The 135,637-nt window shown below is 45.9% G+C and overlaps 13 protein-coding genes and 2 long non-coding RNA genes across 38 annotated transcripts; 7 read left to right on the top strand and 8 right to left on the bottom strand.

Annotated features, from left to right (window-relative positions):
* Positions 1–29,293: 29,293 nt before the first annotated feature.
* Positions 29,294–34,215, bottom strand: LOC101077202 (homeobox protein unc-4 homolog). The gene is made up of 3 exons (XM_003972374.2): positions 33,326–34,215; positions 32,356–32,531; positions 29,294–30,704 (listed from the first exon to the last, which is right to left on the bottom strand). The coding sequence occupies exons 1-3, from the start codon at positions 33,588–33,590 to the stop codon at positions 29,607–29,609; spliced, it is 1,539 nt and encodes a 512-aa protein (XP_003972423.1). The 5' UTR covers positions 33,591–34,215; the 3' UTR covers positions 29,294–29,606.
* A 7,030-nt stretch (positions 34,216–41,245) lies between these two features.
* On the top strand, positions 41,246–45,461 carry ubn1 (ubinuclein 1). Of its 4 annotated transcripts, none has more exons than XM_029851292.1 (13): positions 41,246–41,642; positions 41,841–41,942; positions 42,017–42,112; positions 42,179–42,310; positions 42,387–42,475; positions 42,770–43,229; positions 43,304–43,374; positions 43,462–43,782; positions 43,869–43,991; positions 44,075–44,212; positions 44,274–44,324; positions 44,406–44,904; positions 45,185–45,461. In XM_029851292.1, exons 1-12 carry the CDS (start codon positions 41,442–41,444, stop codon positions 44,893–44,895), a joined length of 2,274 nt encoding a protein of 757 aa, XP_029707152.1. In that variant the 5' UTR covers positions 41,246–41,441; the 3' UTR covers positions 44,896–44,904; positions 45,185–45,461. The 4 variants fall into 4 exon arrangements, with proteins under 4 accessions (XP_029707152.1, XP_003972424.2, XP_029707151.1 ...); XM_003972375.3 differs by having other exon boundaries at positions 45,181–45,461; XM_029851291.1 differs by having other exon boundaries at positions 44,406–44,920.
* On the bottom strand, positions 45,348–48,167 carry LOC101077656 (uncharacterized). 2 transcript variants are annotated; one of them, XM_011612850.2, is made up of 6 exons: positions 47,935–48,165; positions 47,037–47,160; positions 46,687–46,958; positions 46,286–46,615; positions 45,946–46,173; positions 45,348–45,867 (listed from the first exon to the last, which is right to left on the bottom strand). In XM_011612850.2, the coding sequence occupies exons 1-6, from the start codon at positions 47,987–47,989 to the stop codon at positions 45,797–45,799; spliced, it is 1,080 nt and encodes a 359-aa protein (XP_011611152.2). In that variant the 5' UTR covers positions 47,990–48,165; the 3' UTR covers positions 45,348–45,796. The 2 variants fall into 2 exon arrangements, with proteins under 2 accessions (XP_011611152.2, XP_029707153.1); XM_029851293.1 differs by having other exon boundaries at positions 45,696–45,867; positions 45,946–46,138; positions 47,935–48,167.
* Positions 48,168–49,396: 1,229 nt separating this feature from the next.
* LOC115253293 (uncharacterized) lies at positions 49,397–50,897 on the top strand. Its single transcript, XM_029850928.1, has 3 exons — positions 49,397–49,589; positions 50,036–50,314; positions 50,397–50,897. Exons 2-3 carry the CDS (start codon positions 50,047–50,049, stop codon positions 50,525–50,527), a joined length of 399 nt encoding a protein of 132 aa, XP_029706788.1. The 5' UTR covers positions 49,397–49,589; positions 50,036–50,046; the 3' UTR covers positions 50,528–50,897.
* Positions 50,898–51,358: 461 nt separating this feature from the next.
* Positions 51,359–58,134, top strand: gpr108 (G protein-coupled receptor 108). The gene is made up of 18 exons (XM_003972377.3): positions 51,359–51,729; positions 52,027–52,146; positions 52,886–52,936; positions 54,082–54,173; positions 54,259–54,329; positions 54,405–54,583; positions 54,665–54,727; positions 54,833–54,934; positions 55,005–55,138; positions 55,430–55,505; positions 55,596–55,669; positions 55,750–55,867; positions 55,937–56,067; positions 56,167–56,210; positions 56,288–56,337; positions 56,427–56,510; positions 56,591–56,712; positions 56,809–58,134. The coding sequence occupies exons 1-18, from the start codon at positions 51,634–51,636 to the stop codon at positions 56,894–56,896; spliced, it is 1,695 nt and encodes a 564-aa protein (XP_003972426.1). The 5' UTR covers positions 51,359–51,633; the 3' UTR covers positions 56,897–58,134.
* A 174-nt stretch (positions 58,135–58,308) lies between these two features.
* On the top strand, positions 58,309–61,657 carry soul5l (heme-binding protein soul5, like). The gene is made up of 7 exons (XM_029850927.1): positions 58,309–58,464; positions 58,877–58,936; positions 59,175–59,256; positions 59,326–59,446; positions 59,603–59,742; positions 59,856–60,019; positions 60,551–61,657. Coding segments are annotated over exons 1-7 (990 nt in total). The 5' UTR covers positions 58,309–58,462; the 3' UTR covers positions 60,972–61,657.
* A 1,318-nt stretch (positions 61,658–62,975) lies between these two features.
* On the bottom strand, positions 62,976–74,352 carry LOC101078331 (calmodulin-regulated spectrin-associated protein 3-like). Of its 7 annotated transcripts, none has more exons than XM_029850857.1 (19): positions 73,690–74,352; positions 70,938–71,215; positions 70,710–70,850; positions 70,478–70,567; positions 70,332–70,370; positions 69,688–69,735; positions 68,809–68,962; positions 68,558–68,697; positions 68,394–68,487; positions 68,260–68,311; positions 68,116–68,177; positions 68,010–68,040; positions 65,456–67,844; positions 65,190–65,311; positions 64,793–65,040; positions 64,610–64,709; positions 64,236–64,345; positions 64,033–64,151; positions 62,976–63,947 (listed from the first exon to the last, which is right to left on the bottom strand). In XM_029850857.1, the coding sequence occupies exons 1-19, from the start codon at positions 73,823–73,825 to the stop codon at positions 63,609–63,611; spliced, it is 4,692 nt and encodes a 1,563-aa protein (XP_029706717.1). In that variant the 5' UTR covers positions 73,826–74,352; the 3' UTR covers positions 62,976–63,608. The 7 variants fall into 7 exon arrangements, with proteins under 7 accessions (XP_029706717.1, XP_029706723.1, XP_029706719.1 ...); XM_029850863.1 differs by having other exon boundaries at positions 65,456–67,742; XM_029850859.1 differs by having other exon boundaries at positions 68,824–68,962.
* A 112-nt stretch (positions 74,353–74,464) lies between these two features.
* Positions 74,465–75,805, top strand: LOC105419078 (uncharacterized). The gene is made up of 2 exons (XR_965991.2): positions 74,465–74,628; positions 75,055–75,805. It is a non-coding gene; the product is annotated as an uncharacterized lncRNA (long non-coding RNA).
* LOC101078555 (lysophosphatidic acid receptor 2-like) lies at positions 75,515–83,422 on the bottom strand. 4 transcript variants are annotated; one of them, XM_029850865.1, is made up of 6 exons: positions 83,260–83,422; positions 83,044–83,139; positions 79,336–79,616; positions 78,758–79,252; positions 77,117–77,373; positions 75,515–76,562 (listed from the first exon to the last, which is right to left on the bottom strand). In XM_029850865.1, exons 3-6 carry the CDS (start codon positions 79,589–79,591, stop codon positions 76,482–76,484), a joined length of 1,089 nt encoding a protein of 362 aa, XP_029706725.1. In that variant the 5' UTR covers positions 79,592–79,616; positions 83,044–83,139; positions 83,260–83,422; the 3' UTR covers positions 75,515–76,481. The 4 variants fall into 4 exon arrangements, with proteins under 4 accessions (XP_029706725.1, XP_011611155.1, XP_003972428.1 ...); XM_011612853.2 differs by having other exon boundaries at positions 79,336–79,730; positions 83,260–83,420; XM_003972379.3 differs by having other exon boundaries at positions 75,515–76,553; positions 79,336–79,730; positions 83,260–83,417.
* Positions 83,423–87,076: 3,654 nt separating this feature from the next.
* LOC101078784 (bromodomain-containing protein 4-like) lies at positions 87,077–97,566 on the bottom strand. Of its 2 annotated transcripts, XM_011612854.2 has the most exons (21): positions 97,469–97,566; positions 96,139–96,210; positions 94,429–94,673; positions 94,266–94,358; positions 93,916–94,053; positions 93,710–93,842; positions 93,122–93,408; positions 92,679–93,050; positions 92,400–92,528; positions 92,023–92,238; positions 91,698–91,912; positions 91,502–91,596; positions 91,157–91,414; positions 90,966–91,061; positions 90,470–90,883; positions 89,758–90,375; positions 89,580–89,677; positions 89,236–89,475; positions 88,959–89,149; positions 88,638–88,881; positions 87,077–88,558 (listed from the first exon to the last, which is right to left on the bottom strand). In XM_011612854.2, the coding sequence occupies exons 3-21, from the start codon at positions 94,555–94,557 to the stop codon at positions 88,493–88,495; spliced, it is 4,032 nt and encodes a 1,343-aa protein (XP_011611156.2). In that variant the 5' UTR covers positions 94,558–94,673; positions 96,139–96,210; positions 97,469–97,566; the 3' UTR covers positions 87,077–88,492. The 2 variants fall into 2 exon arrangements, with proteins under 2 accessions (XP_011611156.2, XP_029706038.1); XM_029850178.1 differs by lacking the exons at positions 93,916–94,053; positions 94,266–94,358; positions 94,429–94,673; positions 96,139–96,210; positions 97,469–97,566 and adding an exon at positions 93,580–93,640.
* A 354-nt stretch (positions 97,567–97,920) lies between these two features.
* akap8l (A kinase (PRKA) anchor protein 8-like) lies at positions 97,921–103,975 on the bottom strand. 3 transcript variants are annotated; one of them, XM_011612856.2, is made up of 13 exons: positions 103,858–103,975; positions 103,174–103,239; positions 102,580–102,742; positions 101,117–101,687; positions 100,554–100,668; positions 100,282–100,331; positions 100,108–100,138; positions 99,922–100,027; positions 99,659–99,800; positions 99,459–99,564; positions 99,253–99,383; positions 98,989–99,084; positions 97,921–98,860 (listed from the first exon to the last, which is right to left on the bottom strand). In XM_011612856.2, the coding sequence occupies exons 1-13, from the start codon at positions 103,880–103,882 to the stop codon at positions 98,447–98,449; spliced, it is 2,016 nt and encodes a 671-aa protein (XP_011611158.2). In that variant the 5' UTR covers positions 103,883–103,975; the 3' UTR covers positions 97,921–98,446. The 3 variants fall into 3 exon arrangements, with proteins under 3 accessions (XP_011611158.2, XP_011611159.2, XP_029706037.1); XM_011612857.2 differs by having other exon boundaries at positions 100,554–100,665; XM_029850177.1 differs by lacking the exons at positions 103,174–103,239; positions 103,858–103,975 and having other exon boundaries at positions 101,117–102,716.
* A 339-nt stretch (positions 103,976–104,314) lies between these two features.
* Positions 104,315–113,524, bottom strand: LOC105417691 (zinc finger protein GLIS2-like). The gene is made up of 8 exons (XM_029850705.1): positions 113,503–113,524; positions 112,355–112,410; positions 109,276–109,466; positions 107,790–107,986; positions 107,438–107,608; positions 107,224–107,357; positions 107,002–107,120; positions 104,315–106,921 (listed from the first exon to the last, which is right to left on the bottom strand). The coding sequence occupies exons 3-8, from the start codon at positions 109,439–109,441 to the stop codon at positions 106,260–106,262; spliced, it is 1,449 nt and encodes a 482-aa protein (XP_029706565.1). The 5' UTR covers positions 109,442–109,466; positions 112,355–112,410; positions 113,503–113,524; the 3' UTR covers positions 104,315–106,259.
* Positions 113,525–120,296: 6,772 nt separating this feature from the next.
* Positions 120,297–121,131, top strand: LOC115253264 (uncharacterized). Its single transcript, XR_003891550.1, has 3 exons — positions 120,297–120,587; positions 120,772–120,829; positions 120,929–121,131. It is a non-coding gene; the product is annotated as an uncharacterized lncRNA (long non-coding RNA).
* Positions 121,132–121,225: 94 nt separating this feature from the next.
* On the top strand, positions 121,226–134,705 carry LOC101063032 (beta-1,3-galactosyltransferase 1-like). Of its 7 annotated transcripts, none has more exons than XR_003891548.1 (4): positions 121,226–121,312; positions 121,555–121,719; positions 131,728–133,549; positions 133,694–134,705. XR_003891548.1 is itself a non-coding variant. In XM_029850701.1 (4 exons), the coding sequence occupies exons 3-4, from the start codon at positions 131,548–131,550 to the stop codon at positions 132,841–132,843; spliced, it is 1,119 nt and encodes a 372-aa protein (XP_029706561.1). In that variant the 5' UTR covers positions 121,362–121,719; positions 129,948–131,076; positions 131,483–131,547; the 3' UTR covers positions 132,844–134,705. The 7 variants fall into 7 exon arrangements, 6 of the variants coding, with proteins under 6 accessions (XP_029706558.1, XP_029706561.1, XP_029706559.1 ...); XM_029850701.1 differs by lacking the exon at positions 121,226–121,312 and adding exons at positions 129,948–131,076; positions 131,483–131,550 and having other exon boundaries at positions 121,362–121,719; positions 131,728–134,705; XM_029850698.1 differs by having other exon boundaries at positions 131,728–134,705.
* LOC115253263 (uncharacterized) lies at positions 124,349–127,705 on the bottom strand. Of its 2 annotated transcripts, XR_003891549.1 has the most exons (4): positions 127,058–127,705; positions 125,130–126,204; positions 124,869–125,037; positions 124,349–124,741 (listed from the first exon to the last, which is right to left on the bottom strand). XR_003891549.1 is itself a non-coding variant. In XM_029850704.1 (3 exons), the coding sequence occupies exon 1, from the start codon at positions 126,368–126,370 to the stop codon at positions 125,228–125,230; it is 1,143 nt and encodes a 380-aa protein (XP_029706564.1). In that variant the 5' UTR covers positions 126,371–127,030; the 3' UTR covers positions 124,349–124,741; positions 124,869–125,037; positions 125,130–125,227. The 2 variants fall into 2 exon arrangements, 1 of the variants encoding a protein (XP_029706564.1); XM_029850704.1 differs by lacking the exon at positions 127,058–127,705 and having other exon boundaries at positions 125,130–127,030.
* Positions 134,706–135,637: the final 932 nt, after the last annotated feature.

The following is a 135,637-nucleotide window of genomic DNA, read 5'->3' as shown; positions in this document are numbered from 1 at the left end:
TGTGTGTGTGTGTGCGTGTGTGTGTGTGTGTGTGTGTGTGTAGGGGGGGGAGGGGGGGTGAGGGAGTTAACTGCTTTGTTTTGGACACCGAAAGATATTCTCTTGCCTTTCCTCCACTCCATTAAGTTGTAAGTGGAGGCGGAAGTATGTCAGGTAGGGGTGTGTGTATGCGTGTGCAAGTGTGTGTGTGTGTGTCGTGTCACATTGGCTGTATTGGGGTCAGGTTGGGAAATATAGAAGCTTCCGGGCACTCAACACATAATTGAAAATCTATTTGGCTCAAAGTGAGGAGAGGGAACGAAAGAGTGGAGAACAAATGAAAGAAAGAAGACAGACAGAGTGAGCGGAGGGAGGAGGAGGAGGGGGACAGGTGAGCAAAAGATAATAGTGGGGAGCGGAGGAAAGTCAGGACCGAATGAAGAAGATAATATTTTCAAAGGTGGAGAGTGAAACAATAGAGGAGCGGGCAGAGGTGAGGGAAGGACAAAAGCTGCAGGAAGGTTAGAGACTTCAGCGCCTCCCTAAGTGGATAAAAAGTAGAGGAGACAAGTGAGAACGATCCATTTTTCCTTTGTCCTGGTAGAGATGTCCTCCACCTATTCTGCCGTCCTGACTGATCCGTCACAGTCAGTTTATTCTGAGATCTCTGCTGGCGACCGGGGATCAGTCCCGTTTGAGATAAACGCAAACGTCACATACAGTTAGAAACAAAATCATCACATCCTGTACCAGCCTGACAGCTTTAAAAGGATCATTCTCACCAGGGATAAATGCTTACAAACTAAAAATGAGTTTAGAACCTACTGAAATCATGACGCAAAGACCATATTTCTGGAACCCATGTGACCTTTTTATATATTTTCTGAGGCGACCTCTGTGTAAACTCCACTTTACTCGTCCTTTAAGCGGCACAACTGGTGTTTCGCACTCTCGCTCAAGGTGTTGTTTTACAGCCGTGTGTCGATGGCCGTAATGAACCACGATGTTGACCCGCTCGAAGGCTTTATGCTAAAGTCAATGCTTTCTGCTGGTAAAGGCATAAAGTTTGTGATTTTATTTTAAGACTATTGGACTGGCTGTGAGTGGATCCCACCCTGCTCTCTATAGAAACACAGGTTTAATTCATGTCCCTTCTGATGCCCTTCTTTCACTATAGGGTATTTATTGTGCTCACCTCAGGGCTGAATGCGCCATTTCTGGGAGCGAGCAGTTGTATTTTCAGTGACAATAGTATGTCACTGTGTGTGGGGGGGTATGTGTGTGAGGTAAGATCCTGCTGTTATTGTGTATAAATCAACCTTTACAGCAAATTCATATAAACTCTGTGATGTACGAAACACCGACTGTGTGTGTCTACAATTATGTCTTGGAGATATTGTGTGTGTGTGTGTGTGTGTGTATTTGCGAGTGTGTGCGCGCCTGAGGCCACCGCATCTCATCAGTAAAAATCTATTCTGCACAGGCTCATCCAATAAGGTGTGTAATGATACTCTACTCTAATATTGAGACTGTCCAAATTGAACACATTTAAACTTTAATGCAAGTCAAGTCCTGCAGAGAATGTAATCTGCCCCACTCACACAGGGTGTGTGTGTGTGTGTGTGCACGCGCGCTTAGGAAACGCCCATCAGCTGTCACATTTTTTTTCTCCTGTTGTCGCATTAATGAATTTCTGTGTTGAATTGCTTTAAAATGAGGTGAGAGGTGACTCTGGAACATGTGTGAAGGTTGTTGAGGCGGTTAAACCAACAGTGTTTGTGTGTTTAGAAGCTCCAGCAGAGACCAGCACTGATGAGAAAAACAGGTCGTACACCTCTCCAGCACCGAGGCCGCGCTTTTTTCACGTTCTCCCACCAACGGTTGGGTGAAAGTTGTTTGTTTTTGCAGCTAAATAGGCTTTAATCTGCCCTTTAAAGTTATATTCCAGGTTAAACGCAGATGGTTCAGTGTCTGAGTCATCTTGGAAACATTGTTCAAAACTTTCACACACAGAAATTAACTTAAACTAAAACTATTTTTGTTCAGACATCGTACAAATGAAAAACACAATTGGAATTCTGAAACCATGTCTGTGTGTTTAGACGCAGGTGTGTGCGTGCGTGTATGCGTGTGTGTGTGTGTGTAAAAGTCATAACTCTTGTGTGTTTAAAGTGCTGTGATTGATTGTTTAGACATGTTGAGAGGCTCACCAGGTCTGTGTGAACAGCTCTAAAGTCTGTGTGTGTGTGTGTGTGTGTGTGTGTGGTGTGGTGTCTTACCACTAATCCATGAAGAATCCTCTTCCTCCTCTATTTCCTCTTCCTCCCAGGATGTCGGGGTCACATCAAAGTGAAGGCAGTCACCTTTGACCCCTGTGACCCGTTTATTGCAGGTTTAGGAGGAACGGCGTGAGAATCCATTAGCTACAGCAACACTGTCATCTGCAACAACATTGAGACAGTCAGAAAATGTAAACATGACTGTAAAAGCCAGAATTGTAAAATGTACATTAGAAATATAACTTAGGTGATTTTTCAGAGATTAAAACAATCTAAGAGTCTTCTTGCAAAAAAAAAAAAAAAAAAAAGCAAAAGTGTGTTTGTGACATATAAAATGTTGTAGTTGCCTGATTTGATTGGTCTTGTTTTCATAGCTAATGAAAATGATGGGGCAGAGTGAAAAGTGATTAAAATGCTGAGTGCCCTGCTGTGTGTACACGCGGGTGAGCGCATTTGTGCTCACCTGCATTTAAAACAGCCCTGGGCGCTTCTCGCTGTTTTTGTCCCTTTTTTCACAATGAGTAACTTATCTAAACCATCTCCTCTTCAACACTCAACTTCAGCTGCCTATTTACCCATTTGGGTTTGCGCGCAGCCTGTCGTTAGTATTCCAGTACACACCCCAACAAAGCCATTATCACGAAAAAACACACATTCACATGCAGATGGATGGCTCTTAGCCTCTTAGCTCCGCAGCTAATGGCGCAAGCCACTTAATTAAGGTCACTTATGGACAAACTCGGTTAGCTTTGGCGCTAATAAGCACTGGCCAGACAATGGGACTCTGTGTGTATGTGTGTGTGTGTGTGTGTTTGTGTGTGTGTGTGTGTGTGTGTGTGAAAGCACGTATGGTAATGATATTGCTGTAAAGTCTGACCCGCAGTCTCCATTACCTCCAGCTTATTGAGTGGTTTGTTTTGCAGAGTGGCTCTTAGAGGTGGGTATCATTGAAATTTCACCAGATGGACAACTGGACACTTTCAGAAATGCATCACAATACAGTTTGGACTGAATGTGTGTATGTGTGTGTGTGTGTGTGTGGCCTGGTTGAAGGGCGCCCAGAGACGGAGAAAAGAGCAGAAGTGTCTGCAGGTTTCTCACCCAAAACCCAGGAGGAAAATGAATATCCGGCACATCGCTAATTTATGGCCTCGTCCTTTCTTCCTCTTCTCCCTCAATCCTTTCCGGGGCCTCTCAAGTTTCCTCATCTAAAAACAATTAGTTCCCCCTGAAGCGGTCAAGTCAGCTTACAGAGTGTGTATGCTCGGTGTTGTCCCATCGGGGAACGTCACCCTGCAACTCCAACATTGCCACACAGGATGCTTCCGAAGACCCAGTGACCTTTCACCTTTAAGATGAGGGAGAAGGGGAAACATAGGAGAGTAGGGGAAGCTTTGGGACATGCCTGGTATCTGTAAGCCCAGTTAACACAGGAAGGAGCAGAGCAGTAGCTGAAGCTGATTTATACTGCACCATTTTACACCATCAATGGTTTGTTTTGGGTCTAAATGCTCCCAGTTACACGTCCTTTCCAGATTGCCTTACATATGTCTTAAATCTTTATTCCATCACTTGTTCAGCAGCCATTTATTGACCTATGTCTCCCCAGGTGAACACAATTGATTATCTCCTCACAGGGACGCTAAACAGCAGCTGTTTCTTTCAGGTCCACCAGCTAATTCACCTCCCGTCCTCTCCTTCTCCTCCTTTCCCGACATTCTCAGCCACGCTAATACTCCTCTTTTATGCTCTTGTTCCTGTTTATGCGCGCCCATCGGCTCATTCCGAATTGTTTCAGGGTTCGTGAATGTGAATCCCAGAGGTCAGAGGTCAGATAAATAGTTTGGAGGGGCTTGTCTCAGGAGACAGACGTATAGACAGTAGGAAACATGACATTAAACTGATGCTGTCGTTAGCATCGTTTCCATGGTGATTCAATGGAGAAAGATACACTACCTGAGATCTTCTTGATGTTCTAACAGAAAATATGTGTTTGAATGGTTGTGGGGTAATACACTATGTCTATAAAAGTCCTCACAAAGAGAGAAATGCAAGTGTGTGTGCATGTGTGTGTGTGTGTGAGAGGCCAATGTTTTCTGATTTGTTATATTTAAGAATCCAATTGGTGCAGTCACTGAACTAACTTGCTTGTAAACTCAAGCGTGCTTTTGTGCACCAAAGGTGATGTACAGTATATTAATGGGGGTAACCATAGTAACAGAGATTTTAATTAATGCAAAACAGAGCAGGAAACACTCCTTTGTGAGGTAAAACCTTCCAATTTAATGCTGTTTTAGTCAGCACCTCTTGTTTCTGTTGTTGGTCAGTTTTTCACAGCTTACAGAGTTTGGAGCTGTCAGCTGGTGGCCATGGCGACACAATGACATCATCCAACCTGACTGACACTATCCTGCTCCTGTCAATCATCTGACAGGGCCCTGTTTATCTGTGGCTGTGTGTCCTGTCCCGTCCACCTCATCACACACAACTTTGTTAGCAAAGACCAAACATCCAGAAGCAGTTGTGTCACTTTTAAATAGCACTATTCTTTTTTATTGTAATCATAAAATTAGCAGCTGTATTCTGTCAAAATATCCAGGGCGATGATGATTTATTTAGTTTCTTGTTGTTTATTAACTAAGTGGAAATTTCTGATGTAAACGTGAACTCTCACTGTATAGATCTGATATTTGTATGAGGATCTGTGGGTAAATAGTTCCTAACTCCTGAGGAACAAATTCCTTTTATCAGATATTTGGTATAATTTGAAATTATTTCCTGATTTCCTGTAAATAACCATGTTTGTGACAGCTTCCTGTCTTTTACCATATGTGTTGATTTTTGTAATCCTTATTTCTTAAAGCTCTCTGTAAGTATAATGACTACACACACACACACACACACACACACACACACACCCCGTCTATCTTCTGTCTCTCTGAATGAGAAAACGAGGGTATTATTTATTGTTACTTGCGTCATTGCTCTAATGTGACAGCTCTGGCTTGGTTGCTGGATTAATTCCTGTTTGCTGATTGGCTGACTGGGCAGAATTCTTGTGAATATGCAGGAATTTTGGGGATAATAAAGGCAGCAGATTATTTGTGGACATGTAAAACAACACGGAAGCCTGAGGGAAAAAAAAGTACGGAGCATATTTACAGTTCAACCTCGTTTCCCTTTATTTCATGATTTTATCCAATATCAGAGCTTTTTAATGTGAAGAGAACCTTAATTTTGAGTTGTTGTGGCGTCTTCCACTCGACCCCCCACGTTAAAAAGCCACTGATGGCTGAATGGCGCCTTTTAAATGATAAATGGAATTTTCCTGCCCATGAAGCTGCAGTGTTTGTACAGTTCTGTATGTTTTTACAGAAAACGTGTGTGAGTGTCGCGCCTGGCTTGTGTGAGTTCTGGTTGGACGACCGTCACGGGCTCACGAACTGGACCTGATCCATGCTGGTGCGTACAGTGTGTTTACACACCGTGCCGAGTGTGTGTGTTGTGTGCTCCTGTAAATTTGCCATGACCCGTAATGTGTTTTTTTTTTCCTTCTCTAGTAAAAAGAGGGGAGGTTAAAACCAGTTGTATCCCAGTCTGGAGCTGGAACAGTGGGTTCCTCAGCCGTCTTTCTGTGGCTCCAGGATGACTGGTGAACCTGGTGAACCTTTCAGATCTGTGTAGACGCTCCATCTGTGGAGGAGAGGTGTGTGTTTGTCTCACATCTGTGCAAGACAGCCATAGTACGCTGGACAATCGGACAGGAGTTCAGCTGAGCTGCTTTGGTCTGCAGTTTTCATTATTTTTGAAACAGTACACGATCTGTTATAGATGTTCATCATCAACCAAAAGGCCATCGTTTATCAGAATATGACTCGTTTTGAGTTTTAAAAAAAAGAAACAACTGGTTGGATTTGTGAAATGATCCACAATGCCCCAAAATATGCAGGGTCATCACAGTGGCCTGTTTAAACCGCTGTTTCAGCTGATTCTGGGCCCAATGTGATCCTACAGCACAGATGAAATACTGAAGTAGATATTCTCGTCTTTTGTTTCTGTTTCTTGTGGTTTGAAGACTCCTGGAGTCTCCATTTGATTGCACCTCTCTATTGAAGTCCTCTTGGGTGTAATAATCCACCCTTCTGTGTGTGTTTACATGTTTGTCTGCATGTATGAGAGACGGCGTGGGTGTGTACAAGCGTGTGTGTTGTAGGCGCTGGGTCCCTCGGTTGCTGCTCCGCCGCTGTTGACGCCTGTTCTAGCGATAGCATTGTCTCCGTGTCCAAAGACCTGCCTGCTGCCCTGTTCCACCACCTCTTTATCATGCTAATACAGAGAACGAATGAAACGAAGGAGGGGGGGAGGACGGCTCCACTAACACAGAGCCAGGGTAATCTTTCCCCTCCTCTCTCCATCTTTTCATTCTCTCTACTCCCCTTTCTTCTCATCCCTGCGCCCTCTTCATCTGCCGCGTTCTTATCTTCCGCCTTACTTCTTTGATAATCCCTCTGAACATTGTCTTCATAATTACACACAACAATGATTCCCATCCTAGCAGGAGAAATGTGCACTGCGCACGGAGAATGTTTCATAGATGAAGACCGGTGTGGGAATTAATAACTTTGCTCTGCGGTAGAAGCCTGTTTCTATGTGCCTGTGTGTGTTTAAGGGGGGGGGCTCACGGAGCCGAGTGTTGTTTTAACACGACTGCTACATTATGCATGCTGGCAGCCCTGCCTGTCCCCATTAAAGGCCCATCTTGTTTCCCCATTATATCTGGTTTCTCCGTTAATAGAGCTCTTTGTGTGGCACTTCCCTTTATTCCGGGGCTGTTACAACAGGAAGGTCAGAGCTGGTACAACCTGCCCCGCCGATGCAACTCACACTAGACCCTGAGCGACGACAACCGCTGTTTGATCTCATTACAGCTCTGGATTTTGGAAGTAGAGGTGCGGTACGCGTTTGCACGCCTCTTCCTTTGTCTGAGTCCTTTATCAGAGCGGACTAATTAAAAACACACTCACTTTCCTGTGTGGAGACATGTGTCCACGTCAGGGCAGAAGGGGTTCCCCACGTTAGGCCACTGTGATTTGGTTTGACTGGTCAGGATTGTGGGAATTAAAAATAACCAATAAAGGTTGGGTTTTTTTATACTACTGAAACTGCCTTATACAGCAAGATGGTCACAGTCTTTTTATTACCTTTAGAACTGTGCAAAACCATAGCACTGCGAAAAACTGGAAGTGGAAACACCTGAATTTAAAAAAAGCCTCTCAAATATCGCTAAAAGGTTTTCACACTTTCGTGAGGAGGAATTTCAGACATTGCTATATAGAAATGTATAGATAGACAGATGAGGCAATCGCATATTTTACTGCAATAATAAAAATTGATATTGACGAGAGTGAATATTGTCAAGGTAGTGTGACTACAGCCGTACCGAAACGCAACAGTTTTGAATGTCCATCTTTCTTCCGTGGAAGTCTCGCGAGAATTACAGAGCCCCTGCCCAATAAAACCCGATTGTATTTTCTGATTTGGGAAATAAAGGTTTTATTTTGTGACTAACTGTCGTGAAAACCCAGCTTGTGCGGGAGAGACGGAGAAGCATTTGCGATCTTTTTTGTATTATGACCCTTTTTTGCCCATCCAAAATTAGCTCACCTTCTATTCAGATCAAATCCATAACGCGGTTTAAACGTAGCTACTACTTACAGCTCCTCCGTCACACACGCCCGTGGAATAACTCCATTACAGCCACGGCGTGAAATTACAGAGCGCTCCCCCGCCATCTTTGTCGTCCCCTCTCATTTACCCTGTTTGTGTTCTTTAAAGTCCTGACCTCCCGTTGGCTCTCGTCCTCTCCCTCGGCTCCCCTCATGCGAGTCCAGTGTGTGCAGGACTCTCCCAGTGATCCGTGGATGGTAATGGCCATTCCTGCTGCTCCCACAGCACACACCATTACTGCTGGAACACCCGCATGGTGAGCGACAGAGGCAGGAAAGAGGGGAAGAAAAAGACCGGAATATCTGGCCGTTGTTGTCACTAGAAAGTAGAGGGAGCCCGATGTGCATGTGTGGGTGTGTGTGGAGCACATAAACGTGTGTGTATCATATCATGCTGAGGATTATAGAGGGACAGGTACGATATCTTATTTCCTGTGACCTGCTCTTCGGGAGGTTTCCCACACTCATCACTTCGCTCTATCACATCCCTCTTGCTGTGATATAAAACACATCCACATTGTTCCGTCTGACCCCAACACACAAACACACCGTGCACGGCTGTACCTTTAAATGGTGCTGAACTGTAAATCCAAATGCTCTCCAAATACCTCATTTCTGCCGGTGTGTGTAACGCTATACACCCCCAAACCTGAGAGATGTGCGTGGTTCCTGTAACTCACTGCTGGTTATGATAACAACCATTTCTCCTGTCACCAGCCCATAATGTCAGATTTACAGGGTTGCCCCCGGTAACCAGACCAGGCTGGCGTGGCTGAGTGATTCTGCAGCATCTGTCAGAGGGAGAGAGGCCGTAAATCACGTCCCGTTTCTCTTCCTCACAAAATGGACCTCAAATGTAAACCGCGACTTCAGATACATTATGCAAACTCAAAAGTGGGCGCACAAACTGAGCTAATCCTGAATCCATGCAACGCTAAGTATCGGCAAGGGGCGGTTCCGCCGGTAGGGGGCGCTATAGAGCGAATGTCCTGCCGCATTGACCCGTGTGGTCACGTTGGTGTTAAACGCAGCAGCTTTTCCCACAAGGAGAGCACAAAGACAATCTTTTTCCACCACACTCATCTAAAAACATCTTTTCAGCAGAGAATGGCCCATAAATTTAGGCTTTATTTTAAATCAATATCATAAAGGTTATGTTCTCTGCAGTACTTATTTTAGTCCCAACTTGCCAAAGTATGACAGCAGCCGAATTTATGCTTTTCTCTCCCATTAATGTGATCAAAGTAGCATTCTGACTGTTTTAAACGGCCCTCGCTGGCGGGTTTTTTCACTGATGAGAAACCTGGGGAACATATCAGAGCATGTGATCGCACACTGCATTCCCGTTCTCCCTGTTTAGTTCTTATCTCGCCGCACTATTCCGAATCTGATCTTGATAGACTATTTTAATTCTTATCATAATAGACTATTTCATGCACTGACGCTTTTTTACTCCCGCTCAGATACGACGGGGTGTAATTGCTTTGTTATGCACATATTCTCACGCCGACTTGCCGTGCGGCGTGCAGATCTTATTTTGTTTTCTTCCCTTTTGTGCCACCTTGGCCTACTTTGGCCTCCGCCGGTTCTTACCACACAGGTGTGGTCAGAAAGGTCAGAAGGTACCACCCTAGTAAATCAAATCCAATCGACTCCAGCTTAATAGTTGCCCGAGATGGTGCTGCTTCTCCTACGCTCCCTGAACATAGCGTGTCGGAACAGTTCGGTCCCGTAACGGTATATATTTGCTGCAGTCAGCGCCCGGGTGTGTGGGACATGTCATGATGTGTTATGTTAGTCACTGCCCCTCTGACAGCTCATGTCAATAGGTGGGTGATACAGCTGTCATCATACTGTGGTGTGAATGAGCTTGGCTCGGCCGTGCAAGTCTGTATACACTCCCTCTGTGTGTGAGTGAGTGTGTGTGTGCGTGAGGGTGTGTAATCCCAGACGGAAGCCCAGAGGACAGATGGTGGGTTCAGACGCAGACTGACACACCGTAACCAAGTGATTACACACTCGGTGAGAGAGGGGGGGACAGAAGAGGAGAGGAGGGATGTTAAAGGAAGGAGAGTGGACGAGGTGAGGGGGAATAAAGGTAAAGACGGGGGATTGTGAATGAGATAACTGCAGAGGGGTCAGGTTTTCACCGACAAACTGTAGCTTTGGCATGCAGAAAAGGGAAGCATGAGGGTACAGAATAAAAACGGAGCTGAAAGAAGAAGAAAGGGGAGGTTGTGGAGGAGGAGGAGGAGGAGGAGGAGGAGTGAGCTAGCATCAGCAAAGCAGAAGAAAATAAAGGTTGAATGGAGGGTCTTCAGGGGCAGGCTATTACATGACAGCCAATTAGAGCAAAGGATGCTGGAAGCCTCCCTGATTAAACTGATATCTGATTGGTTCAGTGTTTATTATGTTCACCGAGCCAGCGGATGTGCTAGCTGTGGATGTCAGAGATGAGATTCTGACATCTTAAACTCAGCCCTGGACCTGACCTGATTTATTCCAGCGACCTGTCAGAGGATTCCAACCTCTGTCCATCAAAGCGCTGTTTACTGCAGCGAGACGGACAAAAACACCCCCTCCAACACACACACACACGCACACACTTGTGCTGCACCACCAGTGTAGCCTGGCACAGGTCAGGTCAAGTGGGATCATGGGAAATGGTTCTTGTGGCCCTTCTCACCTTCTCAAAAACACCCTGGATATCTTTCTCTCTGCTCTCCTCTCCCGCCTCAGTTCTTCCTGTTTTCTTTTTTGCCATTCAGATCTTCAATTTTAGAATTTTACCATTAAAAATTGTAAGTTTAATCTTTCATAATCAGTCTTAAGTTTTATAAAGAAAACCAAAAATGCCTTTTTCTTGAAAAACATAAAACCATAAATGAGTTAGATGGTTAAAGCACAAGGGTCATTGAATGCATCACGTTTTACCTGTGGGAACTCACCTCCACCTGTACACCTCCTCCATCCTGTTTAAGACGCTTTGGTGGGAACCTTTTGCACCTTCTCCTAGCTTTAGCATTAGCATGTGGAACATCTGTTCACCGATTTACATGGAGGCGGACCCTTAAACATGCCTGCTGCACGTTAGAAAGTAGCCGCATTTGGGTGACCAGGCGCTGCAGTCGTGACCTTCCAGCCCAACGTGTTTTACAACAAACACGTCAGATGTTCCTGCAGGGGGACAGCGGCGCGGTAACACGTGAAGGACCCGGCCGGGCATTCTTCTTGCTACTTAATGAGTCCGGGTGGATGTGGGGCATTAATCTTCTTTCATGTCAGCGCAGAATCATTGTGAAAGTTTAAATCCAGCCCTGTGTGGACTCTGGAAACCGCCGGAGCAGATATTTACAGATTGGGGGATTAGAAAGTGGGCTCTTATTAAAACTGAGTCCACATCATTTGACTGTCATTCCATTTAATCATTACTAAATGGACTCATTAAATTCCCCCTCCAAAGTGTTTCCCTGCAAACTCGCTGGCTTTGATGTGTTACTCACACACATACAGGCAAAAGTACACACGCACGTCGACGGCACACTCTATTGAACAGACTTTTATCAAATGTAATTTATCAACTTTCTAATGCGACCAGGACTTGTGATGCAGTTAATTCTGCAGGAAGGATTAGCTCTGTGTGTGTGTGTGTGTGTGTGTGTGTGTGTGTGTGTGTGTGTGTGTGTGTGTGTGTGTGTGTCTACTTGTTACATACTGAATACCAAAGTCTTTATTCTACTAGGAAAGTGAGGACATTTGGGCTGATCCTCAAAACTTCAAAGGACTTTTTTAGGGGTAAGACATGTTTTAAGGTTGGGGGTTAGATTTGGGTTTAGGATGGGTGGAGGGGGAGGGTTAGGGGGCCTGTTGGGATGCTTAGCTTTAGTAAGGGGCTGTGGAATGCATTATGCCTATGAGGTCCTCACAAACATAGAAGTACACGGATGTGTGTGTGTATGTGTGGGGGTGGGTTTGTTGCCTTCGCATCACAGTGAAAAGTCAGATTTGCAGGCTTTTTAAACTCTTAATATATATTAATATCTGTCCGTATTTACAATGTGAAGCCAGTGAGATGATTTTTATTAGGAAATCGAAGTGTTTTCATGTCATCTGTTGCATAATCGATTAGCCTCACTGGAGGGAAAGTCATAGTGATTCTGGAAGCGTTGCACAAGGACGTTGTCGTACAATCTCTAACGGACATAAACTGACAGGATGACAGGATCCAGCAGCGTAAAAACTGTCAGTCACCCCCCCCCCCGGAGCCCGATGATACAGACGCCAAAGCCATCTGAACGATTCCTGTCAGTGTTTATGCAGATCAAATGAATCGAAGCTCTTCCTCATCGTGGTATGAAGCATCTTCTGCTTAACACCCCCCCCACTCCCCCCCACACACACACCCTCTTTTCACTCTACTTAACTGAGATGGGGCCTTGATGGCTAAAAGATTTAGCCGCCGCGCTGGTGAAGAGCCGTTCATTTATCCTCCGTTTAACCGCTCCGGCCTAACCTCCGTAAACTTACCCACAGAAACTCATTTCTGTGTTTCCTCGCCAATCTGAAAAGCTATCATCTCACTAATCTGGGGCTTTCAGTCCGCCGGGGGACCCGGTGGGGGGGGGGGGGGTGGGGGTGGAGGGGAGGCGGCGGACCAATCGCGGATCTCGGAGATGATCTGTTAGCCTGGCGTAAATGTTTATAACGCCACGCAATCTCCAGGGTTTATACGCTGATGCACACGTGCGCACTGAGTCACCCACAGACACTCACAACCCCCCCCCCCCCCCCCTTTTTTTTTTTTCCTCTCGCCCTCTCCGGGGCATTTATGGGGATGTGAAAGCTGTTATTGGGCAGGTCAGTGGAGTGGAACTGTCAGATAATAGGCTAGTTACCGAGGCAGTCCGTGAATGAGGGATGGAGCGGAGGAGGGAGACGGAGAATAGAAATGCTCAACCCGCTCCTTAATCAGAAGGTAAACTGGAAAATCTTGGGAGTTCGGACTCCCCGCTGAAACAGAGAGTGAGGAGGCGGGAGGAGCGGGCCGGGGCGGGTAAACAAGTGTGACAGAGGGAGGAGGACAGAGGAGATGTGAACGGGCAGGGAGCAGAGATTAAGATAAAGGAAAGGAGGGCTTATTACCCTTCCCTGGGAGCCAGGTGGTTATTTCTCTATTTGTAAATTCTGGCTTCATTACCCAGAGTTCAACAGGAGCGAGATGAGCCGCCACCGCGCCAAGGTCAAACTAATCAGTCAGCCAATGGGAAGAAAGGCAGAAAAGGGGGTGCAAATTATGTCATTTGCTCTTCTTTACTGCTCTTGCCATCCGTCTCTCGTTCCCCGCCTCCCTCCATCCCTCCCTCACCTCCGCCTCCCATGGGGAGCCGAACTCTTCAGACTCTTCCTCTGATGGAGACTGACACCGGCAGGAATGTGGAATGACGCTTGTTTTCCTCCTTAACGCCAGACGCTTTTCCCCGATGGCTGAATGTTTGCTAATGGAGCACAAACACCACTTTTACCTGTCGTGTCTTCATGTTTCAACATGGTTAAATTATGCTTCAATTTCAAAACACTTGTAAAGAAAGTTAAAGGAAGGTGGAAGAAGAACTTCTCTCATTAACCTCAAGAATCGTATGACAAAGTGACGCACAAGCGTCTCCAGAAAAGAGTAATCTGACTTTTGCAGCAGCTGACAAACGATTAATTAATAAAGGAGTTTGCAGGGAGACGGAATCATAGCTGAAGAAAAGAAAAGCAAACGTGTGAAATTGACAATACAGTAAAAGCGCTTGGTTCAGACAGTTTCTGGGGGTCTGATTGTGTCTGATTGTGTTGTGGGTGTTGTGGGTGTTGTGGCTGACTTTTATTGTGATGCTTTTTTCATCAACTTGTTCTCCGGGTACCTGCGTTCAGGTGTCTAACACTCTTACCTGCTTTCTTTCCAAAGTTTACTCAAAGGCAGATTGTGTTTGCAGGTGCAGGACTGACCTAAAAATGAAGCACCACTTCGCGGTCACAGACACTCCAAAGTTCTTGGGGTAACTAATTACCATGCAGGTTGTTGTCACTGTGTAAACCTTTGAAATGACCGATTATTTGCTTCCAAATGGCATGAAAATTGTATAAAGAAATGAATTCTTCACCAATCAGTTGCCCATATTCAGATATATTTATAACGGGACATGAGAGACGGTTAGAAGGATATCGGTGGATCCTGGAGTGGATCATGTTCCTAAGGATGCTAAACTGTTCTTAAAGATGCTAAACTAGACGCACAAACACTCCAGAGGAGAAAGCAGCCAAACAAACTGGCTGTGATAGAACTGACAAGTATGCATTATGGTCCAGCATATGAAGGTGTGTGTGTGTGTGTGTGTGTGTGTGTGTATACGGGGTGTGTGTGAAGATAAGAAGGTCCGACTCCGCCCGGTTTTGTAATCAGCACTGATTCTTTTGATGTGCAGAGTTGAAAAAGGCTCTCAACAGGCCCGTTCTCCAAACTGCTAATCTCTCAAAGGTGGTGAAGAGGAGGAGAGGCAGGAGGAAGAAAGGGACCAGTAATGAGGAAGGAAATGGGGAGAAAAAAAAGAGAAGGGGAGGGTGGGGAGTGGTGGTCGGAGGGAGGGGGATCAGTGAGAAGGAATCCAGACTCACGGAGAGATGGAGGGAGAGAAGGGCACAAATTGGAAAATGAATGAGAGGGGAAGCGATAAGAACTCTTGCTTTTGAACTTGAAGAGCTTAATTTGAAATGTCAGGGCTGTACCCCCCTCCCACCGCCACCGTCCTCTCCCTGCCCACCCCAACCCCAACCCCAACCCCCCCCCCCCCCAGGAGTCCCTGTTGTGCAGTAGTGTGGATTAAAATAATTAAACAGGCTCTGTTTTAATTAAGACAATAAAGCCGCGAGTCTCTAGGTAAGACCTGGGAGAGATTGAGGGAAGGAGAGCGAGCGAAGGAGGCAGAGAGATGATAAAGTGGTCTAACGAGAGAGGCGTGATGATAGGAGGTGTAGAGGGAGATGCATTATCTTCCTCACTTATCTATCTTGTCTGTTTCCTAGGATGAGATTGCATTATCAGTCTTAATGTACGTATGTTTGCAGCACTCCTACATGTACCGTGTGTGTGTGTGTGTGTGTGTGTGTGTGTGTGTGTGTGTGTGTGTGTGTGTGTGTGTGTCTGTCAGCAGCTGCTTGTTTAACGGCTCAGGCCGGCATGAACATGAATGTAAATTCGTCTATATTGCTTTTTTTTTCTTTTTTTTTTTTTGCAGCACATGCAGCCGTGCGTTCTCGTGTGTGCACATGCATCTTTATTTCGTCTCCCCCCTCGGCCCGCTAATGAAATATTTATTTATTTCTGTGAGCCAGGGCGCCGGGTGGCGAGGAACTCAAATGAAATGTCATATCTCATTGTGTCCTCCAGTGAGGAGGGGGTGCAACAGAGGGAATACAGGGACAGAATTGCTACTGAATTATATAGGGAGGATTCAGAGGGGAGTGATTACAAGACGGAGAGGGGGGGGGGGGGATCTGAGGAGAAAGAGGGGGAGAGCGATGGGGAAGAGAAGGGGTGAGAGGCAGTTATTCATCTCCCATCTCTTATTGGCGTGTTGCTTTGCTGTCACACTGTCAGCCTGCGGTTCTGAGCCGCAGATGCTGAGCTCTGACTGTCGGGACTGCTGTTTGCTGTAGTGCTGCGTACGCACGCACACCTGCACGCACGCACGAGCACGCACGTACGCACACATACACTGAAATGAGTTAAAGCCACCCATCAAGACACTCCAGAGGGAGGACTGGCTATTGCTTATCTGGTTTTAGCTGTTATCATTACTTAGAGAGCACACACACACACACACACACACACACACACAGGGCCTTGCCACCAACCTGGAAGAGATTAGAACTTGCTCGTCTTAACTCATCCCTACTTCTGTTGCACAAACATGCTCAGACACTCGAGAACTCACTGACGAGAAGCTGGTTGATCATCACTTGTAAGACCAAATCAAGTTTCTCACTCCCGTTTTTGCCGTTATTGTAACTCTGAACGTTAACGCGGTTTCCAAAACAAGCAGTAATTGTCTTGTGACGTCTCCCACACGCTGGCAGTCAGCTGTAGGGACGGCCTCGTTGAGTCGTAAGCTTTGAGTCATTTCCTGTTAACTGCAGTCAATTAGAGGACGGAGCCTGTTCAGGCAGTCATGTGTGGTGTATTTATGCTTATTACGAGGATATTTACTCAGGAAATGCCCTAATTTGGAGTACTTCTACTTAATGCCTTCATGCTGCTTGATTTTTACTTGTTTCTGCATAAAAAATGGAGGTTATACAGAAATGATTCAGCAGATTTTGTGAGATAAACATGTCACATTCACTCATCTGCCTCAGGCTTGTTAGCACATTGCTATTAGCTTCTTGCCACCTCAGAGCCATGGCATTCACAAACATTCGATTTTGTTGGTAGAAGGTAAAGCAACTGTACAGCGACCGGGCTAGCTGTATAGCTAACTAGCTTGCCTTCATAGGAGTTGTTCTCATGAGCCCACATGTCCACAACCAACAAACAAACTGTGAGAACACAAACAACCTGACTGCCGGACAGCTGCGCCGCTCTCACCAGGATTCTCCCTGTTCGTGAAAGCTTTCTTTACGGCCTTCCCTGAAGGCAGCTCAGAATGACGGCTAACACCTGGGTAATCAATACAGACCCAATCAGAGTCAACTCTCCATCTGTTTTAGCGAAGGTCGGATAGCTCCGCGTTCAAAAAGCTGCAGGTGAGGTGTTGAAGGTGGGAAAGTCGGCGCTGGACCAGCGACGCCCTCCATCCTTCCACCAGCGTCTTTAAAGTCTTAATATTACTGTCAGGGATCACCAACAAAAATAGATTTGCGCTTGAAACGTCGGTCTGAAATGAATTTTTCGGGCCAGAATATGACTTTAGGCCAGGAGCAAGAAATGAGACTGTCAGACGTGGCGTATTCAGTAATGAAATCCCCCCTCATCTGCCACTGCAGGCCAGCCCCCAAACTCCACCGGCACCCCCGAAGGTAGCGAGATGATCCGCAGGTCAGGTCACATCCTTCCCTACCCTGCCTTTGAGTTTCAAGCAAGAGATGAGATATTGTGAGGACGCGTTCTTGTTAATTTTCTGCAAGATTAATCACTTTAACTACGCTTTAATCGCTCCTGCTCGCCTCTAAGTTCCCCTTAATCACACTTTTGACCTTGCTGACACGTGTGTGTAAGGTTCAATGAACGGGAATCCAGACAGACGTCCCGAAACCGTAATATTTGACTTTGCTCCAGAGAGGTGATGACATGCGTCGTCTTCGCTGATTGGGTTTAGAAACTTCAGGTCTGTTTTGTGGTTGAGGCATCTGTGTTTATCTGGCGTCGGAAGAGCGAGGTTAAAGTCTGGCGAGCGTGGAAAGGGCGGCAGAGCCGGTAATAGTAGCAGGCGTGTGGGAGTGTTTAATGGAGAGTGGAGTCATTTGCGCTTTTTAATGATGATTAGAGGAGGAAATTGGCTCAGATTTACATCACCGAGACAGAGGAGGGAGAAAATAGAATAAAGGCCTCTAAATTGTCTCATGCTCGAGTGTGTGTGCGTGCGTGTGTGTGTGCAGGTGTGAGACAGAAAGAGAGAGACCCGTAGCGTGCGGCTGACCCCCCTCATCCTCCCACACACCTCCACTCGCAGAGGAAATGTATCACTTAAACCAACTGCAGCTCAGCTCACAGAACCTAATGAATCTGGACTCAATTTTACGCCTAGCTGCCTTCAAACCGACACACACACACACCCTCTCCCTCTCACACACACTTAAATAGGCCCGCCGAGACGGCCTGGGCGCTCCCGCAGCAGGGCGGTGGTCTTTGTTGCAGCAAAAATTGGAAAAGTGTGATTACGCCGCTGATTGGCAGAAGAGTCTTTTCTCGGACTTTTCCGTCTTCTCATCAACACTTTATTCTTCCTTTTGACCCTCCGGAAAACTGCAAACCTCCCGCTGTCGCAGCCCCGTCTCCTCATGGATGCTCGTCTCTTCCTTTTACTCCTCTGAGATCCAGCCGTAATCCCGGTGTTTTCACGACTTGGAACGGAGGACTAAGAAGACGCCGCTTGTGATGGTTTTAGCTATGTTGGTTAACAGCTAATGCTAACTGTTGCAACCTCATCAACCTCGATGTCAAAGATCTCTAAGCGGAGCTTAATTGATCTGTCAGGGTTAAATGTTATCTTTAAACTATTCTATCATCAGGAAAAAAGAAAAAAAAAGCTTTCCCTGCAAACATCATCACAGATGGATCCAAAAAGGCTTTGGATGATACTCCCACTCTCACCTTTGAAATGTTCATTTTAGAGCCACACTCTTTAGTTTGGTCAAAACAAACTCAGTAAAATGTCCCACCTCTTGACTTTTGAATGAAAAGCTCTTAAAAAAAAAAGCGAAAAAGAACTGACATTTTGTGTAAGAACCATTGAAATGATTTTGATTACAGATGGTCTGAGAGGAGAGCCGCCTTTAAAACACTTCCCTTAAAACGGTGTGTGTGAGACACACCAGCCAGTCACACACGCCGCTCCGAACAGGCATTTCTCTATTAAGATATGTAAATTTATAATCTCTCAAAAGCCCATTTTTCCATCAGTTTTTCATTCTCTGGTTCTGTCAGGCTCTCTCCCGCCGTCTCTACAGCCACGGGGACGCGTCTTTGTCCCCAAAGGCCAGTCATCGGGCGCAATTACCGTCGGAGAATTAGAGACAGGTGCTGCAGTTAGCACCGGCGCCACGTAGGCACAAGTTTTCGGGTTCTGCTCCGGTTTGGGCCTCTCTGCATGTCCAACCCCGGAGCCTGGATCCTTTGGCGTGCACGCTCACGCACACAGAGCATGCCAACTGTTACAGTCGCCCAGCCAGGATGACCATGTGTTGATGTATTCTAACGTCTCCGTCGCGGCGGCTGGACTTTGGACGTCGCGACACCGGATCGGTTGGGTTTCTGGCCCCCGAAACCCAAATCTACACTCGCTGAGATCATTAGAATAACCCAAATAAGTGTTCACACATGCCCACTCACACACCTCCTAGAATCAACACAATAATTGAAATATTTTCAACCTGATTACGTCTGGCCTGCTGGCTAGGTCTGTTGCTAGGGCTGTGCACCCTGGTTGCTAGGGGGAGTAAATCATCTGGCATTATTTGATTTCTGCTCCAGATATGAAGCCGTTACGCGGCGATTAAATGTCTCACAGCTTCGACACCTTGAGGGAGGAAAAGAGCGAAAAAGAGAGAGAGAGAGGTCGTATGTGTGTGTCTGGGGGGGGGGGGTGGCAAAAAGGCCCCCCATGAGAAGGAAATATGAGAAAAGGTGAGAATGATGATGCCTAAATACACTGTGTGTGTGTGTGTGTGTGTGTGTGTGTGTGTGTGTGTGTGTGTGGGGGAGAGGCAAAGAATAACAGAGTAATAAGGATGAAATGTTTTCCTGCACTTCCTCGTCTCGGTTGGCTGTTCTTTCCTCCAGACGACTGGCAGGTCAGTGTGTGTGTGAATAGCGTGTTGATGCTAGCATACGTGTGCGGCTTCCGATGGGGCCGAGCCGCAGCCATCCTGCGGGTGCGGGTGCACTCCGGAGCGCTTTGCAGCGTGTTGATATGGAGACGTCTGCAGTGTCGCCACGAGGGCGACACGCGGGATCTGCGGGCATTCTCACATGTTTATGAAACACAAATGGAACCGAGAGCCCCCGCCGGAATGCACGTTCTAACGCGGAGGTTGGCGGAAGATTAGGGGAGTGGGAAGGTTCTGGTCCAGTTGAGGTTTATGTTGGGCACCACGGAGCTGCAGCTCATCGTTGCTGCTTTTATTTCCAGAGGCCGACTTCTCTGCAGAACATTCTGGACCCTCAAACACTTCACTAGATTAACCTCCTCCTGTTAGTGCTTCTGAGCAGTGCCGCTAATGTTTTCTTCACTGTCAAACAGTCGTTCTCCTGCTAATGTGCAGCAGTCGTGAAATGTGTCATGAGTTGATTGAGTGCTGTCCAACATGAGTGGAGGAGACAACAGGGGCAGCAGCAGCAGGAAAAGGTGGAGGACAGACTCCAACAGGGGTTTGAGGCAGCGAGCCCTTCTGACAGGAACGGGAATACAATACAGCTGCTTGGTGAAAACAGTCGGCAGAGGGAAGGAGGCCCGTTAGTCTCCAACCAAGGGGGTAAAGATACAGCTACACTGAGGAGGAAGAGCAGGGGTGCAGCTAAAACATGAAAAGCAAAGTAAAATGTAAAGGAAACTGTTAAACATAGAGGTATTTAACTTTAAGATTCTACTACAGTTTATTTCAGGCCTCATAAATATATACAACACTGTGGTGTGTGTGTGTGCGTGTGTGGGTGTGTGTGAGTGTGTGTGTGTTCTTAGCTAATTCCAGGCTGTGTGAACAAGCTGTCGATGGTGAGATGACAAAAGAGACAAGTGACTGTTGCCCCACTTCACCTGAAGAGCCTCCAGACCGTTTTATCTGGAGTGCCTCAGATGGTTCTCCGTTTGATCACAGAACCTTTTCGACACGTTTCTACCCACGTCCGGGGGGGTCAAAGACCCGTTTGGTTGTGGGCAGTTTTAGCACTTTAAAGTGAGCAGGGAGGCGGTCCTAGCGCGCGAGCGACTTGGCGACTGACACCCGGCTGCAACACAGCCAGACCGACTTCGCTCTAACAAGCTTGTTGACCTCCCGACCTTGTGCTAAGCCTGGCCCTGATGTGCGAGCAGGCGCTGGCGTCCCCTCGAGATCGGACATTTTGACTGGAAACGTGCGACAAATGTACATGTTTGAGTCAAACATGAGGTGAAACCCTTGCTGGGAGCTGCTGCTTGTGCTCATTTCATACGTCTCATTAGCCGACCGCTAGCGTTGGCGCCGCCATGATGCCACCAGCTTGTTTATGCTCTCTTCCACTCCTGTAATATTAGTCACACTTTGGCCTGTTGGCGGAGGATCCTCGTGGGTTTCCAGCGGAAAGTACACCGCTGTAATTGCCTTAAACCTGTTTCTCCCTTCAACTAGTCAATATGCTCGCTGTGTGTGAGGGTGTGTGTGTTCCACTGGTCAATAAAGCGAGCGCTGAGAGGCAATTGGTTGTTTTTCCTCGCCTTGACACGTTAAACGCAGTCACACTTCAGGAAAACGCAGTCAGGCAGGCTCACGCCTGGGCGCGCTCATTACGAGGCTGTTGGCTAAAACGATATCGATTCTGTCCCGTTTTCAACTTATTTTCCCTCATAACCCCTCAGAGCTCAACCTCGCTCGCCGAGAGTCTCTTAAATCACGCCCACATGCAAAGGGAAGCGTTTATTCATAAGTGCGCGCTAATAGAGACGGAGCGTTGTCGTAATTAGCATTTGTTGACCCGAATGACATTTAAAAAAAGATAATGGACAATTTCCTCTGAGTTGTTTACGCTCGTAGAGCTGATTTATTGTCTCTGTGATCAGTCGATCATAGTTGGTGTTCTAATTAAATCCAAACGTCAACGTTTAGCTGCTGCTAAATAGTCCTGCTAATGTTTTGTGTTTTCTCCAAACAGGCCAGTTCAGTTTAATTCCAACGGTGCTTTTACAAGGGTCAACCCCCCCCAGGCCCACGATCCAGCTGGGTTGTCTGTTCAACCAGGTAGAGATACCATCTTTTACCAGGGATCCGTTTCCTTTGGGAAAACTGGGTTTGACAGAAAACCCGGATGGATTGGGACCTTTTAGGACTGGGATGATGACCTTTGAATTGGAGAAAACCAGAACTTGATCCATTAACATGTGTTTTTTAGATGTTTAGCTACTGAAAGACACCGAGCATGTTATTTTACAATATATTCAGTTAAAAAAACTGAATATGGTAAAATTCATGGCAACTTTTCTGTAATTTCCTGCCTTCTCTGCGGCTTCCTCCACAGTGACGATTACTGATGTTCCTAATTGAATCTAAGCCGATCTGCCAGGAAGTCGGAGGGGAGCGCTGTTTGTTGGAGGCAGGACTGTGAGCTGCAACACCCTCACAGCGTCCAAGAATAAATCATTAGTGTGTTTGGCTCCAGAGGAGACGGAGACAGCGATGTCATCATTCACGCCAGAGTCAGATAATCTATTCAAATTAGCCGGTGCGTCATCAGACTCCTGTTTATGTTTAGTTTTCCACCTATTTAATTCCTTAATTAACCAAAATTTAGAAAAAAAACTCCATTTCTTAAGCTATCAACCACCCCCCCCCCCCACCCCCCAACTTCCCCACTCCTACCTCTGTCTTGCTGCACGCGGACATCGAGGCGCTCGCACGCACATCTGGAAACAGCGTTTAGCGCTGGTGGAGTCTCCGGAAGCTTTCACACTTCATGACTCATTAACCTGCAGGCCTCCTGTGGAACAGTCCAGGGCAGGGGTGGGGGGCCGAGGGGGGAGGAGAAGGATGGACAGAGAGGGAGGACAAGTTGGACACGGGCAGGAAAACAAGACGGTTCGAAGGGGGACAGCCAAGCTCGATTTACACTCTGATAAATAAGGGCTCTATTCAGGTTCTCACTGTGAGAGTGTGTGTCTCAGTGTGTGTGTTTGTGTGTGTGGGGGGGGGGTGGTTTGTCATACACTCATGTGTGTTCAGCTGTTCGTCCTCTGATTTGTCACCTGATGCCCTAAAAGAGAGGTGATACATGACTGACAGCTGCAGGAACCCGAAGTCCGAATCCTGGAGGAGAAGCCACCCAAGAGGAGGAGCTGCGTTTATACTTTGGACAAAAAATGGAAGATCTGTCAGCACATCTGGACCAGCAGGGACACATGTGGGTGAAGGATGCGGGTAATTAGCCTGTGGCAGATTTAATAGAAGGTTTTTACAAAGAAAGATCTGACTCGTTGTTAAAAAAATCAATATGGAAGACAAACAGGAAGAGCTGTGAAGAAGTCCAACAAATGTGTGTGTGTGTGTGTGTGCGTGCGTGTGTGTCCAGGGTTCCCGTGTCCAGCCCTCTGTGACTAATGTGTCTGTAAGAGGAGTTCTCCTAATGAAACACTTTTCCCGGAGTGATAATTACACCGGTAGAACGAAGGACGCCTCCGGTTGACGTGTGAAACTCGGCCAACTGAAACACAAACTTCCTCCTCGGAGTCTGGACGGACTCCCGGAACACCGACAGTACGAGCTGGTGTGAGATACAGAGCAGCCGGCACTTACCTGAGCCGAAGCGGCTGCTTAAATCCTCCATTTACATTTTATATCTATAAAAATTAGATTGTGTGCCACCGCCACCCCCTCTGGGTTGGCTCCTCCCTCTGATCTCTGTCATGTCTGACTGGCAGCCTGTTCTTCTGTCTTCAGGTGTCACCGTGGTTGAAATCTCTCTGAGGGGCTGGATGCAGATAAGCTGGAGATGTGGATAAGCCGTGACAGAGCCCGGGTGAGTTAACATCCCCCCCGTACGTTGCAGCGATACCCAAACATGCCAAAGGTTCCCGCCCTGAAGAATGTGGTTGAATACATCAGACCCAGACCTGCAGAACAATTCAATTATCCCGCCTTCCTTTGATCAGTGTTTGATATGCGTTACATGGGCGCATCCTCGCTCAGATTTTACGACTTAACAGTCGGGGCTTTTCCCATTAATTCTCGACACACAAAGTTACAATTTGCGCTCTGGGATTTATTGAATAAATCTGAAAAATATTGGAGAATTGCCCTGGGAGCGGGATGGAGGGAGAGATTAGCGCGGCTGAAGTTTCTAATGTAAACTGTTGGGCTCGTACGAGCTGGGATCAGACACGTGAAATGTTTAATTCTGCGCTTTAATAGATTATTCTGCCTTTTTGGAAATGTGGGAATGCCCTCGCGAGGTTCCCAAATCCCTCTGTTTTTCCCTGCCCTCGCTTCGCCGACGACGCCCCGACGAGTCTGCTGTGATTTCCGTAAACATCGTCGGGGTTTTCCAGCTGGCAGGTTTACAGGCGACGTCTGGACCGACGGGCGGCTTTGGCCGCCTGTTCAGAAATCCTTTAAAATTCAGGGATTACCGCCCTCTGGGATTCTGGGACATGGCGGCCCTGTCGGCTTCGCGCATCAACATCATCGTTTCCGTGCAGCAAACACGAGAGAAACAAACAGCTGCGTTACGTCGCTTGTTCAGAACGGCCGGTCGAGGAAATAATGGAGGGTTTTAACGAACGGGAAGACGCAGGAGGCAGGTGGAGTTAAATCCGCTTGTCATCGTTCCAAATAGCTCCGCGCTGGACGACCTCTGGAGATACTTCACACGGACAGATGACGATCAGGGAAAATGTTCCGTTGTGCGTTGTGGGTCATAAAGTTGTCCTACCAGTACGGAGCTGGTTCCCTTTCATAAAGCAGCGGTAGTAAAAGGCTTCCAGACCCGTGTAAACAGCAGAGACGTGAACTCACACTCTTTTATCACACAGCTCCACAAAGGCCAGATTTAAATATGTTTCCTGCGTCATTGTGCTTTTTTAAATCAATGCAACGGTGATTCTGCTGAGTCAGCACAAAGGTTTCGGTTTGTTACACGGCGAGGCCTTTCTGCGTGCATGTTCTGGCCCCCCTCTAAATTGCTCCAAACATCTGATGGTGCTTCCTGCTTCTCCTGCCCTGTTAGAATTCCCCCCCCCCCCAATGACCCCAGTTAAATGGTCATTAGCAGATGATTGGAGGGATACGTACAATAGCGATAGCTGCCTTGTTTGCTGTCCGTTACGCAAGCGCTAACGTGACTACGGCGCCGGCGTCTGGCCAATCAAAGCGTATTGATGATCGATAGGCGCTGTGGTAGTTTGGCGTGTTTGAATCTCTGGTCAGGACGTGTGTCTGTCACCTCCGTGCTTCACTTAACCCCAATCAGCCTGTACCAGACCATTTATTGACCAGTTTACTGTAGATAAATAACACACACCTTCTGTCGGTCTGTATGTGTCTGATGCTGAGTCGATGCGACACCTCGGGGATGGCCCCGGTGAAGATGGGGGGGGTGCGAGCAGGGGCGAGGGAGGGAGGGTGGCGTGCCAGGCACGCTTCTCGCCGTTTTTTTCTCTTAAAGGAGAGGTGTGTGAAATAATACCCGCTCATTAGGAGCAGGCCGGCTCTTGGTTAATTCATCCTGGACTGTCACGGGCTTGTGTACGACCCCCGGGTAACACATAAATCACTGGCAGAACCAAGCGGCCGAGCGGCGAGCGCCGTGCCCCGAACGCCGCTGATTTATCAACCAAATTACTGCGAGTCCTGCACGGCCTCCCAACACTTTGCCGAGGAAATCACCGACTAACCCCTGAGCGAACCGATTTATTGAAAATCTGTCCCCCTCCACCTCCACCACCCCCCGCCCCCGCCCAGCCCCACTTTCTGTGTCACTCCACTCATCTCTCACTGACTTAATTAAAATCTATCCCGTTGGCTCGTTGGCATTTATTACAACCAGTGGGCTAATGAAACAAAGAACACGACAAAACCAAAGCTGCATTGTGCCCATAAACGTTCATTAAACCACAACACACTCTCTCCCTCTCTCTCTCTCTCTCACACACACACACACACACCATGCAGCTGCTGCCTGTACAGGCCTACTTATTGTCATTTTAACAAGGTAGGATAACTCGGGGACGTGTGCATGTCACTTGTTTATGATTTTGCCTCTTCTGTGTCCTCCTGAAGGCCTACGTGGTGACTGTGGGCCTGCATTAATGAGCTAAATTAATGAATCTCACATGTTTTATGCAGAACGTGAACTCTGTGTTTTCTTTTGTTTCCCAGGTCAGTCGCCTTCAGGTACACTAATGAATCAATATTTTAGGGAGGTTCAAAGGCTAATATTGCTTTTGAAATGTGTTTTTATTGCCAAATGACATTCGGTGAAGAACTTAAGTCTCTCTCCTCATTTAGAGTCATTGAGGATAAATTAAACCACTTCTGTTCTAATCCAAACCTCTAATTCTGTCTTTTCTTCAGCTGGCCAACAGAATGTTTTATATAATTATTGTAAAAAGTAAAATTAGCAGCTGTTCTTGGGAAAAAAAAAATCCTAGAGAAAAATTCTAAAAAGAAATCTGAAAAGAACACAGAATATTGAGAAAAGGGTGTGGGAAAACATCTATAAAATCTTTGAATCCTGCACTGTTCTAAAAAGTCATAAATATGTTTAGATTTCTAATTTTCCATAAATTGGCCTTTCATTTTCCCTAATGACACTATTGTAAAACATCAATTATTTTACAAGTTTCAATGCTATAATTGCATTGCACAAATAGAATTGACATTTTAGGGATATATCAGAAGTTTGTTGGATAATCAAGGGATTGAGATGAATATCTGGAACATTTTCCTCGTTAAGGGCAGAACATTGTGAGGTTTGGTGGATCCTAGAGCTGAGTTCTGTGCAGAGGAGATGATACCAGAGAGGGGTGGAGGGCCAAGGAGGGGTGGAGGGCCAAGGAGGAGTGGAGGGCCAAGGAGGAGTGGAGGGCCAAGGAGGGGTGGAGGGCCAAGGAGGGGTGGAGGGCCAAGGAGGGGTGGAGGGGCTTCCTGAAATTACACTGAAATTAATTTGTTTCTATTAAATGAGAATAACACATATTGTAGAACTCAATTAACGTCAATTAATCATGTTTCTAAATTGCTCGGGAACAGAACCAGTAAAGCACCTTTTCTTCTTCTGTGGTTTCTAACCTCAGGGTGTTTTTTTCTCTGCTGTTGGAGGTTATATGCAGCCACTGGACTCTCTCCTCCTCTCCTGCGCCCCCCCCCCCCCCCCCCCCCCTCTTGAGAATTGGAAATGGGGGGATGGAGACGGAGGATGTGGAAGGTGCTAAATTAGCTGGCTGATCCGCGCTCATTGCCGCATACACATCCCCCTATTACCGCGCCGCGCCGCCGCTTAATATTCCGGGCATGGCGGGCGCGTCTAGATAGCAGATTTATCAAATGGGAAAATGAATGTATGATGATCAGTTAAATTGAAAATCAGCGCCCGGGTGACAGGCCGCGCTGACACCTCGGTAATTAGAAAGAAAAATGATGGCGTCCGAATGCATAATAGAGCAAAAACAATTTACGCTTTCCCCCCACGCCGTAATGATCGCGCGCTCAAATTGAAAATTTCTCCCGGTTGAAATTGAATTCATAAAGTGTGATGCATGAGCGGCACGGACCCAGCGGGGGGGCCGCCCGGTCCAGGCTCCCCGTGATCGATTGGTCGTTTGTGCCGGTTGCCAAAACACCTATCTCCCTCCCTCTCTCTCCCTCTTTTCTTTCCTTCCATCTCTTCCAGAACTCTTTTCTTTACTCACAAAGTGTGTCTTGCACGTTTTGACACCGAGGACCAATAACAATTCGTCTTGGAGCCATTTGAATGATTTATCACCCGGGTCACGTGATCTGCCTGAGCAGGCCTGCAGAGGCCTACCTGTGCGCGGGGACTCGGTTCTTAATTCAGTGATAAATTTGCGTGAGGAGACAATGTAAATGTAGGATTTGTTGTCATTTTATATAAGGGCGCAGACGAACTGTTTGGCCATCATCTGCATCATTAAATGGCCAATTTATGGAAATAAAGTTCCTCAATTTAAAGGTCTGTTTTCCCTCATTGTCTCAGCACACAGAAAGGACTTTGCCAGAGGGGATCAAACCTATTTCTAATTAATCTCTCTCTCTCCAAACTGAGCGCTTATAATGGAGCGGTTACCTCCTTCTTCCAAAAAGGCAGAATAAAAGTGGGACTTTCTCACGCCGCGCACGGAATGAACGATTTAATGTGATTGTTTCGGTCGAAGGGGACGTTTCCTGAGGCCTAGTGGGAAAATAATGTCCTTATGAATTAAATAATAGGGTTATTACTTTCATTGATTTTAGCTGTCTGGGAATTTAGTGTTCAGCCTCGGTCTTAACCCATCCTCCTCCTCCTCCTCTTCCTCCTCCTGCTGCTGGTTTTCCACTCCCTGCGCGTCCTCTCCTCTAATTATTTTCCTATAAGCCTCCCGATTCCTACAGCGCAAATAGCAGAGTCACCGAGTGAAAATTATGTAAATATTATTAAAGGGACTCAGGCACGGAAATTCATTTTAGGTCGGCGCAGCAAAGTAAAGCCCTGTCCCTCGGATCCCCCTCAATTTATTTGCAAATAAAGGCGCGGTGACCGGGAGGGATCAGGGATATTTAGCCGGGCTGTCAACACTGCTCCTCCGTGCGCGCTGGCTCGCCAGAATTAATGCTTTTAATAATTGGGAATTCAGTTTCCGGGGAATTGGTGGCGTTTACACTTCATAAGCTAAACACTCCACCCCCACCCGCCACTGCACGAACTCGCGCGTGCCTTTTTTTGTCGTCACGCGCATATTCAACTTTCTTTTCACGCTTTAAAGAAATAGTCCCGCCAACAATCGGTCCAAAAAAAAGTATTAATCTAAGCCTGGCGCGTCACCCCTCTCCCCCAGTCCTCCCCCTATCTTTATCAGTCTCCCTCCGCCCTGAGGGACCGGCGGTCCTATTAGAACAAATGACGAGGGGCCCCGGCGCTTTTGTAGAAAAGGCGCGTGGCAGGCGGGGCGCGCGCCTGTCCTATTATGTGCGACACATGATCAATAGGACGATAACGCAGCAACATCAATATAAGCGACAGAACAATGAGGGATATCATCGAACATCTATCTTAATATAGCCGACTACAAGGGCCGCCTGACAGCCGCTGCAGCTCATGAAAATTCCGCCCCACGAATCTGCCTCCATCTCCGCCTCCCATAGACTATGCGCACTCACGCACGGCTGCAAACACGCACACATCCACGACGCAGCTGGCGCGGCTATTATTTTCCCATTTCAATTTGACACCCCTGCCTTTCATGCTAATTCTATTATTGTAGGAAGTTTATGTGATTCCATATCACTGGAAATCGGTAATGTCTAATAACCCTTTGGGCTGGGGGGGGGGGGGGGGGGGGGGGGGTGGGGGGGTGTCTCCAGACCCGCGGCAGCCAGTGGGAAAATAATTACTTTCATATCAAAACTCAGCAGGAGGTGCAGGGTCCTATAGCCCCCGGCCACTAACCTCATTCCAACTCGGCCTTTCAAATGAATAAATTTGTTAAAGCAATAAACACAAACAGGCAGACGGACTTGAGCCTCGGCTTCGACTCCGCACGGACGTGCAGGGGGAAAAAGGGGGATTTATCCTCTGGAAAACTCCAGCTGCCCTGATCCATGATCCTGCCACCCCCTTAAACATGGCCCCAGACAGACAGTAAATCCATTTAAACAATACTTTTTTTTTATTTATCAAAACGTTTACATATAAATAGCATTTTCTCATTTTTACAGTATCTGAGGATTTTTGTTGTAGGTTTTTTTAAGCCTAGCTTTTGTTACAAGAATGGACAGATAACCTGTTCCAAAAGGTGTTGAGGAGGCTTCCCGGGGGGGGCGGGGCTTCTGGATTGATCACACACTATGATTAAAAAATAGAGGCGGATTAAGTCTCCTGATTCCTGATATGTGTCTCAGCAGAGCTTTGGGAATGTTTGGACAGTCTGCACGGTGTTCCTTTGTTTATGTTTGCTCCTCGCAAGTGTTAGTCCATATCAACATCCTCTCCATCTGTTGCCGGCGCTTCTTGACAATCTGTCTCAAGACATTCTGGAGACGCTCGCTCCTCTTTTGCGCGTAACTCTTGGTAGCCGTTGTTGGCGGCTCTGGAACTCTTCTCGTCTTCACTGTCTGCGGCCGGGATGGAGATCAGTCTGGCCTGACCCGCTTCTGTGTTTGACAGGGGAGAAACAGGAAGTCGTTCCCCTCCGCCGCCGTCCTCACAGTCCTCTGCGTCTGCTCCATCCGGCCTATTGCTAATGTGTTCCCGGTGACGCCGCGCGGAGCCGCTGTCCACGTTATCCGAGTTCAGCAACTTAGGGATGAACCCAGAGAGGTCAGAGGAGGTCGGGCTGCCTTCGGCGCTCTCGCACCTCTGTCCCAGTCTAGAAATGCTGCTGTCCTGACAGGGCGAGGCCTTTAGGGCCGTTTGGGGCACTAGAAAGCCCAAGGGCTGATGGGTAATGGGGTAAAGCAAGAAGTGGCCTTTGCCCACCAGCGTCCTGGATGAGGAGAAGTCCAGTTGGGATTTCCTACGTGGCGTAGCGTCAGAGAGGAGGCTCTCAACGCTGAAGGGGTTGCGTTTCTGCAGCGTGGAGGACCTGGGCCCTCCGGGGCTGGAACTATGTGTGCTCTCTGGAGAGATCTGCTCTGGTTCTCCTGGAGTTCTTTGGTTTTGATGGTTTTGTAATTGGCTGAAATTGTGCCGCGTTTGGTCACAGCTGGATTCTGTTTGATGTCCCGCCGCACGTTTTGCGGTGGGAAGTTCAATGTGAGTAGTCCCGTTATGGCTGGAGGTCTGCTGCTCGCTGTCGGTGAACTGGGAAACGCCGCTGTCGCTCTCCGAACCCCCGGGCGTGTGGAAGCTGTCGCCCGGGAGCAGTTTGCCCTGTGACTTCAGTAGCTTCCTCTCCTGCTTCCGCTTCTTCTTCTCGGCACGCTCCTGTTCCCGCCGCGCGATCTCCTCGGGATCCATGGGCTCACCGCTGCAGGTGGTCGGGTGGGAGTTGTGGGCAGGCCGCCCCGGACCCTTCTTTGTATTCTCCTTTTTCCTCCATTTTGCCCGTCGGTTCTGAAACCAAACCTGCGCACAAACACAGAAACAGCAGGAATTTAAAGAGATGTTTCCCCGTCACAAAGTTTGATTTACAGTCCGACTATAGTAATCACAGTTTAATTGGTGGATTAATTCATAGATTATTTTTTTTCATGCTTGAGAGGATCATTAACATTTTTATTGGTATAGGTGTGCAAACTTTTCATTTGCATTACTGTTAAATAAATGCCACTTTATCTTTAATTGGCTGAATTTACCTTTAATTAGTTTAATAATCAGAGGTAATTGTAATGTCACTCATCAGCGTATTAATAATGGATACAATAATCTGAGTCTGATGATCAAAGGGGACCTTTTGTGGAGTGTACCTCTGTGATGTGGACATAACCTGCTTCAGAGCTGAATTAAAAATCATGGTTCAGGTTGTTCAGGTTTTTTTGTTGTTTTGGGACATTTTGTTGTCTTTCTTGAGGTAAAACTAAAACTGAATGAAGTACACTCGACCAAATGCCACCTTGGACAAACATGCACCTGCCACGATGCTAAATCAGCGTCAATGTCTTTATCAGATGCGAAAGGCAAAACCAGCCCGCAAGTCCAAACGAATGAAGCCCCCTTTGTCATCTGCGGCTTCTTTGTTTATCCTGCAGCTCTGAACATCTGAAGAGTCCATCAGGTTAATGGGTCACAGAGGTGGACCAGCAGATGCACACATGTGCGTGTTAATTACCAAAGAATCCGCGTAATGGCCAGCTCCACCAATTACTGCCTTTAATTAGACCGCGGCTAAAGCTGCCACATCCCGTGTCTGTGTTCTCCCACCCTCGCTCCTGCGCTCAAACACATCCCGGACACTCTTCCCTCCGCAGGGGCCCGCAGAGGCAGGTTCCCCCGCCTCTGAGCTCTCGCTCCCCGGCCCCTGGGCTCGCTGAAGGCCGCGTGTTCGGCGCTGATAACACCATGGAGTTCACGCGCACGCAGCAGCCGCCAGCATTGCATAATAAGGACGGTGCACCGACATCATGCGCGACAATGGTGCGTCTTATGAATTGTTAATGTCGGTTATATCTTTCGCTCCCACCAAAAAATGACGATAAAGGCGCTTTAAGCTGCTTGAGGGAACAATAATCTGAGGTTTAGGAGCGAAATCCCCAAACAACATCCAGCAACGAGCTGTGCTTCCGTCCTGCTTTCACAGATACTCTGAATATCACAAATGGGTTTAAATAATAAACCCACTCTGGCTATTATTGTCGTTATATTTAATCAAAGAAATTAATAATATTGTTATCGATAATGTGATTGGAAGTGATTTGTTTTGTAAAATGTTAATAGTTTTTACACATTTAACGAATCCTATATGTGTACATAAGAAAATCTTGACTTTTGAACGAAATATCAGAATAATTCGATTATAAAAGCGTAATAACGAATGGTTACTCCTTGGTTTGTTCAGCGAATGGCCTTCTTTTTATTAACCAATAAATCAATGCCTCCATGCATAATTCAGGAGACCTTTTATTGATGCTTCGGTAATTGACAAACAGCCCCCTCAGCGGGCTGCAGGCCGCAAACGCTGGCACCGTCTGATCAGCTGAGGCTTTATTTGTCGTTTTTAAAGTCTGATGTTTACTTCATTTGAAAAACCTTGACTTCGGCGATGATGCGGGGTGGTTACCTGTACTCTGGACTCCACCAGGTCGAGCCTGAGCGCAAGCGCCTCCCGCATGAACACATCTGGATAGTGGCTCTCGTTGAACGCCTTCTCCAGCTCCTCCAGCTGCCAGCCGGTGAAGTTGGTCCTGGTCCGTCTCCGTTTACACCCGGGGCTGTCCTTATCCAGGTCTCCAGAATCTGTGTGTGCGTGTGCGTGGGAGAGGGAGAGCGCCCGGTTAGCGTCACTAGACATTTAATATCGAAAAACACGACCTGTGACTCACTTTAGCTTTAAAGACGCCAACAGCAGAAATGATTAGCGGGATAAAATGATTAAAAAGATAAATGTATAAAGCTCTAAAATATCCTAAAGTGATATTCAAACTAATTGATAATATCGTATTAATGTCGTAATAAAAACAAATGTCACCGCCGTTATTAAAATTAATTTTAGGTTAAATAACCTCGACAAAATATTAGCTCAGATGTATTAAACAGGCATTTAAAACACGCACAATGCTCCGTAAGTGCAGAAGCCTAATATCAACACGCAGGGTCATGATTCAAAACATTTAAACATTTTTCACGTTTAAAACGTCCAAAATCACATTAATAAGATTCCCTCTGGTCACGTGTCTCCCCAGGAACAAACAGCTAATATTAATAAATGATTAGATTACTAAAACATGCAGGTTTACAGCAAATACTATTTTTTCCCTCAAAGAAACAAAATAAATGACAGATTAATAAACATCTCAATAACGGTCAATTCAGTTTTGGCCTCATAGCCAAAAAAAACCAAAATCAATAAAATTTTAACCTTAGTGTAAAAGATATTTTTAATATTCTAGATATTTATCAGCCTGTTTTGTTTGCTGATATCCTCAGACGTAAAATGCGTTTAATTCATCCCGTAAATCTCTAATAAACAAATCTTTTTTTCTTTTTTTAAATTGATTTAAAAACATTGTCGGGACATCGTCAGACCTCACCGGAGAGTTTGAACTGCTGACTGTCGGGTGACAGCAGCGGGTTGGAGTTGACCACCGAGGCCGAGCAGGAGCCGTTAAGTAATCCGTCTATAGAGAAGGGGACGGCGGTGGCGGACTGCAACTGGTTCCCGCTGGCGAGCTCGTAGACGTGCTGGTGATGGTGATGGTGGTGGTGATGAGGAGCGAGCGGGTACGGGAAGCCCACCAACCCGCCCAAAGAGCCTCCAAACTGGGCGTGAGGATGCTCGAGTACCCGACTGTCCATGCTCGGCTGTTCGGCTGTGGCGGGGCCGAAGTGAAGCTGCAGTGGGGGAGGCAGTGTGGCTGAACATGCAGTCAAGAACCAAAGGGAAGGCAGGCAGAGGAGAGAGGAGCAGCGAGGAAGAGGAGGAGGAGGAGGTGACGGCGCAGGGAGAGGTCGGAGGAGCCAGGCTGACGGCCGTCTCCCGCGGCCACGGTGCGGTCTCTGAGGCGCTGGAGCTGCGGTCCAGCCGAGGTGTCAACCCTGCTCCTTCAGTCCGCGAGCCAGCTCATTAGGGCTCCTCCATCTGCGCGCGGGACCAATAAGAAACGCTAATCGGCCCGTGACGTCAGAGGCGCGGTTAATGGAGTAACGGAAGGCAGAGCGCGAGGAAGAAAAAGAGGGAAAGGTTTCTCTCTGCCCCCCACCCCCCCCTCCTCGCTTCGATCGCTAATTACACCTGACGCGCTCCTTTAATTCAGCCCAGTCAAAACAAAGGAGGCGGGGCTTAGCGGGCGGGCGCAAACAACCAATCAGTGATCGATACCTCGCGCGCGCCTCACTTTACGTCTGCTTTGTTTTTGTCATATAAAATCCTACTTCAGTAGAAATCACTGTTTTCCTCGTGGGCGCCCGTGTCCTTTTGCGTGCGCGCTCCCCCCGCGCGCGTGTTTTACAGGGGCATTCAGGGGCAGATTGATCCAATAACAGCGCCTTTATCACCTCCCCTTTTCCCGAGCTGTCACATTGAATTTTAAACTACAAGCCTCTCCACATCTCGCTCTCTCTCTCTCTCTCAAACAGGAAACCAGGAAACGCATGCGCAAGTGCGTGTGTGTACCTCAAAGTACAAAGAACAGTTACTTTTGTGCAGTTATTTTAGACATTAAATGATTACGCAGTAAAAAGCTATTTTCAAAAACAGAACACATGAAAAAAAGAGGGTCTCACCCCCCCCACCACACACACAACCACACACAGACACAATTTTAAATATATATTACTAAAAGGGTTTCTGATCAAATGTTACACCAGCAGTCTGAGTTCAACTTACAGGAAACGTCATTAGCATAAATGAATCCAGTCTTTTATTTGCTCACACAATAAAATAAGAGCAGTCTGGACAATCTTAAAGACTTTACAAGCCTAAAATCTGCATATTAATGCATCAACATTTTTTTTTTAATTTAATATTTAAAGCAAAAAAACATGACATTTCATACAGATTGTCAGCGTTGTGCTTTACATTTTGTCAACTAATTTTGCTTTAACAACATATTGTGTTGGATCTTTCATCATGAGACCTGTCAGTCATCTGTTATTGCTTCATCAACTTTGTTTGCCTCAGTTTAACATCAAAAATTTCAACCTATCATAAAAAATAAGGTTTTATCATATATGTTGGAAAAACATTGAGATAAATTCAATTCGACTTTATTGATACAGTTTTGATTGTGTCACCCTGAGTTTGATCTCTGAGCAAACAACAGTGGCAGGAAAGCCTGTCCTTTACCAGGAGGAAACCCCAAGCAGAACCAGGCTCATAAATTAAGGATGTTGAGAGTCAAGACTCATCCACATTTACTTTAAGATGTGATTATAGTTAAACATCTTCTGAAGTAGTTCCTGGGGACCATGATAGACAGAAGCAAACCAAATTTTTCTTAAATCAGGCAACAATTTCCTTTTTTTATCTGGAATGTATCATCTGCGAAGACAGCCGCAATTAAAATTTCAAGTTATCCGATCAAGTTAAGGGCTCCGACTAATGCAGGGGAAATGGTTCTCGACCTGAAGTGTGCATTGGAAAATGAAAGGCCTGGGACCGGGCGTCTGTGGATGGAGTGATGGAGAGAGGTAGAGATAGAGAGAGAGAGATTATACATATAAATTGTAAACGGTGTCGCAGGGGCCAAATCTTCCCTGAGGCGATGACTGCTTCATTTTGTGTTGAATTTCTTGACATAAAGCCACCCGCGTGCTGGTGAATACTGAATGGTAATCAGAGCTGGTTGAATAAGTGCACCCCCCACCCCCACCCCCCATTACTGTGAATTAATTCGACTTTATTTATCCAATTTCTGCAGCTGACAGAATGTTAATTTGAGTCGAGATTTCTCTCTGCTGTTCTGCCCGCGACCCACAGCCCAGGGATTGGCGAGTTGTAATAACCTGAATCTTTCACCACAAGCTCCGATAATTGTTACCTTATTAGCATGTAAATTGTTTAATTAATATTATTATGAAGAAGCGTATAATCCCTCAGTTACTTGACCCCCAGTCCGCACGCGAGCAGGCTCTCTGCATTTTAATGTCTGGCTTTTAAACAGACTCTTTACTTTAATGTCAACCGATTGTCGGACTGCCCCCCCCCCCCCACATCTTGGTGCAGCTCAGAGCAGCTTGAGAGGCACCCTTGATGTCCCTCCCTCTCCATCCATCCTTTCTTATTCTTGTATTTCTGATGTACATTATTTCCCTGTGTTTTCAACATCAAACCTTGCTGCCTTCTTGTCTTTTGCTGTTTTTTCTTTTCTACCAAGACACCCCCCCCCCCCCACACACACACACACACACTTACCCAGTGGCCATGCAGCCCAACACATGCAGTGCTGGATGAAAAGCAGCCCTTGACATGGGGTCCTCAGAGACCGCAGCATTTAAATTCTCTCCTTCCTTCCTCTTCCAGTTTTTCCTTTCGTCCCCCTCCGTGCACGAGTGACATTGTCAGATGCTTTAATTAATTTGATAATAACACGGGCGACTCGTGTGCACGGGCCTGGATTTGGCTCAAGCTGTCCTCATCTGTCCAAGCAGCCACAAATGCAGACAGGAAGAAGAGTTGTTGCAGTTGTCAGAAATGTTCATCAATATCCCCAGTACACCCAGTGCAGCACATTTTATCCCTCTTGCCACTCACCGGCCCCTGGAGCTTCACCTCCTCTGTTTGTCTAAACACTCTAAAATAGCCGATATGAAACCAATATTGGGACTGAAGTCATGGTTTTGCTTGACCACCGATGTTAAAGTCATCAGTCATTGTGTCAATTGATGATGATGATGATGATGATGGTGGTGGTGACGATCCAATTGGTAGTTTGATAACTACTGGATTGATGAGCATGACTTTATCTTACAGATGTTTATAGTTCCTGCTTCTGATTGAAGTTCCTAAACTGCCTCAGGAGCATTTCTCTTATCATAATAAGGAAATTAATTTGTTTTATGTAATGATTAAATGAAGTTGAGGGCCTCAGATTCTGCTGGATGATCTATTAGGGCAGCAGAAATCAATCATTTAACATGAGGCAACAGACCCAGTTAGAGTTGTAAATGATTTCACACTACTATTTGGATAAACTCTGTGACTTTCAAGAAATTCTGATTTTACTCCAATATAAAACAAAACTGCCCAGTTTAATCTCAAATTTGACTCACTAACCAAACGAGGTATGGTGTTTGCTTAAGGCTCCAAGAGCCATGGTAACCATGGTAACCAGTTAAGACATATGTCCTGGAGGAAATCATGCCATCGCCATCAAATCTCAATTTTTTCAATGCTTTATTTATTTTTTTTAAATTAAGTCATGCAAACCATCTCAGAACGTCAACCTGCCTCCTGAGAGCCACAATCAAGTCATATTAATATTTTAATTACCGTGTTAAGGTGAAGCAGCAGAGTTAATTACTCAATTAATGCTCCAAGTTAATTTTTAACCATTTGAAAGGAAGTCAGTCATTATTTAGCTGATTGGCCGATAATAAAGAGTCTAATCTGAATTAATTGGAAGGAGCTCCTCGACCCAGCAGCCTAAATATCAGGAAAAGATATAATTCCTTTTAAAAGGGAAGCGATTTGTTGTAGTTTTTTGTAATTTTTCCCCTCTTTGAGATGAGGAAAGAACTGAGTTCGACGCTGGTGCGTTTGAGCGCAATCATAAAGTTTCCCTTCATCTTAATTATGAGCCTAACTTGTGGCGAACGCAAGGTTGACCGATTTAAAGTCTCTTTATTTCATCACCCGGATAAGGCGTCGCACCTGGACGTCCGTCACGTGCACGGCGCCTCCACACGTGCACTCGGGCACAAATTCTGTTTCAATTAAAAGTGACTTATCACCTTTTCCTAAAACCTGCTTCACACGCCAAAAACCGTCAGTGCTTGAAAGGATCCAAAATGCCATTTTAATTGTTATCAGTTGGATCCCTCCCTCCTACCCCCCCCCCCCCCCCCCAACCCCATCCTACCCCCCCTCCATCCCCCTCCTGCCCCCTCACTCATTTTCCTTTCTTTGGCTGTCTTGGCACAAGCCGCACGGAAATAGACCTAATTAACCGCTCGGCCCGCTGGGAAATCCGCCATGCAAATTAACATTTTCAAAATATCGTAATGATATCATTTGAGACGTTGTGACGCCAGGTTTTCCACAGGCGCACTCGCACATGCGCGTTGTAGTAGCAGGCCGGCCGATCGCTCCGATTTTTAGGTCACCTGGACCGTAAACGGGTGCGTGTCGGGGGTCTACTGGGCCGAGAGGAAGAATGGATCAGCCGGTTTGGCCACTGGCTGGGCACTGGAGCCCAACAAAACCATCTGTCCCAGAGTGAAAGATGAGGGGAGGGGGCGTCAACTCCTCCCCACAGACCCCAGCTTAAAGCTTTTCCATGCAGGAGGAGAGATGTTTTAATTAGGAAGCACGTCCCGGCCACTTTAATGAGTAACTTGGGCTGAGTGCAACAGGAAAGACTGATGGAGCAGAGGCGTAGGGTGGGCGTGGCCTGGGTAAGGGTGGGGGTCCTTCCACCAACACCACCCTCATTTAACACCATATAAAGATTCTGCCCTTCAGGCAGAAGTTTGTGTGATTGAGCGACCCTGAACGCCTCAGATGGTCACGTGTGATAGCAAACCAGGCTGCGTTCAGGAACGTCGGGATCTTTTGGTTTGATGCTAAAAAAAAACTCACAACTCTCAATCCTCGGAGCTGAGGAGCAGGATTATTGATCACACATCAGATCCGCGGTGACACATCAGCCCCCTTTCCCCATCGGGGCTGTCGTAGTTCCTAAAGTTCCCAAATGTTCAGGATATTTCAACTCCTCACCGGCGTCACTGAATCCCACTTCCCTCCGCTTTTTTCACAGGTGGCTTTTAATCCACAGCAGAAGGTTTTCAGTCACTTTTGACAGCGTGTTGGCGAATGAGGCCGTTTAAGCGTTTATTTAATGCTCAACAACATGAGTCAGACGGTGGAATTATTCCAGATAAAGCGCAGCCGGAGGAGAGTACCCCATCCTGACATATGTCTGATTGTTTACTGGTGCATGTTTACATAAATAGTGTTGCACGGAGGGTGGGGGTGGGGTTAAGGGACCTTGGAGGGGGGTTACCAGTATAAGACAGAGCTGGAGAATTAATAACAATTTGTGGCAGATAATTACTTATCAATTAAAGCTGTTATCCCACCTAATTAGGCGACGTTCATTAAATCCAGCTATTTAAAGCGTAATCAAAGTTAGCAGGGCCTGACACCATGACGGCGGAGCGCCCCCTACTGGAAGAGAGGAGGTCAGACCCCGCTCAACCAAAAGCTCGTTCAACACACTTCTGATGGTGAATTTCCCTCAGATAACTTTGTTTGCAAATGTAACCGTAGAATATTAAACGTTCTAAAAGTCATTAAACCTGATCAGCCTCTGTATATCCCCCAGAACTCCTAGTACTTGTGTGCAGTACTTGGACTCTATGTTGACTGCCAGTTTGTTTTAACATTAAACATAAGGAAAATAAATTGTCGAGGACATATGTCATAAAAAATTATGAACTGATCCAATGACTTGGTACTAAATCTGGATAAGTGACTCATCTGTATTTTATGATCTTATCCTCTGTTCTTGTGCAGTTTATTTCTTTTAGAGCTTTAAATCTTTAAAAAAAAAAGAAAAGAAAAGAAAAACCATAATTATATGCAAGCGATTCCTGAAGTTCTTTTCTATAATGTTGGGTTTATACTCTTGTTAAAACGATTCTGCTGTGAAATAATATTAAAAATGGTCTTTTTCTACCTCAAATCTTTCTTATATTAATTCTTTACGGTGCCAATACCTCCACAACATCAATTAAAAATTACAAAGCATACAGTCATCTTTTCTGTGACTTTTTCAGCCCTTTATTTTCCAGGAATCTGAGGCCTACAAAACACAGCATCCCTCACAAGGCCCCCACCAGGAATGAGTTAATTAATATTGGCTCTTGTTGGTTCTAGTTAATGAATGAGTGAATTATGCACCTCTGGGACACCGCCTCCCCGATCGCTTTAAATTATCCCCCACACCCCTCTTCTAACATTGTCCTCCAATTTCCCCACTCTGATCCTGCACTGATGGGGTCCCTGTCAGCTACCAGACCGTGACACACACACACACACACACACACACACAGCCCCTGCAGTCTCCATCTGTCCGTCTTTGTCCTGCTCGAGTGTGTTTTAGTTCTTTGTCTCCGGCACATTTATTGACGCCTCTCTTTTTTTAATTCAACACTTCTGCCTGACCTCGCATCCTCGGCTCAGCGTAGCAAATAACTTCCATCCCATTAACTCATTTGAGAGGGGAGGCTAGTCAAACAAAGGCAGGCTGCAACCTGATCCACACACACGCGCGCACACACACACACACACACACACACACACAAGTTGGTCAGAGAGAGAAAAGATCCATACTATTTGCATTAAAATCTTCATACCGTGAAATTCATTTATAATTACAAAACAGGGCTGTGTGTGTTATGCAGATCAGGGACTCTGTGTGTGTGTGTGTGTGTGTGTGTGTGTGTGTGTGGTGAGAAGCTAAGATTGGTTATTTTGTGATATGCTAAAGCAGAATGTGTGCTGACAGGTTGCAATTATCCCGTTATTGTAATTGTCAGAGTCAATTCTGTGCAGGCAGCATGAGAAAGAGGCGGATTTACTCACGACTGTCTCTCTGACCCGGGGTGTCAGTCTGCTTTTTACAAGCTGATGCTTAAACAAACATGCTGCTGTCAAACCATCACCGACTGTTTGAACACGGGTTCAAACTCTGCTGCCTATAATAGGCGGGTGCGTGAACGTGCCATTTCATGTTAAAGAAAATCTATAGCAATATATATTTAATATCGACAGAACTGATAAAAGAGTAAGTCAGTTAGGTAGTTTACCTGTCCTTAATCTTTAATTTGATCTTGTTAACGTTGCTTTATCTCAGTCATATGGATCAAAGGCGCCCCCTCGTGGTAAAAATGGGACACTACAGTGTCGTCACGCGGTCTTTTAAATTACATTTGAATCTTAAAATAATGTATAAAATATAGCATTAATGTTCCCACGACTACTATTCACACAAACTACACAATGTTGAGTGTGTGCAAATTTCACCTCAATATTACTGCACAAAATAAATTAAAAAAATATCCCCCTTTATTCTGTAGAAAAGATGTACAATATATTGCATAATGACAAAATATCTGATAATATTGCTTTTTCCCAAAACTTCCCATCATCAAAAATTAGATTTAAAATGAGATGTTCTTGATGTTTCGGATTCCGGAGGGACCGTTGATCTTTTAAAAACTTTAATATCAAAGCCACTTGCTCCGATTTTGTGTTACGACTGCCTAAACTGATACCAACGTATGTATCTTGCTACAGGTGTGTCACAATACGTGAAAATATAACCTGCGTTATAACCTAACGCAATATTGTTACAAGAGCTAACGTGGGGAAAGGGATCCGATCACGTGAGCAGCACACCTGAACGCGTTTGCGGTTGATTGAAGCTCTCCAGCCGTTACCTCGCTGACCCGGACCGCCGAGTCCGGCCTGTGTCGGGATTCCTGATGGCCAAACCTCGGAGAGTCCAATTGACCGCACTTCCCCGTCCTTTCCCGTCCTCTTCCTTTACGTCCGATGTCCGGCTGGTGGAGACCCGTCCGGACCGACCCGCCGACACCCACACGGTCCGCCTGTTCCTCAATTTGTTCGAGCCGGATGAGCAGAGTTTCCCAGAGTTCAACTACACTCAGCTCATTGACCGGACGGTGGGATTCCTTCTTAAATTAATGTGAAATAAATCGCAATCTTAACGGTTAAATCCACCTAGGGGCACCAATATTTAGAGCTAAATGTAGAAATATGATTATTTATTATGTTCTTGTCAGGTTCTCATCCAGGATTTAATGGCCATGTTAGCTGTTATTGTGGATTATTCTTCTAATCATGAGTGGTCCACATTTTAGTGCAATGGTACCGAAGATAAAGTCCCACTGAGCAGACTGGAGGAGGAGGAGAGAGAACAGGATGAAACTGCTGCTCTGGTGAAGAAGCTGGAGGAGAAATATGTGAGAAAACAGGAGATGGAAGCATTTTTCAAAAATTTCAATAGTAGAGAAAACTCAGTCGTCTGTCTCTGCAGGGTTCCAAAACCCAGAAAATAGATCGGATTCAGGACCTGATAGATATCGGATATGGTTACGATGAGGACGACTCCTTCATTGACAACTCGGAAGCGGTATGTTAAACTTTCCCCAGTCTTAATCTTGATTTCACATCTGACCGCTCCTCTAACCGGTTTCAGTACGACGAGTTTGTGCCGGCCTGCCTCACCACAACGTTTGGAGGATTCTATGTCAACTCGGGCACTCTGCATTTCCGCCTGACCTCTGACCTGGAGGACACGTCGCATCCGGAAATGTCCAAAGGTGTAAAAGTGAGTAGCGTGAACGTCCTGGTCACTGAATTAATCATTTTGAAACTGGGCTGGTTAACCTTTTATAAAATTCCAGAAACGTAAACGCAATCCAGGAGGGGAGAAGCTGAAAAAGGTGCGCAAAGAAGATGGAGGGATGAAGACCAATGAGGATCCTCAAACCGGGTGAGTGGCGTTTCCCCTCTATGCCGTAAATTCAGCCTCGGCCTGTTCTTTCTTTCTTTCTATCTATCTATCTATCTATCTATCTATCTATCTATCTATCTATCTATCTATCAATCAATCTATCAATCTATCAATCTATCAATCTATCAATCAATCAATCAATCAATCAATCAATCAATCAATCAATCAATCAATCAATCACCCACCCACCCACCCACCCACCCACCCACAGGAAGACAGTGGTGGTGATAGCAACATAAGGAAGAAGGAACACGTGTGTGTATTATCTTCCAGCCTATCTGGAGCAGATGGGGAGAGGAAGAAGAACGTCAGCACACCGAGCGTCCCCAGCATGCTGAAAACGTTTCCGAAGGAAGCGGGCATGCTCGAAATCCCTCTCTGCCCCATGGATGCACCAGAGAGCGGGGTCTCAGGGTTGACCGACCCACTCCTCAGTTTGATCGGATCCACAAATGACCACGCCCTGATCCAGGCGGCCAGCGCTGTGGACTTTGACATTGATTTGGACTCGTTACTGGAGGCCAGCGAAGGGATGGCGGTAACCCAACCTGCTGCAGACCTGCAGCTCTTACTGCCCAACAAAGATGACGTGACTCAAGCTCCGCCCCCAGATGCTCATCTGCAACTCAAGCCTCCTGTAGACCAAACGAATGTAACTTTCCCAAACCAGTATGTCTGCCTGCCAGACGGGGTCCCTCCAGGACTGGCGGCGGCCATTGAGAAGCTCGCAGTGGTGAGGCTGTTTTTTATTTACCAGGTTCACTATAAATGCACCACGTATGCAGATGATGTGTGTTCATTTGTCAGGCTGCCAAGACATCTGAGGGGGAATCAAAACTAAAGTTCTTCACACCAGAGATCAACTCCATCCTGCTGGAGTGAGTTTCCCAGCACACGTCTGTGCTTACAGCATCTATAAGAAGGGAACTGTTGCTAAGCTAATGCTAACACCGTTTCTCCTCCAGCATCGAGTTGCAGTGTCGGGAACACGGCGGACAGCTGCGATCCAAAGTCTACACTCACCTGTCCTCCTTCCTGCCGTGTAGTAGAGACACGGTCCTCAAACGTGTGAAGAAGCTGCTGCTTGCCCACAGGGACAGTGATCCTGAAATCCACCTAGCAGGTTGCCGCGTCCTTACTCTGACGTCTGATTCGTTGACTTCTGACAAGAAGGAGCCTCATGATCGCGGGGATCCCCTGAACAAACTGAAGGAGGCCATCAGCACAGCCATGCTAGACCAGATCACCCATTTCTACGAAATCCGCAAAGCATACGATCAACCCAAGTCAGTTCCTTCTTCTTGGTGTCCAAGATCCTGGACCAAACGTGTTTGAGTTGGGAATAAATGATTGTCCTCGTTTGAATGATCAGAGCACCCGAGGAGGAGACCGATGCCCAACAGAAGCTGAATCTTGCAGTAGAGGACAACGTGGAGGACAGGGGCTGGAAAAGAGGCAGTCCTAAGAAGATGTTCAAATGGACAGAAGAAATCAGGTCAGAGGGTTTTGGATTGTTTAAGTTCCCGCTTTGCCTTCACCTGGGAAAATCTGACCCTTCTGATTGGTGTTGACCTGCAGGGAGTGTCTGAGTCAGGTGTTAAAGGCAAAACTGGAGAAGAACAAGGAGAAAGGCAGCCAAGAGCTGGAGGAGGTCCTGAAAACCCTGCTGGACAAGGAGGTCAAACCGCTGTGGCCCAGAGGATGGATGCAGTCGAGGTAAATGGCAAACTCAGACATTCAGCCATCAAAACCGGACTGATGTGGTGTGTCTCTTCAGAGTTCTGATGAGGGAGAGCAGGAAGCTTTTGGGCCTCCTTCCATCCTTACTGTGAGTAGAAGCTTTAGGAGATGACTCCACCTCTGCAAAAATATAATGTTCTGCTTCAAGAAGACCTGCCTGTGTTTCCAGTGTGAAGAAGGCCCGAGCGGAGAAGAAGCAGGTGGTCAGCAGCGGTCCAGGAGATCCGTTGGTTGACAGTGGCGTTGCTCAGTGTTCTCCACCGATGAGGGGAGCCTCAAAAAAGCCAGAGTATAGACCCAGAGGCACAGAGGGGGCACCTGCGGGTTCCTCAACATCTGTGGAGTCTGCTGGATGTCCTCTGGTCACGTCTGCCCCTGGCCCGTCGCCCCTGAACCTCCTCGCTGATCAGGTGCCAGAGCAGCCCCTGCTGGTGCCCCAGGAGCTTCTGGCCGCGGCCATCGCTAAATATAACCACTCGGTGAGGAGCTGGAGCTTTGCACTGGATACCAAAAGCCCTCCGCTGCCTCCTCCACCCCCTCAGTCCAGCCCTGTGGAGTTCCCAGTGAGAGGGGTGTACCACCTGCTGCCGCTGGGAGACTTCTCCGGATACATGGATGCTGGTCAGCCCACAGACGGTGCTGATGCCGCCATCCAGTGAGGACAGGCGGCGAGTTTGATCCAATGTAAGTAAACACAACACAATTCTCAGCCCAGTTTCATCCTGGACAGAACAGAACGTGGGTGTAGATCCAAAATAACAAGATTGAATGCATCACTGGGAAAACCTGCTGAACGGATTCCAGACTTCAGCACCTCCAAATTCATTCCACTAGATTTTTGGTGGAAAAATCCCATTGTAATCCCCCAAAACCCATCCGTCCCTAGTAAAAACATGCCTGTCCTGTGTCTGCAACAAAAATAACCCTCATCATCTTTCCTTCAGATAGCTCCTGATGGGGTCCAGAACACTGGGAATCATTCAGATACTCATGGAGTTTCAGAAATTCCCACTTGGTTGTTATCCTGCAGACGAACCAGTTCCTTCATTGGGGTTTGAAGCACTTTAATAAAGAGCAGAGAAACAGCTGATGTTCAGATTCAACAGTGTTGGTTTGGGATGGGGGGGGGGGGCACTCTTTGGATTAATAAAATGTCACATTTGAAGATGCGATGCAACCTTGTACAGTGTAAATAAAATAGCCAATAAAATACTGACTCACTTGAGGATTGTTTGCCTGAATCCTGCTGCCGTTAAGTGAGAGGGCTCAAAATTCAGTGATTCACAAAGTCTCTATTTTCTAGATATCAACACTAATCAGTGTTTCGGAATAACAAAACTCCTGTTTTGAGCCTTTTCTGGACTCCAGCATCTTTGTTTCTTTAGGATTTTCGCATCAGAAAATGGACCTCTTCAGAAGGGCGACTTTAATCAGCTTATAAAGAGCAATGTTAAACTTGGCCAACAACCAACCGGTGTGGTTGAAGGAGAAAGTTTAACTGGTATCACAGTTCTTGCAGTTGGTTGTGAGAAAGAGAGCACGTAGTCCTTCAGCAGGGTTTTACATGCAGTTAATGATCTGTATGAGCACCACAAGCAGCAGGAAATATCTGTCACAGCTGTTTGTGCTTCCTGGAAAGGGTGGGGAAAAAAAGGATGATTCAAAAAAATTTCCTCCACATCAAAAGTGAAATGAGGTTTCTGACCTACCGTGACCTAGTACTTCCACCTCCACTGTAAAGTTTTTCAGTTCCAGTAGCCACCGGGCCAGGGCGGTGTATTTCCCAGCATCCTCTCTGCGGGCGCGGGCCGGCAGGACAACCACCTCGCCGTTTCTGTACCAGGTAACGAAAGGTGGAGGGTTCCCTCTCACCTCGCAGCTGAGGCGCTCTCCCTCCCTCACCTGCAGTTTGGTGGGACAGATGAGCTGAGGATCGACTGGAAAAGTAAATGGAGGAAAGCACTTAGCATTGGCAGCGCTAGCCATGAAGGGATCCATAAGCTAACGTCAAAGGCCAGCTAGACGGTCCTGGAACTGAGGTCGACTCACAGAGGACTGCGGCTGTTATTTTCTCTGACGTCATCACCGGGGGATGCCGGGGTCCATTGGGTCCCAGCATCAGCTTGGCCTCACACCAGTACTGGACTCCATCGTCATCTCTGTGAGGACTGATGGTCAGCGTGAAGACTTCAGTTGCTGGGGTTGTGACGCAGTTTTTGGCCTGCAGCGTGCCTAAGGCAGCCGTTCCTTTATAGAAGGTCACGGTGAGGTTCTCCACGGGAGCAACATCCTGCACATCGCACTGCAGCGTGTACTGCCGGCCCTCCAGCAGCGGTCCGGTGTGGTTCACAAAGCTGATGGAGACGGCCTCTGGAAGCTCTGTGAAAACAGGTCAGCAGATGAACCACACGGACGACTCCCAAGGCCTTTCCCGGCATGACGAAACTCACTGTAGACTAAAACGGGGAGCTTCAGGGAGCACTGCCGCCACTGGTATGAGAGGGCAAAGCACGTCAGTTTGATGTCCCACTCGGTCATCCTCTCCACGTTCCACACGAGGAACCGCTCCATTGTTGGATCAGGAGGCCCCTTGAACTGAACAGGTGCCACAAAGTCTGGTCTTTCTTTCTCCCCTGACTTTGTTACCAGTGAGACCTCCCAGCCGAGGATTTCAAACTCCATTTGGTTCACCGAGCAGTTCAGAGTGACCGGATCTCCAAACCTGTGATGAGAAGGCGACACAAAACTAAATAGAACACGCCAGAGTGACCTCTGGACTACCCTGGAATTAGACGCATACCTGATGACCAGAACGGAGGGTGATATCGTCAGGGGGCACCTGTCCTGCGCCGAGCCGCTAGGGGGATGGGCGCTGGTGGCAGGAGGTGGAGCAGGTGTATTAATGTAAAGATGAGAGGAGGAGGCTGAGGTCAAGGGGAGGGAAAGACACAAAATACCTTTTAATAGGCAGGAAAAACTGGAGAAGTGTTTTTCTGCTCTAACATCTTTTCTCTCTACTTAGCGGAGGGTGGGGGCAGCTGAAATTTGCCATCTTGCAGAATATTGCTCCTTTTAGCTGAAATCGCGAACAATAGTTTCATTGGGCCCTGAATCCACCCAGCGTGTTCCTCTGAGGAAGGAAGGACACCCTGCCCAAGTCAATAGAACTCGCTCCTCTTTTCTGTGACTATTGTTCCACTGGATCCTGTGGTTGTTCTCCTGCCTATCAGATGATCGCTCATTAGGGTGTGTGACAGGGAGAGAGAAACGCCTGGTCTGTGACTTTGGCTGATCGAAGATTAGGCTGATTCACTCCCTTGAAATAAACAGTCTGGAGTCCAGTGAAAGTGTTAGAGAATCCTTTCAGACACGATTTAAGGAAAACACAGAATCAACATTTTGCTGCTGTGTCTGGGGAAGCTGGCTGTTTCATTCAAACACTTTGTTGCCTTTAACAATAAAATTGCAGAATTTTGTGGTGGCAGGTTGAAATAATCAAGGTCACATGTTGGAAAGCTGTGCTCGTATTCTACCGTCACTACTGTGATCACACACACACACACAGTTTTTATGATTAAATTAAGCTTTGATGGATTTAATCAAGACAATTATAAATGAGCCTGTGGTTCATCTCAGTTGTGAGGAGGCATCTCTGATTCTAACTGTACCTGTGTGTGTCTGTGTGTGTTTACACTCACCCGAGCTGCTCAGGCTGAGCAGTAACAGCGTGATGGTCCATCCAGATGTTGTCATCCTTCACGTTCCCTTCAGAGTCTCCCGTCTCTCTCAAATGCCCGTTACTGACTGTGTGACACCAGCAGCGTCGTGGACCTAAGCTTCTAAGAAAAGCATGGGTGGGTAAGTGTGTGTTTTGCTTGTGTGATCCTGAAACTGGTGATGAGGAGATTCCTTTTGCCCTGGCCTCTGAAACCCATGGTGGGCGTTCTCTGTTGGTATATCAGAAGAGGAAGGAAGGGAGGGTCAAGAATAATGTGGTTCTGCGGAGGGCAAGAATGAGTGTGAGCAGGGTGTCACACGTGGTAGCTGTGACAAGGATGTGACGACGCGCCAGCTGCGGTGGCCTCTTCTAGCCTTCACTTTTGCTCAAAGTCAATTATAACATTATTTTAAGACTGCAATAACATTTTTTGTGACTCTGATGCCTTAAAGGTTCTCCTGTAACTTAACAGTGGAAGTGTTTGATACATAAATGTTCATCTTGGGGTGTGATTACACCCATTTGCTGCATATGGGCTAGAACAGAGGTGTCAAACTCAAATACCCAGTGGGCCAAAATTCAAAACTGGGACAAAGTCACGGGCCAACATTGATATTTATTGAAAAAAAATCTTCCTCCAGTTATAACACGGAACCTTTTGGTATGGACCCAAACTAGTTTTGCTCCACAACTGAACATGGAACAAGTAAAGCTTAACACAATACAATATATAATTTATTATTGCACACATGCAAAATCGAAATTCAAATAAAAAAAACACATCACTGGCATTCATTTCTTCTCTTTTAAATTTCAACAGTAATCTTTTTCCATTGTAAGTTAATGTAATGTAAATGTAATCCCTTTTCATCTCTTCTACTTTCTGGCACCTTTGAGTCATTTCCAGGTGCTTGTGTTTGTCTTGGTATTGCATTTAATAGTGTCATCTGTTGTTGTTCTCCTTGTAATGCACATTGGCTCCACATACAAGACAGACAGGTCCATCCTTTCTTTTTACCATTTTTCAGAGGGGTAGTGCGGTGCCAGAATTAGCATTAGCATATAAGGTCGCTATGACTGCTTCCTCTTTCTTGGTGGTTGGCAAGCCACATATTGATGCATTACCACCACCAACTGATGTGTAGTGTGGATTCTCACACCAAAAAACTAGCAGAGCATTCTGGTATTTGTAGTTTTAGCACATGCGCTTTAAGCGATAATACCGGTGTGCCAGCTCTAATAGTCAATTGGTATGGCTTCGGAGGCCAAATATAATTACATTGCAGGCCAAATTTGGCCCACGGGGCAGAGTTTGACACCTATGGGCTAGAAAGTGACCCTCAGGATGAGTCGGGTTGAGGCTGTACAGGTGATGTTTGGCGACCTCTAGTGGCAAGAACAGATCAAAGACATCGAATATCCGTCCTCGAGTTTTTTTTTAAAATTATCAGTCTGGTTTTCCACTGTTGCTTAACAGCCGTTTCCTGAAAAAGCGAAACCCTAACCCACGACGACGGTGAACGTTTATTTCATGTCAACGAAGTAGCAGCTTTAAATAAATCACACTGATTCTTTAAAAAACGATTTCTTTCGGATTTTGAGGAACTAATTTTGCTGCGATTTTCGAAAACAAAGGTCAGTAAAGTTGCTGCTTTTCACTTTGACTGAAATCGTCCACGGTACTTGCACAAACGTGTCGTTTGCAATTGATTTATTGTAATTTTAAAGCCATGAAGCTGTTATGCTGTTATTTTTCGATATTAATCCTGCTAATACGGAATTACGCAGAAGACTCCTGTTTAGTTGCTTTGTGATGTAAATTTCCAAACACATTAAAGAAACCCGCCATGTCTCTGCTTCACACGGCCGATATACGATGGTGAATTAATTTGGTTTATTTGAAGAAAGGTTAGTGTTTTCGGCTTAAATCCTCTTAAACGTTGAATTTCACTTTCAGAACATTTTTTACTTCCTGACCCCCCCCCCCCTTTTCATTTCGCGCGCAGCCACGAGCCGATCGCGTGAGTAATCACTGTAGTTACCGCCACAGCTGCTGAACTCTTTTTTAACTTCCTCCTCAGTGTGAGAAAAGATGCTGATTCAGGAGCTGCTACTCAAGATCCTGGAAGACCTGCTGAAGGAAGACTTTAAAACCTTTAAGTGGTACCTCACACTGGATTTGTTGGAAAACTGTAATCCCATCCCCAGAGCCCACCTGCAGGATGCATCCCGCATTGAAACTGTGGATAAACTACTGAGGAGCTACAGCGAAGAGACGGCAGTGAAGATCACCAACGAGGCCCTGAGGAGGATGAATATGACCAAGGCCTCAGAGGAGTTAATGAGTGCATACGCTCCAGGTGAGACTGACAGAAACACAACTCACAGGTCTGTATCAGACTCAGTGTTCTGAAGATCTCTGTTGCATCCTTCCATTCACAGAGAGGAGTACTCCATCTTCCTCCTCTGGTGGAGCACCCCGTCCCATGATGACAGCGGAGGGGGGGAGCACGATCATCGCTCCAACCATCTCAGTTGCCGGCAATGCGTGCAATATAACCATCGGCAAATAAACTAACCAGCTGCAACCAGAGCCGGACATCAACCAAAGTCTTCCTACAGTTTTAAAATTATATTTAAACAGATAACTGATTTTTTTTAAATGTTTTTTTAAATATATAAAAATCACAATACTTGACAAAAGTATGACAATATGAATGAATGTAACAAGTATAATGTGATTAATGTAATGTGAGTAATGTAGTTTCAGAGTTTGCCATTGTGGTTTATCTCTTTTTGGCCAAGAAGCTGGGATCATGTTAAACTATTTTCAATAATAATAACAAAACAACACCACTATTATAGTTTGCTCTTTCTTCAAGCAGTTTGAACATGTATATACATGTTGGAACTTTATTTCTAAGTAAACAGCTGTAAAACAAGCCATGTAGCCTGTCCTTGAATTTTACTGTAAATATTTAGTTGTGCTTCTTTCTTGAAGTCTTACAAGAGGGTTTGTTCTGTAATAATTTGGAGCTGCTGTTTTAAGGCTTTTAAAGTTTTTCAGTGCTCACATTTATCCTGTAGCGCCGTTCAAATGTCGACAGGGAATAATTTATTCCAAGTGTGAGTTTATCTGTCTACAGAGCAACTAGCTGATCCAATCCAACGTGGAATTTATGGGACTCATCAGCAGTTTAACCGGAAACTCGCACACGCATAATAAAAACCCCAGATAATTCGGTCCGTTTGATATATTATAAGCAAAGCACCCAATGGCATTGTGGATATTCAATATTTAATCACAAAAACATTTATACCTGCTAATTTATGCTATTGAAAATGCGCAGCGCGAGCTTAAGACCACGTGACCCGGAAGTGTGCGCCAATGTTGGCGTGACGTCTTGTCCTGGAGTCAAACCAGGAAGTCCGAGTTTGTTAATTGAAGGCTAACTGGTACCTTTCACGATGTACTCACCTTTGGGAATTTGGAAAGCTCACAGTTAATTGAGAAACATCCCGTTAAATAAGTAACAGTGTGGATTTAAATAATAGTAGCGCTTCACCTTGCCTCGTTTCATACTAGGACTACTTGATTCCTCGCTATTTAACCATCTGGCTAAGACTTTCGTTAGCTAACATTAGCGGTTGTCGCTAGCAGGTCGAGAAGTGACTAGTGATGGCTGTGGCACACAAGGGTTGTGTCGTGGCTGCATATTTACTCCTAACACTGCTGTCGGCGTGCAAAGCTAGGATACACAAGCTCACTTTAAATGTAAGACCGCTCTCTTAGGAATTTCAGTCGGCGTTACCGAGCTAACGCTAAGCAATGTACCGATTGGAGTCCTCCAATCCTATTTTGATATTGTTAGCTAGTGGTTTATTTAGCTTACATGAATTGTGATGTGGAATAGCGGTCACGCTGTGACTTAGAATAACATGATTGTTGTGATGGTGATATAACTCACAACAGGATTTATTTCTTTAAGTTAACGTGTGACTGTTAGTTGTCCAATAGTGATGTGTTAAGCAATTTGTCAAGTATGACTTTTGATTGTCGCTGTCTTTGCAGAACGAAACTCGATCTTATGTGGATCTCAACAACTTTGGTTTCTTTCCCAACGGGACTCTGGATGTCAACTTGACTTCTTTGCGTCTTCCAGAAAAGCTGGTCAACGGCAGCGCATACCCTGTAAGTGCGTGCGTGTGTTCCACGTATTTATAAACGTGTTAAATGACGTGGGCTTTTTAGGGAGGGTTATTTGTACATGATTGATTGATTTGATAACGTATATTCAGAGGACAGGCTGCTATAACCATATTTCTGTACAAATGGTATTTTTGGAGGAGATATAATCTTGCTTTATGTATCACAATCTTGTGACACGTTGCATATTTTGGCTGGTTTGTGATGTAAGTTTGGGTGATTTAGACAAAGAAGTGTGTGTGTGTGTGTGTGTGGGGGGGGGGGCAGGAATAGGAAGATAAACGTTTTCCTTGGTGATGGAGGAAATTGTGCAATGTTAAAATGACCTATAGAGAAATTAAACAGCTTTCTGTTAGGAGATAAAAAACAATGTCTGTTACTGTGTTCAATTTGGTCCCAACAAAGTTCTGTGACTTAGCGCGTTCAAGACATTGTTTGCACAATATTGAACAGGTTTTGCTGGTACTGTATTATTGACTTTCTTAATAGATATGGCAGCGTTCTATGACAATGAAAGATAGGCATTATGTGGTGTTGTTTCTTTATTCACTGGAGAAAAAGACAAAATTACCATTGGTACTGAAAGTGCAGTTTGGTTAGTTTGTGAGTCACTTTGAAAGACCACTAACTGTAGCCCACTTTCATCTTTATGAATATTGCTAAATCAATTGATGCTACATGCCTTGGCACCAACGTCTGATCTCATCTTGTACCCTCTCTTCAGATTGGTTTCAGCCTGTCGAGGTCCCGTGTAAATGGAGTCATGTCCTACGCAGTGAGTGCATCTTTATTTCTTTAGAATATAAAAAAACACGAGATTCAGATCAGATGTACCGTAATTTCTGGACTACAGAGCGCACCTGATTAAAAGCCGCATAATCTAATTTTAGAAAGAAAATCAATTTTGTACTTATACAAGCCGCACCGGATTTTAGGCCGCAGGTCCCACGTAGTAATATGAAAAATTAGATCGACAACATTCAGTACCGGTATATGTTTTTATTACTATAAGAGATGAGTCACTGACGAGTGACAGACAGGTAAGGAACATCAGCCACTCTTTTCACTTGTATGTTTATACAGAGACCTTAAATCCAATTTTTATCACGTCAAGATTTTTTAACTTTTCTTTTAATTTAATCCGTTTAGCAACATAAACAAATATATTCTACCGGTAAATGCTTTTTTTTTTTTCTAACTGTGTCTGTAACGTAGCTACCGTGAAATATACGTTTGTATCAGCTACACACAAATTTCGTTGTTTATGCTTTTTTACTCAAACAATAAACAATCTAAAACCCCCCGATGGCCCACCTCTAAAATCTTCTGTTTTCATGGCGGTGGTGATTTATTTTGCCTTCCGTCTGATTTGTACAGCGGAAAGACCGCGGCCGCCTGCTCTCTGTGTGTCGACCCAGTCTTCCAGAACGTTTTCAAGTTCGGGCCACCTGCGATGTTTACGTCTAAAAGCTTTTGTTGTCTTTTTGCTTTGGATCAGTTCTTCATGCTGCCGTCTCCACCTTCTCGCCATTGATTACCGTAACGTATGCCAAGATTACGTGCGCCAGCTCAATTTCCTTCTTCAACCGCCAGAGTGATCGCTTTTAACTTAAAAGCCGCATCATATGCTTTTCTTCTAGTATTTTCCATGCTGATGAGGGTTAGTAAAAATGACTGATTCACAATAGTTGTGATAGTGCGCCACGAAAAAAAAACATAAATAAGCCGTACTGTAGAATAGGCGCGGTGTTTAAAGTGAGGAAAAAAGTAGCAGCTTATAGTCCAGAAATTACGGTATGTGGTTTTCAATAATCTATGCTAGTCAACTTTCCAACTACGCTGTAAAATGTTCCAGATTCAGATGGTTTTATGGTGAAAAGGGGGGTGTTTATAGTCTATTTGACTGTTTGTTTCTTCCAGGCAAAAGACATGGAGACATGTCTGCTCAGTGACACACAGCTGAGCAACACTGAGCCTCTCATTCTCTTCATCATTGATATCAACACTCCCAGGTTAGTGCTTTACCATCTTTCTGTAAAATTGTCTTTCACTGTGGTTTCAATAGCTTTGAACACTGAGTTTTTTTCTTTTATGTAGCGTCAATGTGAAAGTTTTGGGTCAGCCAGACAACATTTTAATCTCAAAACAGAAGCCTGAAGCACCTAAAGGTAAGATTTTCAGTTCTTCTTTCACTTATGTTGATAAATGTGAACATCTCCTCACTGTCTGACTGTTTATTGTAGGTGAGAGGAAGACCAGGGAGGCGCCCGCTTCTGTTAAAACTGAAAAGATTAAACAATCAGACAGTGGCGACAAAAATGCATCACAGCAAGCTAGCAAAAAGGGGGAGAAGCCTCAAGATCAGGAGGAAAAGATGCCTCCTGCAGTTGAAGCAAAGAAAACAGAAGAAACTGAGTTCAATGTAAGAAATGTTTGTCTTTTCATGTGATGAATTGATGGAAGCAGAATTTAATATACTTTTATTGCTTTTTCTATATTCTAGCTGAAGGAGCTCAACAAGCTGACTTTAGATTTGGGCAAACACAAAGGCTCCTACAACTTCAGTGTAAGTAAAGCTGCTGTGGGAGTGTTAACACACGCATACATAATATGTTGCTAATAAGAATATTACTGTGCTCAGTGAGGTCATTTCCTGTTGTCTCTCCCATAGTTTCACATGACATTCGGCGTGGAAGCTCAGGGTCTGTACAGCCTCAAGTTCCACTACTGTCAAAACATTCTGAACAGAGAGGCATTGCCGTACTCCCTCACTGTGAGTTGAGCATGTGTTGGTGCACGTGTGTGTAATAGATTCGTGCGTTAGAACTTTAACTTCTCTGCAGGTGGAGGTGACGGAGAAGAATCCGGGGGGCTACCTGTCAGCAGCAGAAATCCCGCTGTCGCGCCTGTATATCGGCATGGCGGGGGTCTTCTTCACCGCGGCTATGATCTGGGTGTACACGCTCATGAAGCACAGGTACAGCTACATCATGTAACATTTAGGGATCCACTGGTCCCTCGTGGCGTTGGCCTTTTCCTACCAACACCCAATCAAGCAACGTTGCCTTGAGCTAAATGCTAACGGGAGGATACAAACATGTTAAAAAGGTCGTGCAAACATACAGGTGTTAAGGTTTGCTGTGTTCTATGAAAGGCTGATGCCTTGTACTATTTGATAAATATTAATTTGCCGACGCAGATTGACATTACGAGCTATTGCTGATGGATTTGTCAGCTTTTGGCTTAGACTGCATCCTTGTCCTTGCAGGTACAGTGTATTCAAGATCCACTGGCTAATGGCAGCGCTGGCTTTCACTAAATCGGCATCTTTGGTTTTCCACAGTGTAAGTTAATGGTCATTTACTGCTATGATTTGCTCCAACCTGATGTTAATTCTGATTTTATTCTATTACTTTGTGCGTCTTGGTTTTCAGATCAATTTTCACTTCATCAACTCGAAGGGTCACCCGATCGAAGGCTGGGCCGTCATGTATTATATCACACACTTGTAAGTGGACTTCCATCAGCATTTGGAGTTTTAAAGCAGCATATTTCTGCCTAAACATATTGATGACATGTTCCCTGTAGACTCAAGGGGGCGCTCCTCTTCATCACACTGGCTCTGATTGGCACCGGCTGGGCTTTTGTCAAATACATCCTGTCTGACAAGGAAAAGAAGATATTTATGATCGTCATCCCTCTGCAGGTGCGTGGACGCGACGCACCTTTTCATGGATGATTTCTATTGTTGATCCACTCACCTGTCGTCCTCCAGGTCCTTGCTAACGTTGCCTACATCATCATCGAGTCCACAGAGGAAGGTTCCACCGAGTATTACCTGTGGAAGAATATCCTCTTCCTGGTCGACCTCATCTGCTGTGGAGCCATCCTGTTCCCTGTTGTCTGGTCAGTGGTGTGTGTGTGTGTGTGTGTGTGTGTGTGTGTGTTACCGGGGTTGCTCCTGTAAAAGGTGTGTTTGTAGTTCTCTAACACGCCTCTCTGCAGGTCCATCCGTCACCTCCAAGAAGCTTCCACTACAGATGGCAAAGGTGAGCAAACACGTGTTTCCCAGCAAAACCTCCCTTTCTCTTCTGTGGTTGTGACCTTTGGGCCTCGTGTTTTTCAGCCGCGGTCAATTTGGAGAAGCTCAAACTCTTCCGGCACTATTACGTCATGGTGAGGACGTTTTCATCCACTCATCTCCTCCGATCGCCACTTAAATACGCTTCGGCTCACCTGACGCAACCTTTTTTTTTCTTTTCAAGATCGTTTGCTACATCTACTTTACACGGATCATCGCCATTCTGCTCAAAGTCACTCTGCCTTTCCAGTGGCAGTGGTGCTTCGAGGTGAGGCAACCTTGCGTTTCTCCATCCCGTCATTTTTGCTGTCTTTTCCAGTCATCCTCACCCTTTCCCATTCTCTTCAGTTTCTCGTGGAGTTGTCCACTCTCATCTTCTTTGTGTTGACGGGCTACAAGTTCAGACCAGCGTCCAATAACCCCTACCTGCAACTTCCTCAGGATGAGGAGGACGTAGAGATGGATGAAGTGTGAGTCGAGTTTTGTAGCTCTTAGCTGCTGGCGGTTATCCCTGAAAACTCTCCTCTGCAGAATTCCGGATTTTTAACACTGCCTTGTTTCTCCAGAGTCACGGAGTCCGGCGTACTGGAGGGGATTTCCAAAGTCAAGAAGACGTGCAACGGACGCGATCGTCAGAAAGAGTCCAATTTGTGAGCGGGAAGCTGCGCCTTTGTTTGGGAGGGGTGTCCACTGATCGTCCCCAGCCCGGCCGACTTGGCGTGGGGGCACACTTGGACCAAGGCACTCCACCCCCAGTGACAGTTTTTCTTTTTATACTCCTGACCTGGTTGCAGTGGCCCCGCCCGCTGACTGGCTATGCAAAAAAATCAAAAATACAAACAAAAAATAGAACTACAACAGAACTATTATTGGATGTTTGTGGGTTCTCCAGAGCACCTGGAAATGGCCTGACATTCTTTTGACGCTCGCTCTCCCTCCCTCTCTCATTCTCTCTCTTTTCCAAAGATTATTATTATTTTAGAGAAACATTTGCTGTTTTCTCTGTTCTAATATCTGCTATTTAAAATGTTACTTTCTGCTTGTTAGGAGTGTTTGTGAGTGTGTGTGTGTGTGTGTGTGAGAGGGATTAGAGACAACACACAGCCTTGGACCCCCCCCAGCCTGACTCAGGTAAAAGGCTCAGCAGTGATATCATTGACACTGTTCAGGGCTCTGTAATGTCCGGGGGGGTCATTACGTAACATCGCCACATTGTACAGGCCACCTTCTGCTTTTCTTTTAGATTTAAACGTGTGGGTTTAAGAGGGAGTGTATTTCAGAAAATTGCTTCACCGCAATTTGAAAAGTGGTATTTCAGTGTTATCATTTCGTTGGTCGTCAGTGTAGCACTCTGGCGGTTGAGTTTAAGGTTACGGCGCCACGTGGGCCATGAATAAACCAGAATTCTGCTCCATCAGCAGCAGCCGCGCTCTTTGTCCTCGTTTTAATGGCCACACAGTCCTGTCTGAGCAGAGTTCACCAATGTTTTTTTTTCTTTTTTACCTTTTTGCTTTTGTTGTGATCTTTATCAATTACGGGGGGGGGGGTTATTGGTGAAAGCTTAAACGTGCGTGCAGCCAGGCGGAGCCGAGATGGCCGTTGTAAATAATTTAAAGACACGTGTTGGTTCAAAACATGCCAGCCAGGAGAACTGCGTGTAAAGACTCTAATGCCACATTTTTAAATGGACAGATGCGAGACAGAAGCCAGACGCACGGACGGGCGTGTGAAACTTTGGTGTTGAGCTGTTTGATGTCTGTCTGAATTGTTCTAATAAAGTGGTTCTGAGAAGAACCTTCAACATCACCCATAACAAAAGTGTGTCACTGGTACTGGTGGATGTCAAAAGGCACAAATGTTTTTGCTGAGTGATATTAAACTGCATTTCAACATAAAAACACTCTTAAAGTAGTCTCCATCAAGAACAGCTTGGGTTTTTCCATGTCAATTATTTAGGGGGGTGAATGATCAGCGCTGCTCTGAAGGCCCCTCGGACCACTTCGTCACTGCAGCGCGCGTGCACGCCCTGTCGGTGCGCTTGATGGTTTAGCTCCACCCCTCCCTGGCGTGAGCTTTGGGGGTGCGGGAGGGGGTGGTGTGGTCCTCACTGCAGTCCGTCAGAGTGCAGCAGACTGCGGTCTCTCCATCCTCCGCTCCTCTGCGCACCGCCGGCAGGTGGAAGAGACACGCACGGACACGCACAAGCGCGGGGCCGGGACAATGTGAGTATCTAATCTGCGCTCATTTCCTCCCGCATGATGATAATCGGTTCATTTGTGAATATCTGGAGGCTTTGGGGACTTTTCTGCAGCGTCATCCCCAAGTTTTGGTGGATTTTCTTTTTAAATTTATTTTTAGATTTTGCATCATTTTGCGATCATTCCCTCGTGCGCGTATCTGAAACATTTTCCGCAGAAATTGTGTCAAATTGAGCATTTAAAAATATTGCGCAGAGTACTGATCCCCCCACCCCCCTTCCCGACCTCAAAACGCCTTTGCTTCAGTGGAACGTGTCCCGTTTCATCTGCGCACTGCAAAAGCCGCTGACGCGCGTCTGACGCGGCTCCTCGCCGCTCCTACCGCTGATTAGTCCACATCCCAATGTGTTCTGAGCACCTGTCTGTCCTTCCTCAGGGACTTCTTCCCGGTTTTAGTCGCACTGATCGTGCTGAGCTCTGTGGAGGGAAGCGTCGGGTGAGTCTGACCGCAGCCCCGCATCCGCTAACGGAGGGTGCTGTGTAAGCAAACCCACAATATCTGATTTGTGAATTTCTCTTTCTTGCGCATTTATTTAATCCTCAACGTTGATTGGCTGCATGTATCTGGGTATTCCGGACAATCAAAGGTTCAAATCGTCCGATTTTAGAACTGGGGTATCTCAGTAATTCGACTTTGCTTTTACCTGCGGTGAAGTAATTCTCGACTCTTACAGACCGAGCACCAACACCAGCTTCTGTACCGAGTCAAAGGAGTGTCTGGAATATGAGCTGGTCTGCGAAACAGATGAATATGAGGTCAGTTGAAGGTCTCAGGCAGCCTCACACCCGGTCCGGCTCGGAGTTCATGTGCGTTTGCGTGTGCAGGTGCGACACTACAGCCCCACTCGCTGGGTGTCCACGGACGCCGAAGCTTATTTCATGGGCGTGGGCGCTGCCATGGCTTTCAGAAGACTTTTCCAGTACATCTCAGGAGCCAATGAAGGAGGTGAGGGCCAATCAGAGGCAGGACGTCCATGTAACTAAATCAAGCATTGACTTTCTTACCTTTTTGGCTTCCAAGTATCTCCAAAACTATTTACATTCTATTGTGGAACTCATAAGGAGGAGGTATGTAGGTCAGGTTTTTTTATGACGTGTTTAGGCATCCAGATGGAGATGACCGCCCCCGTGCTGGTCAAAATACCCGAGGAGACAAAGATGTGGGAGCCTGCCATCTACACCCTCAGTTTCCTGGTGCCAGCAGCCTATCAGGAGAAACCGCCGGTACCTACCAATGACAAGGTGAGCCGAGTTCATCCTCTTCATGGTGACGGTGCTGCAGCTGCTGACTCAGCAGAAATACGAGCTGTCATGAAGTCTCATCATCATTCTAAATGTTTTGATTTCCTGCTCAGCTGTATTTCACCGAGATGCCGGAGATGGACGTGTACGTGAGGGGTTACGGAGGCTGGATGCTGTCTGTGACCTCCAGGCTTCAGGCTCACCTGCTGACGAAAGAGCTGGAGAGAGTTGGCGCTTCCTACAACCACAGCTACCACTATGGAGTCGGGTATGACAGGTATGACATGGTACCAGTGTCAGTAACTCTTAACCTCTTATAAGTTCACAAGTACATGAGAAGTTGTTTTAGATTTGAAATGAAATGCTGAATTCCACCTTTAGGTGGCGCAAAATCACCACGATGGTCCTAATTCACCCCCATCTGTGTGTTTTACAACATTTCAAAATTAAGTTCAGTGTTTTATGTGAACACAAAGGTTTCCAGGGGTCCAGAGGTTTGTGAGTGGAACAGACACTAAAGTCTGTAAATGTTTTTTTATGCTTTCCAACTGGTTTTAGTTGGACTTCCTTAGAAAATCCCATCTTAATGCAGCTGCCTTTGAACATGTGCATCATTTTTAAATGTCCCCTGGAAACTGCAGTCAGGTATAAAAAAAAGTACCCACGATGCACATTTGAAGGGATTATTTTTGCAATTTTCTCACATCTAACTAGTCAAAACCAAATGTTGTTTTCAATCAATTTGATTTTGTGTGTGTGTGTGTGTGTCTGTGTGTGTGTGTGTGTGTGTGTGTGTGTGTGTGTATAGTCCTCTGAAGTTGTTGAACAGGCACAATGAGGTGTGGTACATAGCAGAAGGGCAGGTCGTTTGCACGGATCCTCAGGAACCGACCCCCCCGCACCCTCCCAAACCCACCACCACGGGCGGTCCCCCTATTAGTTCTGAATCTGAGTCCCTCTCCCTCGAGCTGTCCGACTCCCCCTCCCTCAACCCCTCCAACCTCTCCTCCAGCCCAGCCTTTAACACCTCTGACACGCCTCCATCCAGCGCAGCTCCCTCCAGTGCCCCCTTCGGCCACCCTCCCACGGCCCCCCAGATCCTGCTGGATGTGTCCACCAACTCCTCAGAGACCACCTCCGTCAGCCTGTCTCTGGAGACTGACGCCACCACCTGGAACCGCACAGGAAGCAACGGCAGCCTGGGGGTGGAGACAGAAGATTCTCAGTAGTCAGTTATGACATAAGCAGCAGCTCCAGGAGACCTGAAGCCAGGCAGTGGAGGAGGCTGATGGTGGTGAAGAGGAGCCTCCTTCTCCCAGTCTGGCACTGGTTCTCCTTTATGGCACATATGATCACAGCTTTGGCAGCTTCCTGCACCAACAAACGCGAGCTTGTCTAACTTATCAGAACACGTTAATCATGTTGTGTTGTTGATGCCGTGTTTAGCTTCTGTAATCATCTCTGGCTACATCACTGTTAATTCATTTATGTACATTACGGCTTCATATATATTCAGACGGAACTGTCACTGGGCTATATGCTGCAATATTAGACCTGATTATTAATCCTCTAAACTACAGTTTTGTCAGTGCATTTAAAGAATAATCGTTAGAAACAGGACAGTTTGTCTTCATTTTACCTGAATTCACCTGTCAGATAGTTCTGTGGAGGATACACACACACGCACACACGCACACACACAGAGTTTTAGTTTATCAATAGGCCTACTACATTTTTGTTAATTTTGCTGAGAAAAGTCGGTTTGAGTCATGTAATCTGAATGGTTTGGTGTCTCCACCTCAGAGATCCCAACACATCTGATCAACAGACGCAATAAAAGTTTGATTCCATTTAAATGACGTCGTCTGTCCATATCCTGAGAGGAAGGTGCATTAAAATATAAGAAAACCAAAAAGCTTGTTATACTTCTTTAATGTTAAATATATTTATGTTAAATATTCCGGACATCCACACATGAGGTCTCTTCCAAGACCCTCCAGTATTTGTTATAAGTGATTAGCCCCCCTCCCAGAATGCTGTTATATTTTATCTTCAAATTAAGCGTTGCTTTCTTAAAAAACAAGTATAAGAAAAGTAAAGAATGAGGAGAGTCTTCAAGGTTTCACATTTTTGTCCCAAAGGAAATCCGTACAACAGACCAGTAAATCCAGTCAATGATGGGCAGACCCCAGTCCTGGAGGATCACAATTCTGCTGGATTTTCTGTCCTCCGGGGTGGAAAACGGCTCTTAAGAAGGAAAATGGAACAAGATTTGCACCCGGTAGGTCAGAAAGTCCAGTTGGATTACGGTCCCCAAGGACTGGGTTTCGATGTCCCTGGTATACATTATTAGTAAACTCACTTCCTGTCCTAGTCACATGACTGCATAGCTGTACGTTGACCTGCTGAGCTCCGACCCTGCTGACCCACTCTACTCTTATACCAGCAGCTTGTACTATTAATGTATTTCCCTGATCTCTGCCCAATCTCTCTTCTACCTGTCCTCCCCCTTCTCCTCTCTACCCAGCCATCATCAGCAGGAGGGTCCCCCTATATGAGCCTGGTCCTGCTCAAGGGTTCTTCCTGTTAAAGGGGAGTTTTTCCTGCCACTGTTGCTTGTTGGGGGTCAGGCCCTGGGATTCTGTAAAGCGCCTAGAGACAATCTTGATTGTAACAGATGCCATAGAAAATACAGACTGACTGATGATTGTCAACTGATGACCAAACCTGATGCATGGTGCTTAGTGATTAGGGTGACATGTAAAGCTGCATAAGGCTTAATTAGGACCAGAGTGTTGGAATCCAGCCGGGTTTTCTGTCCTCCTAGGTGGAGGCAAATTGGCAAATCTTAAGAAGGCAAATTGAAAGCGATTTCCACCTGGTAGGTCAGAAAACCTGGTTGGAATCACCCCTGGAGGACTGGATTTCCGCATCCATTTTTAAAACGCACCCTCTACGATTTCTAAAGGGGGCTTTTTAAAAAAACATTCTATTAATAAGTGGTTCTACAGTAGCCTGGATGGACCAAACTGTCCCAAATAGAAAATGTAATGCCTGTGCTGTCAAAAGTGAGGCTACGGTGGCTTCTGATGGCTCAAAACTAGATGTTGTTAAAGTTTATCATAAATAACTCTTTGACAAGAAAAATGAAAGACAAGAAAAATGAAACTAAACTGACTAAATTCACATTTGAACTGTATCTTTTTAAATAAAACCAGACACTGAAACTCATCTGAGCAGCTCCTGCGTAGGTTTGGCATGACCTGGTCAGTAAACCAGTACATTGTTTATTCATCATTTGACACGTGAGTATCAATCTACAGATTGATCAAACATTCACTTTTCACTGTGATATCATTTATGTTAGCTTATTTTATATCCGGTACACATCCATCCACATCGTTGTTCATCGTCTCTGCCTGACCCATGACCTTCGCCGCTTCGTTATGGCTATCCGTCAGTTACAAAACCAATGTGCTTCAGTCCGCCTGTTGGAGCTTCAGACTGTATTCAGAGAAAGAGGAAAAAGGCATTTTCACTGTGTAAAAAAGTGGAGTTCAGCAGAACCGGAGAGCGAACCAACAGTACCGTTTCTCCTGCGAAAGGTTTCAAAACAAAAATGACTTTAAAAATCTTTTCTTTTTCTCCTGAAAGAAAAATTAGGCATTTTATTTTGTTTGGGTTTCAAACAAATGACGTATAAAGGAAGAGTCTTCTTCAAAGCTACTCTTGTGTGCAGTTAACTGAACGCTCCAGCTGGAGGTGTGTCGTCTGCCCGGGATAACAAACCGTGCTCTCATGCACACCAACGACGCTTTTATATACGTTTATCAGAAGGTTCCAGGTCAGGACAGGTCAGCGTTCTGTCATTTTGAAGCGACGGCCTTCTTGTTAATGCTGGCTCTCCTGCTTCCTCCTCCAGCTCCAGCTACTCCTCCTCCTCCTCCCTGCCAAAGGTGGCTGGGGATGGTGAAGGCGTCTACGCTCATGCCCATGGTTTTGGAGGGGATGGTGCTGAACTGCTTCCTGTCTGAGCTGTATTTGAACATGGACTCCACCTGAGTGGAGCCGATTGTCCGCGGGCCCACGCCAGCCAGGCGCACCAGTTCCTGGGAGTCGGAGTTCATAGTGTAAACGCCCCTGAACTGGCAGCTGGCATCCCGGAACAGGATGAGGAAATGGTTGGCGTCACTCTTCTCCATCTCCTACATTTGGTGAAAACAGGAAGTAAGACAACACATTGATTTACGTGATTAGGATCAGCGGACGAAGGGGATAACGGCGAAATACCTCAACGATCTTGTTTTTCTGAGTTTCGTTGACTTTCCCGGCGAGGCAGCAGCGAGAGAGAGCGTTGTGGATGATGAATTTGTTGGATTTGAAGCTGGGCTCTTTGAAAAGTTTGGGACCTGCACAGAGAAACCAGAGTTCGCCTGTGTGCACCGCACAAACCGTAGCACTTTTCTGCATGTGAGAGGGGGAAAAAAACTCACCTGTGTATTCTGGAGCTGGCGAGGTTCCATTGGAACCAGTATCCCATTCCTTATCTCCGTTCGGATTTGTCAGTTTACTCGGTGTCATGCAAGCGGGTGAATTCGGGCGACTACGGCAGGAAAAAACAATTAACACAGGAGGCAAAATGTTCTGAATGATGGGTATGATGACGTCATCATAAGCCTGAATTATGTCCTCAGGAGACATGTTACCTGGATTTTTATCTCAGGTTCAAGCTGGTGTTGACATCTTAGCAAAGGCCTGGATACAGGCAACATGCTAACATTTGCCATATTGGCTCATAATTTATAATAATTCCAGGTCGGTTATGAACTGAGGTGCTGCAAAAGTGGAAATCTTAAATCTGGGGTACCTATTGGCTTTCTTTGAGGGGCCATCACTTTTATTTCTGGGCTCCTCTGTGGCTGCCAGGTTGACAGATGAGTGAGAGTGGACTTTAGCTAATTTGGACCCTGGGGAGATAGTCGAGACAAGATTTTTTTCATGTTAAAATCTCCCGCGTGGTCATCAACAGCGTTTCGTCTCCTGACCACACCTGTTGTTGTTTTGGCGGGGCTCAGGGACAGCCTCGTCTCCTCCCTCGTCATGCTGCGAGGCCTTGAACGTGCTTTCTTGGCAGGGTTCCGCACTTGGCTCGCCGATTTCTGCTGGAGCATTTTGTCCAAGTCGTCCATGATCCTGAGCTGCTGGCGGCGGGCATACTCCGCTCTTGTGAAACCTCCGCGGCGCGCTGGTGTGGCAGGAGGCGTGGCGGACGGCGAGGTCGTCCCTACAGGAGGTGTGCTAGAGGGAGAGCAAGCAGTTTATGTTAGTTCCTATTAACAGGAAGAAACCTTGAGCAGGACCTTCTGAGCAATATCAGCTTTTTACCCGATCATTGATGACATCATTGTCCTTAATACCTCCTTCCAGTTAATTTATTTGCCTGTCACCTGTTTTCTCTTTCTCGTTCATGCCACTGCTTCCTTTTCTTCAGCTCCTCGGATCTCCTTTGCTGCTTCTCCAGCAAGAGAGCTTTACGCTGGGCCATCTCCTCTTCGTTCTGCACGTCTTCCTGCGACCACAGGAGAAGGTTGTCAAACACAACCACCTCGCGGTAGAGGTGAAACCACTGGTTCGTACCCAAGATGCACTGCAAATCTTGTGAAAATAACTGCAATCTTAACTTAAACACCTTGCATTTAAATAAAGTACTCACGGTAAAGAAGAAGTGAATTCTTCCTTTTGCCCCCGATTCATTCTGTTCTGCACTCGGTCCTGCGGTTTCTGTCAGTCCCATTTGTTCTTCTTTGGGTTCAGCCGGTTGTTCTGGGGTATTGATGGCTTCCATGGCCAGATCCAGCTGCTCTGTGGGATCCAGGGCTGCTGCGGCAGGTCTCCTGGCAGGTTCCACGGCAGATTCTGTGTGGTCGCTCATGGAATCGGAGGAGAATTCACGTCCTTCATCCGTCTGTTCATCATTGACCTCATACCGGTGCGTCCCTGCACTCACGCCTCTCCCAGCGTCACCTCCTCTGCTGTATGCAGCGGAGATGGAAAAGGTTTCGCTCTCAAACGAGCATTCAGATGGAGCTCCAGAGCTGCTCCCGTCTGCGGCCCGTGGACGATCCTGCCTGGGGTGCAGCAGGACGGGCAACCCCCCCACAGCTTCATCCTGCTCAAGCTCCATGCTGAACTGGGTCGGTGTGTCGCTGGAGCCGGTTTCTGAGGGGCATTCATCGGCCTGTGGGGGCTGGATGGGCTGTACAGGCTGGGGAGATTCTTTAGGAGTCTGCGGACCCCCTATACGGAAAGATGAAGAGGTCTGGACCTGACACTTGCTGGGGGAAACTCGCCGTAAGTGGGGGAGGGTGTCCACATTGTGGGTCGGTGTCAACATGCGGTTTAGTGGCGGGAACTTGAGCTCAGAGGGACGAGGGTGAGGCTGGTGTTGGGGACGAGGGTGATGCTTGGGGCTCCGGGGGGTGGTGGACTGGATCTTAGTACGAGGAGCCGGGCAGGAGGAAGAGATGGCCGTTTTCGGAGAGGTGAGAACTTGAGAATGCTGAGACGGGGAAGTCGATTTTGGGTTGGACCCTGGAGGGATCATCCAGGCCTTACTGGTGTTCCTTGTAGGGGTCTTTGTTGGGGTTCTCGGCGGCGTCCGTGTAGGGGTCTGGGGAGGGGTTCCGGGTTGCTTTTTGGCAGAAATCCTGGGTGTATTTTTGGGTGTATTTCGGGGTCTTTGGTTGCTCATTAGTTGCTGCTGTTGCTCCGTGAGTTTCTGCATGTCTTTCTGCAGCGACTGCAGAGCTTCACTCAGCTTCTGCACCACTTCGTTGTACTCCACCAGCATGACTTCACCTCCTTTCTCTGCTGCTTTTTTAGTTTCTGCCTCTTTTTTACTCTCAATAGAGAATGTTACCTGTTTCTCTAATCGAGGGGGATTCAAAGCAGATTTGTCTTTCTCCTGCGCTCCATCCTTTTCTTTATCCTTCTCTTCCTTCTCCTCCTCCTGTTTCAGCTGGTCCTCCATGCGTGTGAGACGCTCCTCCAGGGTAAGATTGTCCTCAGCTCCTCCGCCCCCTCCTCCCTCTCCTTGCTGTCTTTTTAGCTGAAGGAAAGCAGTTTTTCCAAGCCTTTGTCTGTGCTTGGCAAAGATTGCTTCAATCCGTCTCTTTTGGGCCTCGATGCTTTTGCGTTTTTCCTCCAGGCGGACCCCCAGCTCCCAGGCTTCTGAGCCTGGTTCGGGGCCTCTGGGACCTGGGCTGTCCTGGCGGCCAGGTGCCCCTGCTGGTGTGGAGGGTGTGTGTGGCGTGCCCGGCGTGGTTGGAGTCGGAGCAGAGGCCGCCTCCTCCCCAGAAGCAGCAGGATGCCTCCTTCTGTTGTCTCGTCGTTCAGCAAAGCTCGTCATCCGCGGGCTGTTGCCGGCACTTTGGTTTCCATGGTGGCCTTTACTGGGTCGCATGTTACCAGGGGCGTTCCTCGGCCCATCATCTGATGCTTCGGAGGAGTCCACGCTGCCATCTCTCAGAACAGAATCATCATCACGTGACATATCAGGGGTGCACCCTGACCTCTCCCTCCTCTCTCCCCTTCCCTGTCGTTTACCATCAACTCCCTCTCCTCCAACAGGCCGATGGAGAACTCCAGAGCGGCAAGGAGCCGAGCTACTAAGCTGAGGATTCTCCTCCTCTGGAGAGTGAAGGAAGAATCCAGCAGGGGCTCCTTCAGGACGTAACCGGGCTTCCGGTCTTCCTCCTTTTCCTGCTGCATTTCCTTTTCTCCGCTCTTTGCTACCAGGCCCGTGGGCCACTTTTAGAGCCTCCTCGATGGTCGGCAGCTCTCCCAGAGGGGTCGTGTGGGCATAGGGCCCCCAGGATGAGCGCTGCAGCGGCACAGAGCTGCTGACCAGGTGACTGATGTCCTCCGGAGGGCTGTACGGGACATGATTGGCCCCTCCTGATGACACAGGTGTAGTCATAGCAGGAATTCCAGTGTCAGTGCTGGCGGAGCGAAAGACAGAATCTATTGGGTTTCCCATGACAATGTCAACATCACTGTCCAGCCCAAATGGGATGCTGAAAGTCACTGCGGACAGAGGACGACTGCAGAGAGGTGGAGGAGGGTGGAAACACGGGTGAATGGATGGAGAGCGGCAGAATGAGGATGGAAAAGCAGAGACCACAGAAGCCAACAAAAGGAAATTTAAAAAGTATGAACACAGCTGAACATTTACCATTGAAGAACATCCAGCAATGAAGTACAAGTACCTGATTTGTTTCTTTGTCCAGCATTTATTTTCTGGGACGACAGATAGAAGAATCAGTTACAACCTGTGTGGACTAGAGGCACTGGGCATTGGAAAGGGTTTGATACCTGGTGATACAGGGGAGGTGATGGGCATGAAGGGCTGTTTCAGGATGAAGGAAGGCGATCCGCTAAAAGACACACAGACAGAGGGACAGAGCTGGTTATACAACTGTCACTTTATGAAGGCGACAGTCTGATGGACTGTCCTACCTGTTGCCACTCCCGTTGATGGGACTTGTACAGTCGAGTAACCCTGAGACATCTGAGATGTAGAAAAAGATGTTAACACTCTACAACGTGAGAGAACTGAAGTCCGTTTGGTGTCCCAGGTGTCCCTCACGCACCTGTGAGGTCGGTGGCTTGTACGGGTTGGACAAAATCCGGCTTTTTCACTTCAAACCAATGCAGCAGCTCGGAGATGAAGCTCATGATGTTGAGCTGAGGGGAGCAAAAAAACAGGTTAGGTTGCAAATCTGCAACAACTGACGTGAGAACTGCCCACGCTTACGTGTAGCGGTGGAGGTGCGTAGAGCAGGTCCTCCACAGCCAGGGGGCAGCAGCTCTGTAAACTGCTCTCGCAAAACTCTCTGATCAGCTGCAAGTTGTAGACACTGTCGGCGACGGACATGGTGTCCTTCAGACACACATCTGGATCAAAGAAAAAACACTTTTAGTATTAGCATTTTGTGCTACCACAAGACACAATTTAAAGCACTTCCTGTTAGGAAGCATGTTTAATTATAAATATTTAATCATCACTTTGTGTGTGTTTACCCTCGAGGGGCAGTAACACAGGGCAGTAGTAGTGCAGCACAGAAGCAATAGCGCAGCCATTAGACAGATCTTTGACACCATGAATCAGAGGAAATGTGGGAGTTAGCTTGGACTGGACTTTGTCCTTTCTATAGCGAATCTATGGAAGAAAAGACAGGAGAGGAGACGAGGCTCAGAAGTTTGACGGGAATCAGGCAAAAAAGGGTCAAATATGAAAATAAGAAGAGGTTCAAGTTAGAAGACCAACTATGATGCCAGTGAAGAAAATAAATAAAACAACATACAGAAGCAAAGCGCAAGACAGATGATGCTACATTCAGAACACACACACACCCACACACACACACACACACACAACAACCACCAAGTGCAGAGTCGGGTTTAGCTGCAGAAATACCAAAATATACTATACAAAAATTAACTCGTAAAACAATAATGAGATCGGTCCTCTGGTGTCCATGCAGCAGACAGAACAGTGAGCCTAGAATTCAGAAAAGATAACAGTGCAGGTTCAGAGGGGGAAAAGGGGGAAATTCACCAAAAAAAGAGCCACAACACTTGAAATAAAACACTTCCACACAAGAAGTCCGAATGTGACTTATTGGCATGGAGTCAACCTGAGGGAGCAACTGCGGACCTCTTAAAATGACACACGAACACGCACGTGTGAAAACAAAGTAAACATGGGTGAAAACTAAAGACGGAGCCGTCCAGCCTCGGGGTTGGAACAGTGATTAGTCAGTCGGTCGGTCGGTAAATAGCCGGCAGTGTTGTAAAGGTGTGGCGATTGCTAAGATCGGTCAGTCGGGTGGGTTGCCGTGGGAGACGAGGATGCGGGTGAGAAAAGAGCGAGGTATACGTTACCACTGGCGGTTTATTCCCCGACTCCTTCAAACAAAAAGCGATAGCATGCTGGATGGGAGGGAGGGTGGCAGAGAGAGGGAGACAAGCATAAATGACAAGGGGGCCGGTCATCACGGGAACCGCCACACCAAAAAGGTCACACAGCACTGCGGGGGAGGAGCAGGAGGAGGAGGAGGAAGAGGGGGAGGAGGAAGAGGAGGACTTAAAGAAAATATGAAATTCTGACATTTTAAAGCATTTTATGACACTAACGTGAAATTCTGCAAGTGTAATCACAGCAAAACCACACTCAAACACTTAAAAATTAGCCAAATGTTAATGTGAAAGGTGCTTAAAAGCTGTGTGGCTGTCTACTGTTTTGGTCCCAGGTATGAGGAGTTGTCCCCCGCCCTCGCTTTCACCTCCGTCCCTCTTCTCCAACATCTCCCCTTCCCCTCCGTGGCTCACACTATCAGTTTGAGATGAAACTGACATCCAGATGGGCCAAACACACGCGCAGAGTCAAAATCATTGTCACGATCGGTTTTAGCAGCTACGGGGACATTTTTGAGCGGCATCTAATCGGTCAGATATTGATGATGTAAAGCAGGACAAAAAGAGAGAAAGGGAGGAGGAGGGGGAGGGGTGGAGAGATGGACACTTACGGGGACTAGTTTCCAGTACCAACGGCTGGATGGACACTGCTGGAGGAGGTGGAAAAAGACAAGAAGAGGGAGGTCAGTGCTACTGTCAGTATTAGCGTGTGTGTGTGCGTGTGTGTGTGTGCGTGAGTGTGTGTGTGTGTGTTTACCGCGTCCTGAGCAGGTTGTACATCTGAACATGTCTGCGGCCTGGGCGGTTCTTCTTCTTCTTCCGTGAGCTCTCTCAGTTTCTGGTTCAGCTGCACGACATTAGAAACAATTAAAATAAAACATTTAAACACGTTTAAGAGGTTTCAGTGCCTTTTTCTTAAATAAACAGCAACATATGAAACACCAGAAAGAAGGCCCGCAATCAGATTTGTTGAAGACATATCTTCCCACCCTGTTGACCCAGAAGAGCAAAGCGTTCTCCCACGGCGCCCCGGCGCCTATCTGCTCCGCCTCCGCCGCCATCTTGACCTGGTCCACAATCTCTTTAGCGGCCAGCGTCATCAGAGCGTCGATCATGGCCAGATGGGCTTTCTGCATTGGTGACAAGAGGGTCAATACAACCATCTGCCTGTAAACATGGACCCCTGAACAGGACAGACCAGAAAGCTGTCCACCCACCATCCTGATGGGGACACATCTGAGGTCCTCCTGGGTGACATCAGCATCCTGGACCTTTGGAGCCAAACCCTTCTTCTCCAGGAGCTGCAGCAGAGCTTCGGCGTCGGCCGGAGAGGCCTGGGACGGCGACGCCGAGACCCCGTGTACCTGCGCCAGCAGCACGTGAGCTCGGCAGTAGATCTCCGGGGAAACGAGCAGCTTGTTGATGGACGGTTTAAGGTGCTCTTGGTCATACTGGTCCTTGTAGAGCGGCTCCCGCATTTCCACTGGGACATTTTCTGTGCAGACATGGAGATACCGTTGAAGCTTTGAGTTGGAATCAAAGGAAATGGGAAAAGTTGGGCGCTCGGTCTAGCGCCCCCAGCTGGTCGAAATACAAACATAATTCGTAAAGGAAACCAAGACAGAGAATGTATGACAATCATAATTCCAGATGACAGCGAAGGCAACACCAGATGTAGCATCATGTGAAAGATCTGATACTGAATCATTGCTGCTTCATTCATATTTAACAACAGGCTGCAGCTTTTGACGCATTGTTACAGATTTGTCTACCAAAAGGCTGCAGGAGGAACAAATGTGTGCTGTTTACATTTGCGTCTCTGCAGATAGACTGAAGGGGGGTCAGGCGAAACCGGAAAACTGCCGCTTCGATACGCAGAAGCCTCGCTGAACACTGCAGCTGCAGTAAAACGATAAAACGGCATCTCAGACAGGTTTGTCATCCATGACGAGACGGTCCGACTACTGCAAGTGGGTCACACACACACTCACACACACACCAAAAAAACCCCACTCAGTTAAAGCACTGACCCACATTCCTGGAACGCTGTTCAGATACTCGGGATAATCCTGAAGATCGGACTGGACCTCTTAACGGGAACCACTTAGGATCCTCTCTTTGCCACAGCAGACAGTCCTCTCTTCCTCTGAGCCTTCACTCACCATCATCATCATCATCATCATCAGCTCCTTCATCTCTCTTCCGTCTCTCAGGACGAAGGCCACGACTCGCCTTCCTCCTCATTAACTAAGACCATGACTGTTGGCAGAGACACACACTCAGCTGCAGACCCACGCTCACACTCCAAACACACACACTCTCCGGGCTTAAACCTTCTCACACTCTGCAGCCCAGGGAGGAAATGGGACTGCGGTCGCCATGGGGATGTCAGAGCTGGAGAGCTGCCACTTCGTCCCCATCAAAGAGGAAGAGATGAGAGTCGACTGCAGAGTAGCAACCAGTTAACCCAGTTAGGGAAATTCAATCAGGACAGAGGGAACAGCCCAGTGAGGCTTGAACCACAAAGACTCTGAGCCTGCTTTTATGTAACTTTAACACTTGATTTCAAATCCTATTTAATTTTGTAAAGACTATTATTTTACTAGGGTGTAAGTTAAACAGGAGTAACCTTTTTTTTTACCATTTAGGAGAAATGACAGCAGGATGGCCTGGTCCTGCTCAAGGTTTCTCCCTGTTAAAGGGACCTTGTAGGTTTGATGAATTTAAAAGGAATACTATTTTGATTTTTCCTTGACCACCATGTGGAGGTCATGGGGAGGGTGACTCCCATATTATAAGCCAAAGTATTTAAAATATATAAGCATCAAGTTATCAAAAATAAAAGAACGTCAAACCAGGAAACACCAAACTTAAACTGCAGCATTTGTTTCTCTTTAATTTTATCCCCTGACAGCATCTGGAACATAAATCTCTTTAAATTCTGGTCCCAGTTGTGGGTTTTTATGGGTTCTATTTTCTCCTCAACTCCCATTAAAATTCAATGAGATACCCACTGGGCATTTTCCAATTGACAGATAACAATGGGCCCCCCCACTGCGAGGTTTTCAGCTCCTCTCTCCATCCTGACCTAACTCACGGGGACACAAATGTAAGGTGAAGGTCAGTGTGAAGCCTTTAGGACCAGAAACGATGGATCACTTTATGGCAGCGATGGTGTGACATCACTGTTAGTCAGCAGAGCGTTAGACGAGCTGGGACAAACCGCTTCTATCTCCACTTAACATCGATTTTATCAGCAATAGAATAAAACCAGGAACCATTTCATACATTTGCACGTTTTAAAACGATAGCTGACTGGGATTTGTTTATGTCAGCTAAACATGCAGGATTTATTCATTCATTTGGCTCAGGATTTAATGGTAATAAATTCTGTCCGATGTTCCGATCACGGATCTGTTACGTTTCAGCCTTTAGAAACGTGCACTGCTGCAACTGCCGCGTTCATGCCACAGACAAAACTAGGATTTCAGGCACTTTCTTATCTGAAAATCCTTGAGCTGCGTTTTCACCATTGTCTAATATGTCACCTTCAGCTCGTTGCCCCGCACTCCAGCGGAGCGTGCGTGCGTAACACTGACACAAATATGATGGTGAGGCTTTGTCCCATTTACAGCCACCTTCTCAGCAGCCTCCAGATATGCGTTCGCCCCCCTCTGGGTTACACCTTGAACCATCTCCGGGCCTGATCCTCTGACAATAGGCTTTGTTGCGCTGCGGCGATGACAGAATCCGCCACGCATCACGCATCACGCATCCTAGAAATCCCCCCCGCCCCGAACAGCATTGTCAAAATAATTGGCTCCTCATCAGCAATAATCTACACGCTGCATTGACGGTGCAGAGAGGGGGGTCGCCGCATTTCTGCATCAGGATTTTAAGATGCTTCAATGAAACCTCGGAGTTTAATTATTACGCGCCCCACCCAAGCCGCCGCTCGGACAGATGTACCTGCAGAGCCGTACGACTTCGACAGCAGCCACCGGACGCTGGCGCAGATCTTGGCCCGGCTGAAGTCGTACTGGTCCAGCGGTTTGATCTCCGCCACCGCGGAGACCTTGTTCATCGCGCCGGGAGAGTCCACCATGGCCGCGCTGGGCCGCACGGAGGACACGGAGGCGGTGGCGGCAGCACCGAGGAAATGTGAGGAGGAGGAGGAGGAGGAGGGATGGATGGAAGAGAGGAGACAGAAGAGGAGGGGGATGAGAGAGGTGGACCCTGAAATACAGACTGACACTTAAAAATAAAAAAAATACGGCATGTGGAGGACGGAAATATTAATATCTGGTCAACATCAGCGGATGAGATAGATCCAAATCGTGCTCGATAAACCAAATATGCGTCATTTACATTATGGCTGGCCCACGTGCTCCCCTCCCCCGTGAACGTCACACCTCGTTCAAAGTGGATGAAGCTAAGTCCACACCGCCACAATCTTTCATATTTCCGACACACGTGAAGGCAGCAATTATGGCATTTATAGTTTAACAGCAGGAACCCAGAAAATGCTGAGAACATTTCCAGCAGTAGTTCCTCAACTGTTCCAGGCGGCGACGCTGTTGAGCTACTTTTTTACTCCATATTTTTGCATAAATGCAGATAATGTTGTCAACTTTGCACTGCATTAAAGATGGTGGTTGCAAAATTAATATACTCTTAAATGTGCCCATATGAGGAGTCAAACACTGTAGGGGTGCGCGTGCGCGCGCGCGTGCGCGTGAGACACCGACAGAAAATCTAGTCAAACAAGTTCGTTTTCTTCCTGTTCAGTGAGTACAGGTATGGCTTCAAAAAAAAAAAAAGCTTCCAAAAACGAGGAAAACTGACCCGATTTAACGAAGAGTCGGTCCGAGGTTAGACATCTGGATAATTACCTACACGATGATAAAGGTGAGAAGTCTTCTAAACTCAGGTCAAACGTGATTGACGGACAATTGCGGACCCGCTGCAATAACAGACAAACTTGCTGTTCTTTTAATATTAGATGCAAACTTTCAATCGCAAATGTGCCATTAAACATCTCCCTTGCAGAATAGATAGCATAAACATGTGAGTTGGGACACATGTACGGTTGCTTCTGGAAGGTCTACGTATGAGGAGTGGAGATTTGAGCAGAAAATGGGAGGATATTTAAGCCATTATAATAAATAGTCATGTAATATCAATGCTATTTGAATATTTGTGATTTTTACTGAAAATTAGAAAAAAAAAAAGAGCAAAATCAGAACCATTGCGAACCAGTGTGTATTTCTTTGTCAGTATTCTTTAAATCATTAAAATCTTGCTCAAGTCAATGTCCGGGTCTTCCTCTTGCAGGCTGACTGGACATGGGCGCCTCCTCCTCCAAAAGAACCTTTTTCTGGCAGAAGAAGAAGTCGCCTGGAGAGAGAGCCTGGAGTCGCCTGAAGGGGGCGCTACCCAACAAGAAAATTAAGAGGAAAAGACTCCTGGAGAAACTGAAGCCGGGAAACTCGGAGGAGAACAAGTTCAAGAAGAGGTTCTCCCTGACAGACAAAAAGGAGCCAAAACTATTCAAAAGATTCTCTCTGGGAAACATGAAAAAGGATGTGAGAGGGAGTGGAGGGAAAGAGGAGGAGAGCAAAGGGTCTCGGAGGCAAAGTAAATGCAAAGAAAACTCTGAAAAATGGAGAAGCGCCTTTCAATCAGGTGTCGCGTCAACAGGATGTAAAAAAGATAAATCTAAAAGTAAAAGACCACAACTCATCTGGATGTCCAAATAAGGCAGTTCTGTAAGCGCGTGAATGAGAGTCGGAGAGACGTTCAGAGCCTTTAATGACGTCACTGTCAGTTTCTAAAGTCAGACAATGGCTGAAAGCAACACACGGGAACCAAGCCGACCAAACTTTGTTCCTAAAACAATTTTAAGATCAGTTTTACTGCTGCCCTCTTAGCTGTCAGATCAGAAGCTTCATTTAAGCAGAAAACATTTATAAAGCTGTGTTAAAAAAAAATTCTAACATTTTAAAATTTGTCTTTGGCGGCAAATTGTGCGCCACCTTGACTGTACACGATAATGTGATTATAAATAAAGCTACTTTACGTCACGTTATGAACAGGATTTCGTGTCAGCAGCACCAGGGGTTTAAAACTGTTCTCAAAATAAAAGGCAGAGACAGCCTGAAGCTCACTGTCCACAAACCTTTCACCAATTTAAAAAATGATTTAAAATTACTGGTTTGAAATTTGGCTTAAAAAATGCTACATCTCAGTTTCTGAGTTACAAACAGAAACAAAAAACAATTAGTCCAAATAGATGAGAATTGGTCCATAGCCTTGACTACGGCGTTCTTGTTGACGCTCCTGGTTTTTATCAGATTCTCCAGTTTCCTGCAGCAGGAGCTAAAGCAGTCAGGACAAGAATCAAAATGTCACGCGTTGACCACTTTGGCGTTCAGTCCTGGTACCTAAACAACAAACGTGAGCATCCTGAGGACGTGACCCTGGCAGGAAGGACTCGACAGGGGGTCAACAGCGCACTGGTCGGAGTCAGTCGGTTTTTCCAGGAACAGTCAGCGGGTTCCAGTTGTCTCCAGCTGTGAGCGCTACAGCTCAAATAGGCCGACTACAGCTTCATTAATGTCCTAACAGGAAGTCAGTCCTCCAGTGTCTCTTAATGTCGATTTACAGGCTGATTTGCTGGCTGATGTACCTTAGATTCAGGTCCAAACATGTGAGAGCCAAAAGTATAGCAAGTTGGTCATGTGTGCATTCAAAGGCGTCGCCTAAGAGACGGTGGAATCGCTGGCGTGAGGCGTCCCGTTGCTCCGAGGCATCAGCTCGGCGGATTGAGACTTCTGAGAATGAGACGGGGGAGACCGGGGAAGGGAGGGAAACGGAAGGGTTAATAAAAACCGTTTGCTTAGATCAAACTACAGGTTCATGCAAATATTCATGGTAATTTGTCAAAAGTAAACCAAAGAGCCGTCCCTACAATGATGTAAAAACACATATTCAGGGGTGTATGTGTGTGTGGGTGACAGCATGTCCAGGAAACGTAAACAGCTCAGACCAGTAAAACCGCAGTTCACACATTAACAGCACGAACACGGAGCTGGAATTAAACTAACCGCAGCCAGACTGAGGTGCCGGGCTGATTTATCACCAGAGCCTGTTTATGGTGGCAGGAAAGGAGGTTAATAAAGTCTTATTCATGGGATGTGAGGAGGCTGATTATGGCCGCCGCTGCCGCCATGTTTCCGGCGCGCGTGTGTGTGTGTGTGTGTGTGTGTGTGTGGGATCAGACTGGAATTTATAATGGGACATTTCGAGATTATCCAACAAGCACTCAAAATGCAAGATAAATGGAGCTAACGGGAATAAGCTGGCAAGGTTTTTCTCCGATTATCTCAGCCAGTACCTCTTGGTCCATGGTGTTGAAGTGGACGGCAGAGCTGGAATGGTTCCTGTTCTGCCGGGAGCCACAGCACAGGATTTCCAGAAAGGTGGTCCTCATGTCTTTGTCTCTGAGCGAGTAGATGATGGGGTTGACGAAGGAATTGCACTCGGCCAGCACCAGGCAGTACTTCTCAATGCGCAGCACCTGACACCTTTCACAGCCCAGGCCGTCCAGGAGCAGGACCACCAGACCCGGCGTCCAGCAGAGCACGAAACAGCCTGTCCAAAAAGGAAGGGGGGGGGGGGGGGTCATCAGATGCATTAGGATTTCATCAAAAAGGGTGGTAGATTAAAAAAAAGGGGGAGTTGCTAAGAGAAGGAACAGCGATTTAAAGAATGTCTAGCAGGGGGTAGAAGGAAGAACGGGAATGTACTGTAAATTCCTCTGTAGAGAAAACACACGCACACAAGCACACACAGCCTAACATGTCAGCACAAGGACCAGGTTTAGTCTTTATGATCAAATTTCATTACAATAACACCTGATGACGCATCTCAGGAATCCACCATGTTCACGCAAGCACACACACACAGACTTCTCTTTGTGAGGACTTTCATAGACAATATATTGCCCAGCCCCTTAACCGAACCACCACAACAAACTAACACTAACACCAGCCCCAACCGTGTCCTTCTAGGGTCTGGGGACCAGTCAAAATGTCCCCCACTTTGCCAGTAGAAAGCAGACTTGGGTGCTCAATATGTAGCAAGATCAGACACACAGAAATGTGAAATCCGTGTGGTCACACTGCACAAAGTTCAAGTGCATTCCTGGGCCCCAGACCATAGCTGTCTTAACTACACACTCCACCCTACATTTAGAACAACATATCTCTCAACAGCAGCCTGAAAAGAAGGGTTCAGGATTTAAAAATGAAAAAGCGACATTCAAAAGTGTCAGACAGCGGAGTTGCAGAGAAGTTCCACTTCCGGTTGGGGTGGGTTCGTTGTTGCCCCTCAGCCTCCTCGGGTGACAGAGGCGGTGGTGGTGCAGAGGGCCCGGCTGCTGAGCGACAGGATGAGAAGCTTTTTTTTTTTTTTCTTCCCCCAACCTTGAGGAATTTAATCAAGAGTTCAAAAAGTTGAAAGCGGGAACAGGAGAGGAAAGCAGGGAGGGCGGAGAGCAGCCAGCTCACCAGAAAACAAGCGGGGAAACTGCAAAAGCATGTGCACGTGTGTGCGAAGAATGGTTTGACGAGCACAGACAAGTAGAGAGGAAAAGCGTGTCAGCCCGTGTGTGAGTGTGTGTGTATCTGACAGGCGAGCTCGACATGCTTGTTACTGGTGGAGGTGGTTAAAGCTTGAAAAAGATGACGTCATTCAGACCAACAGCTGCATCTGACTGGAAATAGCCAATTAGACCTTTTAAAGATGATTACTGTTCATTCCTGTGGTGTTCTCCACACTTAGAAGTTTATTAGTCTTTAGTTATTGACAAAACCAGCAACTAAAATGTCCCGGCTCGTCTCTGACAAAAAACACGGCCCATTAAAGTCACTTCAAAACTCATGGGGGCGGGAATGTTGGGTGATGTGATGACATCTTTTAAGGGCAGTAAGAATCAGATCGGAATCAAATCAGTCCAGTTTGTGTTCTTCCTCACCCAGAATGAGCGACACCGTCTTCATCAGGCTCATCACCGTCTCCCTGTGTCTCATCTGGCTGGTGTGCGGCGCCATCTGCTTACTTTTGCGCCTCACGTAGACAAAAATGTGGGTGTAGATGGCTACCATGATAGAGAAGGTGAGCAGGTTGAGCAGAGCCCAGAAGACCAGGTACTTGCGGCTGTACATGGGCGCCATGGTGGAGCAGTTTTCCAGGTCACACAGGCAGTGCCAGCCCATGGTGGGAACCAGGCCCATGATGATGGCCACCAGCCAGATGAAGACTATGACCACAAAGATGCGCCGGGCGCTCATCTCGCTGTGCAGCTGCATGTTGAAGATGGTCTGGTGGCGCTCCACGGCCACGGCCAGGAGGTTCAGCACCGAGGCCGTCAGGCTGGTGTCGATCAGAGCCTGCCGCACAAACCACTGGTGCTTGGAGAGCTTAATGGTCCAAGGACCCGTGTGAAACATCATGTTGAGGTAGGAGACGCCTGGATAGGAGAAAAGGGAGTTTACATCGTACATTAGCGAGGTTGAGAAGGTCACATGGTGCAGATCCCTCATAATGTGGTACCTGAGAAGAGGTCTGCCAGAGCCAGGTTACCCAACAGGTAGTAGATCGGGAAATGAAAGCGTCTGTTTTTGATGATGGCAGCTATGACCAAAATGTTGGAGAAGATGACAACAAAGCAGACGGCCATGCCCAGAGAGACGATGGTGTAGTCCCGTTTACGCCAGTGGTCGCTGATGTTCTTCCCGCTGGATTCATAGAAGAACTTGACGGAGCGGTTGAAGTAGCATCCCTCCGTGTCGTCCGTCAGCGTGTCCATGTCGGGTTGTTTTAGTCTCGACGGGCTGCAGAGAAGAGGTGGAGGAGAAGGTCTAGGGCGCCATTCAGACACGCCCTCTCAGGTAAGTCTGGGATTTGCATGCCATCCACTGGACAGGTGTGACTCCACTGGTTTCAGCCTGCAGGAAACATCAAACACCGGTGAGCTAGTGCTAGCGTATTCTGCTCTCTAATGCCATCTTCAGGGAATAGAGCGCAACATAAAGAGGGATTTTACAGTCTTGGAGTGTCAACCGCCACGTCGACGTATTTGTGAAGCTCAGCAAGGTTCTTGTGTGCGCATGCCACCTGAGCCGTTGCTGCGATTCCTAATCACGGCCGGCCACTGCGCTGGAATGTAAACAACTCCAATGTGAAACAAACAACACCAACATGTTTACAAGAAGAAAAAAAAAGAACCCCATGCCCAACCCGACTTGTACTCTTTTTTCCCCCCCGAGATGCTAATTTCTTTGAATTATTTCAGCGGCATAAAGCTGAAAACCTGGACACAAATATCACAAAACCGCCGTGTCAAAGCTGTCGAGTTGACAAGTCGGGACAGGAGCTCTGCAGACTCTAGACTGTCGGACTGACACAAACAGGGAGGAAGCTCGCAGCTTAGCTAACGGCGTAGCGCTCCAATCCTCTATTTTGATCAACTTTAGCAGGGCCACACGGTGCATTCCCAGTCACGTTTTCTCCGCGGGGGCAGACGTGCACGGCGACGTGCACCAGACCGTCGGCTCCAAGTTCAACTGAACAAATGAAAGAGTGGAGCAGCTCCCAACAGCAGGGACACGCCTCACAATTACACAATACAGCTATGTAACCCAAGCTCAATCCAAACACACACGGAGGGAACCTCTGCGACCCACTCGCCTACAGAGGACGCCGCCGAAACGGAGGCAGAGGAACGATGAACGAGAGAGAAAGAGAGAGTGAAATGACTTGACAAAAAAAACACAGAACAGTTCCAGACTCTTGGCAGATTTACAGTCTGTTTGAATGACGCACTCGAGCTTTAAAGGAAGTCGGACTCTTACTCTAAATGCTAAAAACACACCTGAAACTGCCGACTTTTGACCTTTGGTGTGTTGCTCCATTTACTCCCTCATCTGGTCACCTGGGACTTTATGACAGGATTACAGCTTTAAATCTACCAAACACACCGCTAAACTCAACAGAAAATGGAACAATGTCCAAATAATGAGGTTTTTGGTCCCGTCACCGATTTAATAAATCCAAATCTGCGCGTTATCAGCTGGAGCTGAAAACTGCCGACTCTTCTATCAGGACTCTGAATGCAGCAAAAATGTGCTGATAAATGCCACTTATCATAAAGCTGGATTCCACAACAACCACCTGCTTAAGCCTTTAAAATTTATATTTTCACCACGCCTGAAGAGATCCGGAAGAAAGTTCCAGAAAAAATATAAAACTGGCTGTAACCCTGGTATTCCTGGCATGTTGCATCTGATAGTGTATATACATGCTCCCTCCTTGCTCGGGGCCTACTGTGGGATGCTACCTTAGCCGCTCAAGACTCCCCAAGGACACAGCGGAAAAAAAAAATCCACATCCGTGGTTCAACAAATCTGACCTTGAGGGGAGGGGTGTGAGCTTTAATCTATGCGCGTGCGTACCTAAAAGCTAAAGCGCAGCTCTGTAAACACCACCGCCGCAGCTGCTGCAGACCGCAGAGGACAAGAGCCACTTCTGTGTCAGAGGTCATGCAACAACGCGGCCCACGCAAGCTGCAAGTTGGGGAGGGCACGGAGATCAGGCATGTCATTTCTATGATTTTATCATAGGTGGGGCGATGGAGGGGTGACCTCGAGTCTTAAATGGCCCATTAGAGAAGAACACAACAGTCCAAGATGTGCGGATCTTCATGGTCTTACGGGCAAAAATGAGGGTTTATCCCGTTTAGAAGCTGGTACCTGGCTGGATCTAGTCAGCATTCAAAGCAAAAACACACCGATTGTAGCATTAATGCGACGCCTGAGCTGGCAGCAGGTCGCTTTAGCGGTTCCCCTCATCGGGGACAGGAAATCAGGTCTGCAGAACCTTTGTCTAAGTTTGTTCTCTGTGGTTAAATCTGCTGTTGTGCAGGTTTGAAACAGACCTCAGCCGTCCTTATCAAGCGCGAGGTTTCACATCATTGCTTTTGGTTAAATGTCAATGTAATGCGCAGCCTTGCTGGTGTTCGAGATCAGAAAAATTCAGGTTTGATTTACAGGGGCTCGGCCTCTCAAAGTCCATTTTGGATGAATTGAATCGTTGCCTCATTGGTTCTGGACAGAAAAGTTCACCGGGTTGGGTTCTCCCTGTGTGGCTGCCGCGTTTTCCCTCATCCACGTTTGTGCGTGAAGGGGCTGGGCTGCATCCTTAAAAACACCAGTTTGAAAGCAAACCGGTCATTACTGGAGCAGCCACACCCAATTCCCATTCTCTCCTCCACCGTCAGGCCGGCCGAGCAGCCTCGGAGGAAAAAGATGAGTGAGCGAGCGAGCGAACACCCACACACACACACACACACACACACACACAGGATGGTAAAGCAACCGGTGGGTCCTAGCAGGGGGGGGGGGGGCTGAGTAGTGATTATCGTTAATTGGTCCGGTGTCGGCTTTCACCGGGACACCTAGGTGGTTTATCCACAGGAGGGGGGCTTTGACTCTTTTAGGAAAACCAGTTTGCATCCAAATTTTAGAGGACTCATATCAGTAATCACTAAATCAGGCGCACGAGAGGATCATCACGTACACCTGGGCAACCTCCAGAAACCACCCAGTTTAAGGAGTCACATGATGGTTCCCCTTTGATTAGATTGGATTTCAGGTGTTCTGCATCCTCACTGTGCTCATTTGAACCCTTTTTTGCCTTATTTTCTCGTTATTCTTTCATTTCTGGCTTCTGTGGTCCCGTTCTGCTGGGGCGGAGTCGCAGATTAAAGCTACCTTCACCCCTTGAGCTCCTCAATGACGTCCGGTTGCTCTCCTTATGGGTTTATTTGTGTTTCTCAAGGTCTTCCCTCATTTTCCTACTTGGTTTTCCAGGATCCAGTGTCGATATGCCTGTTTTTGTTTAAATAATGACTCCCAATCAAGCATTTACTGCCTGCTGCCGGCTTGGGTCAACAGAAAGCGCACAGCCTTCAAACGGCCTGATTTCCTGTTCTCATTCGAACTGATGTCTGAAAAATAAAACTGCGGGCCATAAACCCCCAGTTTATCACGACCAGGCATCGTTCCGCCTCCAGCTCACAGTTAAATCAGGGCGCAGCGTTGGCAAGTTTTCAGGGCAAAAGGCGCGGGTTTGTGGCGTTAAAGGTCAGTTTTCGAGCAGACGCCGCTGCGGATAAACTCCAAGGACGCAAAGACACAGAAAGTTCTCCAAGACAAAACTGAGGATCTAGCAGCGGACAGATGAGCAGGAGCAAAGACTCACCTTTTCTGCCGTGACTATGAACTCGCTTATCAGGTAAATCCAGGTCCGAGTCTTCCCCTTCGTGCCTGAGGTCGCCACGGACACGTTCAACCGTAACTTGAGAAGGAGGAGAGAAAAAAAACCACGATAAAGTCGAACAACATCTTTGCTTCTATCGAAAGTCCATTTTTGAAACTGGTCCGCCCCGCAAAGACCAGGTGACCTTCCCTGGGCTACCTGGCGCTCGCGCTGCTTCCTCGCTTCCTGTTGTCACCTGCGCGCACTGATCCGTGCAGGGAGCGCAGGAGGGTGCGGCGTGCTGCGGCTGCTCTCTGACAAAGGATTGGCCCGGAGATCTCTGGTATGCTCCTTGTGCCAATATGTGCGCGCCGCGTCCGCTTCCAGCTACCTCCCAATGAGGGCGGAGCACGGGCCGGTGCGCGCGCGGGGAGGTTACCCGGGCGGGTTTTCGAAGTAGACCGAGGTGGGAGATAAGGACGCTTCCCTGCAGAGAGACTAGAACTGGTTTTTCAAGCTGTTGAAGTGCTGGTGGGCAAACAGAGAAGTGTTGGAACTACCAACCCCCGGATATTAAACGACTCAAAGACAGCTTAAGATGATGAAAACGTTAGTATTAACAATGATAGACCCCCTACAGTGGAAAGGTTAGAGTTTCACGCCCTCGTTTAGCCCCCCCCCCCCCCCCCCCCCCCCCCCCCCCCCCCGGCATGTATTTGGAACGTTGCGTTTCTCTTAGTGAGAAACTAAAAAACCCCGACTCGTTCTACAGACCCACAGATCGTTAAACTGCATATTTATACGCTCCTCAGATTTATTGTGTGGTGCTCTATTTCGGTTCCACCACCACCATGAGAAACGGGCGAGGATGAGCCTGATAAGATGTTTGCGCTTCACGTGGCTGCAATAAGATTTCTGGAGCTTCAGGGAAAAGTAGGATCAAAATCCGGGGAGAGGAAGAGGAGGAGGAGGAGGAGGAGGAGGATGCAGGGGTGAGACGGAAGCAGAGTGAAGGAACAGGTCGAGAAGAGCCTCTCCGCTCTTTCCTGTTTACATTGATGGTGATCGTGAGTGTGTGAGTGTGAGATGAGACAGATGTGACAGGCTTGTTTGTTCACCGTGTATACAGTCTGCCTCCCTCATTAGGTTTGTGTGTGTTATTGTATTTGCTAAGTCCTGATTTTGAGAGAAACATGGGGACATTTTTAACAAGTAGAGCCATTTCGCTGGTTCTTACAACTCCCCGGGACTGTTTGAGGTTTGAGGTTGAGGTGATAACGGGGTTTAGGTGAAGGTTAGGGGCTTAACAGGATTAGAACATGGAGTTGGATAACATATTATGATCCCATGAAGATAGAAATAAAGTAATGTGTGTGTGTGTGCATGTGTGCATTAATGTTGGTTTTAGTAGTCTTTCCAGTAGACTTTCCAGCTTCTCCACTTCCCTTGTTTCCACTCAGTGCCTGGAGGCCATGTATGCCGTCGCTGTGGCAACAGAGGTGGCAATTGCCCTCCTGCCCTCCACAGCCGTGCACAGTCGGTGAGCCGGGGTTGACGGCAGGCTGGAGACATCGGCAATTGAGTTAGAGTTTGGAAATCGGGCAGTGACGTGATCCAGTGATGAAATTCAGCTGATTTATTGATCACAGTGATCCACCAGAGCCTGAATCATCGGACACGCGACTCCAGTCGAGCTCAGACTAGAGCAACGGCGCTAAAAGTTGTAGACACGCAACATTTCATCACGTTTCCTTTTGTGTTGTCACATACAGCCGCTCAGCAAAAAGTGAGCGATTATTGTGTTGCTCTGCTCCACTGACACAAGCTGCAAGTTCCTGGATAGGAGAAAGAAGGAGACAGGAGAGGAGGAGAGAGAAGGAGGAGGAGGGAGAAGAGCAGGAGGAGACTGATGGGGAGGAGAGGAGGTGCAACTTCAAGAGAAGCAGCAGAACCTTAAACCTTTGATTTTAGAAGAGGAAGTAGAAAACAGAAGGGGAGCAGGAGTGTTACTCCCGGTGTCTCAATTCTAATCTGCGTTTGTGACAGAACGACAGTCCCGGCAGGAGAAGTCCCATCGGCATCGGAGCGACAGACTGGCGAGAGCAACCACGCGAGCACGCCGAGCATGATGGGAGGTTGCATGAGATCGGCTGTGGTGGCGTGTGGGGGTCTTACACAACGCCTTCAAGTGCTCCATACGGAGCAGTTTATCCTCATCTGGGTTTGGTTTGCGCAGGACCTTGATGTCCTCCCGATTGTCCCGGCTGCTGCTGGACGCTCACGGGATGATGAGTCAGGAAAAACAAACTCATTTACAAAGTTAGAAAACCTTTCCTTTGCGTGCCAGCGTGCGACCCCCAAGTGACCCCGTTCACCTTCTTATTTTGCTTTCCTGTCCATTATTTTACATTAGCGCATCTCTCGCGTCGGCCCTGTCCCGAGTTACTTAGCAACCGATAAAAACGGCATAAGTGCATTTTTGCTAAAAGCAGCATGACTTTGTCTGCAGTTCTTTGATTACTGGTACAAACATGAAAATGTGTCTTCCTGGAAATAAACGAGCCTGCAACCTTCTGAGGAACCATTATGGGTATTGATCCACTCCCTCTTGGTCTGGAATCGGCAGCTTATAACCTGGAGGTCTTTAAATTGGATCGACTGATCTTGCTGCTCTTGTAAGGACACTCGTATGTGTTTACCACATTCATGCGGGATTGAGCATCCTTGAAAACCTCTAACCTTCCTCGACACGGGAAGCAGAACTGAAACCGGCTAGCCGAGAAGGACGGGAAGAGAAACCTCGCTGCAGGGATTGAGGCATCAGAGGGACAATCTGATGTTTCGAGGCAGAACCTCAACACCAGGAGGGGGAGCATAAGTGTTTAGATACAGGCTGTTCTGGGGTTCGTTTGCCTGTCGTGGTGACGTAACCAGAACACGAGAGGCCAAGAATGTAAAGCCTCTCCCTCCATATACAGTAAAAAGATCAAGTGCAGCATCTGCCTCCTACACGCTTCCACATACGGTCATGTCTGTTTCTCTGTGTCCCTGCTGTCGCTGCCCAATATTTGCATCATCTGTCATTCAGTAAGAAGCAGACGACAGGTTTAGGGTTCCAGATCGCACTTGGCGTTCCCTCTCATGGTGCTCACGCTCCAGGAGCGTTTGGGTACTTTCTCCATTACATATATCTGTAGGTTAGAGTGATGTCACACCAACGCGTGGGCCCATTTCCCTCATCTGATAACCTGAAACAGTGCTGGGATTTTAAGCTCAGGCGTTCACTGGAAACCACAAAGGAAGTTATTTGCCAGTCAAACTCTGGAGACAAGTGGATGGATCGATGGATGGATGCATAGTTTTCCTTTTTGCTTCCATTTTCTCTGCCATGGTTCCGACAGATGTGCTAAATCACATGGTCCAGGTGCTGGGTTGAACTGGGACCCACAGCTTCCTGTTGACACATCCTGCACCCTCACTGGTGTCTGGGGGATTTCCTATAGAGTAACTTCCTGCAGTTTCTGTGGGTTGGTATAGAGAAACAGAATCGATGCAAATTGTATCAGTAAAGACTGCGCTCTCTTCACCGTCTGGGGAGTGAAACATCATTAAGTAAGACGATTAATTAATTGTAAACGCTGAATTCTTTGACTTGTTACCCAACCGACAGGTAAACCAGCAGCATCCACAAACGAATGCAAGTGAATTAGCATAAACATATTGTCCTTGCACTGTTTTTGATTGGATATACAAGTTTTAAAAGGACAATCCTTTAATAGAAAAGACTTTTTTAGACATTTAATGGTGTTAACGTACCTCGACAGACCTGGGTTTGATATACAAGAATGAAAATATCATGCACATCTGGGAGTGCAAATGCAACTAAAGTGGCAGCAATATTAGCTATTTTAAACAACATATGATGCCATTGTAATAAAATCTTATTTATGAATCCTAATTTTGCTGTAGCGTATGTGGCCCTCTAGTGGCCGAAAACATGTAATACAGCAGTTCAGAAAAAATGCAAGATTTCAAATTATTTTTTAAAATATTATTTTAATACTTTTCTTTAAAAAAAAACAACGTCTTCCGTAATCTGAACAAGATTAATCTATTGTACTGGATGCCTCCAACATACCGACAGGTTGTTCTGGGTTTCACAAATCAGAGAAAACTAGCAAAGGGAAGAAAACTCGAACAAATATGAAAAAGGGAAAAAAAAGTAACATTAAAAAAGTCTTATTTTTTTAATAATCAAAAACACTCCAAGATCTCTGGGCCAACCTATTTGGAAACTAGAAATTCCTCCAGCTTCCAATGGAAAAATAAAACAAAGCACAATGGCACACAACAGCTGAACGAGTTAAAACTTTTTTAAAAATAAAACGAGAGAAGATGACTGACAAGAAGCTACGACACCGAGTACAGGAGCTAAGGATGAGCGCGGAGACCAAAAACATGAACATGGCATCGAGGAAAAATATTAAAATCTTACGCAATTAAATTATTTAAGTGCAGATATTGAACAGTGACAAAAGAACATAAAGTGATTCTATTTTTGGAACTGCTAGTTGGAAACTGCTGCATAACTTTAATCGAAAGAGGGAAATTAAATAGCAGTTAAAACAGCCTTTAATATAAAGTGAAACGTGTTTTTAAAGTGGGTGAGCTTTCAGCAATCCATCGATTAGTTTTGGCATTTTAGGAGTTGAATAAAACAGCAAAGAGCGATAATCAGGTGAAACAATCCCGTGGACAGAATCATAAAATTAAAAAAAACAAAAAAACTTCATCTTTACAGTAAATTCTACAAAACCAAACCAGACCTCAGAGATTTCAACTCACACTCATTTTCAATGACATTTGTCGTATATAATATATATATCCATGTATCTATTTATATATTATGTATAATTTTTAGGGTTTGATTGTTAGATTACAGGCCAGAGCTCTAAGGCAAAGGTCACTCCGAGACCTTCTGATCATCCCTTCCTCCTCGTGGGGGGGGGGGTCAAATAAACAAAACCCTTCGAGTGACAGAAGAGAGGGAACAAGAGGAAAAGGGAGGAATAAAACTGACTGGGATGCTGAGCGTCCTGAGAAAACAACTGACCCACAAACTCCAGCCCACTCCTCCCAGTTAAAAGCCAAATATAAATAATAAAGACAGGAGAGAAGCAAAATAAAAGAAAATGATTTGTCTGTTTTTATCATTTGTTCACTGGTTCATTTAAAACTCTTCTGAGGGCAAAAACCTCTTTTTTTGTGTGAATATTTCTGCCCACGTCAGGTCCGTCTTTGTCTACATTTCCTCGTTCACTTGACACAAACCAGCTGTTTCAACTACTGAGAGACGGGACGTTAACCACAGAGTCATATGTTTAGGTGTGTGAGCAGCGACCGTGCGGCTGTGTCTATATGCAGGTGTAGATCTGAGCGTCGTAGGTCCTTCTCAGAACAGATTCTCCTCAAAGATGGCCATCAGGTCACTCTGGAAGTTAATGTCAATGGTGTCGGTCTGAAACGAGGAAATGACAGGATATTAAGAAACACGCTCTGAACCGACCCGTCTTTCATTCTTTTTAATATGTACGTACCGCCTCCCTCCTGCGCCTCTCCTGCTCGCGGCGGCGCGCCATCTCCCTCTGCTGGTCGGGAGTGCTCTGTGCGGCAGAGGTGGGAGGGGGTGGGGCCTGTTGCGGTGTGGGCGGGGCCGGCGGGGAATTAGTGGGCGGCGTTGAAGCCGGGGGTGTTGGAGCGAACGGCGACTGCTGCTCCTGGCGCCGGCGAGCATCTTCTTGAGCGCGGCGCGCCTGCTCCATTGTGTCTTCGTCATCACGGCTACAAAAAGCGAAACGGAAACATTAAAGAGAGTCACAACCATCTGGAATAATCCCCCCCGTTCACGCCCGACCTACCGCAGCTTTTCCTGCTCCTTCCGAGCCAGCTGGTTCTGGGCCTTTAGCTGTCTCTCCCTCTCTTCTTTCTCTCGGGCGGCACGTCGGAACTGTTCAAAGCTGTCGCTAGAGGAGCGCACCAAGGAGGCCGGCGTGGACTGGGACCTCTGAGCCAGGCTGGCCCAGGAACCCATGTTCTTTAACTTCACGTCCTGGATGAAGATACAGAACCATAAAAGAGTGATGTCGCTGCAACATGGCTGTGGTTCCCATCATCTGTCCCTGGGCTAGGACACACCTGGGTCTTCTTGGGAGCGATGGGAGTTTTAGGTTCTTGTTTGATTTTGTTGTCTTGTTGGGGAGGCACTGCCAGGTCTGAGAGGCGGGGGCCTGGCCGAGAACCGTCCACCGTCTTCAGGTGTTTGTTGTCAGGTTTGTGTAAGTCTTGGCGCAGGGCAGGGCTGAAGGGGGATGGGGGCAAAACTGGCGAATGGGAGGGCTTCTCTTCTTTGACCCCGCCCACATTTGACCTCTGCTCCTACAGGAACACGCAGATTACTCCGAGATGACTCCGTTAACAATCAAACACCAGCGTTTCTCCATGTTGGAAGTGCTGTGCCGTTATTTTAGTGGGTCACTTACATGTTTCTTGTGCGATGGCGACTGGTGTCCCATAGCGTGGAACTGAGGCATGTGAGTGGAGGGCATCAGCAGGGGAGAGGGGCTCTCACGCAAGCAGCCTACATACAGAACGCAAAATATCACCACCGAACTTAATTTTTGGTGTAAAATAAGAGGGCTGAGGTTTTGGCACATCTACCTGTTGCTATGGCCTCTGGCTTGCTGCGCGGCGATGGCGGCGGCGGCGGCTGCTGCTGTGCCTTCGGCTGCAGGGCCATGCTCTTCTGCTGCTGCGGCGGCGCCACCGCGTGACCGTGCGGGAATGGCTGTCGCATGTTGCTGTGGTCCGAGCTGTGCCTCTGTGCCGGGGGAGGGGTCGGCATTGTAACAGCCTGCATGTGAACCGAGGACAGCAGCTGGGAGGGCATCTGCGGGGGAGAATGGGCGTGCATGTGGAGCGGCTGCAGCTGTGGCGGCTGCACGCTGGGCCGGGGTTGGAGAGACTGCAACAGGGTGTGGACCTGGCTGAAGGGTTGGATCTCAGCACTGTTGGGCAGCGGTTCCTCGTCGTCCTCCAGCAGGGCTTGTGGCGGCTGTGCCGACAGGGTGCCCAGGATGGCATGTGACGGGGACGAAGGGCCGCGGGGGTGGGGCATGGGCTGGGGGTGAGTGAGTGAAAGCGAGGGCTGAAGCTGGGGCGATGTGGGTGTGGGCATGGGGGGGAGAGACGACGGGGGAGGCTGTGCGGGCTTTAGGGGAAGCAGTGCTGCCCGGTTACTTGGTCTTGGTGGTTGCTGGGGAAGAGCGCTGTGTATCGCTGTCAACCACAGAACAGGAAGAAGACAAACGGTTAGACAACCAATCTGTCTCTCTATATTATTAGAAACAGGTGGTGGTGACAGGCATCTTACCTGGGGAGGGGATGATGGGGTGTTGGTTCAGGAAAGGGTGAGTGTCAGAGGGCATGTGGCCAGTGGGTTCATTCACACCGAGGAGGCCGGGGGCAACAGGGGCAGCGGCAGTGACGATGGCGGGATTGGGCTCCGTGTTCGACTGGGTCAGGTGAGGGTTCATGAACTGCACCAAAGGGTCAAATCCAGAGTTTAACAGGTGGGACGAGTCCAGAGACGGGACAGAGACGGAGGGAACGGGGACAAACGACGGCTTGGACTGGACTGGCTGAGGCTCGATCTGGGGCTGCGGCGGACCCAGCGTGCTGATGAGGGGCTGCTGTGGTCTCTTTGTGTCCTTGTTAGAAGTCGTCTTCTTCTGCTGCTGCTGCTGCTGCTGCTGCTGCTGCTGCTGCTGCTGCTTGGGAACCAGCCCTGGTAGATGTGGAGGTGTAACAAAGTTCAGAAACCACTGAGAAAACAATGAATAAAAAGTGCAGGTAAAAGTCCATCCCACCATTGTCAGAGTCTTCACTGTCAGAGGAGTCACTGCTGTCTGAAGATGAGGAGCCCGTCTTCATCTTTGCCGTGTCTGTCGTTTCAACAGATTTCTCTGAAGCAAACAAACAAGAACATGTTATAACTCACAGCTTCTGTAAACATCATGTTTTGCGAAAATAAACAAATACATGCTGTGACGTTTCAGACCTGATGGCTTCTTCTTCTTCTTGAGGCAGCTGGACACGTATTTCTCCAGCTCCCTTAGCGTGGAGGGCTTCAGGGTCTCGAAGTCGATCTCGATCTCGTCAGGGTTGGAGCTCTTCAGCGAAGGCTCGCGGGTCTGGATGATGTGCACCACCCGGCCCAGTTTGTCTCCGGGCAACTTGTTGATGTCCAGGCTCAGTTGGCGCTTCTCCTCGTAAGACATCGGCCTGCACCTCTCCGTGGACACGCTCCCAAACGCATCTGCGGACGACACAACAGAGGTCTGGTGCTGAGGATTTCTAAAAAACAAGATGGTTCTTCTCCTGAATGTAACCCTCGCTCGCATACCAATGTCATTCTCTGCTTCAAGAGAGGCCGATGGGACAAGAGGAGTTGGCCCGGGTGGAGCAGCTGGGTGGATTGTTTTAACTCCTTCTTTCTTACTGCAAGGGACACAGTTTGCTCAAGTAACCATGGCAACACAATATATATATATTTTTTTTTTTTACAAATTTATACTGCTATAGACTGATATTAACCCTACCTGGGCTTTTTCCTCTCTTTTTTCCCCATGATTAGGTCCTTGCTCTTGGGTTTCTTAACAGTCTGAAAGCCCATGGAGGGGGGCGTCTCCACAGGCTCTTCCAGCTTCTTCTTGTACTTTTCTTTCTTCTTCTCCTTCTTCTCCCTATCTTTTTTCTTGGGCTTGATGACTTGTGGCTGGGACAGCGCTGCCAGCTGCTCATGAACAGCTTTGAGCTTAAGCACAGAAAAAGTTGTGTTAACACACACACCCAACAGGATTTGTGGTAGTTTCTCACTCATGTTCCCCGTAGATGTAGATCCTCCGTCACGTTGTATCACCTTACCTGCTCCTGTAACAGCACCAAACGCTGCTGCCTTTCTTTTTCCGAGTCTGCACTGGAGCACTCGGATTCAGAGGAGCTGGAGCTATCATCCGACACGGCAGGAGGGGGAACTTGCCGAGTTGAGGGAGCAGGGAGGAGGGCCGATGATGGCGTGGGAACAGGGACCACCTCCTCCGGGTCATCGGGCCTTTTTGCAAATCGCATCTCAAAAACATCCTGTCAGAGGAGGAAATGTAGACAGAATCAATCCATTATTTACTTACATTTTAATAAAACAGGAACTGGCATTGCTTAATACACAGAATGTGGGGAAAAGAGTTTCTAGTCCTATTTACATTTTATTAGTGTTTATTGTGGTTGTCTGAAGAGTGAATTACCTGCAGATTGCGCGCCATGCTAACCACGTCATGGTCCGGGGGATTGTACTTGTAACAATTGGAGAACATCAACCGCACGTCTGCAGCAAATTCTTGAGCATCTCTGTACTGTCGGCTGTCCATTTTTTTCTGTTAGAGACAACGACTGTTCATACGTGTTGATGTCCGAGAGCTTTCTTCATGATAAAATCACTAGACCTCAAAAGGTGTCCAAAAAATAAACCAAACTATTTGTACAGTCAAGCGTATTTGAAGACTTATCGATGCTAATGGAATCACCTTGATAGTGCTGAGATCCATGGGGTGCTTGATAATGTCATAGTAGTCATGAAGTCCCAGGGAAGTGACATCGACAGGTTTGTAGAAGGGCCAGGCGTACGAGGCGTGTTTCCTGGACAGCATCTCTCTCACGAGACGTGCACAGAACCTCAGCTGCTCTTGGCGCTTCGGCGGAAGAGTCCCTCCGGATTCCAAACTGCCTTCCAGGAAATGCTGGGAATCTGGCTGCAGCGCCTCTCTTTTGGGCTGCTTGGAAGTGCGAGTGGTCTCTCGTTGCGGCTGAGCCTCGGCAGAGACGGGAGACGATTCGCTGAGCTGATCGTTGGCCGTCGGAGTCGTGGTGTCTGCTTTCCTCTTCTGGCTTTTCCTTTGCTGTTAGAAATCCAACGTAAGAACAGAAAAACATCGGCACCGAATGGGGAAAGGTGCTGGGTTCTCTTCACCTTAATGAGAGCAGGTGAGCTCTGCAGCATCCCTGCTGGGTGGAGACCCGGATGCATCGGGGCCGAGGGAGGAACTGATGTCATACCCTGGGCCAGAACATCAGGTGTTGACAGTGGGTACGGGGGTCCTAAATGAGGTGCATGGGAGGTGGGTGTAGGAGGCACGCGTGGGGGCTGAGGCTGGGCCAGAGCCAGGGTAGGGGGCCCTGGAAAACCAGGTGCAGAATGGGTGTGAGGGGTGGTGGAGGGGGACGAAGAGTCTTCGCCTGGATCTGATTTAATCACGGCTGGAAGAAAGGCAGACAAAAATGCTGTTCACACCTACTTGAACATAATTTGTCTGATTATGAAACAACAAAAACATTTTATGGAAGGTGTAGATGAAGAAGTGGGAAAACCAGTACAGACGACAAGAACATTACACAAGTTTAACTTGTTTGGTCAGTGGAGTTTATTACTTAAGTTCTGGCACCTGTCATCCATCTTTCTTCAAAAACACACAAACAAATCATGTGACTTCTGTAAAAGAGAAGTGTTTAAGGCAATATTACGCACATTTGCTGACATTGTCATTATTTATACATATACCTGACTCCCGTCTGACTCCTCGACGGCCCTTCGGGACCACAGCAATCTCCTTCTCTTCCTGTGGCATCTCTGTGATCTTCTGAAGAAAGACCTTCTCCAAGGCCTCTGCCATGAGGACAATATCATCTCCAGGCTGAACAGACGCGCAAAAAAAGGTTTTAGAAGACATTAACGTTTACTCTGACTCAAGCCTGTGAGTCTCTCACCTTGTTGTAAATGTAGCAGTTTGTGAACATGGTGTTGAAGTCTTGTATACACTCCTGAGCGTTCCAGTAGTAATTATTCTCCAGACGTCTCTTTATGGTGCCCATGTCCATAGGTGTCTTGATGATCTTATAGTAGTCCTTAAATCATTGCAAGAAGAGAAAGAAGTGTCTTAGATTAATGTCCTTTCAGACAGACTGATTTTCATCATGATCAAGGCTGGTCTATTTAAAAATACAAGGAAATGAGTGAATTAGAGAGAATATAAATTCACTTTGACTTTGTACTGATGGACATAGCTAAAATGGTAATGAGGTGCTTTACAAAAACACTGTAAAAGCCATCAACTCACAGGCAAATTGAGTTTGACAGCATCCACAGGAGCCTGAAAGGGCCATGCAAAGTGGTGTTTCCATAATGACTTCAGCACCTCTTTAAGCAGGTACTGAAAGATAAAATGAACCAGGTCAGCAGTCGTACCGTTTAAAAACGCAAGCCCACAGATATCTACCTACCTGCAGCTGGTTGGTCTGTCGTTTGGGTTTGCAGGGGTTCCATATTTCAGGGGGTGGCGGGTTTCCGATGAGAGGTGGTGGGGCAGAGGGAGGGTTCTGGCTGCTGCTTGCCTCCAGACCATCTCCCATTGTGGTGGTGGGTAATAGAACCAGACAATGTGTGCAGATTGGACCTGGCAGGGGCAGGTGGAACCGGGGGGGGGGGGGGGAGTCCCCTCAGGCCATTACACTCCTCACTCGACTGGCTAGAAAGTCAAAAATCAAAGGACTGTTTATTCCCTGTGACCTACAATGGCTGGACAAATGTACGGGCTCAGGGACAAGGAGGACACGAGGAGATGCTAAGTATTCCAAAGGCACTTGTGTCAATTGTTGGTGTACATTTGTAGATCCAGGTTCAAAAATAGAAGATAGAACTTCTCCAGCAGCAGGCCGCACGCTGTGGATGAGCCCCCACTTTGCATCGGACCCTTGATCATTTAACACACTAGTTTGTTTACTTTTGAACCTGTTTGCATAAGATATTCTGACTTTCATCACGCAATTGAATATTTTACTCAAGCTTTTATGGTCGTCCATATATTTAAACTGATGTTTATCGCAAACAAAGGTCAACAGCATCTCCCTGTTTTTATCACCATTTTATTAATAGCTTAAACTTGCAGTTAACAGTTGAGATTATGGGTCAGACTGCTCCATATTCCAGAACCTGGAGAGTGAAGCAATTGACTGTTTAAAGACTTGTGTAATGTGTTTGTTTCTCGGTGTGTCCCCGCTGCTCGTGTTATACTGGACTGGAAAAATCAAATATCTCAGAATAGATGACTAAAGACTACCCAACCCAGCAAAGATCATTTAAGAAACCTAGCACCAATGAATTTGAACAAGAGCTTGACTGTGGGTGTCAGCGACCCCAGGGACGCTCATCTGTAAAGGAAACCACGCTGAAAGGTTGATAAAACAATCTGAAGCAAGATATTTTTCAGATTGAAGTGACTTTCATATAAAGTGCAGTCTGAATATCGTCATGAAAGACTCTGAACTCTTAAATAATACAAATAAGGTAGCAGAGAAGAAATGTCTTTACCAAACATTTGGGATTCGGGGTTGTGAAACAAATATTGGCACAAAGTTTTAGAGCCGTTCTTGAGGGAGTTGGAGAACTGCATATCTGCTTTACTTTAGATTTCCCAGGCTAGACTGTAAATCACTGGTTAATCTTTGCAGAAAACTGGCTTTAATGAGATCATGAGTTAAACACAGAAGAATGAGAAAGTGGGGTGATGCAGTTGAGTGAGTTTAAAAGGATATTTACAACTTAATGGAATCATTTAAACTTAACTCAAATCTGAGGTGGAGTTGTTGGTAAATACAGTTTGGCTCCGTCATTTTAGGATGAGTCATTCTAGAACGTGCACCACGAGAGCATGAGCATGGCAGGAATAAATGTTAAACAAAACCTGCATTCGTGACTCCAATAGTGTCAAAATGAGAGGGTTTGTGTTTCCTTACACTGCTGACCTGCACGAGAATTAAAGTAACAAGTGGGAAATTAAACAGGCTACAGTAAAATATTGCATTATTATTCTATCCACATCTTTCTGCCATTTCTAACAAACTGATTCTCCAATGTTTCCAGGTCGGGCAGGAGGAGGTCATTTCTTAATAGTGACACACTTTGATACCAAAAGATGCACATTTTTGACTCACTTGGTTGTTGCTGTGCAGGTGTAGTCTAATCCATCTGTGTGACCATATTTCAGCTGACAAGGTGGCGATTTCCTGAGATAACAGGTGAGATTTGTCAGCTACAGTGTTAGGGCAAAGAAGCTACAACAGGGCCAGAGGTCTGACTGGTGCACACGCGGCAGATTGATAGCGTGAAAGTTATGGAATTCCCAGAGTCGTGCGAAGGATACAAGCACCATTGGATCCTTAAGCCTTAATGGACTCTTGGTGACATTTGAAAATCTATGTTGTGGTGTTCAAAGGTCTTTTGTGAATTCTTTGTGAACAGTCTGCCTGTGCTGAAAAGATAATATTTGTGATTTCATATTTGCAAGCCTTGAACACTCTTAACCTTCTTGCAGCAAGTGTCTACACCTTCAAATGGAAAAACACATTTGTATTGTAAAACAATGCTATTAAAGTTATAAAGACCTGATTCCAATCTCTTTAAAACTTGTTTTTGAAACATTAAATAGACACACTTATACACAGATGTGGCATTTTATAAAATTACTCTAAGGGTGAAAGCAAACATACAACACGTGCATCGACAGCAATTTTCCTTCTTTTCTATGTTATCCATTGTTTTACGTTTTTACAGGTCTCAACATTAATGATGTAACAGTGCCTTAAAATAGATGATTTGAATGCTAAAATGAATGTAATAACCAAGGTACGTGTCTTATCCAGGAATAGAGGCGCAATTATTCTATTAGAACCTCGTTCTACAGATGAATTGTGCTAATATTTCATCAGTCGACGGTCGCTAAGAGCAGCGGTGACAGTTCCGCGCGTAACCGACCTTTCAGAATACAACTTAAGCTAAATGGATATTCTCGAAATGACGTACGTCACACTCACAGGAGCCCCCGCGTTACTATGCGTAAATTGCGCAGCCGATAGGACGTAAATTGTGTCACGAATACGGCCTTCAGGGCTACAAACAAACAGCCTAGCAGCTAAATGGCTAGCATGTTACCGACCTACAGCTACCGAGTACACTGACAGGACTGACAAATGCCACGGAAAACACCAAAGGATGTGTACTGAGAGAGACATAATAGCGCATGGAGTATACACCACAATACAAAATAACACACAAAATGCACAAAAAACACGTCTCTTGTGTGCTTTACACCGGCGCAAGGCCTGTCAGGACAGCTCATGCTGCTCTGGCCGAGGCGCCCACTGACAGCGCACGAATTATGCCGCTGTTTCAGGTCTTAGGACTCTTACCAGGTAACACGATATGAGTTCTTTCACGTAAAATTCCCAGCACGTCTACTCAGATAGATTAAAATGGTATTTTTACCTTATTCAGTTGGTTGTCAGCAGTGGCGGAGCTTCCTCGCCCCAAATCCAGAACAAACAGTCCCGTTTTGACGTCGGTGACGTCAGACGCATGGTGGGCGGGTCATTAGCGGAGCGTCAATCACGCGCCGTTTCTCCGCCCACCCCGCAGTAACACGCAAGACCGGTGCAAGACCCTGAACTGTTTTTTCTCAATAACATACGTAGGGCTTTTAAGTTACATTTACTTATATAATCGTGCATATGCAATGTAGTGTTAACACCTCTCTCAGCCAAAAGTACTCGTCAGTGTAAGAGTGATGGAGCATTTGACCATGACCGCGCGTTCGTCTTTTTCCCTTTCATGTTCACGTACATGTCCCCATCTTGTGGTCAAAGATGGTACTAGACTTTAAAACGTCAACGACATACAGATGAACGCTTTTAAAATGTCACAGAAATTACTGCCAGATATAAGGTGAAGCAATGTTTATTCCTTTAGACAAAACATTCCTGCTATTCAATGCCAAGGCCTACACATTTGTGTTCTATAATACGCTAGTTTGATCTCAATACAAAAGTGTGATTTATTCACCAGTTTTATTTCTGTTAGAGTCCACATTGATTACCATATGATATAAATTCTGAATATTTTACATAAATGTCTGATAACCTCGGTCACACCCACAACTGTATGATAAGATGTAAAACCTGTTTTACATGAATGGTTGAAAAATCATCAACAAAAAGGACAGACTGCTATGGCATTATTTGAATCAGATATACACAATAAAAACTTAGTTCTGGACAAAATCAATCAAAACAAAGAAAAACAAAAGGCACAAGTACATGAAAAATGAGCTCAATATTCTTCCCTCCACATCTAAATAATATAAACATGTTAATCCAACACTGGAAGTGGTGGGATTAGGTGGTAAAAAAAAGAGTTTGGGATTGTAGGGAACAAATCACTAGAAAAATAGTTCTCAGGGTGCAACAGTCACTCATCATTCTTTTCTTCTTCTTCCGCCACCTCTAATCCTTCATCCTCCAGCTCAATGTGTAACCCTTCCTCGCCAATCTCGTCCTGTACGACGTACCCCTCTTCTTCCCCTCCAATTTCAAAACCTTCATCCTCTTCCTGGTTGTCCTGCTGCTCTTCCTCCTCCACTGCCACCTCCTCCCCTTCCCCCTGCGTTCCTTGCTCCTCCTCTATTTTTTCTTCATCCGCTCCTGTTGCTGCTGGTGCTTCGCCTTCAAACTCTTCTTGACCCGCTTCCCCTTCAGGTTGGACTGGGCCCTCGACCGTCTCGCCACCTGCAGCCTCAGAGATTAACTCCTGTTCAGACCCCTCGATCACCATGGAGTCCTCAGGATCCTGGTCATCTTGGTTACCAGAGAACGGATTCTCTCCCTGTTAGCAGAGAGTACAGCACTGAAAAATGTTTCACCCAACAGCAGCCATAAAGACATAAATAAAATTTCCATTTTAACTGATGCTGGTTCTAAGTAATTGGGCCAATGCCATGCTATAAAACAGACCTTTAAGTAGCTCTCCAACTTCTTGCCAATGAGCTTGTGGTTGAGGATGCTACGAGCGACCGACAGACTGGCCCTCTTTGACTGCTCCATCATGCCCTAGAGATGGAAAAAAAACAAACAGCCGAAATTCATACATTAATGATACCCTGGTTCTGGATGACCAATAATTCCCACGCTTCATTACTTAAGGACTAAAGAATCCTGTCGCTAATGTGAAACAACTATGTTCTTTCTCGATTTTCTTCCTACGGCATGCCAATTTACCTTACGGTTGTAGTTGTGATCAGGTGACTTGATGTGTTTTTGAATCAGGTGGGGCTGCATGGGGATGAAAAGGTCACACGCTGCACAGTGGGCTGCTTCCACCTTCCTCATGAAGTGCTCCATGCTGAGCTCTACAGACATTAGCGTCATTAGCCATTAGAAGCTTGTATCTGTACCTGCGGTTGCCTGTGGCTGTTGCTGCGCACCTTTAGTGAGGTCCTGCTCTCTGTACATCTGGCAAATGGCAGCGCTGTGGTTCTCCATCTGGCTAACCCTCTGCTCTGTCTTCTTGAACTTATTCTGTAAATATTCCTACAAAAAGATCAAAGGGTTTAAAGGATTAGTCTAAGATCAGATGCAACTTTCTTGTCCTTTCAAAAAAAGTCCAATATTTTATGAGTTTCACCTGCAGGAAGTCTGTGGTTGGCTTGGACAGCTGCCCTGAAAGGAACTTGAAGTGGTCCTTATGAAAGCGACTGTCCAGGTGCGCTTCCATCTCCTCCTTGTAGAAGGAACGAAACTTGCACACAGAGCATGCAAACATCACCCTGTTCGGGAAAATGAAGGGTTATCCAAAAATAAGTTACAGTAAACTGAATGCATCATTCAGGTTCATGGACAGCCAAACAGGTCCTGAGCACCATCACAGAGAGGTAAACATCAGCTCACCTTTCCAGGAAACCCCTCCTCTTCCTCATTTTTGGGTGCTTGTCCAGGTTTTGGCCTGGAGACTGTTTACCATGCTGAACTTTTTTCTCCTCTGCTTTAGGTGAAGCTAGTCACAAGAACAGTTATTAGGTGCACTGTATTTCCAGGATAATGTAAAACGGTGAGAAGGAGCTTCAGGGAAGTTACCTTTCTCTGCATCCACAGCAGGATTTGCTTCCTGAGAAGAGAAAATAAGTCTTTGTTGATTATTTATTTAAAAAAAAAAAAAAAAATGCAGTTTAGGGGTTGACTTTGATGCATTAATGACAACTGGAATCTCTTGCTCAAGTTGTCATGTAGATGTGAATGTAACCGACTGACCTTTGGTTCAGCGTTTGTTTCACTGTCATCACCATTTTTCTCAGTTTGCTCTAAGGAAATAGAACACACTCATGTAAAAAGTAAGCATTTCTGATGTGCTTCTTCCTTTTACAGCAGACCGATATCACCACCTGGGGATAAATGTTACTGATGCCCGACTCTTTGGTCGCTTTTGTTCCAATTATACATTGAAAAAGACTGGAATTTAAAAATCTACCAAAACCCCCAGAAAAACCGAGTTGAATAAATGATGGATTTTGATGATAAAGTACCTTGTGGAGCGTCTGCAGCATCGCCCTCCATCCTATTTATCTTTGACTCTGGCTCATCAGCAGCGGTGAGGCTTTGCTTTCTCTTCTTCTGCATATCATGCTGAGGCTTTACCTGCTAAATTCAACACAAATTAATCCACAAAGAGGCTTTCCAGGGCCATTAACAGAACCTGGAACCAGTTCTCTACACTGGAATGTCAGGGCCAATTAGAAGATGTAATTTCTTCTCCTAGTGCTATCAAATCTAAAACCTGACAAGGACAAGCGACAAAGGGGAAAAGAAGGAGGAAGGTGGTCATTTAATGTCCCCAAAAACCAAAGGGAAGGGACAGTTATCGCTTGCCGATACTTAAAAGAAACTGGCAGGTCCACGAGGCTTTTCTGACCAAGTGAGATAAAGGCTGGTGGTTGAATGAAGCATCAAATAAGTTTGGACTTGTTATTGACAAACCTACACATATACAGGCACTACAGCACATGATGTTGAGTTGCCAGATGGTATCAGAAACAGCTTAAATGTTTCCCAATATCTGAGGAGCTCAGATTTGGTTGGAGGTACTTACTTTGTTGAGGGGTCTCTTGCGGCCTCGCTGACGGCCAGCCCGTGGGCCCCCGCCAAAATGCCTCCCTGGAAAGTCTTGAGGCCCTTGAATGGAACCCTGGTGGAAGCCCCCACTTTCAGGGTACATGCGGTTGGACAGGAGGGATGGGAGCTTTCCTCTACCACCACCTCCCCGCCCGCCTCCACCAATTGGAGTGGGATCGGGCCTGCGGCTTCCATAACCTCCTCCAACTCCTCGAACTCCGCCACTTCCACCCCTTCTGGGGGAACGTCGGCCTGCTCCAGCCCATCCTCCACCTCCACCTCCAGAGCCTCCTCCCTGGCCACTGGTGAAGGACTCTCTCATATTCTGTCGCATTTTTGCGACTCCATAGGAGGAGGAGGGGCTGCCAAAGCCTCCTCCCCCACCTAGCCCAAATCCCTCTCCGAAGCCTGAGCCGCCTCGCTGGCCCACCGGCATGTTGTCCTCACGAGCATCACCAAAACCATAGCTACTTCCGCCAGATCTGTAGAGATCGCGGGAGGAGGTGAAACCGGAGGGGCGTGAGTCAAATGACTCATACTGGTCAAACCTGCAGGAGGGAGGAAGAGGGTTGACAGAGAACAGCAGAGAGCAGGGGAGGCAGGGACTACAGTCAGGTTTGGAATTTTCCACCTGCTTTTCCTTCTCCTCCATGGCCTCGCTTTCTCTTTTGTTTTCTTCCAATTTCAGAAACCATGTTTGATCAGAAAAGGGTGATACTTATCAACCTAACAATCTGATCAAGGTAGTGATTATGGTTATGTAACGTCATCCAACCATGCTCTTTGATGGACATTACACGGTACTCTGCAGTTTCGGGATAAAAGTCTGTCAAAAGAACTGGGGTCTTGAAACTCGCTGGACAAAAAAAATATCCTGGGCAGTCACGATTATGGTAAATTCTTATGCACAGGATGAGAAAAAGTGGGCCAAGTTTATGTATATACCACAGTTATTGATAAGTAAGCGATAAAACTACCGCCCATGAACTCATCTCTCTTTTATAACCTAAAACCAGAACACGGGGTTAGGCCATATCGAGGATGAGTTTAACGGAATACAATCAAACGGAGTTTTGAACAAATACAAATGTCAAAGGGTTTTGGAAAAAGGATGAACTGTCCCACTGTTGCCAACCAAATTGTGTTCTAAATGTGCAGCTAGTGGGTTTCCCCACTATCAAATGTGGAGTTGTCATATTTTCCCCCAACATCCATGTATGATCACATCCACATGCCACCAAACAACCAACCTGGAGTGTACCCATTTCCATCAGAGACGAGGGTGAGAGTTATCCGTCCAGGCAGGTTGACAGCCCAAATCATTCGATGAAAGGTTACCATGTAAAATGACTACTATCAAAGTAGCTATATCCCTGGTTTGCATATCTAACTAGTACCTGCTCATGAAAGAAGGCAGAGAGGAGAAGACGAAATGATTACCTGTCACATCGAGACCCTTTAAATCCCCCCTCCAACTGAGTGAGCATGTCAAGGCGTTGGTTAATTTTGGCAATGACAGCATCGGCCCCAGTGAGACACCTCTTCATGTGGCCGCCACTTCCATAGCCCCCAAGGCCAGACATTGAGTCATAACCACCAGAACCTGAAAATATGAGAGGATTCCTGTTACACACCTGTATTAAGATTAAGATGAACTTTATTCATCCCCGTGGGGAAATTGAATTGGTAATTGATGCTGTTTTGAACATCATTTATTGCAAAATAAGGTTGTTAACTAGACAAGAGTAGTTCCTCTGTCTACAACACACTCAGGTATTTGTATTATGTTGACATACTGGATTGAAGGCCTTTAACAGCAACACTGTAATCTGTTTAATGAGGCAGGTTCAGCGAGTTTCCACTGGTTTAATCCGACTACATTAACTGAATTTTACATGCAAAGGTAACTTCCTAAGTAAAAGTATATATTTATGTTCAAGAGATCCTTACCTAATTAAACTTAAATTCTCTACATATTAAAAAGAAACGTCAATTGTGCCATAAATATAAAGACAACGTGCTGTGCAAACGTACCTCTGTTCCCGTTGCCTCCGTTGCCACTGCCGCCTCCTCCTCCACCACCTCCCCAGCTGGAGTATCCTGTTGGGAAAATATAACAATAAAACAAAAATTATATACTACACAGAGACACGCAGACTGACGCCCCAAAAATACCAATATTCAACCCCAGTCTCCGTCTTTATTGGTTGGGGTGTGTATGTCACCTGGAACATACGTTTGACAAATAAAAGCGCGATAAGACCACTACTTGGTGACAATTAGTCTAATTTGCCATTAGGCTGACTATTTTTTTTAGTTTAAATGAAAAAGAAATTCGCAATAATAGTAGTTGTAATAGCTTGGGTGGATCTATTAGTGTCGGTTAGTCTAAACTGACTCCATTTTAAAGACAGGGATAGGCCCATTTACGAGACCATTTTAACACATGTGAAACATATGAAAATTAGCAGCCAAGTAAAACAAAATATACGCCAGAGTAGTTTTGATAAACTGATGTCGCCAGCTTTCAAAAATAGATTCTTAGCAATTAGCTAATCTATCTTTGTTTCACGGTACATTCGGCGATCTACTGAGTGCAAGCTAAATGCTAACACATCAGGCCCGTCTCGGATGCTAACAGAAAACGTAATTAATACAGAATATATGATGAAATGTCGATATGCTTTTTTGTATCTGTAAGATATAATGAATACCTACCAGAACCGAAACCTCTACTATCCATATTTTATTTTTCACAGACTGTAATGACGATCAAACACGCAACAACAGCTCCCACCGCAATCGTCTTCTTCGTTGGTTAATTTGGGGTGTGGTAAACAGCAATGAGCGCGTCACGCCACCTGTTGTCCAAGACTAGGTACAACAACAATTTCCTCCCATTATTGACTCGCAGCTTTAATACATATTTCACAGCTAACGAAAAGCCCGTTTTCCCCAAATTTCTCATTATTATTATTATTGAATTTCATCATATATATAAAAACTTACATCTTTTTACTTCAGTAAGTGCCCCAACTCCCATCATTTGTAATTGTTGTTTATGGATATCAACACTGACAGATCCTGGTGACCATCCCTTTATACATGGCGCCATAAATAGATAGCAGGAAATTAAATCCTTTGTGGATGTATTTCACAAATAGTCACAAACAGATTTGTTTTATATATCATTTATTTACTTACTGCCATGAAGTCACGATAAAGTTTCTAAAGTGTTGCAGTGGCCCTGATGCAAAAACACATCCGTTGTCATGTTATTGAGTTTCAGTTGTCTAAAAATAACAAAACTTTACATTTGTGTACATACTCTCATATATAATGTAATATAATGTCAGTTGGAACACAAGGCACTTAGACACATTTTGAAATACTGACTGGGATAAATAAATGTGCAAAGAAAGAATATGTAATACATCGACACTGATACTGGCCACAGTTTGGCCATTGTCAAACATTCACTTTAAAAAAAAAAAATACTAGAGCAACAGTTTAGAAAATATGTCTCGGCCATCTGTTTCTTTACTGTTCTTGTTTCTGAGTGGCTGCTGATCCCACAGAGATCATTGTCTTGATATGATGAAGCAAAAAGCTAAACTGCATGCGAGACAGTTAATCTAAAATCCTCATCCAGTTTTTGTCAACACAGATTTATGTGCTTTTTCCGAGAGAGGTGGATATGCAAACAAGACAGGTCACCAGTTAATTGCAAGGAACACACACTTACACACACCTATGAGCAATTTTAAGTCTTCAGTCAAACATTCCAACTAACTTGGAAAAGGCCTGCAGGTATGGGAGCAACATGCATAAAGGCTCCAACTGGAACTGAACCAGGAAAAGTGAGAATTAAGAAACGACGGTTGACGTTCCTCTAATCTGATGTGAGTTCTTCAGAAAAAGGTTTATGGTCAAAACCAAAGTGGGCTCCATCATGGAGCAACAATATTTACGAGTGGAGATGATTGAAGATAGAAATCAAACACATTGTTTCCTTTGCTTTGATCGGGGCGACGAACCGATGCACTAAACTCGTATTTTGCTCATAACGTCACAAAGGAGACAAGGAGTCAGGGATGATGCCTCGTGGTGTTGACTGAAAACAGGAAAATGAGATAAAGTAGCCTCTGATTTGACTTTGAGAAGAAATGAGAAAGTAATTTTAACCAAGCTATAGATGTACCTGTGAGTTTTCATCTATTTTGTCTTTTGTCTCTGTTGAAGATTGGACAGAACACAACTTTCCAAGGGTTGTTTACTCTTGCGGTTGTAAAAAAAAACCCTTGATATAATCTCCCTGAGGACGACGTTATTGTTGCGCTGCTGGTGAATGAAGATGAATGGGATGTTTGGACTACACACATTTGTCAGTGATTCTGACTGAGAAGTGGAGCAGCTCCACTGGTTTCACACATTAAAACTTTTATATATTTGTCCTTCTCTGGTTTTTGCTCTGCCCTTCACCTGCAGCTGGAGCTTACGTCCTTTGTCAGATCTTTGGCACATATTTTAGACCAGCCTACATCGAAATGTCAAGTTTAGCTTCCGTGTTGTACACACCAGTCCACTCATACTGGTCACTGTGATGTTACAGAGAAGAATCTGGCGTAAACTGCAAAAAACACTGTTTCCCTGTCAACACCTCGACCCAGTTCCAGAAAATTCACTCTCATAGACAAAATATCTAGACAAAATACTTTGTTCCGTGAGTGCTTTGCTGTTCGATCTGAGTCAGCTTTTCATTGGTCTATGATTAATAAATGGCAGAAAGAAGACCTCGGTCACAAAGGTAACTGAGTGTCATAGCTATGGAATGGCTTATAGGCATTTTAACATGTCACCAGACAGTGATTTATATCAGAGAGTATACGATAACTGAAACATGCATAGTGCTAACACATTTTGCGACCCAAAAGTAGTTCAGGTTTTGTACAATCAACAGAGACCTTTGTGGATTTCAGTCAGCCGGGCTGTCTACAGTGGTTCCTGGTTAGCTTTACAGATGATGTTGACCTTTGGGCTCTTGCGAGAACACAATTGTTCAGCAGGGTGTGTAAGCTTGTGCACTCAGACAGATCTTCAGACATGATGTCAAACACTCCCTAGCTGACAACAGCTGGTTTAAGGAGGAGCGCACTTGGAGGAACTACCACCCAGGACAAGCGGTCGTGTGGTCTGGACCGCTCTCCTGCAGACAGATTCAGGACTTCCCCCTCCTCCTCCATCTCCTCTTCCTCTTCTCTTTCCCTCCCACCCATGTGTCGAATACCTCTTAGAGCTCCCAGCCCCAACATGGATGTGGGGCCAAAATGTACCAGTGAGTCTGAGAGTCCCAGTGGTCCCAAGCCAACTCTTCCTCCTCCCATGGGGAAGAGCGGCAATCCTGGGTGGCCCAGAGCTCCGGTGTGGCAGAAAGCTGAAAGTGGCAAAGATGTTCCCAGGCCTCCGAGGAGAGTTGCAGAAGCCCCGGGGAGGATGACGCTGGCCCTGCCTGCTGACGGCAGTTCTGTGGGGCTCTGGTGGCCCGGCTGGCCCAAACCGGATCCCAGTCTATTTGAAGGGCCCTGCTCCTGGGCAACAAAATGCCCATGTGCCTTGATGTGCTTGCGTAGGGAGCTTGGATCCGTGTAGCGCTTCAGGCAGCCAGCCATCTTGCAGTAGTAGGGCTTGTCTATGTAGTGGGTGCGGGTGTGTTTGAATCGGTCGCTGGAGTTTGAGTATCGTTTGCTGCATCCCTCATAAGGGCAGATGTAGGGTTTCTCTCCTGCCGGTAAAACAAGCAAACTTTTAGCATTTGTGCCCCACGATCATGCACCCGGATCAGGTTATTGTTGGGGTCCTCACCTGTGTGTGAGCGGGTGTGGATCTTCAGATTCTCCAGACGTGAGAAACTCTTGTTGCAGGTCGGACAGTTGTGCGGCTTCTCGTTGGTGTGTGTGCGGATATGAATCAGCATTTTGTACCTGTAACACCAAAGATCTCTTAGTTATTCTTCAAAGATTCCAGCTTATTTAAATGAAAAATATCGACATTATCTGCACGCAGAGAGCTCAGATTTAGACTTACCTGGCGTTAAAGCCCCTCCCATTCCGTGCACACCCCTCCCACTGGCAACAATACCCAGAATCCTTTTCGGGCTTGACATGAAAGTCATTGATGTGGTCGACCAAGTCCTGCAGCGAGGTGAAGAGCTGATGGCACTGAAGAGGAGAGATGAGGTAGATATTGTAACTCAGATTTGATGGTTTATGTGGGATACGAGGGTTGACCTTAACTTTACCTTCATCCAGCGACAGGATAAAGACGACTCTGGAGAAACCGGCTTCTCTCGGTTCTGGCCAACAAACGGGGAGGAGGGAAAATAGGCCCTGGGCGGACTTCCGACGGGCAGATAGAACTGGTAACCCTGTGGTGAAGCTCTGCCCTCCACACCTCGAGAAGGAGCTAGTTCCTGAAAAGAGAACAAACTTGAGACCGGAGCCAGTGGGGGAAAAAAACTCATTCACAAAACTCGTCTATTTCCTGTCAAATCTATAAACCAGATGTTTGGATCAGAGGACTCTTTATTCTTGGTAGAGTCTAAGCACGCAACAACGTTCCTGCAGTCTCCATGTGAGAACTCCTGGACTCACCCGTGAGAAGAGGTGTGGCTGAGGGCTGCTGCTGCTGCCAGGGGAGTCCAGAGGGGAGGACGGGGAGAGTGAGGAAGGGGAGGAAGGAGACGGGGAGAACGAGGAGGTGTGACGGGAGGAAGGTGACAGGCTGAGGTCCAAGGCAGGAGCTGGACTGAAGCACAGTCCTGGTCGATCTTGAGAGGGAGACTGAGAATCTATTCAGAAGAGTTAAAGATATTACAATAAATGTGGCTATTTGTTGTATATTTTATAAAGACTTGAGTTACGAAAGCTTGATGATTCACTGATGAGTAATTTCCTGTGTCAGCTGACCTTCATTGACTGCTCCATCCTTTCAGTACAGTCATCCTTGAATCACAGGACCCATTTGGAAACCACATTTCCACTAAAATTGCACTTTTTTCAAATGTTAAATGGAAAATATTGTTACACAAAAGGTGCGGCGCATCTAGCTTGGCGGTGTTTTGACATGTGCACCACACAGCTCCTTTTCACAACAATGGCAGCTCCTTTGAGCCACCACACTGGCCTCGCACTTTACAGCACAGGACATTAACAATGTGTGAGGATGAAGGTTGAGTGACAACAGCTGGACTGAAGATTCTCAATAATGGATGATTTTGTAGGATAGACTAAGGACAGGCTAATGTTCTAGGGCTCAAATCATCAAGCATCAAAGTTCTATTGGATTAAATGAACCTTGAGGGAAATGGAGGACGTGGTCTTGCTCCAAACCTTTCATAAACATAAATTCTCCCTCTACTCTAGAATACATTTGGACCAGTATTACTTCCAAAGGTCTTTCTTAGCGGGCTGCCTGCCCCATAAGAAAGATGATGGTGAACCAAATTGGCTTTAACTTCATTCTGAATCCATTTTTAGAAAAGAACCGAAAGGGCAAAGGGACATTTTCAAACACATATTATTTGCATTTTTGGAAAACGCCAATGATATATCGTCTATTCAGACTGTCTCAGGAGCCGTAATGAAGTTATCATGGAGGGCTTCAGGTTAACATCACACCCTTCTTATTATAAGCTTCAATGATGAAGCTGCAGACAATGTGTGTTAGAGGCCAAACGGGTTGCCCTTCATTAGATTTACTAAAATTAGGTTAAACATAAGCGAGAAGACAGACAGGATCTGCTTATCGCATTATCATGGTGAGAATGCTGAGGAGATGTGTGTGTAGATTCTCAATCATCCAGATCATAGTTATCCAAGTAAGATCTCTGTGTCGACTGGAATTGTTAAGGTTTTTCTTGAAGATATTTCGCCTTCTCTCCAGAAGGCTTCTTCACTTCTAAACTCATTGAGGGCAGAACTTGAAAATAGCCCTTGTCAACCATTAGCATGCTAATGATCTGGGTGGTCATCTGAGAGTCGTCTCATGAAACAGTGTGAACTTTTGGATTTTGAACAGTGTGAACTTTTATAATAATAATCCTGAGAAGAGGTCCCCACTGAAGGGCTTCATTTGTACCTGGGGAGGAAGGTGGAGAAGGAAAGGTGGAGCATAGCAGTCGTGGTCGTGTGGCAGCGAGAGGAGGACAGACGAAGGAAGAACAAGGCCTCTTCCCAAGTCTGAGTGGACCATCTCGTCGTCTAGAGGGTAACTTTAAGTCAAGAGGCTCGTCCAGGGACAACATAGCTGCCGGTGGTTCTTCTGCGTACCTAAGTGGAGAGACAGCCACAAATTCAGATCAACCTTGAGTCAATAACTTTAGTCTGTATTTGACAAATATTACTTTACAACTTTTTGTCAGTCTTCTATTATACCTAGATTTTAGGGGGGTTTACTGCACTGCCCCCTGCAGGTCGATGAGTGTAAAGATCACAGATAAAACCCACAGTGGAACTCGCTCGGAGGGAGGAAAGAGTAAACCCAAACTGTCAAGTGGAATACATCAAACTCACATATAAAAGCTCTGAACTGGAATCGAATTTGGAACATTCTAGCTAAGCGGCTATGCTAAAACCTGCAGACTTTCTCAAGACGTCCAGCTGTGGCGCAGGAGTTGTTAGCTTTTTAAAACTTTTTTGTTAGCTACAGCAAGAACAGTAAAAGTAGGTAGCTGTTCCCTTGCAACCGGAGTTTTTGGTGTAGTTATTCTCGCTGCCAGAAGGGGGAGAGAGAGAGTCGGCTTTAATGTTTACGTTTAAAAAGAAAGAAACATTACATTCATGGACAAAAACTAAACAAAATTTGCTCGTTCAGTATTTTTCCAGTATTTTCCCTCCCAGATAACCTTAAAGGCGTCAGACACGAGTTGCATCTTTATCGCACAACTGCTTAATCTTTATTGGCCATGCAATGCTAGCTGGCAGCGGAATATTATTAATTTACATTCAGCGGTTGGATTTCCAAGCAGAGTCTGGTATTCTCCCAGGCATCTTTCCAGCCGCCTGTGCACCTCTTCAACTTCTAAACTCGCCGTCGCCACAGATTCTTCCACCACAATCACCAACAGGATCCCACGACATAATATGAGGCAGAGGCTAAACCACAATGAAGTCAGTGTTTAGGTTCATCTGCCAGTGTGCCAGCTACCTCACCACACTGGTTTCACATTCCACAGCAACCTCACACGCACATTCACGCACACATACTGTTATTTGTGATGGCATGCGCATATACGAAACCATATGCATCCAGGCACGCATTCAGACTTTAGTCATACCAGGAGACATGCACAAAACTTGTAACCACATGTGAGGTTCCCCCACCACACACACACACACACATACGCACACACACACACACACACACACACACACACACACATGCGCGCGCACACACAAACAGGTCCTCCCCCCTTTTCCCTCAATGACCTGTGTTTGGGCAACATGCCCAGACCCTCTTATGGATCCCCCAGTGCCTTGCAAAACACACACGCAACCATTCACATACGCACACAAACACACACGCAGACAAGGTGCCGTGCACATGCAGGGAGTAACCTTTCCCCACTCTTGCCAGAGTTTCGGCGTATTTCTTAAAGTCAACTTCAATCAGCAAAAAGTTTTGGCCCGAAGTTGCCAAAGACAATAACATGGCCGCCGAGCGTTTTAATGCATTTTACATGGTATCACGTGGTCGAGCAGCACTGGAGAGAAATCTAGACATATAAAAATGTGCATGTGGATGTAGCTGCCTCCACATCTGTAACACAGTATCCACACGAGAGTCTGCACTCCTCTCACAGGAAGCCTCTGCTTGCACGACGCCCTGATGTGGCCTCTCCCTTCTCATTTTTACCCCCCCCCTCTCTCTTTCTCTCTTTCTCCCTCCTTCCTGTGGTTTTCCTCTCCCAGTCCTCCAGCAGAGCATACCTCTCCCGTTCTCCTCCCCTCTCCTCTGGCCCACTCTTTTTCTTCTCTTCCATTTTTACTCTGCCGCCTCTGAGCTTCCCTTTGCTTTTATTTCCTCCGGTTTGAACTTCACGTCTTGAACGTGCCTCGGCCCCATTTTTCCTCTCTCGGGTGTAAAACTAAGAATAAATCGAATGTCAGTTTTCTTTTGAAGTGCCAGAATGGATTTCGCTGAATTGGGGGTGGGGGGTGGGTTGGGGGTGGGGGGCTGAATACACTGAAACAACATCAGCCCTCATTTTTTAGCGGATACATCCTTTGATCCCTCCATCCCACGTCCTTATAAGGTATTACGCAATGCCAGTGTAAAAGCAAGGAGGATGACAGGGAGGGGGCTTGTTTTCGTTACTTTCAGCCACAGACTGCAGGAGAGAATCGGGAGGGGATTCTAGCACGAATTTAATCGAATTGGCTGAAACTGGACACCCTGTTTGCAGGGCAAATATCAGGGAAGATGAAAGAGAACAAAGGAAGAAAGCACTGCGGACAACAAGGGAAACACACAACGCAGAGCCCAGAATCTCAAGGGCCGAATGCAGCCGATGCAGACAAACTGCATCCATGGAGGTGAAACGGAAGTTTGCCGCCGGTTGTTTGCAACTCGTGAATGTGCTGCAGCTTTTCTATGATGTCAGCTCTAGTTCAGGAGAGGACGAGAGCGAGCAATGAAAACAGGCCCCCCGACGGAGAAAGATGGAGGCAGAGAACTGTGGGAGTCAGCTGTGATCTGCCTCCCTTTGCTTCTCCTCACACGTTTCCCATTATCCAGTATCCCCCCCGCCCCCTCCCAGCAGCGCCAAGTGATGCAACGCTGCAGAGCAAGTCTGCAATAACTGTCAGGCGAGCCTGCAGTGTCTCTCGTGTCGACACTGGCGTCTTTACCATTTAGGAGGTGGGCGGCGGCGGCCCTCCGAAGCGGGGGAGTCATCTCTCAGGATAGGGATTAATTGGTTCTCGACTAAAAACGCACTTCCCTGACGCTGTCCAGGCCTTTAAAAACCTTGTGGCAGCTCATTACATGCACGTGTTTTGCCCAGATTAAGCGTGTTTTCTGTTGATTCAGTTGGCTGAATGTTCAGACGTGACGCGCAAAGGCCGAGCGACCCCAACGACCAACCAAACCCGCTCATAAAACAGAGCTGAGAAAAAAGATGAAAGGGGCAAAATTTCATTTGGGAGGATAAACCTACTTTGCGGGTTGTGCAGATTGTGATCTGATCCATCGAACCGCTTGCCCAGATGGGGACTGCATTAAAAAAAAGTTAGCATAGTTATTAAGTGGAGGGTGGGGCCCCACTGAGGCACAATAGAGAAAACAGTGTTTCGTATTCTGAAGTTCTGAACGAGCCTTCCTGGTGACTGGTTCTGTGGGTGGAAATCAATCGACATGGCGTAATTAAAACACAGCAGCGTGGCTTCATTCTGCCTGGCTTTTGCATCGGGAGCATTCCCTCCTGTCACGCAGTAAGACTTTCCCTTAACTGCTTAGGAACACACAATTGGCACATTCTAAAAATCCAAATGTGATTCCAATTAGAGAGGGAATTTAATGAATTTGTAGTTTATATTTTTGAAGCGACAAAAAGATGGTTATCATTAGCATGAGGAATCCATGAGCCCTTGGCCAGAGATGACACAAGGCTGATGAGTTATTGGGTGGTGAAAGTCATGCGTTGGGAAGAAGCGCAGGAGCTGAAAGGCGAGACGTGAACCCGGACCCTGGTGTTCAGGCACAAGGGTCCAGAACATCTAAGTTCATTCATTCAGATGTTTCAGCACAGAAGGTTGTAAAGGGCGTTCATCCCCCATCCTCCAGGAGCGGTGGGAAGCAGTGCCAACGGGCCGGATCCACATGACCTCCCGGTCAACGGTACCGGATGGAAAACACCCTGATTAACCTTTTGGTTTCTGGGACAAACCCACACATCCATGAAAAGCAAGGCCCGAGTTGGGGTTTGATCCCAGGACCTTCTGACTGTGAGGCCATTGAGCACCACGCCAGTGCGGTTTCACATCACCTCCCACCCACCCCTGCTGGCACCATCGCTCTGTGGAAACTACACCCCCCCATCATGATCTGGGACCATGACACCAGCCACCACACAAACCTCTTCTTGTTGTTTCTCCCTCCATCTGAGGGGCAGTGGAAAGAGACCCACGGAGAAAGAATGTCAAGGATGGGGGGAGGGGGGGGGGGGGCGCTGTTGTCGTGGGTGGTGTTGAACGTAGGAAAGCAGGGGGAATGAAAAGAAAGGAAATGAAAGACAGAGAAAGGGAGGAGGTGGAGAGAGGCGGACGGAGAGGGGGAGAGAGAGAGAGAGAGAGACGTGTTGTTAACCTTTGAGACAGCCCCAAAAAGCTCTCCGGTTCTCCGCCTCCGTCGCCCCTTTTCATTTTTTTTCTTTCATGTTTTTAATTTCTCCCTTTTTCCTTTCTCTCATCCCTCTTTCATTCCTTCAGCTCTGTCATCCAGATCTAAAACACACAAACACATGTGCCTTGCATTCCTATGTGCAGAGCAGATTCACCCAATTTGTTTACACTGCGTATGTGTGTGTGTGTGTGTGTGTGTGTGTGTGTGTGCCAAGCCAGTAAATAATAACACATTCCAGCTGCACTGTAGGCCGTTCTTCTCATTCTTACTGGAGAAACAAAGAGGGGGTGAAAGGAAAAAGGCTATGAAATGTGAGGGCAATGAGCTCAAAATGATGGACATTATGAGCCCTGCAGGTCTAAAAGTCAGTGATTTGAGCCCTCATAAAAGGTTAATACAACAAACATGGAGGGAATAGATGCCACACAGGTAAGTAAGCCAGTTTTCCTTAAACAATTAGGCCTAATGGTTATTGTGGCTTCTGGATGCAGGAGAAAACAAGCTAACGTTTTAGCCTGACTCCCTTAATTTGCTTGAAAAAAGCTGAAACTAATTGAGGCTGATCCTTAAGAAAACGTTCTGCAGATGGAAGACTGGAATAAAAACAGGACAGTGAAGGAGTAGAATCGTTCTTTCCCAACAATTAGCGATTATTTATCCTGAGAAGGAAACTTATAAATCAATTAAATAAACCGTTAAAAGTCTATTTTATATAATGCAGGCGGTCTGTTCAGCTCTGCGGGTGTACATATGCCCCCAAACGGTGCTACTTGTTGGGGTATCGTCTGTTTTTACGACCTTCAACCAGAGGTCATTGGGCCAGAAGCAGGAATACACCTCCTGAGTACCGGCGAATGTGTTTGTACTGCCATCACAGAACCTGCGTTGACCCGAGATCAAAGGTGACATCAAACGACAAGAAAGAAAAAAGAATATTCCCACTATCGCCTGGTCTCCAGTCTCATCTTTATTTCATAATCATCATTTACGCCTGCAACACGTTTTTACTTTAAGTCCGTTTCCTTTTCTTCTCTGCTCATGATTCTTTTCTTTGCTGTTTATCAGACTTTTTTTGTTATTTTTAAGAGGGCCAGCAATTCGTTCCTTCCTTAAACACAGAGCAGAACGAGTCTGAGGGAGGGGAGAAGGAGGGAGAGAGAGAGAGAGACGGAGGCCGGGGAGTGATGTTGGGGGGGTGCTGGGGTGGGGTTTGTGGAATTCACTCTATGTTTGGTTTGGAAGTAAAGGCCCAGTGCTGGACTCTCAGGAGAATAATGGAAAAGAGAGGGAGTAGAAAGGGAGGTTTATGGATGTGTGTGCACCCTCACAGGTGGTCGGCACGCTGACGGGAGGCCGTGTGTGCACTACTGTTTGTTTAGTGCACTGAGCATGCGTGGACATTTCTGTGTTTATTTGCAGATGTTGGCACGGAGGCTCGTGCGCTTTTAGCATGTTAGGATTCAGAGTAGGAGGTAAAAACGACATTCCTGGAGGAAGAGGAGGAGGAGGAGAAGAAAAAGGAAGGGGGAGACGCAGGGAGCCAGTGGTTAGTTAGTGGTTTGAAACTAAGAGGAGAAAAATGAAGGTCTGGTCCAGGGCTGGGTCCAAAAACCCCACCACAAACAGTCTAAGAGCCAAGGGGAGAGGAGAGCGCCAGAAAAAAAGGAAATGTCAAAGAGGAGACCCGGGCCTCCACATCTCACCCTCTTCCCTTATGAGGGCTGCCTCCGCCGCAGGGGAGGAAAGTGCTGTTCTCTGGGTTGAACCTGCTGAACCCAACCGAGTCTAACAGAGAGCAGAGACAGCAGAGGTCCAGGGGCCTCGGTGACATGGAGGGGCTTCAGTGGGGGTCTCGGGGCGGAAGAAAGGCTGAAAATGCAGTGATGCACAACTACAACTGCTTAAATGTGATATTTAGTGAGCAGAACAGGCAGGTGTGGCCGTCTGAAGAAGTCGTTATTTACGTTGGCCTTTACATTTGGTTTTCTCTCTGCGTCACTAAATTATTAGCATCTGGGCTGCTTTCATTTTTATTCTAAAAGTGTCAGTTTCTGCTTGTTGACTTACATTTTTTAAAAATAAAGATGGCTCTGAATTGATCTTAACCTACAGCCTCGCTATCATTAAATCATGAAATCATTTTAACACACTTAAAACACTTTTTAAGGTTATATTTGATCTACTCTTCCTTCCACCGACTTTCCTTTTTACTTTTATCCTATTTTCTATTTCTTTCTGCTAATTTTCATTCTTTCCATCCTTCCTCCAGTTTAAAACACACAAATTTGCGCTTCTATATTTGAGAGGACTTTCCTGCATTCCCCTCACCCCAGCCTACGCAAATAAATACCTGACCTTTGACCTAAACCCAATTCAGATATTTCAGAACGCCGAAATGTCTCATTTCCCAAAAATATCCCCCATTTTTCCAGTGAAACGTGGATTCCGGTCCCCGCTATGTAACATGTTTCAGAACAAACACACAGTCTGCGAGCCATACTCCCACCCTTGGAGTGGGCTGTAATACTGACGCACCCAACAACAACAGAAAAATTCACCCCAGCGCGTCCATCCAACCTCCAGAGAAAAACATGATGCAACCAGAGTGCAACCTTCACACACCACGACCTTTTCACCTCCAATCATAGAGATTTGGGGGTGAATGGGTGGGTGGGTGGGGGTGTATAATCTCACGGAAGGCTCCTGCTTGGGTCACCCTCAGAACCTGCCTCCTGGGACCCCGCAGAGATCCAGTCTGGACTGGGAACAGCTGGACGTTCTCTGGGGTGGGAGGCGTCCCATCGCTGGTGTCCCGAGGGTGGAGGGAGGTTAAAGCAGGCCTCCACGAAGAAGAGCAACAGGTTGCCACCAAATCAAGCAGGCGACTACAGTTTCTGAAGTGCAGCATCTAACTGGGCTTTCTTACTGGGAGAGATGGGAGGGACAACCAGTCAAAATTAAATGGATTTAATGTGGCGAAAGTGGAGAAGACTGAAAAAAGTCTCATTACAGCCACACATCAAAAAAAGAAATTTGAAAAAAAGAAAAAAAAAGGTGGTCAATGAGAAGGAGAAAAATAACCAGATGCCACCAAACAAACTGGACCTGTTCCATTTAAAAGGTCTGATAGATAGATAGATAGATAGATAGATAGATAGATAGATAGATAGATAGATAGATAGATAGATAGATAGATAGATAGATAGATAGATAGATAGATAGATAGATAGATAGATAGATAGATAGATAGATAGATAGATAGATAGATAAATAACCTTTACCTCTGCTCGCTGCCGATGCCTCCAGAAAACAGCACTAACCAGCAGAATCAGACTTCTGTCGTTTTCCGAACCATCTTCGAATATTGATCAGTTGTTGATTCTGTTTCGAAAGCAAATATCCTCCCGGACGGGGGTCGTTCAGTTGCGCTGGGGAGTGTGTTGGCAGTTCTCAGAGAGGAGACTGAAAACTCGTGTCTACCAAGGGTTTACTTTGGGAAAAGTCAAGCAGGATTCTAAAGTAACGGTCACCGGTGGAGGAATGTCAGGTTCGCCGCGCAGAGGAGGATACGCTCTCCGGGAGGCGCGTCGCCCAGTTGCGACGCTGGTCAACTGAAACTCCAGCAGCGGAGAGGAGGGAAGATACTGGGGGGAGGAGGAGGAAGAGGAGGAGGAAGAGGAGGGAGGGAGAGAGAGGGGGGGGGGGGGGGGGGGGGGGGGGGGCGTCACATATCGGTGTTTGATTGCCAGTACTGACATGCTTGAAGCAGCAATATTTTTATATAAATACTGACACGTGTTCCAGAGCCGCAGGGAACAGTTAATTCCTCTTAGCACTGTGTTTGATTTTGAAGCGTTCTGGCTAGTTTAAACATCAGTTTATAACATTTTAATTGTAAGGTTAAAGGGTGGTGAAAGGGTGGAATAATAATTTGAATCTATACTTATAATATCCTTGCGATGAGCTGGAAACGAGTCCAGGGCGTACGTCTCAGATGATGATAATGATGAAGATGATGGTGATAAATTCCCGTTACTCCGATATAGGTACTTCACCATCATTTATTACCATCATTTATATCATCATCATCATCATCATCATCATCATCATCATCATCATCATCATAGACGTACACCCTAGAGTCAGATGATGGTGATAAATTCCCGTTACACCGATATAGGTACTTTGCTTCCCTCTAGCGGTTAGAAGTGATAACTCACTTTTTTACCGAATGGGTTTGCAGGTGCCGGTTTGATGTCAATACAAATAGAGCAAGATATTATTTGTCTTTGCCGCTTGATCGTTTTGAATATTTAATTCTGTTTTAAGTCTCTTTGACTGTAAAAGTCTGTATTTTTCGAACGAAAATGTTGGCCTGATGCAATTTAATTTCCCATTCTAACCTGCCGCCCCCACCCGCAGCAAACAGATCTGAAAGCTGATTTGATGGCTTGGCCAAAGGTCTTCTCTCTCATTTTTGTGTTAATCCCTTATTTTTACCCCTTAGAAAAATGTAATAAAAAAAATGGTGAAAAAAGGGAAATGATATCCGTATTTAATTTATTGGTGATTCTGTGATTCAAATGTGATTCAACTAATGACCTAAGTAAAAGAGCCCCATCAGGCCCTCCCTGGACTGATTGGGGAGATTTGCTGAGTGCTACACAGGCAGAAGCTGTCTAAAGATCTTTAAGTTTGCTTGCTGCAACAGCTCCAACAAGAGGAACTGAAGTTTGTTACTGGTGTTCAACTCGTCCTCGCTGGTGTCGGTGCTTAGTTGGTTAAGGTCGCACACCCAATCACACTCCAACCCTCTCCCCTCCTAGAGCAAACCGCCAAGTTGTTGTGGTCACACTGCCTGGAGGACAAGTTGGAATGGAACAATGGGTTTATTTAGGCAACTCAACACTTTCAGGTCCTGGATGGCTATTCCTTCCAGGGCCCTCCTCCAACAGCTGTTGTCAAACAGGACCTGTTCCCAGTGTGTTTTTGCAGGGGGACAAAGGTCAGCACTTCTGAAAAACTGGTAAAAGCATGTGAGGAATGCTGGTTCACCAAACTCTGCAGAGCCATAATGACCTGATGGAAGACTGACAAGCTTTATTGCAAGGTGTTTGAGGTGTGTGGAGAAAGATTAGGACCTTCTTTTTCACGCAAAGACTAAAGATTAGATTAGATTAGATTCAACTTTATTGTTATTGCACATGTACAGGTACAGAGCAACAAAATGCAGTTTGGCATCTAACCAGAAGTGCAAAAGAAGCAGCAAGTGAGGATAATAACTTAATAAATACAGTATGGCGGTTATTTTACAATCGTTTATTTTACAGATGGTGTTTACATTAAATGCCTTGGACTATAAGTGCAGGAGCTATTTAGCTATTTACATAAGATAGAGGAGATGTGCAAATTATAAATTACGTGTATACAGATACAGATGATAAAGTGCATGAGTGCGCAGGACAGGTTTAAACAGTAGCTACATTGGTTACTAAGCTAGTGAGTTGTTGTGTAAACTGCTGTAGTGTAGTGAGGTGTGGAGTGTGTAAGGGTCAGCAGGAGTTCAACAGGGACACCGCTCTGGGGAAGAAGCTGTTCCTCAGTCTACTGGTCTGAGTCCTGAGGGTTCTGTAGCGCCTCCCAGAGGGCAGGAGGGAAAATAGTCTGTGGGCAGGGTGGGAGGAGTCCTTGAGTATGCTGCGTGCTCGATGCAGGCAGCGCTTCCTCTGGACATCTCCGATGGCAGGGAGTGTAGTCCTTGTGATGCGCTGGGCAGTTTTCACCACCCTCTGCAAGGCCTTGTGCTCAGCGATAGTGCAGCTTCCATACCAGACTGACACGCAGTTGGTCAGGATGCTTTCTATCGCACAGCGATAGAAGTTCACCAGGACAGCCGAGGATAGCTGGTTCTTCCTCAGTGTCCTCAGGAAGAAGAGGCGCTGGTGAGCCTTCTTGATGATGCTGGAGGTGTTTGTGGTCCAGGACAGGTCCTCTGAGATGTGGGTCCCCAGGAACTTGAAGCTGGAGACACGCTCGACGGCCATCCCGTTGATGTGGATGGGGTCCTGTGTGCCTCCTCTTGCCTTCCTGAAGTCCACGATGAGCTCCTTGGTCTTGCTGGTGTTGAGGACCAAGTTATTGTTAGCGCACCATGTGGTCAGGCGCTCTACCTCCTCTCAGCCTGTCAACATGCAAGCATACAGGGAGGGAAGAACAAACCTTCGATTTGTAGTTTGCTTTGATTCTTAACTGTAGGGTGACCCAAGTAAGGATCTTGTCAAAGAATATGGACCTTGAAGTACAAATGTCCAGTTGAAACATGCACCTGAGTGAGACCAGGAAAATAACGGATAAAGAATGACACCGAAATCAAAGTTGTCAAACACACATGGTTAGAGAGTCGTCGGGGTTATTAATCCAGATTTAACAGGTTTGCGGGTTTTCACAGACATCAAGATATGGACCCAATAGCAATACACTTGAGCTCAGGATCAATTGGCAAAGTCTTTATTTGATAACAGCAAAAACAGTAGCAAACTCTGATGTGATCGGCGATTTCAGGAAACAGTCTTTTCTTCAGATCAGTGGCCCCAAAATGAGTCTCTGGGTTTAGGATTAGGGGAAGGGAACGGCCAAGGGGAAGGGTCCAGAGTCAGGCAGCAAGGAAGAGGTACTGATGAGGGGCGAGCGGCAGACGAGTCAAGGCCAGGCAGAGGAGCCGAAGCCAGGGAAGCAGATTATAGCTGGAGACAGAAAGCAGGTAGGTTTTCCGGGGAAGAGGCGAGGCGAGGCGACGCAGGGTCGGTAACAGGAAATCTGGCAGGAAAAAATGTAACAGGTACATATAATATTGTATTATAATTACACAAAATTGTTCTTTTGTTTATTATTGTTGAACATACCTGGTGTTTGTTTTCCTGTGCTGTCTTGGTCCTCCAGTCACTTCTTCTGTATTTTATTTCTTCTTCGTGTGTCCCCCTTGGTGCGCCTGTATAAATTCGAGGGTCGCGACTTCCTCTGCCCTTTTGCAATTCTCGTGTTGGGAAGAGGTCAGTCATCTTTTGTAATCCTTTGTTTTAAGTGTCTTTTTGTTATTATTTTGTCTTAATTTGTCACTCTTATAACACTACAGTTCTATTCAAGTTTATATTGAGCTCTGATGTTGCTCCGATGTAGTGTTTTATTGATGTGAACAAGTGCGATGGTGCTAACTCCATGTTGTCTTCTCTGTAGTTTGGGCTGGATCAGCAAATAGCGGCACATGTTAATTTTGCTGTTTTATTTTGACCAGGTATGTTTTTCGCCTTTTTGCAATTCTCGTGTTGGGAAGAGTTTGGGCTGGATCAGCAAATAGCGGCACATGTTAATTTTGCTGTTTTATTTTGACCAGATTAAACGGAGAGTGCCTCCAAAAGTTCAGCTGTGTCCCATGGCTACTCTACACACCACAACCACAAAAATAACACAACGCAGACATACACCGGTCACAAAAATACTGGAAAGTCTCGCATTGAAGCTGAAGAACAATCTGTCTAGGAGCAGAGCACAGGAGAGGCTTATATGTTGACATAATTGGGATGAGCTGCAGCTGAGCTGACAGGTGAGTGGCGTTGTCCTGATGAGGTGGGAGTGGCTGACAGATAGAGTGGAAAACTACTGAGAGCAGGAGGGAAACAGTTGGAGGGAGCTGTGACAAAGGTTATAAATGTTAATGATATACTGTGAGAAATTGAACAGTTGGACTAATGTTTCCCTGCTTTTTGAAATCCTGCAGGTTTGCAGTCTATTGAGCCTGAGTCATAATTGAACACGTGTGCTGTTTTGTGCACCGGGTGTCCTCAGGGTAAAAACACAGCCTTGTCAGCAGGACACTCTTTCCACAAACAATGCAAGTTTAAGTTACATTTAAAGACCACTGTACAGATGTTATGCGCAACAAAATTCAAGGAGTGGAGAGCTGAATTTTGTTGTAAGGTTTCCGAAGGTGCTAATTTCTGCTCATGCTAAAACTCAAAGGAATTGCAAGGTGGGACAATTATGCTGCGTCACAATGAAGAGCTGCTGGTGCTTTTGGAGAGGTGGTTTGATGTCAGGATGGACGCCATGACAACCGACCACCAGGGATCGGCGCCCGAGGAGTGGGAGGAACCAAAACCCTCCACAGAACACAGAAGAGCGCAGGTAAACCGCTCCTAGACATCTGTTCTCCCAATATCTGAGCAGCCGAAAGCCTTTGTTTAAGAGGTTTGCAGGACGTGATGATGTTTCAAACTCGGGTTTCATGGTGTTTAATTTCTGACCAGACTGGACCAGTTCGTCCAGTCTTCCTAGTTATTACACCCCAATGTAATTAGTTACTTTAAAAGTGAGACAGCGCGCATGGCCGCCCGTTACAGTATATTGGACAAACGGGTCTCGCAGGGCCTGGGGCCTCACAAAGGTGGAACATTTCACGCGACAAAATCACACTTTTTAAAGTATAATAATGGCTTCCACAAGTTCAGTGACACATTTTTGCCTGAGAATGAGCAAAAAAAAAACGCGCCCCTCTGTGGTGCCAGCGCGCTCAGGCGCCCCCAGGCAGGTGGTAAATTCTCAGATTATGCTTAAATTGTGGTGGGAGACGAAGAAGATGCATGGCTTTAATTTGGAAGGACTTCTTTTGTCGTCGTGTGTGGGGCAATCTCTCTCCTCCCTATATGCTCCAGGATATCAGTAAAGCGGATCTCAGTGTGACTCTGTTTGCGCGGAAGTCCATGAGTTTGAATCCCTATTTGATCACATCCTCCATCTGATCAATTCTGATCCATCTGATCTTTGCGGCGTGAAGATAAGGAGCCGGAGACGAAGAGTAACGGTTCGGGCAGGTTAATCGGATGGTAAGACTCCGTTATTAAACATAATTGAAACTAAATTTCGTTGAAATTAAAGTCCGAAATGTTCACGTGACCGCGGATTTTCCAACTCGTTGAAGATCAAAACAACATGAGGATAGATTAAAAGATATAACGGCAAACCTAATAGAAATTATTTCACTTGTAGGACATGAGAAATATATTTATTTCAAAGCAGGTTAGAGTAATGACATAGTTTTACAAGATTGCGGCAACTCGGAAGCGCAAAGTCCATCATAAGGAGAGTTTAATAGCGCCCATCTTAGCCCAACTTCCGGGCTGACTAGGAGTTTCTCGTTTTTAGAATCCTAACATTTCAGTCATTTCCAAAGTAAAAAAAGCCAGGACGTGGTCTCATTACCCACAGAGGCGCGTTGACCCGATAGAATGACTAAAACAACGACAAGAAATAGTTTAGAGTTTAGTCAGATCATACATAGATTCAATGACAGGAAAATATTACTAAAAAGGTTTAATTTTTTTAATCTGGGCATACATCTTTTTTGGCATGACGTGTGCGGTCACGATGATCAGGTTACCATCTTAGGTTACCAAAAATATTACTTCTTTTCCCAAACTTCTCGCAAACCTTAGTCATCCGGCTGTAAAAGCCAGATATGAATTGGATTTTTCAAATATGTTCGGCACAAATAGAATCAAACGACTTTTAACGAAATTGCATGAATGACGTCTGACGGTGGTCAAACAAGTTGGTATTTAAATTATCAAAACCAAAAAAAGGGTAGAGAATGGTTTTCACTGGAAGCACTTCCTCCTAGGTAAATGAACAAACCTTAATTATTGACTTTTGTCCATTTCCTTCTATTTTATTTCATTAAACACTGATAAAATATGCCTACAGCAAATAAAAATACGAGTTATATATTAGAAGATTTAATTATTCTATACCCAAATATTTAAAGTAACGGTACAGTTGATCCTTATAGTGATTCTGGAGGGATCTTAACAGCAGAGACACACTTGTTGTTTTTCTGGGGTGATCTAGTTCAGGCCGTTTTCTCAGCAGTTTGTTGGAACACACCGAGACCTTGAAATGCAGTGCCAGACTGCACTTTCTGACTTCAACAGGATTCTTGTTGGGGTTGATGTGACACGTTTCCCTGCCTATAGAATAAGAATTCTAATCAACAGCCAGACAATGACTACAATTCCACAGTAACCGTTTAATCTCCGCCTCAAACAGCTTTACAGATAAAGTGACTGAACCACTGACAATTGTATAAGCTTCAAAAGGAAGAGTATAGCAAATACAATTTTTATTCATTTGCCATGGCAACCGTATACATTAGGCTATTACGCCCTTCGTGGAAATTCACTGTTGACAGTGTCTTAACACTGCCTTTATTCCTGTCTCCTGTTGCTTGTGCGTGTGTTCTGGGAGCAATCTGGGAAAACATTCCACGAAAGCAGGAAGTGTGTTTAATGCATGCAGTGTAAAAAAAAATCCCGTTGTTTTTACGGTAAAACGCTGGGAGCTGTGGTTACCAGAAATGTTCTGTAAAAAATACAGTACTAATGTAAATCACTTTACAGATCAACTGGTAAATCATACCAATATTCAATGTATAATTATGGTAGGTGTAAATTGTAATGATTTTTTTTTAAGTACAATGATGCTGAATTCTGTTAATTTTACAGGGATTCAATTTAGAATCAACATTAACTACACGTGAATTGTACTGAAATGATTAATATATAAACTGGATCATTCTGTTAAAATTGCAGAAAAAGGAAATATAATGTACACATTTGAGCTGTAATATTCGTGTGTATTAATTGTATTTTGCTCTTACATTTACAGTATTTTTTATTATATTGTTTTGTATTGTATATTTTACAAAATTATTCTGGTAAACAGCTGTTATTTTTTCTGTTAAAATGACAGGACATTATGTACGTTTTTACAATTTATTCAGATTTTTATACATTGGTTATAATGAACTCAAAATTTTTATACTTTTACCAGAAATGGGTGTATTTAACATAGTTTCAGCATTTTCAATCAAATAGCAACATATGCTTCAACTAAACTATATTGAAACACAAACAAATTACTTATCTTAACAAAATCTAGGCTTTAGAAAAACTACATAGAACTGGTCTAAAATCTGCACAGAAAAAAAACAAACAATTCCCATTATATTGATACTGATTACTTGGTCAACAGTCACGCCTCACATGATCTGAAAGGTCCTGAATCAACGTCAGGACTGGGGTTCACATGAAGCCTGGATTTTTTTGACTTCTCAACCTTTGTCCCCTTCTCAGGGTTGATGGAGAAAAAACACCTGTGGAACAGAAGAAAGATAGTTGACTACACTACAAACAAAATATGTGAAACTTATTGTTTCTGTGAATTGTTATCCCTGTAAGTTCAAATATCAAATAAGCCTCATGAGAGCCAAAAACACGCACCTCTGCAGAAACTCCAGGGTTGATGCCAGCTCTGATGGGTAGTGAATATTGAAACAATAAAAGCTCCCAAACATCAGGCATAGGGCAGAAGCAAAGGAGGGGATGTTGTCCTTCACGATGTTTCGATCCACACTAAGCATGTATCATTTTGCAGAATAGCAGGACGATCCTATGAAAATTACAGTAACATCATAGTAAAAGAGCAATCTATCAAAATAGAAAAGACAAAGGAAATGATACAGAAAAGGTGAGTTTACTTACCGCACACAATAATGGTAGGAGTCAAAGGCACTTGGTCCATGTGAATTTCCCCTGCGAGGCATGTGTCCTCCACATAGCAGAAGATGGCGTCTTCCTTCTCATTGAAGTAAGCTAACAGCAGCAACACCATGTCCACAAGGTCTTGAGAGCAACCACTTTGGTCTCCTCATTATTTGATACTTGGTTACAGCCTGAAGGAACTTGCCACTCTTATTTACACAAACTGTTTTCATGTAGTGCAGGAGTCGGTTTCCCTTTACATCAAGATTCCGTAAGAAAACTGCTTTTAGCTGAACTCCGGTAAGCTCCTCAAAATGGACTGCCATACCAAGCTCATCAAACAAATATGGCCACTCTCCAAGGAGGTGCTTGATATTTCCCCCCCGATTGACTTGTTTCCATTGAGTGTAGAAAGTCTGTTTCATTAGAAGTTTCACCTCCTCTGGATTTGCATCAGTTTGCAGGGACATCATCTTCAGTTTTTTCTTTTGTTGAAGCTGGCTCTCTGCGGTCCCTCCAAGGGGCAGAAATTTTAAATCCCATTTAATACAGCCATAGGTGTCTTGGATTGCTGCCCTTTTTTCTGGAGAAACTTCATCTGTGTCAGACTCATCAGTGAAATGCTTCCGTTTTCTTATTTTTGGAGCTGTAGATCGCCTCACATTTTCAACTCTATTTTGAAGCTGTTTGACGAGAGAATGGTACCCTGGCCCGATCACATCTCCCTCTATTATGTCTTGCAAAGACTTTGGATATTTTGCCAACATCTTCTTGGCAACTTCTGTAGTAGACCTTTTAGTTATCAAAGAGTGTTTTTGCATCATCTCCGCAACCACAATTCGGATCATCTCTCTTCTCATACCCGGGGTTGGACGTTTTCCTCGCTCCAGTGATTGTGTTAGTTGTTCTGGAAGCTTATGCCATGGTATCTCAAAGCTGTCCACCCAATCTATATTGGGGCTTTGGCCATAGTTGGAAGAAGTTAAAGATGAACTTCTGGGTGAAATAGACTCTGGGAATAATGGAGGTTCTGGAGAAGCAACAGCAGACGAGCTACTTGTTTCAGGAGTCTCACCTGTGAACACACAAAGTAACAAGACTACAAAATTAACAGCAATGTATGAAGATAAGGGATAAAAATCTACAAGGTCACAGATTTCCAGACATTCCAACCATGTAGTCCTTTTTGCCACTGAGTACAGGTGACATTCAGGATGACAGTTAGCTTTCTGTGTATCCATTACAAAATACACAGCTTATACACACACACACACTTATATTACACACTGAACATGCTTGGTGTTTTCTGGACATGTGAGCATTAAAGGATGACTTCACAGTAAATTGATTACTGCAACCTATTACTGGGCATGCCACAGGTCGCCCCTCTGCAATATGTGATTTTAAGTGGACACTAAGTTCTTTGACTGTGTAATATTTGCATCCACACATCGAAATACCACACTTAAAATTTGTAAGTACAGCCCCTGCAGTAACAGGGGATGACGGGACGTTATGAGCACGATAGTAGTGACCTTTGAACATAATAAACATAAAACATTAAAACATAAAACATTAAACATAAGTACAAAATGTCCGCTTGCAGTCGGCGCCAACACATTTGAAAAATGGGCGCGGTTCATTCCTGTGGATTTTACAGTGCAGCACATAACCCCTCAAACTCTGTAACGTTTTACTGCAAAATTGACATGTTAACATTTTCGTCAGAAATCGCTTAAAACAAGTTTTAAACAAGCGAAATTTTCAATAACGTACTTGCAACGAATTACTTCAGCGCTAGCTAATGCTAACACGAAGCTAACGCGCTAGCTCCAAACAGCGACCAACAAGGTAGCTAAAACTGACCAACTAAAAACTGGGGGATAGTTATAGCGTACCATAGAGAAAATTAGAATTAGAAAGCTTACCTGATCTGTAAATCTTGCCTGCTCTGGTCAACTTGACTGCTGCTGGTGCTCATCCGTACCTGGCTTCAGATGGCGGTCAACGGGGAATCGCGTGCACGCAGCTGATTGGTCGTCCGTGATCCAATTAAAGAACAGAAATAAAGTGCTGGGCAGCGCGTGGACTGGAAATGATCTGGTCACCTTTGAAATTTTTCTGAGGCTGAATAGTTAACTTTTGTAAATCTGCACACTGGTCTCAATTCAGTCAGACATTTATAATGATATTATAACCAATTAAATACTAAATTAACTAGGATATTGTGAGCTAACATACAGAGGTGGATGCCAGACCTTCAGTGCTTGGACAATGGTGACAATGGTTATTGATGATATTGAAATGGCCCTGTGGACCATTGGGATAATCAGAGAACGTGATATGATCAGACTAGCTTCCCTATTTTTGGTAGACATTCTGGCCACATAAAGATGCCAAATAAGTTTAGCAATATTTTTATACTGTCTTTTGTCTTACTTTTTAAAGGTTTTAAAATACATTGCATAATTTCTGCCTCAGCAATGATGCCATTTAAAGGCTTTGCACCATTTTTATTAATGGAAATTTCTATGGTTTAAAATATGTATTTTTTTTTAAACAAAGACTTTATTTTAACACTGAAATTAAGTTATTTCAACTGTATCACAATGTTTTTTATGCTACGTCATACATATGTATAAACATCAAGAATATATGATTATTTCAACACATTTTATATGTTAAAATAACAGTTTCAAATAGTTTGGAGCTTTACTAAATAATAAGATAAAATATACACCTTTTGATTGTTTTTCTATTTACGGATCATTTCTGTCATGATTTTACAGAAAATCGTTTATTTCACGGACATTTTTTACAGTGTGCAAGAAAACTGAATTCCTGCATTAGTTCGATGGCAAAATGCATGTAGATGCCTGGTTTCTAATAAAACCATTCCAGAGAAGTCGCAAGTCTTTCTACGTCTAAAATATCCCATCTTGTTACCTTTGCATGGTATCTGTGTAAATTCTCAGTCATCCAGGTCATTGTATCCAAGGTAGTTTTCTCTGTCAACTGGACTGGGTTTCTTCTCTTGAAGACGTTTCGCCTTCTATCCAGAAGGCTTCTTCAGTTCTGAAATCGCTGGGGAGAGAGCTTGAAAATATATAGCCCCTGTGGACCATTTGCATGCTAATGATCTGGGTGGTCACCTGAGAGTCGTTAGCAGGGTCGTTGGTCGGGTCGTTCACCTAGTTTCTGTTGAGATGTCTCCCCTTTGTCTGCTGGGTCACATGGTGATGAGTCACTGGGTCTCTTGGAATGGTGTGAATGTTTGTTTTGCTGTTGGAAGGAGTGGAGGACTGCATTGTATGTGGGTGATAGGAAGTGCCTCAGGCCACCCCCTCTGTTTAAGGATGGTTTCTCCAATTTAACATGGATAGCTTCCTTGACCCCCCTTTCAAACCAGCGGTCTTCTCTGGCCAGTATCCGTACTTGGCTGTCCTCGAAGGAGTGCCCACTCTCCTTTAAGTGTAAGTGGACTGCTGAATCCTGACCCGAAGAGGTGGCACGTCTGTGTTGTGCCATTCTTCTGTGTAGAGGTTGTTTGGTTTCCCCAATGTACAGTTCCTTGCATTTCTCCTGGCACTGTACAGCATAAACAACATTACTTTGTTTGGGTCTTGGTGTCTTGTCCTTTGGGTGTACTAACCTCTGTCTGAGAGTGTTGCTGGGTTTGAAATGAACCGGTATGTCGTGTTTCTGGAGGATCCTCCTAAACTTCTCCGAGACTCCAGACAGGTAGGGGATGGAAACGCTGCGGCGTTTGTTTCTCTCCTCCTCTCCTTTGCTGAGGTCTTGCTTTCTTGAGGTTTTGGTGAAGGCCCAGTCTGGGTAGCCACATGTTTTGAGAGCTGTCTTAATGTGGTCCTGTTCCTCTTTCTGCCTTGGGATGTGGTGGGTATTTCTCTGGCCCGGTGTTGGAGAGTTCTGATCACTCCCAACTTGTGTTCCAGTGGGTGGTGAGAGTCAAACTGGAGGTACTGGTCGGTGTGTGTAGGTTGTGTTGAGTTTCTCATACGTGGCGGTATCTGTCAGGAGACTGAGTATTTTGGTGTCATAGTCAGTGGTATTGAGTACGACCGTGCACCTACCTTTGTCAGCTGGTAAGATGGTGATGTTCTTGTCCTTGGCTAAGGATGCAATGGCTCTTTTTTCCTCATTCGTGATATTGGAGGTGGGAGGTTTTGCACTAGCAAGAGCGGCTGTTACCTTGAGTCTAATCTGTTCTGCTTCCGCTTCCGGGAGTTTGTTGTTTCTAATGGCAGTCTCAGTGGCTGTGATGAGTTCGACAGTCGGTACCTCTTCAGGGGTGACTGAAAAATTCAAACCTTTGGACAGCACTTCCTCCTCGGCTTGTGTGAGCTCCCTGTCTGATAGGTTTTTTACCCATTTCTCCCGTTGTGAGTCAGACAGGGATGTGACATGGTTGGAGAAGGGGTTGGTTCCGCTGGGGTTGTGTTTTGCCAGTAGGGTGGTGAATTTTCGGATATGACGTTCCTTGGTCCTGGTGTGTTGGGTGTGCTGAGTCCTGGAAACGAGTTTGGCTGGGGTGGCCTGAGGCACTTCCTATCACCCACATACAATGCAGTCCTCCACTCCTTCCAACAGCAAAACAAACATTCACACCATTCCAAGAGACCCAGTGACTCATCACCATGTGACCCAGCAGACAAAGGGGAGACATCTCAACAGAAACTAGGTGAACGACCCGACCAACGACCCTGCTAACGACTCTCAGGTGACCACCCAGATCATTAGCATGCAAATGGTCCACAGGGGCTATATATTTTCAAGCTCTCTCCCCAGCGATTTCAGAACTGAAGAAGCCTTCTGGATAGAAGGCGAAACGTCTTCAAGAGAAGAAACCCAGTCCAGTTGACAGAGAAAACTACCTTGGATACAATGACCTGGATGACTGAGAATTTACACAGATACCATGCAAAGGTAACAAGACGGGATATTTTAGACGTAGAAAGACTTGCGACTTCTCTGGAATGGTTTTATTAGAAACCAGGCATCTACATGCATTTTGCCATCGAACTAATGCAGGAATTCAGTTTTCTTGCACACTGTAAAAAATGTCCGTGAAATAAACGATTTTCTGTAAAATCATGACAGAAATGATCCGTAAATAGAAAAACAATCAAAAGGTGTATATTTTATCTTATTATTTAGTAAAGCTCCAAACTATTTGAAACTGTTATTTTAACATATAAAATGTGTTGAAATAATCATATATTCTTGATGTTTATACATATGTATGACGTAGCATAAAAAACATTGTGATACAGTTGAAATAACTTCATTTCAGTGTTAAAATAAAGTCTTTGTTTAAAAAAAAATACATATTTTAAACCATAGAAATTTCCATTAATAAAAATGGTGCAAAGCCTTTAAATGGCATCATTGCTGAGGCAGAAATTATGCAATGTATTTTAAAACCTTTAAAAAGTAAGACAAAAGACAGTATAAAAATATTGCTAAACTTATTTGGCATCTTTATGTGGCCAGAATGTCTACCAAAAATAGGGAAGCTAGTCTGATCATATCACGTTCTCTGATTATCCCAATGGTCCACAGGGCCATTTCAATATCATCAATAACCATTGTCACCATTGTCCAAGCACTGAAGGTCTGGCATCCACCTCTGTATGTTAGCTCACAATATCCTAGTTAATTTAGTATTTAATTGGTTATAATATCATTATAAATGTCTGACTGAATTGAGACCAGTGTGCAGATTTACAAAAGTTAACTATTCAGCCTCAGAAAAATTTCAAAGGTGACCAGATCATTTCCAGTCCACGCGCTGCCCAGCACTTTATTTCTGTTCTTTAATTGGATCACGGACGACCAATCAACTGCGTGCACGCGATTCCCCGTTGACCGCCATCTGAAGCCAGGTACGGATGAGCACCAGCAGCAGTCAAGTTGACCAGAGCAGGTAAGATTTACAGATCAGGTAAGCTTTCTAATTCTAATTTTCTCTATGGTACGCTATAACTATCCCCCAGTTTTTAGTTGGTCAGTTTTAGCTACCTTGTTGGTCGCTGTTTGGAGCTAGCGCGTTAGCTTCGCGTTAGCTTCGTGTTAGCATTAGCTAGCGCTGAAGTAATTCGTTGCAAGTACGTTATTGAAAATTTCGCTTGTTTAAAACTTGTTTTAAGCGATTTCTGACGAAAATGTTAACATGTCAATTTTGCAGTAAAACGTTACAGAGTTTGAGGGGTTATGTGCTGCACTGTAAAATCCACAGGAATGAACCGCGCCCATTTTTCAAATGTGTTGGCGCCGACTGCAAGCGGACATTTTGTACTTATGTTTAATGTTTTATGTTTTAATGTTTTCAGAACTGAAGAAGCCTTCTGGATAGAAGGCGAAACGTCTTCAAGAGAAGAAACCCAGTCCACTTTGCATGGTAATTATTCATAATTTCTCTTCAAATGCCTGTGAAGGTGTGACCTTCACACACCTTTTTTTTTTTGTTTAATCAGTGTTTTTTCTCCAAAGCAGGAGCATGACAAACTTGTTATAGCAGAAAGATTCCATCAGCTGCTACCACGGGTTCTTACCAGTTTTGTCTTGTTTTTTTCAGATGAAGATGGCTTTTCAAAGGTCGAAGCCTATTTTTAAACACTGCTTCACGATCCTGCTCCTGCTGTGTCTGTTGCTTACCATCTTCTGCTATGTGGTGTCCAGAGGGCCTCAGGCGCCAAACAGTCTACTCTTACTTCATAAACACTACCAGAGGTTTTTCAACAGGAGTGACACTGCACAGCACCAACAGGCTGCTGCTCAGCCAACAAACCTCACACTGATTGAGAGGTCAACAGCACCATCTTCTGAGCCACTGACTGCTCCTCCCAATTCAAGGGAATACCATCTGGCTTACCCACGCAACCACCGTTTTATCATGGATAACGCAGAGGCGTGCAAGACCAGGACTCCTTTCCTGGTTCTGATGGTTCCAGTGGCGCCGCACAACCTTGAGGCCCGGGATGCCGTCAGGCAGACGTGGGGTAATCGGAGCGTGGTTCAGGGGGAGGAGGTGCTGACTCTCTTCATGCTGGGAATTACCGCAGGAGACGACGCTGAACAGGTCCAGGACAGGATCAAGCAGGAGAATCTCAAGCACGGTGATTTGATCCAGAGTAACTTCCTGGACTCTTACCTCAACCTGACCATCAAAACCATGGTGATCATGGACTGGCTGGCCACATACTGCTCCACAGCAGCCTACAGCATGAAGATTGACTCAGACATGTTTCTGAACATTGACAATTTAGTGATCATGCTGAAAAAGCCAGACATCCCGAAGGGGGACTACCTGACGGGGATGCTTATGATAGACAGGCCAGTTGTGCGTTCCCATGATTCTAAATGGTACGTCCCAGAGGAGCTGTTCCCTGAGTCCACATACCCGCCCTACGCTCTGGGAATGGGATACGTCTTCTCGAATGATCTTCCAGGAAGATTGGTGGAAACATCTAAATCAATCAAGCCCTTTAACATCGAAGATGCTTACATTGGAATGTGCATGAGAAAGCTGGGAATTGCGCTCACATCGCCTCCGGATCCCTCCCAGTTCCGGGCCTACAACACCCGCTATGACCGCTGTGAATACTCCAGAATCATCACCTACATTCTTGGGACTTCAGAGGAGTTGATCAAATACTGGACGGACCTAAAGAAGCCTGAACCACCTTGTTAGCATCATCAGGAAATTATTTATTTAATTTTATAGAAGGGATCAATGAAATCTGGGATTGTTCAGAAATTCTAAAACTGCACTATACTGTAGACACACAGAGTTTAACAAAGAGGCCTGTAAGTGTGCTGCCTCTCCTATGTTTTTTTTTTTTTACTGGAATTGATGAATTCACCATAAAATAAACATCATTTCATGTAAAAAATGTAGTCCAAAAACAACCCTTTGTCCCTAAAAGGAACTGTTTGTTTAAGTAAATAGATGTACATCATATATGTAAAAAATGTTTTGCAAATTTACACAAAATGCCACCAACACAAGCACCAACAACCATTGTCACAAACACCAGCAGTTTTTCAGTGTAATTCCAAAGAAAAACTACATGTTTGTGGGGAAACGTTTAAACTAGAATCAGGATGTACAGCAGCCACGCCACCGTGGATTCATCATGCTTGTGTTCATCTCAACGGTGCATAAAAGTAAGTCTGACTTGTTCTTGTACCTGACATGCGACTATTCCTCATCACTCTACTGGCTGCTTGAAAAGTTTCGATTAGAAGAACCAAATCAGATCACTGGGAAGGAAATTCAAGCTCAATCTGGAATTGTTAAGCCTGTGAGTTAAGGAAGTGCAGCAGGATTCGGGGTTGATCTTTACAGTAATCATGGCTGGCTGGCTGACCTGCTCCCTCTGGGATGGAATTAAAAGGTAAGAACTTGAAGTGTAACATCATTCTACAGATGTTGCATTTTCACTGCACCTTTCATACCTGACTGAGCAACCAGTCTATGTCTTTCTTGTGTTTCTGCTGCTTTACTAATAACCCTCCTCCCACTTTTAATCATATACCAGACACAAAGGTGGTTGTAGCTGTGCTTGTGAATCGAACTTTTGGCTACCAAATCAGATGAAGGGATTGTTTTTGCAGGTTCAGCACCGGGTCTAATCTGACCTCTCTGATTCCTTTCAAAATATGTGACAGTATCCTGAGTTTGAACAAGAAGAGGCTGTTTCTTTTTGTGCTGCTGATCACGTTTGGGATCGCAGTCTCCCTGTGGTCACTGCAGAACAACATTTTTTCTGGGTCTAATCACAAAATGGTCCACCAAAACAAACATCTGTCGCCTGATTGTTACAACCAGAATTCAGCACCAAATAAAACCAGTGAAACTATAGAAGACTCTGGTGTTTGGCCTGCAGCATCACCCAGTTTACTGTGAACTGGATGAGAAAACCAAACAACTACTGTTTTATCATGGATTATGCGGAGGCATCCAAGTCTAGGACTCCTTTTCCGGGTTTCATTGTTCAAGTTGCTCTGCAAATCTTGGAGGCTCAGACATAGCGCAACTAAAACAAGCATAAAGGGAGGAGGTGCCTCCTTTCTTTATGCTAGGCATCACCAGAGAGAATGAAGTCGAACAGGTCCAGAAGGAGATTAAATGGGAGGATGTGAAGCACAGCAACCTGGACTTCCTACTCTTACTGACCATCAAAACCATAATGATCCTGGACTGGCTGCTCCACGGTGTGGTGATGGGCATCACTGGATGGGAAATAAAGAAGCCTCAGCTGTTGTATTAGCACAATGCCAAAATCATTCATTTGGGGGTGGATGGTATTCATGCTTTTCTGATGTTCCGGTAAATGTTCATGAATAAATAAACCTGGGATTGTTTTTCTCATAAGTGATAAAACTGCCTTGTAGAAATGGTGAGTTATCTTCTGAATATATGACTTCACATTTTTGACAGAAGTGTATGTGTGGGGTTTCATTAATACGCCTGTAAGTGTGCCATTACTGCACGTGCACATCTACATGCTTTTTTTTTTTGGCCAATAAAAGTGTCCGATGGTGAACCAACAAGTAATTTTTGCATTTAAAAAAAAATGGATTTCATGCAAGAAATGTAGTCCAAACATAATCCTTTGTCCCTCATACTGTTTCATAGTTGAATTAATTAAAGAATTGTGCATCAAATATGTCAAACTAAAGGACATCTTGCCCATTAACACAAAATGTCACCAACACCAGCTTCTCCTGTGCATGCTAACTGTACCAAACGAGCCTGTTTGTCAGTGTAATTCAAAAGAAAAAGTACATGTTTGTGGGGAAACGTGTAAACTACAGTCAGGATGTACAGATAGATGTACACAATTCATCATGCTTGTGTTCGTCACACCGGTGCATAACAGCAATCTGACTTGTACCTGACATGCGACTCTTCCTCATCACTCTACTGGCTGCTTGAAAAATTGTGATGAGAGTTCGATTAGCACAACGTCAAAATCAGTCATTTGGGGTGGAGGGTATTCATCCTCTTCTGGTAAATGTTCACAAATAAATAAACCTGGGATTGATTTTCTCATACAAGTTATAAAACAGTATGACTTCACATTTTTGACACAGAGAGTGTATGTGTGGGGTTTCATTAATAGGCCTGTAAGAGTCCATTCTAGGTTATCTTATTCAAAGATTTCTGCCTGCTCCAATGTAAAAGTTTTGAGATTACAGTTATTGAAAGGGGATAAAGTTGTGATCAATGCACATCTTTCTTCATGTCAACATGCCTGCAGCTTGTCTGTAGAGCCTCCAGAGTTTCTGTTGAGGATTTGAATAATCATTTACATAGTTTCCTTTGCAGCCACATCAGGTAGAAGTCACTGGTTTCTCTCAATAAAACCCATATCCACATGGACCAGGGGGTGGAAAGTTGCTTTAAAGATCAGAATGGAAGCAACAAATGGGTTGGATTTGAGCTACCAAATCAGATGAAGGGATTGTTTATGCAGGTT

Source organism: Takifugu rubripes, chromosome 17, assembly GCF_901000725.2.
Source record: "Takifugu rubripes chromosome 17, fTakRub1.2, whole genome shotgun sequence".
Taxonomy (NCBI): domain Eukaryota; kingdom Metazoa; phylum Chordata; class Actinopteri; order Tetraodontiformes; family Tetraodontidae; genus Takifugu; species Takifugu rubripes.
The sequence above is the reverse complement of the archived record's forward strand: the minus strand, read 5'-3'. Positions and strand labels throughout refer to the sequence as shown.

What these genes read in the sequence shown, in the direction of transcription:
- LOC101077202 (XM_003972374.2), bottom strand. Translation starts at nt 33,590, where the DNA reads ATGGACAGTCGGGTACTCGAGCATCCTCACGCCCAGTTTGGAGGCTCT. An exon ending in TCAGCAGTTCAAACTCTCCG is followed by an intron (nt 32,532 to 33,325) that starts GTGAGGTCTGAC and finishes ACGCACACACAG; the next exon opens with ATTCTGGAGACCTGGATAAG. An exon ending in TGGTGGAGTCCAGAGTACAG is followed by an intron (nt 30,705 to 32,355) that starts GTAACCACCCCG and finishes GTTTGTGCGCAG; the next exon opens with GTTTGGTTTCAGAACCGACG.
- ubn1 (XM_029851292.1), top strand. Translation starts at nt 41,442, where the DNA reads ATGGCCAAACCTCGGAGAGTCCAATTGACCGCACTTCCCCGTCCTTTC. An exon ending in AGAGGATGGATGCAGTCGAG is followed by an intron (nt 44,213 to 44,273) that starts GTAAATGGCAAA and finishes GTGTCTCTTCAG; the next exon opens with AGTTCTGATGAGGGAGAGCA. An exon ending in GGCCTCCTTCCATCCTTACT is followed by an intron (nt 44,325 to 44,405) that starts GTGAGTAGAAGC and finishes CTGTGTTTCCAG; the next exon opens with TGTGAAGAAGGCCCGAGCGG.
- LOC101077656 (XM_011612850.2), bottom strand. Translation starts at nt 47,989, where the DNA reads ATGACAACATCTGGATGGACCATCACGCTGTTACTGCTCAGCCTGAGC. An exon ending in GCTCAGCCTGAGCAGCTCGG is followed by an intron (nt 47,161 to 47,934) that starts GTGAGTGTAAAC and finishes CCTTGACCTCAG; the next exon opens with CCTCCTCCTCTCATCTTTAC. An exon ending in GCTCCCCGTTTTAGTCTACA is followed by an intron (nt 46,616 to 46,686) that starts GTGAGTTTCGTC and finishes CTGTTTTCACAG; the next exon opens with AGCTTCCAGAGGCCGTCTCC.
- LOC115253293 (XM_029850928.1), top strand. Translation starts at nt 50,047, where the DNA reads ATGCTGATTCAGGAGCTGCTACTCAAGATCCTGGAAGACCTGCTGAAG. An exon ending in AATGAGTGCATACGCTCCAG is followed by an intron (nt 50,315 to 50,396) that starts GTGAGACTGACA and finishes TTCCATTCACAG; the next exon opens with AGAGGAGTACTCCATCTTCC.
- gpr108 (XM_003972377.3), top strand. Translation starts at nt 51,634, where the DNA reads ATGGCTGTGGCACACAAGGGTTGTGTCGTGGCTGCATATTTACTCCTA. An exon ending in CATTGCCGTACTCCCTCACT is followed by an intron (nt 54,935 to 55,004) that starts GTGAGTTGAGCA and finishes ACTTCTCTGCAG; the next exon opens with GTGGAGGTGACGGAGAAGAA. An exon ending in ATGTATTATATCACACACTT is followed by an intron (nt 55,670 to 55,749) that starts GTAAGTGGACTT and finishes TGTTCCCTGTAG; the next exon opens with ACTCAAGGGGGCGCTCCTCT.
- soul5l (XM_029850927.1), top strand. An exon ending in CTCAGGAGCCAATGAAGGAG is followed by an intron (nt 59,447 to 59,602) that starts GTGAGGGCCAAT and finishes TGACGTGTTTAG; the next exon opens with GCATCCAGATGGAGATGACC. An exon ending in CGGTACCTACCAATGACAAG is followed by an intron (nt 59,743 to 59,855) that starts GTGAGCCGAGTT and finishes TTTCCTGCTCAG; the next exon opens with CTGTATTTCACCGAGATGCC.
- LOC101078331 (XM_029850857.1), bottom strand. Translation starts at nt 73,825, where the DNA reads ATGGTGGACTCTCCCGGCGCGATGAACAAGGTCTCCGCGGTGGCGGAG. An exon ending in TACAACCTGCTCAGGACGCG is followed by an intron (nt 70,371 to 70,477) that starts GTAAACACACAC and finishes CACCTCCTCCAG; the next exon opens with CAGTGTCCATCCAGCCGTTG. An exon ending in CACCTCCCCTGTATCACCAG is followed by an intron (nt 68,041 to 68,115) that starts GTATCAAACCCT and finishes CTGTCGTCCCAG; the next exon opens with AAAATAAATGCTGGACAAAG.
- LOC101078555 (XM_029850865.1), bottom strand. Translation starts at nt 79,591, where the DNA reads ATGGACACGCTGACGGACGACACGGAGGGATGCTACTTCAACCGCTCC. An exon ending in TCTGGCAGACCTCTTCTCAG is followed by an intron (nt 79,253 to 79,335) that starts GTACCACATTAT and finishes TCTCCTATCCAG; the next exon opens with GCGTCTCCTACCTCAACATG. An exon ending in TCAACACCATGGACCAAGAG is followed by an intron (nt 76,563 to 77,116) that starts GTACTGGCTGAG and finishes TCTCCCCCGTCT; the next exon opens with CATTCTCAGAAGTCTCAATC.
- LOC101078784 (XM_011612854.2), bottom strand. Translation starts at nt 94,557, where the DNA reads ATGGGAGATGGTCTGGAGGCAAGCAGCAGCCAGAACCCTCCCTCTGCC. An exon ending in TGGATCTCAGCACTATCAAG is followed by an intron (nt 92,529 to 92,678) that starts GTGATTCCATTA and finishes TGTCTCTAACAG; the next exon opens with AAAAAAATGGACAGCCGACA. An exon ending in AGAGGCGCAGGAGGGAGGCG is followed by an intron (nt 88,559 to 88,637) that starts GTACGTACATAT and finishes TCCTCGTTTCAG; the next exon opens with ACCGACACCATTGACATTAA.
- akap8l (XM_011612856.2), bottom strand. Translation starts at nt 103,882, where the DNA reads ATGGATAGTAGAGGTTTCGGTTCTG. An exon ending in TAGTAGAGGTTTCGGTTCTG is followed by an intron (nt 103,240 to 103,857) that starts GTAGGTATTCAT and finishes TTTTCCCAACAG; the next exon opens with GATACTCCAGCTGGGGAGGT. An exon ending in CAACCACAGACTTCCTGCAG is followed by an intron (nt 99,565 to 99,658) that starts GTGAAACTCATA and finishes ATCTTTTTGTAG; the next exon opens with GAATATTTACAGAATAAGTT.
- LOC105417691 (XM_029850705.1), bottom strand. Translation starts at nt 109,441, where the DNA reads ATGTTGTCCCTGGACGAGCCTCTTGACTTAAAGTTACCCTCTAGACGA. An exon ending in TTCTCCACCTTCCTCCCCAG is followed by an intron (nt 107,987 to 109,275) that starts GTACAAATGAAG and finishes TCTTCTGAATAG; the next exon opens with ATTCTCAGTCTCCCTCTCAA. An exon ending in CCACACCCGCTCACACACAG is followed by an intron (nt 106,922 to 107,001) that starts GTGAGGACCCCA and finishes TTTTACCGGCAG; the next exon opens with GAGAGAAACCCTACATCTGC.
- LOC101063032 (XM_029850698.1), top strand. Translation starts at nt 121,244, where the DNA reads ATGTTAATGATATACTGTGAGAAATTGAACAGTTGGACTAATGTTTCC. An exon ending in TGCTTTTTGAAATCCTGCAG is followed by an intron (nt 121,313 to 121,554) that starts GTTTGCAGTCTA and finishes TAAAACTCAAAG; the next exon opens with GAATTGCAAGGTGGGACAAT. An exon ending in CAGAACACAGAAGAGCGCAG is followed by an intron (nt 121,720 to 131,727) that starts GTAAACCGCTCC and finishes TGTTTTTTTCAG; the next exon opens with ATGAAGATGGCTTTTCAAAG.
- LOC115253263 (XM_029850704.1), bottom strand. Translation starts at nt 126,370, where the DNA reads ATGGATACACAGAAAGCTAACTGTCATCCTGAATGTCACCTGTACTCA.